Source organism: Hypanus sabinus, chromosome 19 (genome assembly GCF_030144855.1).
Source record: "Hypanus sabinus isolate sHypSab1 chromosome 19, sHypSab1.hap1, whole genome shotgun sequence".
Lineage (NCBI taxonomy): Eukaryota > Metazoa > Chordata > Chondrichthyes > Myliobatiformes > Dasyatidae > Hypanus > Hypanus sabinus.
The window spans coordinates 78,155,819-78,299,997 of record NC_082724.1 but is presented as its reverse complement, the minus strand read 5'-3'; the positions used below and the strand labels follow the sequence as shown (position 1 = coordinate 78,299,997).

Below are 144,179 nucleotides of genomic sequence, written 5' to 3'. Positions count from 1 at the left end.
ACCTGCCACTCAATGTCAGTAAGACAAAAGTGCTGGTTGTGGACTTCAGGAAGAGTAAGATAAAGGAAAAAAGTTTGTGGAGTTTGTGGAATGCCACCGAGATGGATTCTTAGAACAGCTTGTACTGGAGCCTACCAGGGAGAAGGCAATTCTAGATTTAGTGTTGTGCAATGAACCAGATTTGATAAGGGAATTCAAGGTAAAGGAGCCATTAGGAGGCAGTGACCATGATATGATGAGTTTTAATCTACAATTTGAGAGAAAGAAGGGAAAATCAGAAGTGTCAGTATTACAGTTGCATAAAGGGAACTATGGAGCCAGGAAGGAGGAGCTGGCCAAAGTTGACTGGAAGGATACCCTCGCAGGGATGACAGTGAAACAACAATGGCAGGTATTTCTGGGAATAACTCAGAAGGTGCAGGATCAGTTCATTCCAAAGAGTAAGAAAGATTCTAAGGGGAGTAGGGGGGCGACTGTGGCTGACAAGAGAAGTCAAGGACAGTATAAAAATAAAAGAGAAGAAGTATAACATAGCAAAGATAAGCCGGAAGCCAGAGGATTGGGAAACTTTTAAAGAGCAACAGAAGATAACTAAAAAGGCAAAATGGGGAGAAAAGGTGAGTTACAAAGGTAAGCTAGCCAAAAATATAAAGGAGGATAGTAAAAGCTTCTTTAGGTATGTGAAGAGCGGAAAAAATAGTTAAGACCAAAGTTGGGCCCTTTGAAGACAGAAACAGGTGAATTTATTTTGGAGAACAAGGAAGTGGCAGACGAGTTGAACAGGTACTTTGGATCTGTCTTCACTAGGGAAGACACAGACAATCTCCCAGATGTAATAGTGGCCAGAGGACCTAGGGTAACGGAGGAACTGAAGGAAATTCACATTAGGCAGAAAATGGTGTTGGGTAGACTGATAGGACTGAAGGCTGATAAATTCCCAGGGCCTGATGGTCTGCATTCCAGGGTACTTAAGGAGGTGGCTCTAAAAATTGTGGAAGCATTGGTAATAATTTTCCAATGTTCTACAGAGTTAGGATCAGTTCCTGAGGACTGGAGGGTAGCTAATGTTATCCCACTTTTTAATAAAGGAGCGAGAGAGAAAACAATGAATTATAGACCAGTTAGTCTGACATCAGTGGTGGGGAAGATGCTGGAGTCAATTATAAAAGATGAAATAGTGGCACATTTGGATAGCAGTAACAGGATCGGTCCGAGTCAGCATGGATTTACGAAGGGGAAATCATGCTTGACTAATCTTCTGGAATTTATTGAGGATGTAACTATGAAAATGGACAAGGGAGAGCCAGTGGATGTAGTGTACCTGGACTTTCAGAAAGCCTTTGATAAGGTCCCACATAGGAGATTAGTGGGCAAATTTAGAGCACGTAGTTTTGGGGGTAGGGTACTAACATGGATAGAAAATTGGTTGGCAGACAGGAAACAAAGAATAGGGATCAACGAGTCCTTTTCAGAATGGCAGGAAGTGACTAGTGGGGTACTGCAAGGCTCGGTGCTGGGACCGCAGCTATTTACAATATACATTAATGATTTAGGTGAAGGAATTAAAAGTAACTTCAGAAAATTTGCAGATGACACAAAGCTGGGTGGCAGTGTGAAATGTGATGTTTTTAGGCATTAGCACTTTTAGGTAGTGGGAGCTTGTCCCCACCACCACTCCTCGGCTTGACAACCTTGGAACCTTAGGGACAGGAGTTACATAATAAAGTGGCCAGTGTGTATATGCATACATAACATATATGTACTGGTTAATAGATTGGTTCCTGGGATGTGGGAGCTGTTGTACAAGGAATAATTGAATAAATGAGTCCAGATGAGCTGGAGTTTAGTAAAAGAGATGTTCTGACTGAAAAACCTAGTATTCTGAAGTAGCTTATCCAAGTAGGTGCAGAGATGTTTTTACCCTTCATGGGTGAATCCAGAACTAGGGGGCAACACCTCAGTATAAGAAACTGAATAGTTTTCTTCTCTTCAGCATTGTTCTTGTAATCAGAATTCCAAAGACAAGTCTGCAGCCATTGGATTTGGATTACATCAAGGTTAATCAGTTATGCAGAAAAGTAGCCTGCTTGGTCACACTCAGCCACAGAGCCACAGGGTTAAACTAACAATATCCGTCAGTTAAGGAAATTCCACAATCTATGCAATCATGTTCACAAAAGCCAGAGAATCTGCACACTACTGCAAAATCAGTCACTTACACGGCAATGGGATCAGAAGCACAGACAAAGAGTTTGCAATCATAAGGTTTACTAATCTGTTGCTTAGCAACCAGCAGTTACTATACAAATGGCCGATGATGCCCAGTGGACCCTTTTGCTAATTTCTAATGCTGCCAAGCACATAGGGAGAGCATTGGTCGCATAACAAATTGCTTTGCTCAAGAACAGTCATTCTAGAGACAAAATATTTCTGTACATGCTAATTATTGAAGAACTCATATTTTTTCTTCAATTTCAACCAGGTGGCAAGATCTCCAAAAAGGATTCCAACTGGCTGTACCATCTTCCTCATCTTGTTTGTCATGGGTATGATCCTCTTCATATCAGCAGTAGCAGATATAACCCGAGGCCCTGTGTTGGAGCCCAGGCATCCAACAATACAGGGGTTCATGGATGACATCACAGTAATGACTGTAACCCATGCCCAGGCAGGATGAATATTGGAAACCCTGGGCAACGTAACTACCTTCTCTCGGTTGACTTTCAAGGCCAGGAAGTCCAAATGCATGGTGATCAGGAAGGGCAAGGTTACAAACAAGCTCAGTCTTCAAGAACAGAGTGAAGTCATTCCATCCATACAGGACAACCCAGTAAACTGTTTTGGAAAGAGGTTTAATGCAGCAATGGCAGGCAGCACTAATGTCACTAACACTGTACAGCAGACTGAAGAGTGGCTGAATTAAATCAAGAAAACCAGAACTCCTTGGTAAATTTAAGACATGGCTGCACCAACATGATCTTCTACCAAGACTGCTCTGGCTTTTCACGATGTATGAGTCCCTCATGATGACTGCGGAAAGCATTAAGAGGAAAGTCAACAGCACCTGTGGAGATTCCACCCCCCCAGGTTTTTCTTCAGTGAGGCTCTACATAAGATTAGGCCAGCTACACCTCCCATTGTCATCGGGGGAATGCACGTGATGGGGTCCAGGCAAAGTACGGAATCGCAGGATGAAAGGCATTGGAGTTGGGGCGAAGTGGGATCCTCCCAAGTGTAAGATCACTTGGGCAGAGCTGTGGAGACTGAAACTCTTTTGCATTTATTTCCTTCTGCAGGCCGTATATAAAACTCTCCCTACACCATCACAGTTGCACACATGGGGCTGAGCAAGGACCCTAACTTCCAGCTTTGCGGTCAGTGGGGTTCACCCGTTCACATACTGTCAGGATGGAAAACGGTTTTAAAAAAAGGACGGTATAGGTGGCATCACAACAAGGTCCTGCTGTCCCTTGCTGACACACTGGAGCAGGAGAGGTGTAAAAAGAGACCAGCTGGCAGAGAAGCAACAGGGCAGTAATTTTTATCAAGGAGAGGGCCTCGCCAGTCATATCAAAAAGGCCTAAATCCAATCTGCTGCAAACTGCCATATCATGGGAGGTGAGGGCTGATGTGGGGACGAAGCTGCAGTTCCCGGTGCAAACCACACTTCCACCAGACATCATACCGTGATCCAGCAAAGACAAGAAAATCATCCTGATGGAGCTCACAGTACCATGGGAGGAAGGATGCGAGGAGGCTCTCAAAAGGAAGGCCCTGAAATACCAGTCTTTAGTCATGGAGTGCAGGGATGAACTCCCACTGGTGATACAAGCTTTCCTCAACATTGAGGAAAGAACAAGGTGAGTTGATGCTCTTGAAGTTTTGAAATTGTGATGGAATTGTGCCAGTAGGTAGAACATCCTTTTTAGGACATGGGAGAGTCTGCCAACCATCTCACCTCAGGTGGAAGGAAAGCATCCTGTTGTCTAGTTTGTAGGACATCTTATAGCTTAGAATATAGAACAGAGACGTTACAGCGGTACAGACCCATCAGTCTAAGATGCTGCGCCGACCTCTTAACCTACTCGAACATCAATCCAACCTTTCCTTCCACATAGGCCTCAATTTTCCTATCATACAAGTTCCTAACTAAGAGTTTCTTAAATGGCCTCACCCCTAGCAGCACATTCCATCACCAAATACTTCCTTTGTAAAAACATATAGTCAACTCATAGTTTCTTCCAATCACCTTAAAATTATGCCCTTCACATTAGCCATTTCCACGCTGGAAAAAAGTCTCTGGCTGTCTACGATCTTTGCCTCTTGTCATCTTGAACACTTCTATCAAGTCACATCTCATCATCCTTTGCTCCAAAGAGAAAAGCCCAAGCTCACTCAACCTATCCTCATTAGATTTGCTTCCTAATCTCGGCAGAATCATGGTAAATCTCCTCTGCACCCTCTCTAAAGCTTAATCATCATTCCTATAATGAGGCCACGAGAACTGAACACAATACTCCAGATTTTGATTTAACTTTGTACCTTCCTGTTATACCCATCACTACTGACTCACTTCATTACCTTCCTTTGAATATGTTTTACATAAGACCATAAGACACATGAGTAGAATTAGGCTATTTGACTCATCGGTCTGCTGTGCCATTTTATCACGACTAATTTATTATTCTCTCTTAACCCTATTTTCTTACATGCAACCTTTGGCACCCTTGTTAATCAATAGCCTATCCACTACTACATTAAATATACCCAATTACTTGGCTTCCACATCTATCTCTGACAATCAATTCCACAGATTCAGCACCCTCTGACTAAAGAAATTTCTCCTAATCTATTCTAAAAGGATATTATTTTATTCTGAGGCTGTGCCCTCTGGTCCTAGATTCTCCCACTACTGGAAACATCTTCTCCATATCCACTCTATTCAGGCCTTTCAATATTCAATATGTTTCAATGAGATTCCCCATCTTCCTACTAAACTCCAGTGAACATAGGCCCAGGGTCATCAAATGCACCTTGTACAGTAACCCTTTCATTGTCTAACTTAGTGGATAGACAAAATAGAATTCCTCCAAAATTGTTCCCTGGCTATCATGAGATGATGAAACACTTCTGGACCCTCTAAATGCCTCAGTAAATATAAATCTCCAACATTTTTATCTACTTTCTCACAATATGATTCTTGTCTCTTATAGATATCGGTCCCTGAATGCCAAACCTTTCTTGAAATCCTTGCAGTTCAATTACTGGCCAAAAACATAACAGAGGAAAATATTTATATTTTATTTAAACATAGGTCTTTATAAAATGGTCAGAACTCGTGGTGCCTCACAGAATGTTTAATAGTGCAGAGAGCAAATGGAAATTTGGAGAAGGACATGTTGTCTATATATATCCATATAATGGATCTTCTAACATTTTGAGAATACACCCTTTCGTAAACATTAGGTTTGAAGTGAATATGAATACAAGAAGCATTAAACAGAGCAAAATGACAATTATTGAAGTCTTCCCTGTTAGTGAAAGCATTCACCCCATATCTAAACGGTCAAGTCTTTAAGACGTTTGCAATAAGCTATGCTCTCGTTCTTCTAACCTCAATAAAGCACATTCCTGGAATCAGTCTTGTGAATCTTCCCTCCTTCTGTGGCAAGTGAGAGACTAAAACTGTACACAATACTCTAGGTGTGGTCTCCCAAAGGCTATATAACATTGCAGTAAGACATCTTTACTCCTGTACTCAAATCCTCTCATAATAAAGACCAAAATACCATTTACCTTTCTAATTGTTGGATGTACCGATGCACTACTTGTATATATGGTTGTTTAAACAATATTCTTCTTTTCTGCTTCATGTACTAAAATGCTTAACTTCACATTTTCATGTTATATTACATCTGTCCACTCACGTAGTTTGTCTACAATCTTCTTCCTTACTTACAATCCCATCTAGTTTATGTGTCATCATTGAATGTAAATATATGACATTTAATGTCCTCAACTAAGACATTGATATAGACCGTGAATAATTTGTGTTATAACTAGGTACTCTCTAGCCACTGCTTGATGACATGAGAAAGCAATGTTCACTCCCATTCTTGGTTTTCTGTCCAACAAGCCAGGTCAGTATAATACCCCAATATCCATTGGCTCAAGTGTTGCTGATTGAACCTCCCATGTGATACCTAATTGAGAGCCTTCCTAAGACAAAATAGTATACATCTACTTTTTGCCCTTATCTCTTCCATTGGACAAATTCTCAAAGAATTATTGTTGATTAGTCAAGCATGATTTTCCTTTCATATATCCAAACCGACTGATTTATTCTTCTTTCCAAGGGATTCCATTATTGCATCAGATGGATTCTAATATTTTCTCTTCTTCACTGACAAGTTGTAGGTCATCATTTCTTCTCCCTCATTTCTTTAGTGCAGCCTTTCTCAACCTTGTTGCTCTGCAGGAACCCTTGACATGTTTAGGTGTCAGGGAACCCCTGTGTAAAAATTATTTTATGTATAGCTCATGGTACATTAGTGTGATTAGTAAGTTGTAGATATAATAATCCAAAAATAATTGTCAATGCTCTTTTGAGTAGAGAATTAATTTTTAGCTTACCTTTCTTGAAATTAATCTCTTTCTTTCCCTTTCATAAATTTTAAAAACTCATAAGGGCAAACATAATAATGTTTTCAACACTGAGTTGAACTTGAGATAAGCACTTATGGATTTCATGTTCAACTGAAATGAAATGCCTTCTATCCTTGCTCTTGATGCTTGTTAAACAAGAAAAAAGCTTGCTCACACATGTAAGAAGTTGAAAACTGCAGCAAAATGTTTTTTGCTTTCCAGTGATTGGCAGGATGCTCTTCTTTCACAGTACAGAACTTGTCCAGGGGCAGGTCAGTAAATCTCATCTTGAGTGCATGATCAGAGTGCAACTCCCGAAGTTCTTACTCCTCTCAAGGTCAAGTTCTCAGGCTGAGCAAGTTTCAGAGAAAGGGTCCCTCACCCAGTCATACAGTTGTGTTGAAAGGGAGGAAAAATACATTAGTTTTGTTATGCAATTCTTCTAGGTGGTTTTCAATAAGACTTGAGTCTTTCTGATATCCTTCCTCACTGTCAAGCCCAAGAAGTGGTGGAAACATTTCAAGATTTCCTTTTGCAATATGATTTTTCCAAAGGTTTGGTTTCCTTTTAAGTCCACAAAACTTGTCCCTTAAAGTCAAAACATTTTCTCCAGAGCCTTGCACAGACTTGTTCAACTGGTTCACATGATGAAAAATGTTTGTTAAATAGGCCAGTTTCTGCAGCCATTCTTCATCTTCAAAGCACTCCTCAAAATCTGGCCTTCAATTCACATTTCAGCTTAAACACCCTGTTTAGAGCTCTTCCTCTGCTAAACCACCAGATTTCTGTATGCAGCAGAAGACTGGTGTGCTCTTTGTCCAGAATTTCAGTTTTTCAAAACATCCTCCAGTGAACTAGCCTTAAAGCTACTAACTAACTTGCTTCCTGAACCCTTTTACTGACTGTGTCTTTATTTTCAAAAGCTTTAATTTGTGTGTTTTGGGATTACAATAGTTCTTTAAAATAATCAGTGCTTTTATGTGCACATGACTATGATTTGCAGTTGTTGTTTGTTGCTGCCATCTGCCAATCGATTCCTTTTGCTGAAAGATAAAGCAATCTGAAAGCTTTTCTTAGCTAAGGGAGTTGTTACTGTGACAGCTGAGAACCCAGGGAAATTGGCATGGCAATAGGAGGCAGAAGGCAAAGTTAGATGTTTGCAGATGGGATACCTGTGACTAAAGGTATCCTACAGGGATTGGTACTGGGACCTTTGCTGATGGAATATACATAAATGACTTGGAATACTGACAACGTAGGCATGATCATTAAGTTTGCAGGCGACATGACTATCAGGAGAGTTCATCATAGTGTGTAGTTTGCTTCAAAGTGCAGAGAGTTTTGGAACATAGAAGAAATGGGCTAAAAACTGGCAGATGGAGTTTCATCCAGATAAATACAAGGTGCTTCATTGCTGAAGTGCTACTGAGAATAGGGCCTAAAAACTAAGAAAGGCAAAGCCTTAAGAAGAACTGAGGAACAGAGGGACTTTAGAGTTAAATCCATTGATTCTTGAAAGTGGCAAGAAAAGTAGATAAGGCATATGGGGTACTGGTCTTCATTAGCTGCGGCGTTGAGTATAGAAGTAGGGTGTTGATGCTCCAGCTTTATAAAACTTTGGTCAGCTGGAGTACTGTGTGGAGTTCTAGTCTCCATGCTATCGGAAGTCTGTGATAGTGCTGGAAAGAATGTGGAGGAGATTCACCAGCATATTGCTTGGGATGGAAAGGTTCAGTTAGGAGAGACTGAAAAAGAAGAGTGGAGGTGGTTGACAGGGTATGTAATTGAGCTGTACGAGGTAAAAGTAGGGTAGACTATAGGAAGTATTTTCACATAACAGACGGATGAAACCAGAGGTCAGAGATTTAGAGTAAGGGTGAAGAAAAATTAGAGGGGATATAAAGGGGACCTTCTTCACCAGAGATTATGTATTGCCTGAGAAAGTGGTTGAAGTTGAAGTGTCTAGATGAGCACTTGTATTGCTTAAGCATTAAAGACAACAGAACAAGTGCTGGGAGACAGGATTAATATGGGTGGATGCCCACTGGTCAGTGTGAGTCAGTTATGTCAAATGGCCTATTTCCATTCTGTACGATTCTGACTCTATGACACAGTAAAGACTAGATCTACAAAATGTTGGAAAGAAATTTCACATATTAGCAACCATTAATCTCAATCAATCCACTAGTTTCCCTACTTCCTGAGAAGGCTGAAGAGGGCTGTTTTATGCATATCTATACTCGTGTCATTCTACAGATGCACAGCAGAGAGCATCCTAACAAGCTGTGTCACTGCTTGGTGCAGAAACTGCACTGCAGTGGGCAGAAAGGCTCCACAATGGGTAGACAGAATTGTCCAATGCATCACCAGCACCAGCCTACCCACCATCAAGGACATATAAACAGAAAGATGCTGGAAAAAGGCCAGTAATATCATGAAGGATCCCAACCACCCTGCTTATGGTCTGTTTGTCTCACTGTCTATAGGGAGGAGGTTATGAAGCATGCACACCAGGACCACCAGACTCAAAAACAATTACTTTCCCCAAGCAGTAAAACTGATCAACCCATTCTCTACATCCCCAACAAACACTACTTTATCATTTCATGTCAGACACCTTATGCACAGACACTCCCGTCACTAGCATTACCTTATGTGCATATATGTAATCAATCTGTATGTGCAAGTTATCTTATGGGTTTATACATATTGTGTTTTATATTATTATTTTGTTCTTTATCTTATTGTGGTTTTTTGTGTGGCATCAGAGCCAGGGTAGTAATTATTTTGTTCTCCTCTATACTTGCATATAGGAAATGACATTAAACAATCAAGAATCATGAATCGCTATAGTGAAGTGAGTCAGCTACTTCTGTGGAAAGAAAGAAGTCCATTTAAAACGTCAACAGTTTATTCCTCCAAGTAAACTGCTGATAAAGTATATCACACAGCAAAAAAAGAATCAGTCAGTCAACTAGTCTCATACAAGGTACAGTACATGGGACTAAACGGCCAAAACCAAAATGACATACTCAATCCATATCAACTAGACTCATACAAGGTACAGTACATGGGACTAAACGGCCAAAACCAAAATGACATACTCAATCCATATCAACTAGACTCATACAAGGTACAGTACATGGGACTAAACGGCCAAAACCAAAGTGACATACTCAATCCATATCAACTAGACTCATGCAAGGTACAGTACATGGGACTAAACGGCCAAAGCCAAAATGACATACTCAATCCATATCAACTAGTTTGGCAAAGCTGAAGATGAATCCTGTGTAGCTGACTTCAGTAAGTGGTGAATGTGCAGGTTGGGGGAAACAAGAAATCATTGACAATACAATGTACGAGAGGACAAATTAAACACTGCATATACATACTCATCCCTACTAGTTCCTCCTTTGCATTTTCAAACCGTGGCAGAGATTAACCAATTCAAATCTGCTATAATTACCTGTTTGGGTATAGCTTCAGGAACAAAACATTTTCCAAGCTCAAGAACAGCTACTGCCCTTCAACCAAAGTATAGCAACACTATGAACACTTTGCACTATAACGGATATTTTAATTCTGATTATATTTTTTCTTACAGTGTATAATTCATGTCTAATTTATATTTTACTTGTGAATTGCTGCTCTTCTTGTGTTATGTGGAAGTGATCAAAACCAGAATTATATCACTGATACATAATAAGAAATGTGTTGTTTTGAGACAGTAAAAATTGATAAATTACAAAAATGAATAAACTGCAAACAAAAGGAGTAACCGGATAGTTTTGATGGGCTTATGGGTCATTCAGAAATCTTATGGCGGAGGGGAAGAAGCTGTTTCTTATTGAGCGTGGGCTTCAGGCTCCTGTATCTCCTCCCTCCCTCTTGATAGTAATGGAAAGGGGGGTGTTAATGATGGATGCCAGAATCATGAGGCATGGCCTCTTGAAGACGTCCTCAATAGTGGCAAGAAATGTGCCCATAATGGAGCTGGCAGAGTCTATAACCCTCTGCAACCTTTTGTGATCTGTGTATTGTAAGATCTATACCTGGCTGTGAGGCATCCCCTCCACTATACCTCTATAGAGGTTTTGCAAGAGTCTTTGGTGCTATTTCAAATTCCAAATTTAGAATGAGGTAGAGCCACCAGAGTGCCTTCTTTGTGATTGTGTCAATGAGTTGGGCCCCAGAAAAATTCTCCCTCCAGATTCACAGAACATAGAACAGTATTTGTGTCTTTGGTGACATACCAAATCTCCTCACACTCTTAATGGAGTTGCTGGTGTGCCTCCTTCATGATTGTATCAATGTGTTGGGCTTAGTGTCTGAGATGCTGATGCCCAGAATGGTGCCGAAAGGGATTTTTTAATTTCATCTGTGCATACATGTACTTGTGCATATGACAATAACCTTACTTTGGTTGGCTTTTAACTGCCTCTCAGTCTGAGATATAATTAGAGTTAGGCATTAAATGCCAGTCTTTCTGGTGATACCTTTGTGCTGTAAATTAATTAAACGATTTCTTAAGTCACAAAAATAATCACGGCTTCTGCCACCAAAGGACCTGCTCTCCTCCACTGCACTTATCATGTTTGTGGACAGTTCTGGCCCAGTCTTCCATCGAGTGAGCTGAAAGAAGGTGCCTTTAGTGCTCTATAGCTCACCTGGAAAATTCCAATAAGGCCAGAGGTACTTAGGTCCTCTGCCTTAACAGTCAAAAGTTAAAATTTACACCAGTGTGCACATCCCCTGTAGATTACAGTTGCTCAATTATTTTCTGTAGATTCCTGGACAACCAAGTACAGCCCATTCAAAACTAATATATTTTTTGCATTAAAAAACAAATGATCAAGTTTAAATTACATGGTGCAACCAACATAACAATTGGGAATTTAGTTCTTACAATATTGAATCATCAAATAAGTTGAATTAAGCAATTTTAAATAAAGAAGGAGATTGCTTTCTACAAACATACAGGACTATATCTCACAATGTCCCTTTGCTTCCAGGTATGGTTTCTGATGTAGCCCAGGCTAACTTTGTAAGAAAATCTAATGGAAACATGTCCATAATGTAAAATTTTCTGCAATTCTGGGCACATTGTCACTTTCAATTTGAAGCAGTCACAGTCTATCACAAATACTTTTTTGAAAAGAAGATTTGTACATATTGCTGGTATTTATTTGGTCGTGGCTTAATAGTGCACATCTATTATGAAAAAAAATCACTTAAAAGATCTTACAGAAAAAAATCTGACTTACTAGATTGTCTGATAGGATGTGTATGCTTCTGGCAAGTCCAGAATTTATTGGCCAACTGGAATTATCTAAAAAGATGTTAGCAACTTGCCATTTGAACTATAAGATGTTTACGATTTACGTCAACGATTTAGATGAAGGCATTGAGAATAATATCAGCAAATTTGCTGATGATACTAAGCTGGGTGGCAGTGTGACATGTGTTGAGGATGTTAGGAGAACTCAGGGTGACTTGGATAGGCTGAGTGAGTGGGCAGATACTTGGCAGATGACATTTAATGTGAATAAGTGTGAGGTTATCCACTTTGGGAGTAAGAACAGGAAGGCAGATTATTATCTGAATGGTGTAGAGTTAGGTAAGGGAGAAATACAAAGAGATCTAGGAGTCCTTGTTCATCAGTCACTGAAGGTGAATGAGCCAGTGCAGCAGGCAGTGAAGAAAGCAAATGGAATGTTGGCCTTTACTACAAAGGGAATTGAGTACAAGAGCAAGGAAATCCTCTTGCATTTGTACAGAGCCCTAGTGAGACCACACCTGGAGTATTGTGTACAGTTTTGGTCTCCAGGGTTAAGGAAGGACATCCTGGCTGTAGAGGAAGTACAGCGTAGATTCACCAGCTTAATTCCTGGTATGTCTGGACTGTCTTACGCAGAGAGGTTAGAGAGACTGGGCTTGTATACGCTGGAATTAAGGAGATTGAGAGGGGATCTGATTGAAACGTATAAGATTATTAAGGGATTAGACGAGATAGAGGCAGGAAATATGTTCCAGATGCTGGGAGAGTCCAGTACCAGAGGGCATGGTTTGAGAATAAGGGGTAGGTCATTTAGGACAGAGTTAAGGAAAAACTTCTTCTCCCAGAGAGTTGTGGGGGTCTGGAATGCACTGCCTCAGAAGGTAGTGGAGGCAAATTCTCTGGATGCTTTCAAGAAGGAGCTAGATAGGTATCTTATGGATAGGGGAATCAAAGGATATGGGGACAAGGCAGGAACCGGGTATTGATAGTAGATGTTCAGCCATGATCTCAAAATGGCGGTGCAGGCTCGAAGGGCCGAATGGTCTACTTCTGCACCTATTGTTTATTGTCTATAAGCAGTCTGTACATGGAAGGTACCCCAACAGAGTTGTTAAATTAAGAGTTCTGGGATATGGCTAAGTGACAGTGAAGAAATGGTGATACATTTTCAATTCAGAATGGAGTATGACATGGAGGAGGGTTTGCAGATCTTCTGATGTGCCTGTTATCCTTGTCTATCTGAATGATAAAGAATCAGATTCAAAATCACTGACATATGTCATGGAATTTGTTAACTTTGTGGCAGCATTGCAATGCAATACATAATAGAAAAATACCATGAGTTACATTAAGTATATGTATTAAATAGGTAAATAGCAAAAATGGAAATAAAAGAAAGAGTGAGGTAGTGTTCATGGGTTCAACGTCCATTCAGAAATCAGATGACAGAGGGAAAGAAGCTATTCCTGAATCATTGAGTGTGTGCCTTCAGGCTTCTGTACCTTTTTCCTGATGGTAGCAATTGAAGAGGGCATGTCCTGGGTGATCTCTACTGCCCGTTATACCATTAGCGTTTAAGGCAGCAATGAAGGTTCTCCATCTCTGGTGGTGTTCAGGACTTCCTTCATTGTGCCAGTAGCTTGGATTTCACCTCTTTCAGTCATGCAAGTTCTGGGTGGAGACTCAGGAATACCATCACACTCAGATGTAGAAGGATTCTTCAAAATTGTTACAGAAACAACACTGTTTTACCAGTCAGGTTTGTTAGCCTTGAGCTGAACCCCTGATCCTGGAGGACCGGTGGACCACTCTTAGTCTGGCCTCTATCCTTTGACCTGTTTGGCATTGGTGACCCTACCAAGAGTCAAAGGATAAAGTCCTGACTCCAGCTGAAGAGCTCTCCAGGTCATTGAGGCATGCAAGCCTCCAAACCAGGGCTTTTAATGTGGGTGCCACCTTTTTGAGGCATTGCTCCTTGAAGATGCCCTGGTTATTATGGAGGCTAGTGCCCATGATAGAGGTGACTAAGTTTACAACTCTCTGCAGCTTACTTCAATCCTGTGCAGTAGCCACCCCCTCATACTAGACAGTGATGCAGCCAGTTAGAATGCTCTCCAAGGTACATCTGCAGGAATTTGCGAGCGTTTTAGGTGACCTGCCGAGTCTCCTAATGAAATATAGCTGCTATCATACCTTCTTTGTAGCTGCATCGATATGTTGGGTCCAGGTTATATCCTCAGAGATACTGACACCCAGGAACATGAAATTGCTGACTCTTCCACTTCTGATCCCTCTATGAAGACTGGTGTGTGGCCCCTCATCTTACCCTTTCTGAAATCCACCATCAGTTCTTTAGTCTTACTGATGTTGAGTGCGAGGTGTTGCTGTGACACCACTCCTCCAGCTCGTATATCTCTCTCCTGTACGCCCTCTTGTCACCATCTCAAATTCTCTCAACAATGGTTATAGATTTATAGATGGCACCTGAGCTATGCCTAGCCACACAGTCGTGGGTATAGAGAGAATAGAGCAGTGGGCTAGGCACACATCCCAGAGGATTGTCAGTGAGGTGGAGATGTTATTTCCAATCCGCACGAATTGTAGTCTTATAAACAATAGACAATAGGTGCATTCGGCCCTTCGAGCCAGCACCGCCATTCAATGTGATCATGGCTGATCATCCATAATCAGTACCCTGTTCCTGCCCTCTCCCCATATCCCTTGACTTCACTATCTTTAAGAGCTCTATCTAACTCTTTCTTGAAAGCATCCAGAGAATTGGCATCCACTGCCTTCTGAGGCAGAGCATTCCATAGATCCACAATGTCTTCTGGTTATGAAGTTGAGGATCCAGTTGCAGAGGGAGGTACAGGTCACAAATTTTAGAGGTATGGTCAGAAAAACTGACAGGTTGATGTGGTGTATTTCTACATACAGTCGGCCCCCCTTATCTGCGGATTCCATATGCACGGATTCAACCAACCGCGGATTGGGAAAACCCGGAAGTTCTCTCTCCAGCACTCGTTGCTTGAGTATGTACAGACTTTTTTCTTGTCATTATTCCCTAAACAATACAGTATAATGACTATTTACATAGCATTTACATTGTATTAGGAATTATAAGTAATCTAGAAATGACTTAAAAGTACAGACATTCCCTGGTTATGAATGAGTTCCATTCCTGAGTCCGTCTTTAAGTCGGATTTGAAGTTGGAACAGGTACATCCGGTATTATTTAGCGTCAGTTAGTCAAACGTTTTTCTTAGTATATAGTACATATTTTGCCTTTCTATGCATATAAGACACTTAAGAAACATACGTATTTCAATAATTTAACCACTGCGTTGCTTAGTAATAATTGTAGCATTCATTGGGGCAGGGCCTTTCACATTCTCCATTAAAATTTTTCCAATCGTTGACTGACTGTAGCCTAACACTTTTCCAATGACCGAAGGCGTTTCACCTCTTTCTGATAGCATTATTACTTCCACCTTATTTTCAATCGTGATCGTGATTATTTTTGTGAACAGAAATGCTGTGGATTTAGAGCTGCGTCGCCAGGTCCTAATGTCCACTGCACAGGGACATGTTAAATAAAGTCCAGGGTTCCGCTGGGTCCTAAAGACCTACGCACTGATACATGTTAAATAAGGGACTTGAGCATCCACGAATTTTGGTATCCGCGGGGGGTCCCGGAACCAATCCCCTGCGTATAAGGAGGGCTGACTGTACTATCGAGTGCAGCAATGATGCACACGTATACAGCTCAAGAGTATTAAATTACCAACAGCTCAGTTGACTGAATATATTTTAATTTTAATGGTGCCATTCACAATCATGAAGAGTTTTGGTGGTATATTTCCAATGATAAGATTATAACTAGGATACACACATTAAAATACTAGACTATAGAAGAAGATTCAGGCTTCTGTAAATATTTTTTACCCAATCTAGGATTTTTGTTCTGCCACAAGTAAGAAGATATTTTAGAGTCTTTTATATTTTAGAGTTAGGATTTAGAACAAAAATCCTAGATTGGGTAAAAAATATTTACAGAAACCTAAGAAGGAGGGCGGCTTGGCTTTACCAAACTTAAGATTTTACTATTGGGCAGTTAATATACGGTATTTAATATTCTGGACACAAGAATGGACTATAGCTACTTGCCCACAATGGGTAAATTTGGAATGTAAATCTGTGCAAGATTTTTCACTGATTTCAATCTTAGGATCTTCACTTCCTTTTTCTTTATTCAAATTGAATAAACAGATAACTAATCCTATAGTCAGATATACATTACGAATTTGGTTTCAATTTCGTAAATTTTTTGGTTTGAATAAATTTATTTTATCATGTCCTATAATATCTAATTTTTTTTTTTGGCCTTCATCTATGGATCAAGCTTTTCTTTTACGGAAAACAAAAGGTGTAACATGTTTTCGTGATCTGTTTCTGGATGATAACATTATGTCCTTTGAACAGCTATCAAATAAATATAATTTACCTAAAACCCATTTTTTTAGATATTTGCAAGTTAGAAATTTTTTGTATAATGAGTTACAGTCTTTTTCAAAAGAATGTCCATTGGACATTACAGATAGAATTTTAGCCCTTAATCCTTATCAAAAGGGTTTAGTAGCCATCATTTATAAGATGATCATGAATTTACAGTCAGATGTATCAGAAAAAATTAAGAAGGAATGGCAAGAAGAGTTGCATTGTCCTATATCTACTGAGCAATGGGAAAAAATTTTATTATTGGTAAATTCATCCTCTATTTGTGCTAAACATGCCCTAATACCATTTAAGGTTGTACATAGAACTCATATGTCTAAGGATAAACTGGCTCGATTTTATTCTCATCTTAACTCAACCTGCGATAGATGTCATTCTGATGTTGCTTCATTGACTCATATGTTCTGGTCTTGTCCTTGTTTACAAAATTATTGAAAAGATATTTTCAGTATTATTTCAAGAGTTTTAAATATTAATTTTCAACCGCATCCTCTTACTGCAATTTTCGGTTTACCAATGACAGATAATAATCATTTATCCTCTTCATCTCAACGAATGATTGCATTTGTTACATTAATGGCTAGAAGATCTATTTATTGAATTGGAAAGAAATTAATCCTCCAACTGTATTTCAGTGGTTTTCTCAAACTATTTCTTGTTTGAGTCTAGAAAAAATTAGAAGTGTGGTTTTTGATCCTTCAGTTAAATTTGAAGAAACTTGGAGACCTTTTATTCAACATTTTCACATGAGTTGAATTGTCTTTTCCTAAACCTTACTTATATTATCCTTAATTAATTGGATGGAGGTTCGGAGTTATTGGCATTACTGTAAATGTACTTAATATTATTCAATGGCCCATGTTGGTTAGTGTTTTTTTTTCTCTTTTTTTTGGGGTTTTTCTGTTTTTTTTCTCTTTTTACTTCTTTGTTCATTAATGTTCTGAGTTTGAGAGGTTATATATTTTTATTATTATATATCTGAATGTCTATTTAAACTATTAATTACGTACTCTCAAACATTTTGTATTATGTTTCATTTATGTTTGTTTAAAACTAATAAAAAGATTTAAAAAGAAAGAAAGAAGATTCAGTAGTTGTTTTCAAAATGGAATTTGATAAATCTTTTAAGTGAAAAGAGAGCTGCAATGAAAGAGCAAGAGGACAGGGTCAATTAAATAGCCCCCCATTATTTCAAACTATCTGTATGGCAAGTTTCCTTTTATTTATAAGATTTTCATTCTATTCTGAGTTATGAGACAACCCTGAAATTGACATAATTCATTATATCCTGTGTCTTTCAATTGTATCCCATATTGTTGTGAGGTGATGATGGGCTTTTTAGTGTCATTAGAAATATTATAAAAGCACTGTCTTGTTATAACTTTCTTTAAATGTGTATTCAAAATACATAGAATTCCAGTAATTTATCAAAGACAGCAATATATAATAAAATTTTAGATACTTAATTCTGAGAATGTCAGGACTGGTAAAATTCACTGTGACATGAATTGCCAGGTTTTTTCAGTTATTTTCATATTTACTGGAATTTTAACTTTGGTTCATTGTTTATGTTAATCTATCAGAGTCTTTCTTCTCCATTATTTGTAAAGCCTCATTTGGCTGGTTAAGTGAATTTAAAAGGTTAGTTGGAAAAGGTGTGAATTTCTTCACATACCAGCTAACAATCTTCCATTATCATCAATAAGAATATACTAACTGAATATTAATTTAATTTGTTACACATATGTGAATGGCAGCAAACATGAGGAAATCTGCAGATGCTGGAAATTCAAGCAACACACACAAACTGCTGGTGGAACACAGCAGGACAGGCAGCATCTATAGGAAGAAGCACTGGGAGATGGAGAACAGGCAAGGAGTGATTGTGAGAGGGACAGAGAGAGAAAGAAAGAGAAAAGAAAAAAAAGGAAAAAAGGAGGGGGGGAGGAGGAGGAGGGAGAGGGGGAGAGGGGGAGAGGGGGAGAGGGGGAGAGGGGGAGAGGGGGAGAGGGGGAGAGGGGGAGAGGGGGAGAGGGGGAGAGGGGGAGAGGGGGAGAGGGGGAGAGGGGGAGAGGGGGAGAGGGGGAGAGGGGGAGAGAGAAGAGAGAGAGAAGGGATGGGGTAAGAAGGGGAGGTGGAGAATTAACAGAAGTTAGAGAAATCAATGTACATGCCATCAGGTTGGAGGCTACCCAGCCGGTATATAAGGTGTTGTTCCTCCAACCTGAGTGTGGCTTCATCTTGACAGTAGAGGAGGCCATGGATTGACATATCAGAATGGGAATGGGACGTGGAATTAAAACGTGTGGCCACTGGGAGATCCTGCATAGGTTTTCAGTGAAATGGTCTCCTAGTCTGCGTCCAGTCTCACCAATATATAGAAGGCCACACTGGGAGCACCGGACGCAGTATACCACACCAGCCGACTCACAGTGCCAGGTTGTTGCTGTGGCACCACTCCACTAGTTGGCATATCTCGCTCCTGTACGCCCTCTCGTCACCACCTGAGATTGGGCAAATTTGAATTAAAAGGTCAGTAATGTACTGGTAACTCTTGGGAAAGGTACAAGTTCTTTCTGTGATTGAATAAAAAATTCTCAAATCTTATTTGTTTCTATGTATTTCTGTATTGTATTTGTGCATTTCAGTTTTTCTTTGAATTCTTTATATAAAATGATCTGTATTTCACTTATTCCCACCAACTCTGCCTCCTACAGCTTTTTTGGAAGTAGATGGGCTTTTAAGACTAAGCGAAGTCACTTAGGGAACAAAGCAACTTTGTGCCAGCAGGTGGCACTGAGGTACTTTTGTAATCATTGTTGTACATAAAACATCTTCATTTATTTCATATTGAAAAGAAACTGAGCATTGAATTGTGAGGAGACATAACCAGGTCTAATTCACAATTTAACTAATCCAAGGTCAGCTGGGTAGCAAATCATCACCTCATGGATTTTTTTATTAAAAACAAAATAAACTTTGTTCATTATTTTAAAATTGAACAAGAATAAACTGTTTATTTCATTTTCATTCTTTATATTAATAGTCAATACTTCCCCTTGTGCCGTATTGCATTTATACACATCAATAGCACGCCTGCACCTCAGGTGACACTCTGGGATGGTTTACTGCTACGATTGGGGGCATCCTTCCTCAACCTAGCCCTTCCCTCTCCAGAAGGCAAAGAACCCTATGCTGTAGTACTTCCCCACTGACAAAGATGGCTGTAGAGGTGAAGTACTCAGGCATATTTAAAGCAGAAGTTGATAGGGTCCTGATTCGTAAGGGTGTCAAAAATTACGTTGAGAATGGAGTTGAGGGAGAAAATAAATCAGTCATGAAGGAATAGCAGAGCAGTCTCAATGAGCTGAATGGCTTAATTCTGCTCTAATGTCCTATTAACTCAATAAATGTGTCCTTACCAATCTTGTAATAACAAGTCTGAAAATTTTTTTTTGTAATCCTGTTGATGACCTTTTCAGAGAATGTACTTAGAAGAATAGAATATGTAGAGGATATGACCATGGGATCTACTTTAATAATGTTATATCTACAATCCAGCTCAAGCTATTCTTTTAAAGCAGTTAATTCTTGTTAGGACATAGCTTCCTTGTCAAATTTTATGTACTTTTGAAGCAGAGCCAGAGATTAAAGCCAGAGAATTGCCAGGACAACAGAGAAAAATGTGGCACTCATTTGCACAACACAAGCTCTAATGCACAGAAATGCAAGGAGTATATATCAGGGAGAGCTCCCCTGCCCTTTTTCCAAATAGCAGCCTCCAGAGGTATAGAAGGCAGTCCGTTCGTCTGATGTTCTAAGCTTACCAATGGGAAACAACCTGCTGTATCCCTGTACCACACTGAGCTGATGTATTGCTGGGGACTGGTCTGTTCCATTATAACATTTAAGTACTGTACTAGTGGATACATATCACACAAAGGAGTACAGATCTGCTGAGTGTTACTAGTGAAGTAGGTGTAGATAGCAAGGTTCTACTTCACTGGTGAACAGTTCAGGGTTGTGATGCTGGCGATGAACAGTAACTGAGGATGAGGATGGAATGTTGTAGGAGGACAGATTAGATCCAAGATTCAAAATTGTATAATGTCATTTCCAGTACACAAGTATAAAGAACAAAATAATTGTTACCCCAGATCTGATGCAGCACAAAAAACCCCACAAAAGATAAAGAACACAATAATAATAAAATACACAATAAATATAAATACATAAGATTCTTTATATACATAGAGTTATTGTATGTCCATAAAGTGACGCGAAGCTACACACAAAGTGACTGACGGGAAATAATAAAGTAGCAGTGGAGTTAGTGGATGGAGGTGTTGGTCTGTCTTACTGCTGGGGGAAAGTAATTGTTTTTGAGTCTGGTATTCCTGCCATCGATGCTACATAGCCTCCTCCTTGATGGGAGTGGGACAAACAGTCCAAGAGAAGTGTGGGTCCCTCATGATGATTCTTCCCCTTTTCTAGCACCTTACTGTATGTATGTACTTAACGGTGGGTGGACTGGTGCCAGTGATGTTTTGGGCATTTTTGCCTACACATTATAGCACAGTGTAGTTTCCATAGCAAGCAGTGAAACAGTTTGTCAGGTTGCTCTAATGGAGCTCAGAATGTGGGAGTGGTGAGGAAAGAGTTAAGAGGATAAAGCTGAGTAGAATTTTTAAAATTGCTCAGTAGCAAGGGTCTGGAAATTTACAGCTTGAAAGGGCAATAGATACAGAATCTTGCCACACAAAACATTTCTTATTGGCTGGCCTGGGAACATCAGAACAAGGGACTGCCTTCTGTGCCTTCTATGATTCCTGCTGTAACTGTAGTGAAATATGTGGGGTGGAGGCAGGAGAAATTCACTGGAAGGGAATGGTCAGTCGATGTTTCACATTAAGACTTCATCTGGACAGAAATGTCAACTGTTCATTTTCTTCACTGAGTTCCTCCAGCAGCTTTTTTTTAAGCTCCAGATTTTAACATCTTAATACAGTAAACAGGGTAGATAACCAAAGCCTGTTTCCCATGACAGTGGTTTTAAAACTAGAGGCCATAGATTTAAGGTGAGCTCGAGGGATCTGAGGGGTAAATATTTCACACAGTCGTTGTTATCTGGAATGAGAAGGTGATAGGGGCAAGAGCAGAAACAACACTGAAGAAGCACTGGAACGACACTTGAATGAGGAAGGCACGGACCAATGGAATTAATGCAGTCAAGTGGGAATAGTATAAGCAAACACTGAGGACCGAAGTCCCTGTTTCCATGTTGCACAATTCTATGATTTTGTTACATGAAATTTTACAGCAAATTGCAAATGAGGTTAAATCTTAAGAATCTCTCAAGAATCAAATCACAAACAAGAGAAAATCTGCAGATGCTGGAAATCCGAGCAACACACACAAAATGTTGGAGGAACCCAGCAGGCCAGGCAGCATCTATGGAAAAGAGTACGGTCAATGTTTTAGGCTGAGACCCTTCAGCAGGACTGGAGAAAAACAGATGAGGAATAGATGTAGAAGTTGGGGGAGGATATCACCTTGTGTTTCTACTCCTCATTAGTTTTTTTTCCCTCTGTCCTGCTGAAGGGTCTCAGCCTGAAAAGTCAACTGTACTCTTTTCTGTGGATGCTGCCTGGCCTGCTGAGTTCCTCCAGCATTTTGTGTGTGTTTCTTGAAAATCAAATGTTAGTTGTTCAAAATTCAGCAAGAAACATCGCATGTCCAATTTCTGAATGAAGAATAGATCAACTCTTCACACTACTACCTGCAGAACTCTTGAAGCCTTGTTCAAGAATATTTGGTGTTTGGAAATGAGCAGAAGCAACCAAATCAAAACATCACCATGGCACTGATTACAATGAATGCAGCTCAAACTCACGTAAGAAGGAGGCAGGAATAGCAGTGATCTGTAGAATCGGGGAATTTTGGTTAAAATTGGTGGCAGCATCCAGTGTTCACACCGATCAAAAATTCTCTACTTGAAAATAAAAAACAGTTACAAGAAAATGTTGAAAGCACTGCAGTTCAGTCAGCTGAAAGAGAAACAACATTAATTATTTGAAAAACAAATCCTTCCTTTGCCTTCATGCCTAATTCTTTGATAAAGAGTACTTATCCTCCACTGGTAACCCTTACTCCTGTGCTTAATACTCCGCTTTCCCTTAGATACCTTCTTCTGCTCTTTTACTCTCTTGCAACCTATTCATTTTCAATTGCTGACATTTATAATTTATTTGGTTTGATTCAGGGATATAATGCAGAATAGGTTTTTCAAGCCACACCTTCCAGCAATCCCAGACTAATCACAGAGCAATTCGTAATGACCAGTTGACCTACTAACTGGTATGATTTGGATTGTGGAAGGAAACAGGATCACTCGGACAAAACCCACACATTCTACGGGGAGGATGTATGGACCTTACAGATGACATCAGAATTGAACGCCAGCACCCGGAGCTTTAATAGTGTTGCGCTAACTACTACACTAGCATGGCACCCATGACGACATCAGAGGTTCAAAGTACATTTATTATCAAAGTATGTTTACAGAATACAACTCTGAGAGTCATTCTACCGCAGTCAGCATGAAACAAAGAAACACCAGTTCAAGAGAATATCAAACACCCAACATGCAAAAATAAAAGATAAGATTGCACAAAAGGTAAAAAGCAAGTGAAAAACACATAGACCATCAAACATGAAACCAATAGTATTCAATTTAGTTCACTTCAGCGCTGTGCTGTTAGCCATTGCTAGCTAGGGTCACTCTTTGCCAAAGCTGCCCAGTCCGCATCAATTACGCTGATCAAACCCTTCAAAACCAACAAAAAAACGAGTAGCCGGAATCCAAGAACACATGCACCATGAACAACAAAACAGCCTCGCCGATCAGTCCTGGCAACGTAGATCCCATGACTCCTGCATTTTCCTCCAACACAGCTAGCAAAGAGAGGAAGACCAGTCAAACACATCCAGACAGTTCACCTGTTCTGCACTCTCCTCTTCACCTTCCTTTTTTATCAGGTTCCATAAGTTGCACCTTTTTATTGCCTTAATTTATCATCTCCCAGTTTGTATTGGTATCTCCACTCTTCCCTTTCCCACCTGACTCCATCTGCCGACCAACCTCTCCTCAGCTGGTTCCACTTATCACTTGTCAGCTCTTGCCCAACCCCTTTCCCATGATACTGGCTGTGACCCCTGTTTCATTTGGGGGTTGGTGTGTGTGTGGATTTTTTGGTGCAAGTTCTAAGATTTGTGGTCTTTTGTGTATTCAGGATGGATGCAAAACATATATCAGGTGAGAATGGAATTTATTAGGTTTGTCTTCTCCAGAACAGAGGAGGCTGAATTCATAACTTAACAGAGGTTTATAAAATTGAGGGTGGCAGATACCAAAAATCCTTTTCTAAATGGTAGGGGTGTCCAAAAGCAAAAGTTATAGGATTGAGGTATGAGCCAAGAAACTTAGAGGGGATCCAAGGGGGAATTCTTTCACACAGTGTGACTAGAATCTGGAATGTGTTGTTTTAAGAGGTGGTAGAATTACATACTCTTTCAAAAATTGAGAAACATCTGGACAAATATTTGAATCACCAAAGTATGGTCCTAGTGTGGACAAATGGCACTTGTGTTGGTAAGGTCAATGGGAGGGGTTGGGTGGGGTATGGACAGGTGGACTGGTGGTTAAAAGTCCTGCTTCAGTGTTGTAGGATCCCACGACTATTATCATTTTCGGTCAAAGATCCTCTGTTGGAACAAAAGTCAAGCTTTAAGATCTCTTTCTGGCATGTACAATAGGATCACAATGTGAAATGTAATAATGAATTGTCCTTCTTTATTGAGAAGTTGTTAATGACCTCATCTTGAGGGCACAATAAGACAGGCAGTTGTGTCAGAGTTGGATACTGTTCAGACTTTTGGAAGTCAAAAGCCAGGTGTGACAAAGAAAAAATCTTTGTTTTAATTCCCAAACCAATCAATCCAAAAAATGACTCCAACTTTTAAAGAGATCGGGAAACTCCTTAAAAAAAAAGTGACCAAACTAAATATGTAGCTCACACAAAATGCTGGAGGAAGTCAGCAGGTCAGGTCAGGTAACATCCATGGAAATGAACAGCAAGTCAAGAGTTTGGTCAGAGATGTTTCTTCAGGACTGGAAAGAAAGAGGGAAGAAGCCAGAGAAAGAAGGTGGGGTGAGGGGAGGCTAGCTAGAATGTGCCAGGTGGGTGGGAAAGGATTAGGGCTGGAGATGAAGGAATCTGATAGGAGAGTAGAGTGGACCATAGAAGAAAAGGAAAGAGGTGGGAAACCAGGAGGAGGTGATAGGCAGGTGAGGAGAGGTTAAAAAGCCAGAGTGAGGAATGGAAGAGGAGGGAGTGGGAGAGAATTTTCTTTTTACCAAAATGAGAAATCGGTATTCATACCATCAGGTTGGAGATTACACAGATGGAATAGAAGGTGTTGCTCCTCCAACCTCAGGGTGGCCTCATTGTGGCACAAGAGGAGGCCATGGATAAAATGTGTAAGAATGGGAATTAAGATGTGTGGCCACCAGGAAGTTCCGCTTCTGGTGCACGGGTGGAGGTGTTCTCCTGTTTACAACAGGCCTCGGGAGCACCAGACACAATAAATCGACCCGGAAGGACTGTTTGGGGCCCTGAACGGTGAGGGAGGAGATGAAAGGGCAGATGTAGCACTTTGACTGCTTGCAAGGATAACTGCTGGGAGTGGGGAGGGATGAATGGATAACAGAATTGTGGAGGGAGCAATCCCTGCAGAAAGCAGGGGAGAGAGTAAATGTGTGGTTGGTGGTAGGATCCTTTTGGAGATGGTGGAAGTTGTAGAGAAAGATATAATGGACGTGGAGGCTCATAGGATGGTAGATAAGAACAAAAGGAACGCTATCAGTGTGAAGGTGGTGGGAAGATGAGGTGAGCACAGATGTTCGGCAAATAGAGGAGACAGTGAGGGCATCATCTATGGTGGAGGAAGGGAAACCCTGTTCTTCGAAAAAGGAGGACATCTCTGATGAGCTGGAAAGGAAAGCAGCATCCTAGGAACAGATACAGTGGAGACAAAGGAACGAAGAAAAAGTAATATCATTTTTACAGGAGACAGGGTGGAAAGAGCCACTGTTCATTTACAAGAGAAAGAAAATTATGATTAAATTTGTTATTTAGTCATTCTTACAACAGTGCTGAAAGTATAAAAGGTATCTTCAAACACTCCTTGAGTGAGACATAACTGAATTTCATCAGCAAATTTTTGAGGTAGATATTAAGATAATCAATGATCTGCGTTTTGAAGGATATGTGTAACATTGCAGCAAGAAAGAATAAGGAATGGGTGCAATAGTCTAAGCCACTGAAATATGAACTGGAGGTGTCTAAAGTTAATCTATTACTTCAAATCAGAGTTTGCAACGCACCACATGGAGGAATCATAGAGTAATACAGCAAGGAAGCAGGCTCTTTGTCCCAAACTGTCTGTGCCAACCAAGAAGTTGTCTGTGCCAACTCAGCAAGCCCCATTTGCCCAGGTAGCTCTAAACACAAAGGCAGCAAAATTTGAGAAGGAATTTTTCACTGTCCCCTCTTTTTCCAGTTGAAAGTTTTGTAAAGTCTGTGAAAAGAAGTTGAAAATGTTGCTGCATTTTTCTTGGAGTAACTGCATGACTTTTTAATGCAAGTATTACAGTTCAGCTTGTCTGGTCACATTGTAATTCAGTTGGATCGCTAGAATGCTGTGAATGCCTGTTTTCTAACTATAGATGACATGGAATTCGGTCTGCAGCACGAACTTCGAAACTGAAAGAAAAAAACGAAAAGAAACAATTAACTGTTAAGATCTTTGAACCTGAGCTGTCCAATAGGATAGCAAATTTCACTTTTTGTTGAGAAATGGGCCCTGTCCTCTTTAGGACAGGAACAAACCCTGAGCAATTATGCCAGAGTTGGATCCTGTTCAGACTTTAGGAAGTCAAATATCAAAGCCATGTGTTCATTTCATTGTTACACAAGAGATTCTCCAGAAATAAAATCTTATTTGAGTTCCCAAATATGGAACAGGTTAGGCACACAGCTTGACCTGTACTGCCTTTCAGACAAACCAGTGCAATGCCTCAGTGCAACTGTGAGGAAATGACAATGATTTGGGAAAATACCAGGCAAAAAACACGAAACATTTTCAGCTCCTGTACAGGGAACATTGAACTTATCAGGCTCACAGCTCGAAATTTCGACTCTTCATAAAGATGCTGAATTTCTCCAGCATTGTATGCGTGTGTGTCTGAGCAAGCCAGCGTCCATTAAGGACCCCCAGCACCCAGGACATGCCCCCTTCTCGCTGTTACCATGAGGTGGGAGGTACAGAAGCCTGAAGGCACACACTCAGAGATTCAGGGACAGCTTCTTCCCCTCTGCCATCTGATTCCTAAATGGACATTCAACCTGTGAACACCACCTTACTTTTTTAACATATTGTTTTTTTGCATGATTTTTAATCTATTGAAGAAACGTATACTGGAATGGATTTACTGTTTTTCTTCTATGCTATGCGGTGCATTGAACGCCGGCCGCGATCCCGGTGCTTGGCAGCCGCTAGATCTCGCGAGACCAGCGTTTGGGGGCGTGGCCGTCAGGCAGCGGAACGCCGTGATTGGCTCGCTCCTCAGTTCAAACTGGACGTGGGCGGTTGGCGGCGCCGCGGCTTCGCCATCAGGTGGGGCCTTGCAGCCCGTCGCTGGAGGCCGCTTTGGGTAACGCGTGACCAGCCCGATTTCCCATCCGGAGATGAGGTCGGGTGCAGGCGCGCATTCCCGTTATTGCGAGCAGTCTGATCCGGTCTCATTGTGGAAGGTCACCGGGCAGTCCTGAATTTCCAAACTGCAGTTGGAGCCGTGTCAAAATAAACTGCATTGCGGATTAAAGCGGTACTTGTACACTTACATCGACTCTGAGGAGGCAGTTGCGGTATTTAAATGATTCCAGATCTCTCAGCTGTACCTTGCTGTTTGCATGCATTTTTCTTCTGGAACTGCATACGTTATTTAGTTTACTGTCATAGTTCAGATTATGTACAAGATATGTGAACGTTTTTAAATGGTTTATGGGAAATGTGAACCAGTGAAATCTATTTAGTAATGATTACACCATCTGCTTAAAATGTCTTTGGTCGTCTTCACTGTTGTCAGGGCAATTTGGCATTGTCGTCTAAACTCTCTTGAAAAATCTGCGCCATTCTGAAATGTTAATTCTCGGCTCAATTATCTTGTATTCCTTCCCTCGTTCAAACTCCCCCTTTTTTTGGTCTCAATTTCCGCTCAGCCACTGGCTATCTCCACTAAGTAGTTACCTTTAACTATTTAACTTTGTTTTACAACTGCTATTTGTCAGTTTTTTTATTTAAAAAGATACAGTAGCATATCTAACATTGCTGGTCTGTCTCAAATCTTTTTCTTTGCAGCTAAATGTGGAATATTAACAAATGATTAAAAAGTTCGTTCATTTATAAGCAGACAGAAGGCAATAATGCTTTCTTTACGTTGTCACTTGCTCCATTTTTACCTGACGGTTAGATCTACAATCTGTAAACTAATAAATAGTATGTTTATTTTTTTAATTTTTAAACACTTTTTAGATTCTGATAAAGCCACTTAATGAATAGCGTTGGCTCTATTCAAATCTGAAATGTACTGTAAAATTTAAAGTACAACGGCTTATTTTTGGTGTCGTTGTTGTGGTTATCCCTCGAGGTCAAGGGTGATGGTCTTTGTTCCGTTGATCTATTTATGGGCTCTCAGGTGGCTTTGAAAATTCTTCCGCATTCAGGACAGGTAGTTCCAGATGGCAGATTGGGCTTTCTTTGTTGCTGGCTCTCTTTCTGTTTTCTTATCATTTCTTCTAATTCTGCACATCTGTTGGCTTCCAAAGTTGCTGTTTCTTCTCAGATGATGGTTTGCAGCTGTCCTTGGCTTTGGTTTCCCAAATTGTTTAAAGACAAATCCAAAATGCACCTAATCCAGAGGTGGCCTGGAATTGTCAATTACAATTTTCATGAAAAGATTCGACTCTCTTATTAAGTTATTTAATTTCAACATTGACCTTGACTGCAGGTTCCTATTCTTTGCATTTAAGTAGCTGTGCAATGATCTAGAAGTTTAGCAATTTGTTTTATTTGTTACAATTTTTTTTAAAGAAAGTTCATAGTGGTGCCTTCCACTCCAATGGGTATGTTATGGTTGGATTGAATATGGGCTTGGTAAATTGTGTAGTTTTGTGTTGATTGTGATATAATTAGGGTAGGTAAAAAGATGACAGGAGGGGGAAGGATGAAGCCTAGAGCTGGGAAGTTGATTGGCAAAAGGGATACAGGGCTGGAGAAGGGGAGGAGGGTATCATAAGATGGAAGGCCTTGGAAGAAAGAAAGGGGGAAGGGAGCACCAGAGGAAGATGGAGGACAGGCAAGGAGTGATTGTGAGAGGGAAAGAGAGGAAGCAAAAATAAAAATTGGGGATGGGGTAAGAAGGAGAGGAGGGGCATTAATGGAAGCTAGAGAAATCAATGCACATCCCATCAGGTTGGAGGCTACCCAGATGGATATAAGGTGTTGTTCCTCCAATCCGAGCGTGGCTTCATCTCGATATATAGCAGGCCACACCGGGAGCACCAGGCACAGTATATCGCACCAAAAGGAGATGTCTTCCTTTTTTTAAAGAAAGGGGCTTCACTTCCTTCACTATCAACTCAGACCTCAAATGCATTTCTCCCATTTCATGCTCATCTGCTCTCACCCCTTCCTCCCACCACCCCACTAGGGATAGGGTTCCTCTTGTCTTGTTCTGCTATCCGCAAGGATGCGTCTCCCTTGTCCATTTGTTTCCCCCCCCCACCCCCATCCCTTCCCACCGATCTCCCTCCTGGCACTTACCCTTGTAAGTGAAACAAGTGCTACACCTGTCCTTACACTTCCTCACTCATCACCATTCAGGGCCCCAGACAGTCCTTCCAGTTGAGGCGACACTTCACCTGTGAGTTGGCTGGTGTGGTATACTGTGTCCGATGCGGACTGGGAGACCGTTTCGCTGAACACCTACGCTCGGTCCGCCAGAGAAAGCAGGATCTCCCAGTGGCCATACATTTTAATTCCACGTCCCATTCCCGTTCTGATATATCAATCCATGGCCTCCTCTACTGTCAAGATGAAGCCACACTCAGGTTGGAGGCTTGGTATATTCCGGCTGGGTAGCCTCCAACCTGATGGCATGAACATCAATTTCTCTAACTTCTGTTAATTCCCCTCCTCCCCTTCTCACCCCATCCCTCATTTCTTTTATTTATCTATTTATTATTTTCCCTTTTTTCTTTTCTTTTTTTTCTCTCTCTGTCCCTCTCACAATCACTCCTTGCCTGTTCTCCATCTTCCTCTGGTGCTCCCCTCCCCCTTTCTCCCTAGGCCTCCCGTCCCATGATCCTCTCCCTTCTCCAGCTCTGTATCCCTTTTACCAATCAACCCTCTAGCTCTTAGCTTCATCCCTCCCCCTCCTGTCTTCTATCATTTTGGATCTCCTTGTCCCACTTTCAAATCTCTTTCTTCCGTTAGTCCTGATGAAGGGTCTCGACCCGAAATGTTGACTGTACTTCCTCCTATGGATTCTGCCTGGCCTGCTGCGTTCCACCAGCATTTTGTGTGTGTTGCTTGAATTTTCCAGCATCTGCAGATTTTCTCATGTTTTTGTTACTAGTATAGCTCAATTTATATTTTGATTTTTATGAAGATGCTCACCATACATGTTTTAAAGTCATAGCCCTGTATTGGTGTGAAATTTTGAATTGGAGAGATACTAAGGTCCTCTTAAAGTTATAAACTTCTTGTCGTAAACTGTACAAATAAGTTAGTCCATAGCAAATCAGTAATAGCTTTTACAGAGGGAAAAAAATAAATTGTTCCCACATAAAATCCTTTTGCTGCATTTTAAAAGAGCAATTTGCAAAGACCTGTGATTTTGCAATTAGTTTACTCCTTTTATTACTTTCCAATACAGAGGATTCCGATTAATTGAGCCATTGGTTAATCATGGCCGCTGTTTATTTGGGACACTATGCCATTTAATTGGGATAGGAGTCTTGTCAAGCATGGTACTAGCTGTGTGCTCGTTTTGCTGGTAAGCACTAAGCCACGCTTAGAGCAAACAGTTTTAAAATGGTGTCAGTTGCGTATGTTGGTGTTCAAAAGCCAGTGATTTTTTCTGTCACTAATAGTTGGAGAGAAATAATCATTGAGACAATTCAGAGCTGGTTTTGTTCACTGCAGTTTCAAGCATTTAGGCTTGGAGATGCCAGAAACAGCCTTGAATGAAAATGAAACTCTTTAATTCCTTCAGCAAGTTAGGATCTATGACGAATTAAAGGTATTGACAATTATCTTGAATGTTACAATGAAAATAAAGATTTGGAGGATGCAGTTGTTGCATTTTCTAGTTTAACATAGTGCTGGTGAACCATAGCAACTTCTGGCTGGTGGCTAACGAAACAAGGAAAACAACTAAATACTTTGTTCATCACTTTTTTTTTATCTGGCAAACAATAATCACAGGTTATAGTCTGTAACTTTGGACTTTAAAGCAATTTGATGTTTGGGCATTGATGTGCCGGCCCAGACTGAAACGGTCAGGGTGTCAGCTCCTGAGGATCAAACCGGTTCCAATCCTTGCTCTATGACTCTGCTCTGTGTTGAACTATGCTGATCTATGGGACAAGGTGGGGGAGAGGAAACCTGATTTGTCAGGAGGAACAGACAACTGGAGTGTAAATGCCACCGGACTAGACATGCTCAGGCATCCCTGATGATGATGGTGGAGTGTGTCATCAAAATGATGGATATCTGTAGCCGGCTGCCAGCCTGAGAAGTGTTTATTGGTAATAAAACATTCCTTTTCCCATTTATATTTCTTAATGACTGGAAAATGCACTGTGGGCGGGACTAATCTGTATCATAATTCCGTGATAAAGCCCAGCAGGAAATTGTCTAAACATGTGAATAATTCTTTATTGGAATTCCTTAATAAAGGAATATTCTTTAATTGTCACAAAGGTTTTAAGTTTATCTTCTCAGTGTGTTAGCTGTAAGTAATCAAGTTGCTTACCTTGATACTTCACAAATGGTTGTACTGTGCAGTACTTGTGCTCATTATAATCTGAATGTTAATTAAAATTTTTTGTAACAAATTTATTTGCTCTAAATTCTGCAAGTTCTGATCTTGAATCAGGTGATGAATATTAGCAGATGGACAGATGTCAGAACTTGAATGAAGTTTCCATCGCCGCTCAGAGATTGCAGTGTTGGTTTGAAGGCAAAAGAATTTGCCTGTTTATAGCACTTGAGTAATTATTTTCAATAGGTTCTGCTTGTTCCAAGTTGCTTAATAGTTGCATCAAAATGTAATGATCCAAAATAAAATATAGGGTGTTCATTAGTCAGATACTTAGCCTTCCTAAGTTATGGGTTGTTATTTTATGAGCAGATCCAATCTTTAGATAATTACAGAAGGTTGTTATTAAAGGAGTTTATTCACAAGAGAAATTCTAAGCATTAAAGAAATTAAAAATTAAAATTTAGAAGCTAATAGTTGTGGAGTCATTCAGTCCATTTATTCCATGCCAAGCTATTATTCTGCTTAGTTCCATTGACCAGCACTTGGACCATAGCCCTCCATACACCTCCCATCCATGTACCTCTCTAAATTTCTCTTGAATGTTGAAATTGAATCTGTATCTACCACTTGTGGCAGCTTCTTCCACACTCTCACTGACCTCTGAGTAAAGAAGTTCTCTCTCGTGCTTCCCTTAAAAATTTCACCTCCACCCTTAATCCATGGCTTCTAGTCTCACCTAACCCCAGTAGAAAAAACATGCTTGCATTTACCCTATCTATATCCTGCATAATTGTTTATACCACTACCAAATTTCTCTTCGTTCTCCTATGCTCTAGGGAATAAGTTCCTCACCTGTTCGCCCTTTCTCTATAACTCAGGTCTTCAAATCCTAGCCTCATCCTTGTAATTTTTTTTTCTGTATTCTTTCAGTCTTAGTGACTTATGAGCAAGATGTGGTTTTAAATTTCAATGGGAAATAGAAAAGGCTTGTAATATGGGCAATGTTACAGTAGTCATTTCAATATGCAAGTAAATTGCGAAAGTTAGATTAGTGCTGGATCCTCAGAGACAGAATTTGTAGTATGCCTACAAGATGGCTTTTTAGAGCATTGAACCCTTGTGAGGCAAAGATGATAATATGGCATTCACCCTGCTGTTTGAGAGGGAGAAGATAAAATCGGATGTATCAGTATTAAAGTGTAGTAAAGGGAATGTCGGAGGCATGAGAGAAGAGCTAGCTAAAGTTGATAGGAAGGGGTCACTAGAAGGGATTATGGCAGAACAACGAAGGCTGGTGTTTCTGTGAACAGCTTGGAAGGTGCTGGAAGAAAAGATGCATCCCAAAGATGAAGTGTTTTAAAGGGAGGATGAGACAACCAACCTTGGACAACAAGGGAAGTAAATGGTATCATAAAAACAAACAGAAGGCATATAATATTGCAAAGATTAGTAGGAAGTGAGAGGATTGGGAAGCTTTTTAAAAACTAGCAGAAGGCAATTAAAAAAAATGTTCTTAAAGCACAATGCTGGAGGAACTCTGCAGGCCAGGCAGCATCTATGGGGAGAAATAGTACAGTCAATGTTTTGGGCGGAAACCCTTTGGCAGGACTGGAGGAAAATGAGGATACCATTTTTTTTTTTTTGGTTATGTGAACAGTAAAAATAAATGAGAATGGAAATTGGACTGCTGGAAAATGAAATGGGAGAGGTGGTAATGGGGGAGTTTGAAGAGATTTGGTATTCTGACGGGCTGTATCACTGTCTGGTTTGGGGGCGGTGCCTACCGCACAGGACCGAAAGAAGCTGCAGAGGGTTGTAAATCTAGTCAGCTCCATCTTGGGTACTAGCCTACAAAGTACCCAGGACGTCTTCAAGCAGCGGTGTCTCAGAAAGGCAGTGTCCATTATTAAGGAGCCCCCAGCACCCAGGACATGCCCTTTTCTCACTGTTACCATCAGGTAGGAGGAACAGAAGCCTGAAGGCACACACTCAGTGATTCAGGAACAGCTTCTTCCCCTCTGCCATCTGATTCCTAAATGGGCATTGAAACCTTGGGCACTACCTCAGTTTTTTAATACATAGAATTTCTGTCTTTTGCATGATTTTTAAATTATTCATATATGTATACTGTAATTGATTTATTTAGCTATTTTATTGTGTGTTTTCTTTTAAATTCTATATTATTTCACAAATTTCACATCACATGCTGGTGATAATAAACCTGATTCTGATGAAGTAATGGAAGAGGAACTTAAGTATTTTGTGTCAGTCTTCATTGTGGAAGGCACTAGCAGAATGCCAGAAACACGACAGTGTCCGGGGGGGTTGAAGTGAGTGTAGTTGCTTGGGATGCTGAGACGTCTGAAGGTAAATAAGTCACCTCGACGTGAACGACTGCAATCCAGGGTTCTGAAGGAGGTACCTCGAGATTCTGTAAGCATTAATAATGACTTGTAAAGAATCCATAGATTCTAACATGATTCTGGAGGACTGGAAGATTGCAAATGTCATTTCACTCTTTTAAGAAGGAAGGGGGTTAGAAGAAAGGAAATTATAGGCTAGTTAGGCTGACCTCAGTGGTTGGAGAGATGTTGAAGTGCATTATTAAGGTTTTGGGGTATTTGGAGGCACATGATAAAATAGGCCAAAGTCAGCATGGTCTCCTTAAGGGGAAATCTTGCCTGATAAATCTGTTGAGGAAATAATAGGCAGAATAGTCAGTAGATATTTATTTGGGTTTTCAGAAGGCCTTTGCTGAGATGCTGTAAATGAAGTTGCTTAACAAGATAAGAGCCTAGGGTGCTTCAGGAAAGATACTAGCATGGATAGAAGATTATCTGATTGGCAGGAGTCAGAGTTGGAAGAAAGGGAATTCATTCTGGTTGGTTGCCAGTAACTAGTGGTCTTCCACTGGGGTATCCATTGAGACCATTTTTTTCCCGTTATATGTCAATGATTTGGATGATGTAATCGAAAATTTTGTGGCCAGGTTCATGGATGATATGAAAATTGGTTAAGGGGTAAGTAGTGTGAAGGAAGCATGTAGTCTGCAGAAGGATTTGGATTGGAAGAATGGACAAAGAAGCGCCAGATAAAATATAGTGTAGGAAAGTGTCTGCTCATGTACTTTGAAAGAAGGAATAAAGGTGTAGTCTGTTTTCTAAACTGGGAGAAAATTCAAAAAGCAGAGGTGCAAAGATCCCCTAAAGGTTAACTTCCAGGTTGAGTGGCAGTTCAGAAGGCAAATGCAATATTAGCATTCATTTTGAGATGACTAGAACATAAGAGCAAGTATGTAATGCTGAGGTTTTATAAGGCACTTGGAGTATTGTGAGCAGTTTTGGGCCCCTTATTTAAGGAAATGTGTATTGGCATTGGAGAGGTCCAGAGGAGGTTCATGAGAATGATTCTGGGAATGAAAAGGTTAAAATGTGAGGACTGTTTGATGGCTCTAGGCCTGTATTCACCAGTTTAGAAGAATGAGGGGGGTATTTCATTGAAATCCATCAAATATTGAAAGGCCTAGACAAGTGGATATGGAGAATTCCTCTCGGACCAGAGGGTACGGCATCAGAATAGAGGGACATCCACTTAGAACAGAGTTGAAAAGGAATTTCTTTAGCCAAAATGTGGTGAATCCATGGAAGTTAATGGGTATATTTAAGTAGAGTTTGATGGGTTCTTGATTAGTCAGGGTGCCAAAGGCTATGAGGAGAAGGTAGGAGAATGGGGTTGACAGGTCTAGTAAATCAGTTTTCATGGATTGGTGGAGCAGAATGAATGGGCTGAGTGACATTATTCTGTTTCTAGGTTGTGTGGACATTTTTCCTGTAAGTACGTGGCCACACCTACACAATACTTCAAATTAGGCCTTGCCAATGTTCTATACCATTTCAACATAACATTCCAACTCCTATACTCAGTTCTTGGATTTATAAGGCCAATGTGCCAAGAGCTTTCTTTATGACCCAATATACCTGTAGTGCCACTTTCAATGAATAATGGATCTATGTTCCCAGATCTCTCTGATCTATCACACTCCTCTGTGCCCTACCTCTCATTGTGCAAGTCTTACCCTAATTTGTCCTTCCAAAGTGCAACATCTCGTACTTGTCTGTCTTAAATTTCATCTGCCATGTTTCAGCCCATTTCTCCAGGTGGAGTTGATAGCCTTCCAAATGGGAAAAGTTTGTGATCTCTCAATTCAAATGGATTCTCCCCCTCAAAATGTGACTTACATATTTGTGGATAAATATGCATTGTCTTATCTTGTGTTTTTATGGTCATAAAACAAATAGTTTAATATTTGGAGCAGCTTAGAAATTATTTCAGAATTGTTCAAAATGTATTTTTGGTAATAGGTCTGCAGAGCAGATTTGTCTCAGATTTTGTGAGTGGTTCATCTACCAACAATATAATTTATGCTTTTTTTATGTATGCACAAACACTAAGTTGCATTTTTTTTAAAGAAATGCACAAAAGGCTCTTTAAGAACACAAATTGGAACTTTGGAATGCTTTCATTGATATGTTGGGGTGACCAATTCTCCCTGATCTACGATGTTAACATTTGTTTGGATTTTATACTGGGCATTGTACTAAAATATAAATTGGTGTGAATGAAGAAACTTGAAATTAGTAATAAATGTTTGTGCTTTAAATATTTGCTGGCAACAGTCATTGTAAGAGAGCAGTTTGCTCACTGGACAATGCAGAAGGAATACTTGAATCATGATGTCCAATATTGCCACGCTAATTTTGTTTAATTCGAAGTTAAGCTGCACTAATCCTGACAAGCCAAAATGTTTTGAAGGTCATAAATGTTTTGAAGTTGTTAATTATAAACATTCTATGTATGTTGAAATTTTGACTGGTAAATGCATTGTGAGAGTTATTTAGCCAATGTTTGGCTTGATAGTGCTCACTTGTAGTCTGTGCACGTCTAACCACTGTGCAATTCATTTGAGTCAGACACTGAGAGCATCTTGAAGGCTTTGGAGCAAGCAGTATCAAAGCTGATCAAAGGATCATTCAACCATGTTTTAAATAGGACTTATTCTTTTGGCTGCAGACTTGTACTGCACTGCCAGCCTTGTGGATTTGTGGAAGTTTAATGCTTTCTTTCATCTTCAAAGTTCTTTTTCCTAATCTGGCAGGCAAGTCTGGTATGGCACAAAGATGGTGGTATAATATTAAATGGTTTGTTGGGTATTCCATTCTGGTTAGAATCTACATAACTTAAGAGAATACTAGTGTTATTTGGAAAATATTTGAATTCTTTATTGAATTCATGTTGAATATTAGTGTTCATCTTTGTACTAAGCTATTTAATCATTCATACTGAATAAACCAGCCTTTGTATTTTTTTTAAAAAAAGACACACTTTTATAAGTGGCAGTCAACCTTCACATCTTTGTGTGTGGAAGCTTTTGCGTGTTCAACTGGATGGCCTGTGAAGGAAGTATTTGATAAAACTATATTTTTTTGGTTATAATTTTGTTATGGAATTTGAGTATAGTGGATTCCAGTTAATCAGGGCAACTACTCATGTGAGACAACTCTTAAAGAACAAAAACTAATCGGGAAAAATATATCCGGGGGCCAGAAACATGAGAAAATCTGCAGATGCTAGAAATCTAAGCAACACACAAAATGCTGAAAGGTCTCAGCCCCGAAGCATTGACTGTTTGCTCTTTTTGATAAATGCTGCCTGCCCTACGGAGTTCCTCCAGCATTTTGTGTGCGTTGCTGAGAAAGTATTCGTGATTTCCTTAGTTTATTTGGGACACTGTGTCTCTTAATTGAGACAAGACACTCTTGCCGAACAGCTTCTACCATCAATCACTGTGGCTGTTTAAAAAGGTTCAAAGGTTCATTTATTATCAAAGTATACAACACTGAAATTCTTCTATTCTCTGGGTAGCCAGGAAACCAAGGAAGAAAAAGGCAGCATGATGATCTACCCCCAAATCCCACCACCTCATTTAAAAAAAAAACTAACAAAAACAGAACAGGCACATCACCCCCGAATCACTCCTCCTGCACAAGAAGAACAAAACAGGTCAGGCACATTGACAGCACCATTCCCCCCCACCCGCACAAGAAACACAGAAGATCAGGCAAATAAGTATAATATAAAAACTATAAGACTGGAAAAAAAAAGTCTATAGTCCAAGTTCACATCCAAAACACAGAAAAAAACATGGGCGGGCAACGCTCTCCAGGAGCAGCAGCAGGGACTCGCCCTCTGCACTCACTTTGATGCTTTAATCAGTGAACAATGGGAGCTATAATTGGTAAAATGGAGACGATAACAGCATCTGTTAATCATAAGCTGGAACAATTTGATTCATACTGGGAAAAATGGTTTAACTACATAATGCCTCATAGGCCTGATTTTATTCTCACAAATCAATGAATATGTTGTAAAAAAAAATCTTTCTCTACTTGTACATAGATATTTCCTTTTGCTTGTTTTTGTAAATGTCCATTGTAATTTCCATCCATGCACTTAAAGTGATAACCACTTCCTAGTAAGAGTCTTTTTAGCAGCCACCAACAATACATTCATTAAATATTTATCTCTTTTCAACCATTCTTGAGGTATATACCCAAAATATATGGTCTTACTTTCTAAGGGTATTTCTCATTTAAAGGTGTCTTGTAGGGCTCATATTTTTTTGGGACTGCCCTGTTATCAAAGTCTATTGGAGTGGGCTATTTCCTAAATAGCTCTGTCAAGCATGTACCTGCCTTGGTTACATTTTTAAGCGTCTTGTTAACATATTGTCGCATCTGTAAATACCAATAAAATTCTTGTTTTTCTAATAAGTGTTTCTCTTTAAGCATTTCAAAACTGAACAGTGTTCCTTCTTTCATTATGTTGCAAAGAAATGCTATATTCCTTTAGCTGTCCATTCCTTAAATCTAGCATCAATTTATTCGGCGTAAAATCTGAGTCATATGCACACTATTTAAGAATTGCAATATTTCCCTCTAGATTATATTCTTTTACAGTAGTTTTCCATATTTTAAGAGTCAATTTCACCCATGGGTTATCAATAGTATTTGTATACCTTTGTAGGTTGTTAGCAGCCAAAATTGCTTGTATGGGGATGGGAAGTACCCGTTCCTTAATGTTTTTCCATTGAGTGCCATATGATGGGTTGCACCAACATATCACAGCTCTCAACTGTGCTGCAAAATAATAATCTCTAAGAGAAGGTAGGCCCCATCCCCCTTTTTCCTTTGCTAATTACAAAGTTTTGAGACAAACTCTTGGCCTTTTACCCTGCCAAGTATACCTTGATAACATCTTGTTCCTTTCATTGAATTGATTTTGATTAATCTCTGTTGGTAGGGTCTGAAAGAGATATAACAGTCTGGGCAGTATATTCATTTTAATAGACTCAGTCCTTGAACTGAGACTGAAAAAAGGAATCAGGTTCCATCTTGCCATATCTTCCTTAGTTTTTTAATATAAGGGCTGATAATTGCATTCTGATAATTTTGCCAAATCTTTTGGCATGATGCCCAAATATTTGAAAGACTGTTTGCCATGCCCAGGGGTATCGACTTTCAATTTCTCTTGGTGGGCTATAGTTATGTGAAAGTAGTTGGGTTTTATATATGTTGATCTTGTATCCTGATAATTAACCATATTGTTCAAAGGATTGCATCAATTTAGATAAAGAGTATGTTGGTTGCCCTAAATAGATCAAAATGTCATCCGTGTAACAAGCCAATTTATGCTCTGTCCCTTTAATAGTAATTCCCCTGATATCTTCATTTTGTCTGATGTATTGAGCTAATGGTTCCAGACGTAATGCGAAGAGTAGTGGTAACCATGCACAACCCTATCTCGTGCCCCTTTTTAGGGTAAGACTATTTGATTAATATCCATTGATTTTAATCCTAACAGTAGGATTGTCATATAGTGTCTGTATAGTTTTATTAATTGTGTCTTGGAAACCAAATCTATGTAAAACTCTGTAAAGAAAATTCCAATTAACTGAATCAAATGCCTTTTCAGCATCCACGCTTATCACTATTGCTTTGATTTTTTAAAATATATGATCCATAATGTGAAGTGTCTTTTGTATATTGTCTTGTGTTTGGCATTGTCGTATAAAACCTGTCTGATCGTTACGTATCAGTATGGGTAGAAACTCTTCACTTAGCTTATTCTTTTTATCATTTTTGTTCTTGGATCCCTAATTCTATGAATTGTATTTTCTGCTTTTTTTTTCCGTTTGGCCATGATGGAGGTAAATAATCTATAATCTACATTAAGAACAGATATTGGTCTAAATGATCCGCATTCCATTTTATACTTGCCTTCTTTCGGTATAGCTGAGATTATCGCTCCCTCACAACTGGGTGCCATTTGTGCCTTTTTTTGGAGCCCAGTTCAGTGTGAGGAGTAAAACAGGAATTAACTCATTTTTAAATTCTTTGTACCAGTTAGCTTATTCTTTTATCATTTTTGTTCTTGGAACCCTAATTCTATGAATTGTATTTTCTGCTATTTTTTTTCAGTTTCCATGCCAGTATTTTCATAGACTTAGATCCACTTTCATAATGTCTCTGTTTCAGAAACATTAAATTTTTCTTGATTTCATGCATAGTCAAACTATTAATTTCATTCCTTATTTTTTAAATTTCCTCTAATGTATCCTGTGCCAACTTCAGTTTCTGTTTTTTCTCTAGTTCCTTCAGCCTATTTTGTAATTCCTCTAATGTTTTATTCCTTTTTTCTTATTTGAAGATATCGCTATAATTTTCCCTCTTAAAGACAGCATTCAGAATATCCCATAGAATGTGAGGTGAAACCTCTCCATTATCATTAAATTCTAAGTAGAGACCAATTTCTTTTTTAATTTGTTCCTTAAAGTACAGATCATTGAGTAGACTTGAATTTAGTTTCCAAATAGTATTCTTTGGTTGTAGGTCAAAATCAACAGATAAATATATAGGTGCATGGTCACTTACATCTATTGTCCCAATACCATAGGTGTTTATTTTGTCTTTGTCTTTTCCAAGTTCAAGATTCAAAAACTTTATTGTCATTCTAACCGTACATCAGCTCTGCAGGGCAGAATGAGACAGCGTTTCCCAGGAACAGTGCAATCATAGCATAACAAACACAACACTAAATAATAAACATAACAATAAATAGTAAAACACAACAGCCACTTGTCAGTTAAAAACAAGTTAGAAGTGTCCAGTGCAAGTTAAAAGTGTCCAAAGCAGAGTCAGGAAGAGCAGCAATTTAGCAGTCTGACTGCCTGTGGGAGGAAGCTGTTTAGTAGCCTTGTGGTTTTAGTTTTGATACTCCTGTAATGTTTACCTGATGGCAGAAGAACAAACAGTTCATGGAGAGGGTGTGAGGGGTCTTTAATGATGTACCGTGTCTTCTGGAGGCATCGACTCTGAAAGAGGTCTTGGACAGAAGGTAGGGAGACCCCAATAACCTTCTCTGCTCCCCTAACCACCCTCTGCAAAGCTTTTTTGTCGGCAGCACTGCAGCTGGAGTACCAGGTTGTGATGCAAAAGGTCAGCACACTCAACCACGCCTCTGTAGAATGTAGTTAAGATGTTAGTGGGGAGATGCTTGTTTAAGCTTCCTCAGAAAGTGCAATCTCTGCTTGGCTCGTTTCACAATCCCAGTGGTGTTCCTAGACCAGGTGAGATTGTCCGAGATCTGCACCCCAAGGAACTTGATGTTTTCCACTCTCTCCACTGTGGAGCCGCTGATGCTGAGGGGTGTGTGCTCAGGCTGAGACAGTCTGAAATCGATGATCATCTCCTGGGTTTTGGTGACATTAAGCATTAAATTGTTGTCACCGCACCAACTCTCTAGGTGTTTGACCTCCTCCCTGTACATTGTTTCATCATTTTTGCTGATGAGCCCCACTATCAGCAAATTTAATGATCGGGTTCTCCTTGAATCTGGCTGCACAGTCATGTGTTAGCAGTGTAAACAGCAATGGGCTAAGCACACAGCCTTATGGGGATCCAGTGCTCAGTGTGATGGAGTCAGAGATGTTCCTGCCAACACGAACTGACAGTGGTCTCTCTGTCAAGAAATCCAGAATCCAGCGACACATGGCAGTGTTAAGGTCAAGCAGTGACAGTTTCTCCACTAGTCTCTGCGGGATGATGGTATTGAACGCTGAACTGAAATCAATGTACAGGATTCTGGCTTAAGTGTCTTTGTTGTCCAAGTGAGAGAGAACTGTGTGCAGTGTGGTGGATATTGCGTCCTCCGTAGAGCGATTTGGACGATAAGCAAACTGTAGCGGATCCAGCGATGAGGGGAGGCTGGCTATGATAGGAGGCTTGACAAGCCGTTCAAAACATTTCATCACTATGGGGGTCAGGGCAATGGGACTGTAATCATTTAGACAGGCTACAACTGATTTCTTTGCTACAGGGATGATTATGGAGGTTTTGAAGCATCTGGGGACAATGGCTTGACTAAAGGAGATGTTGAAAATGTCTGTCAGGACATTTGCTAATACATCAGCACATTCCTTGAGCACACGTCCAGGGATGTTGTCGGGACCTCCTGCCTTTTGTGGGTTAACCCTGGGAAGGGTCTTCCGTGTTTGCTCTGAATCAATGATTGGAGCCAGCTGGTCAGATGGTAAGAAGGGACTGGCTCTCCCCCTTGCTGCAGTGTTTGATGCTTCGAAGCATGCAAAGAATTTGTTAAGCCTGTTAGGAAGAGAGGCGTCACTGTCATCAGTTTTCTGCCTGATCTTGTAGTCTGTCAGAGCTTTAATTCCCTGCCACATCCGTCTGGTGTCACCTGTGTCACAGAAGTGTCCATGTATTTTGCGCGCGTAGGCCCTTTTCACTTTCCTGATCCCTAGTGAAAGTGCAGACCTGGCTGAGCGAAGCACACTCCTGTCCCCTGATCTGTAGGCTGTGTCACGGGCCTTCAGTACTGAACGCACCTCTGTTGTCATCCATGGCTTTTTATAACCACGTGCGGTGAAGGTTTTCATCACAGTGACATCCTCCATGCAATTGGCTATGTAGCTGATTACTGCCTCTGCATACTCCCCAATGTCTATATGGTCATCATGGGAGGCTGCTGTTTTGAATATGTCCCCGAAATATTTTGAAATGTTATGAAATAGTGTATTGTATATACAGAATGGGGAGCAGAATAATGAATGTAATCCCTCTATATTTCATTTAAACCAACATCCTCAAAGTGTATTAACTTTCTTATGTAAGGATTTTGTTTCATAGGTTCTTCTAGTGGAAGAGTCTAAGTTTGGTTGTATTTGTAAATTTAAGTCTCCCCCACATATCAGGAGACCTTCTGTTTCCGCTACCATAATATCAGTAATTTTCTGAAAGAAACCAATATCACTTCCCGGGGGTGCGTATATATTCAATAGAGTAACTGAATTTCTGTCTTTATTCCCCATTACCAGAATATATCTGGCCTCCTTATCTCAAAATTTTTCAAAATTTAGCTTACTTGAGATAAGATTAGCAACTCCTCTCCTTTGTCCTGATTTATATGAGGAGAAAAACAAATTAGTGAAGCCCATTCTCTTTAGTTTTCTATGCTCCTTATCACTTAAGTGAGTTTCCTGTAAATATACTACATGGGCTTGTTCTTTTTTCATTTTGGATAAAATTCTATTAAGTTTGATTGGATTTAATAGCCCATTGACATTAAAAGAAATGAATTTTACTTTGTCCTTGGCCATCTGTATTTATCTGTCAATGTATCATTGAAATTAGCAGAATAAAACTTGAATTGATTTACTCCTTAAACAAATAAGAACCAAGAAACACAAATAATAATAAAAAAGGCAACGAAGGTGTGATTCCAAGGCTGAGGTCTCTAGTAGATGACCCTGCGTTGAGCTAGAGGAAATGTCTAGCTGTGGGGGGTAACCCCTCCTACCTGTGAGTTGAGGGCCCCCATTGCAGTATTCATAAAAGTCGGTGAACAAATCCATTACACAGAAAAGTTTTCCCTGTGAACTCCTCATATACACAGACACACGTTCTCAATTTGGTGGGGAAAAAGGAGTAAGTGAGTGAATAAAGAAGAATAACTGGTCAGCAGGAGACGCTCATGAAGTGAGCATTGTTTCAGATTCGCTCCATAACCTTTACTTTTTTTAACCTATGATCACCCTTATTTAACTTACTTTTACCTACACCAAAAGATTCTTGCTACTTTTTTGGACTTATCTTTAAGAGTTTATTGTGAATTTTGAAGAAATGAATACAGAAGCGGCTCTGAGATCTAAAGGGTGAGATCCTGGGAAAGATTCTAATGGGAACGGGAAGAAGAAAAAGACCGATCCTAAGCACAGTGAATTGACTTATGAAATGTTATTGGAGGTTTTAAATGAAAAATTTGAAGAACAACGACAAATTTTAAAACAAGATATAAAGACATTTCAAGATTATATGGATAAGACGGATTCAGTAGTTAACCAGCAGCAAGTTCTAATTGCAACTTTGCAAGAGGACGCTCGGAAGCGAGACTTGATAATCGAAAAACTGGAGCAGAAATTACTTTCGACGATTAAACAGGTGGAAACACTTAAAACCAAGAGTGTCGACTTTGAGAATTGGTCCAGAAGACTGAACTTACGCATACTTGGTCTCCTGGAAGGTATTGAACAAGGGGACCCCTCGAAGTACTTTGCTCAACTTTTAAAGGATGCGTTCCCTTTTGTATTTCCAGATAGTCCTCCGTTACTTGATCGCGCTCACAGAATTATGCTTCGATCATCAAGTGCTTCAGCTAAACCATGGGTCGTAATTGTCTGATTTCATTATGTGCATGTTAAAGAGCAACTTATTTGTGTGGCTCGGTGTGTAGGGATGGTCAAATTTCAAGAATTCAATTTTCGATTAGTGGAAGATTTTAGTCCAGAAGTAATGAAGGCAAGGCTTCTTTTTAAACCTCTGATGTCCGAATGTTATGAGAAAAATCGAAAACCTGTGCTCTTATACCCTGTGAAGCTCAGAATATCGCCTCCCAATGCATCACGGCGTGTTTTGCTTTCTACATCTGAAGCTAGAAGCTTTTTGAAGGAGAACTTCCCTACTGCTACGGATTCTCATCTCTAATAAATGAGTGATTTTGATCGTTGCAAGATAGTTTTTGTTTCCAAAACCAGATTTTGTTTCTGGCTATTGGTGTAGGTTTACTCTATATTTTATACTCTAGTTAAAGTTTTTTTTTGATATACTAATCTTTTTATTTTACTTACTTCAATCACTGTACTTTAGCTTTGGTCATTGTTATTAATCCTTCGAAGGTGAACTTTTTTTTTACTAAGATGGCGGTTTCTTTAAAATATTTTTGGCTTTTTTTTTGATTTCGCCATTTTGTTCTCTTCTTCCTATAATGCGTTTCTTATCACAGTTTAAATTTTTTTTTGGTTTGTTTGGGTTTTAACCCGATTTATAAGTTACTAGTGATTATACTCTTTTTTACTAGCAATTATATTAAGAAGTTTGGTTTTAGTATAGTGATTATTATTTCTTTAGAGTTTGGGTGGATCTTTTTTATCCTTTATATACGGAGTTGTCTTCTGCTGATATGGGGGGTAGATTTAGTTTCATTTCTCTTTTTCCCCAGCCTTTTCCTGGCTGGGGAGATCTTTTCTCCTCTTGGGTATGGGGTGGAGGGTCTTTTTCTAAATTTTATGTTCTTTACACCAGTTTCTTTTAGTTTCTTCATTTGGGCTGATTTTAAACTACTAAAATGTCCGCGATGTCGTCACTTACGGGTCCGCCCCTTATTTTTGCTCCTCTTCCAGGTGCATGAGTTCAAAATTTGGTTAACCCTTTATATACCAAAGGGTTGATTTCAGAAATATGGCTCAGACCATTAATTTTGTCTCTTGGAATACTAATGGCTTAAACCATCCGATTAAATGGAAAAAGATTTTCAAAGTATTTCAAAGACTCAATGCACATATTATTTTTGTACAAGAAACTCATGTGAGGAAAGAGGACAATTATCGCTTTTTTAGGTTTTGGAAGGGTCAACAGTACCATTCGAATGCTAAAGTAAAGGGAGTTTCCATTTTTATTGACTCCTCTATTGCGTTTGTCCAACACAATACCTTTTCAGATCCGAATGATAGATTTTTGTTAATTACTGGCTTACTTTTTAACAAAAAGGTTGCTATGGTTAATGTTTATGCTCCAAATGTGGATTATCCTGATTTTTTTTTTAAGCCCTTATTTACTTCTCTACCTAATCCAAATGAATATAAGTTAATAATGGGTGGTGACTTTAATTGTTGTTTAAATCCTTTGTTGGACAGATCTAGAAGTAAGCCTAGCAATTATAGACCTGTCAGTTTGACATCAGTGGTGGGTAAATTAATGGAAAGTATTCTTAGAGATAGTATTAATAATTATCTGGATAGACAGGATCTGATTAGGAGTAGCCAGCATGGATTTGTGCATGGAAGGTTATGTTTGACAAACCTTATTGAATTTTTTGAAGAAGTTACGAGGAATCTTGACGAGGGTAAGGCAGTGGATGTAGTCTATTTGGACTTCAGCAAAGCCTTTGACAAAGTTCCACATGGAAGGTTAGTTAAGATGGTTCAGTCGTTAGGTATTAATGCTGGAGTAATAAAATTGATTCAACAGTGGCTAGATGGGAGATGCTAGAGAGTAGTGGTGGATAATTGTTTATCGGGATGGAGGCCGGTGACTAGCGGGGTGCCTCAGGGATCTGTTTTGGGCCCAATGTTGTTTGTAATATACATAAATGATCTGGATGATGGGGTGGTAAATTGGATTAGTAAGTATGCCGATGATACTAAGGTAGGAGGTGTTGTGGATAATGAGGTGGGTTTTCAAAGCTTGCAGGGAGATTTATGCCAGTTAGAAGAATGGGCTGAATGTTGGCAGATGGAGTTTAATGCAGAGAAGTGTGAGGTTCTACATTTTGGCAGGAATAATCCAAATAGAACATATAGGGTAAATGGTAGGGCATTGAGGAATGCAGAGGAACAGCGAGATCTAGGAATAACAGTGCATAGTTCCCTGAAGGTGGAGTCTCATGTAGATAGGGTGGTGAAGAAGGCTTTTGGAACGCTGGCCTTTATAAATCAAAGCATTGAGTACAGAAGTTGGAATATAATGTTAAAATTGTACAAGGCATTGGTAAGGCCAAATTTAGAATATTGTGTGCAGTTCTGGTCACCAAATTATAGGAAAGATATCAATAAATTAGAGAGAGTGCAGAGACGATTTACTAGGATGTTACCTGGGTTTCAGCACTTAAGTTACAGAGAAAGGTTGAACAAGTTAGGTCTCTATTCATTGGAGCGTAGAAGTTTGAGGGGGGATTTGATCGAGATATTTAAAATTTTGAGAGGGATAGATAGAGTTGACGTGAATAGGCTGTTTCCATTGAGAGTAGGAGAGATTCAAACGAGAGGACATGATTTGAGAGTTAGGGGGCAGAAGTTTAAGGGAAACACGAGGGGGTATTTCTTTACTCAGTGATAGCTGTGTGGAATGAGCTTCCTGTAGAAGTAGTAGAGGCCAGTTCAGTTGTATCATTTAAGGTAAAATTGGATAGGTATATGGACAGGAAAGGAGTGGAGGGTTATGGGCTGAGTGCGGGTAGGTGGGACTAGATGAGATTAAGAGTTCGGCACGGACTAGGAGGGCCGAGATGGCCTGTTTCCGTGCTGTGATTGTTATATGGTTATATCTACTCAGACTTTACCTAATAAGTCGGCCACTTATATTAACTCTTTTTTTGACTGATAATGGAATTTTTGATATTTGGAGATTTCGGCATTCTAAGGACAAAGAGTTTTCATTTTTCTCACATGTTTATCATTCCTACTCGAGAATTTATTATTTTTTTATTGACTCTTGTTTTATTCCATTGGTAATTGGTTGTAATTATGATATTATAGCCATCTCTGACCATGCTCCATTAAAACTTTATGTTAAATTTATGGATACAGCTTCTAGTGCTAGACAATGGCGATTTGATTCTACCTTACTGCAAGATCCAGATTTTATTAAATTTATGAAGGAACAGATCGATTTTTTTTTTCTTTTCAACTAACTCCACGGATGATATTTCTTGCGGAACACTTTGGGACACTTTTAAAGCAAATATACTTGGACAGATTATCTCCTACTCCGTTGGTCTGAGAAAACGCATTAAGAAGGAAACTCTTTTATTGGTTGATAAAATTAAAGAGATTGATAAGAAATATTCGATTGCTCCTAGTAAGGAGCTTTACAAACAAAGGGTTGAACTTCAAACGGAACATAGTTTATTACTTTCATCTTCGATTGAAAATCAATTAATGAAAACCAGATCTGATTTTTATATGCATAGTGATAAATCAGGCAAACTGTTAGCTAGTCAATTGAAGAATGCTTTCGTTAAACGTCAAATTACTAAGATTCGTCAGCAGAATGGGGATCTGACAGTTAACCATGATAAATAAATCTTTTCAAGATTTTTATACCTCCCTGTATCATTCTGTATTCCCTCATGAATATAATACCATGTGTGATTTTCTTGGGAAATTGAATTTTCCAAAATTATCATCAGATAATCTTTCAATATTAGAAACTCCTATTACGGATGCAGAAATTAAAGGGGTTATTTCTCTATGAATTCTGGGAAAGCACCAGGTCCAGATGGGTATACAGTAGAATTTTTAAAATGTTTTTCCGCTACTTTCTCCTTGGTTATGCACGGTTTTTGAAGAAGCAATTAGATTTGGTAATCTGCCACAATCTTTTTATAGAGCTTCCATTTCTTTAATATTGAAGAAAGATAAAGACCCTACTGACTGCATCCTATAGACCAATATCTTTATTGAATGTAGATTCCAAGATCTTTTCCAAGTTACTGGCATCCAGGCTGGAGAAGGTATTACCCCAAATTATTTCGGAAGATCAAACTGCTTTTATTAAAAATCGCTATTCTTTTTCCAATGTTAGGAGATTATTGAATATTGTTTATACTCCATCACATAGCACTTCAGAATGTGTTATTTCACTAATGCGGAGAAAGCATTTGATAGAGTTGAATGGCCATACTTATTTACTGTGCTTGAGAAGTTTAATTTTAGTCCGACATTCATTTCCTGGATTAAACTGATATATCATACTCCAGTAGCCTCGGTGCTTACTGACAATCAAAGATCTCCCTTTTTTCATTTATTTCGGGGTACTGGACCAGGCTGTCCTCTTAGTCCATTATTATTTGATATTGCTTTAGAACCCTTGGCAATTGCTATCAGAGAATCACAGAACATTTTTGGCATTAATCGTGGGATGGATATACATAAGCTATCATTATATGCAGATGATTTATTATCATTTATTTCTGATCCTGAGAAATCCATTCCTGCAGTTATATCATTGTTGGCTCAATTTAATAATTTTTCCAGGTATAAATTAAATCTTAATAAGAGTGAATTGTTTCCTTTAAATAGACAGGTTTCAATTTCTGGAAATTTACCTTTTAAATTAGTTAATGACTCTTTTATTTACTTGGGGATTAAAATCACAAAAAACTATAAGGACTTATTTAAGGTTAATTTTTTACCCCTAATCAATCAGATTAAATATTTGTCTACTAAATGGTCACCAGTATCTTTATCTCTGATAGGTTGGATTAATGCTATTAAGATGGTTATTTTACCCAAGTTTTTATATATATTTCAAGCGGTACCAATTTTTATTCCGAAATCTTTTTTTGTTAATGTTGATTCAAAAATTTCCTCATATATATGGCAGAATAAAAATTCTAGATTAGGTAAAAAAAATACTTACAGAAGGCAAGCAAGGAAGGTGGATTGGCATTGCCTAATTTTAGATTTTATTATTGGGCAGTTAATATCCTATATTTGATATGTTGGTTAAGGATTGGGATTTATCTTTTAGCCCTCATTGGGTGAACCTGGAAATTAAATCTGTACAAGGATTTTCATTGGGTTCTATTTTAGGGTCTTCTCTTCCCTTTGCTCTTTCTAAATTGAATATTCCTATTGTATCCAATTGCTTTTTTTATCCTTCTATTATAGACCAAGCTTACTCAGCTTGGAAGACCAAAGGATTACTACAATTTTCTGATTTATTTTTGGATAATTGTTTTATGTCTTTTGAACAATTTTCTAATAAATATAATTTGCCTAGATTTCATTTTTTTTAGATATTTACAGATTAGGAATTTCTTAAACACTGTACGTCCTACTTTTCCAAATTGTGTCTTCAGGTATTTTGGAGAATTTATTTGAACTAAATCCTTCTCAGAAAGGGCTAATATCAAAACTTTACAATATAACTATGAAGATACGTTCAGAGCTATAAGATTAAAAATGATTGGGAAAGAGAACTATCTCTTACTATCCCTATTGAGAATTGGGATAAAATTCTTCAATTAGTTAATACATCATCTATATGTTCTGAACATTCATTAATACAGTTTAAGGTTGTGCATAGGTCTCATATATCCAAGGATAAATTGGCTCATTATTATTCCTATATAAATCCTATTTGCGACAGATGTCATTCAGAGATAGCGTCTTTAACTCGTATGTTCTGGTTGTGTCCGCCTTTGAAAAAATATTGGAAAGACATTTTTGATATTATTTCTACGGTATTGAACATTGATTTACAACTTCATCCTATTACTGCAATTTCTGGTTTACTAATGATGGACTCAATCCATTTATCCTCTTCTGCTTGTCAAATGATTGCATTTCTTACATTAATGGCTAGAAGATCTATTTTGTTGAATTGGAAAGAAATTAATCCTCCTACCGTATTTCATTGGTTTTCTCAAACTATGTTATGACTAAATTTAGAAAAAATTAGAAGTGTTGTATTTGATACTTCTATTAAATTTGAAAAGATATGGAGACCATTATTCAATATTTTCATATAATGTACTATGACCCTGTTCCAAGCCTATTTGTTTTTCCAGTTTTGATTTTATATATGTTGAGAGGATTGGAGTTGACGACACTGATGATTTTGTATTTTTGTTAGATATTATAAACAGCCCTTTTTTCATTTTTTTCTTTTTCTCTTTTTTCTTTGTTTTTTCCTTATTAGTTATTGGATTAGTTTTTTTGCATAATTTTTCTTTCTTTTTTTTTCCTGTTTTTTATTATATTATACATCTGGGTTTGCTTTGTTTATTTGTACTTGTATCGTCCATGATTTGGGAACACTCATTTATACTGTAACTATTGCTTATGTATTCTTTCATGTTCAGTTGAAATGTGTATGTTTGTAATCTATATCAATTTTATTTTGTTGATAATAATAATAAAAAGATTGAAAAAGAAAGAATAACTGAGTAATATAAAGTCCACATTATAATAAGTACTTCTTGAGGTAAGTATATCACCGTCTATTTTTGCTTCCGTTTAGCTTCTCAATATTTTTAAAGTTAGCCAAACCTTATGGCTCTTCTGGACGGGGTGAGGGCTGTGTTCGGAAAACTCAGTCTCTTCCTGATATATTTCTCTTGCCCTCCTCCCGTCTCCTGCCTTCTCGATTCTCGCACTATTTCTCAAGCAGAGTGGGATAATTCCTCTGCCAGGCTTTCCCTCGGTTTGGTCATGCTGATGGGCAACCCTCTGGCCTTCATGTCTGTAGTCGCCTCTTCCACTGTCTGATACAGTTGGATTCCATCTTGATAAAACACTCAAAGTTTAGCAGGGTATGGAGTTTGAAATCTAATCCTTTCTTGCTTTAGTATTCACTTTACTTCAGAGTATTCCTTACATTTCTGCAGGACCGCCGGGGGTGGGGGGGGGGTAATCTTGATCGAAATATATTAATTTACTGTCTTAAAAACACCCTCTTTTTACACCAGGCTCTTCGTAGAATCTCCGCCTTGGTACTTTATCAAAGGAATTTAATTACCATTGAGCGTGGCTTATCTTCTCTGTCTCGGGTAGGCCGCAGGACAATTGCGCGTTGTGCCCTCTCAATTTCCAGCTCCATAGTCAGAGGAATCTCCAGTGCATCCCGCAGCAATTTTTGTACAAACTCCGTCATAGACATACCCTCCACTTCTTCGGGAATGTTGTATATCCTGATATTTTTCCGCCGTGATCTTCCTTCCAGGTCAAGCAGTTTACTTTCTTGTTGATTTAATATTTTTATCATCTTACTTAGCATCTGTTCCATGTTTTGCGCGCAATCTTCCACCTTCTCAATTCGAGTCTTTGCCACCACTCTTTTTTGATTGACGTTGGCGAACTCTTGGCTTAATAACATATAGCTGCTGTTTTATATCTTTCTGGAACTCCCGTATCTCTTTAAAAATTGCGATCATATCTGCCGCTTTGCCTGAATGAGGCTTATTGTCAGCCTCGTTAGCACGCGGTCGGGTAGGAGAGCCGCTCGCTACACCCCTCTTGTCCACAGGCTCCGCAGTGTCGCTTTCTTTATTTCCATTCTTTTTCCCCATTTTTGCTCCTCTTATCAGTTCAAATACTTTCGAAAAATCCTATATTTGATGGGTTAACGGGGCAAAATATGTGTTTTTCCGGAGGAAACTTAAGCTGCCATTCTGGACGATGACATCACCGGAACCCTTCTCAAGTATTTTTCTAAGTAAACAAATCAAATCGTTTGTTTACTTCTATCCTATTGCTCAAAATTAATTTAAAACTTCAAAATAAAGCAAAATAGATCACTTGCCTGCATTTTTTTTTTCAAATTGTGAAACTTTTTTTAAAGCTTATGTTTATGATGATCCTCACTGACTTTCCATTTTACAGTTTGCAGAATGATTTTTGAAATAACCCTGATAATGGAATGTATAATTGGTTCAGTTAATGCCAAGTTGTCTTTTTATCTTGTCAAATATTGTCATGGATAAATAAAATTTTAATCTCAAAATAAAATGTACTCTATTTCTTCATCTTAACTCTTGGTCCCAGGTACAAACCATAAGTTGTTCACAGATTTCAAACCTGCTCCTGAAATAGGTTTCAACATAAATGATACTACCTGCCTTGAATTTTCATACTTGTCATAACTTTCTGAAATTTTTGCACATTTTTTCTGTTTATCTGAGGGTTAGTGTCTTGCTCAAGCTTCATATTAGGATTTGGATAATTGTTGAGTACCTCAGTTCCTTGCTTCCTTCTTTCCCTTCTCCCTCTCTTTTCCGCTCCTCTGTCAAGTTCCAGTTTATAGAAATGAAGAGCTTTTGATGTCTGTGGCTAAAATTTAGCTAGTGTTTCTTAATAGGTTATTAAAACCAAGATGTGTGTTGCTTATGATTCGGCATTTTGGCATCCATTAAATTCTCTCTCTGAATTACGTGTGTACTTAATTTTTGGACCCATTTACATTCGTACAGTTTAATTCTGTTCTTGTGTCTGTTCTAAAGTGAAAATGAGGCTAATTTCACCTTGTTGCCTTGCAGCATTCCAAAATGGCAACAATTGCAGAGTTGGAAGAGGCGGTCCAGCAGCTTCGGCAGCAACTGCAGGAATCAGAAAGTGAGAGGATGAAGGCGGCTCAGTATGGACTAGAACTGCTGAAAAATGAGGCTGAGTTAGACAACAAACTGACAGAAACAACAAATGAATTTGCTGCTGCCAGAGAGGTATGTATAGGGATACCTTAAATCATGAGCTACTAACTAAATGGGAAAGTGGCTTTTCAAATGGTGCAATACAACCATGTAATTTTGTCAAATTGTTTTCTGTTGGTTACACTTGCATAACATGTTCTTGGGTATATGTGCTTGAGTTAATTAAGTATAAAAGCAGCCTGTTCTGATTTATTTATTTATTGCAGCTCTTTGGCCCTCCAAAGTTCTATGGTGTGTTATAATGTTTCACTCGACCCATCACTGAACTGTTCCCACAACCTATGGCATTCCTTTTCAAGGATTCTACAACTTACTTTCTTAGTATTTATTACATATTTATTATTTTTTTCATTTTGTATTTGCACAGTTTGTCTTTTGCACATTGGTTGTTGTCTGTCTTATTGAGGGGCACCACCTAGTATACAGTCGGCCCTCCTTATCCACAAATTGCAAAAACCCGGAAGTGCTCTTCTTGCACTTATTGTTTGAGCATGTACAGACTTTTTTTCTTGTCATTATTCCCGAAACAATGCAGTATAACAACTATTTTACATAGCATTTACATTGTATTAGGTATTGCAAGTATTCTAGAGATGATTTAAAGTATACGGGAGGATGTGTGTGGGTTATAGTGGATCGGAATCAAAAAAAGTCGGAAGTTCTCTTACTAAGTAAGTCGGAACAGGTACATCCGTTATTATTAAGCGTCAGTTAGTCAAATGTTTGTCTTAGTATATAGTATATATTTTACTATGCATACAAAACATAAGAACATATGTTTCAGCTCTGGGCTTGGGAACCATTCCCGAGTGCGAGTCAGTGACAGACTACTTTCGAGTGCGCTGTCAATTCGTGGCAGGTTGATGTGGAGGATCAAAAACTCAAAACCCCAAAACCCAATAACTAAACCATTGCGTTGCTCAGTAATAATTGTAGCTCTTATCAGGGCAGGTCTTTTCTCACTTTATCCTTTAAAAATGTTCTGATCCTAACGCTTAACGCTTTTACAATGACCGATGGCCTTTCACCTCTTTCTGATCGCTTTATTATTTCCACTTTATTTTCAATCGTGATTATTTTCGTGAACAGAAACACTGCGCATTCAGAGCTCTGACGCTGGGTCCTAATGTCCACCGCAGCAAGACAGGTTAAATAAGGGACTTGAGCATCGCAAATTTTGGTATCTGCGAGGGGTCCCAGAACCAATCCCTCGTGGATAAGGAGGGCTGACTGTACATTTCTTATGACAGTGTCAGTAGCTTTATACTATTGTATATGTAACTACATGTTATAAATACATTTTATGTCAACAGGTACATCTACAATATTTTTGTATTATCTATTAATGATATTGTGTAAATTTCTTATGTGCTGTATGTGATACATACACTGTTTAGCACCTTGGTCTCAGAGGAACGTTGTTTCGTTTGGCTCCATACATGTGTAAGGTTGAATGGGCAATACATTTGAACTTGAATAATGCTACATCAGTAAAATCAGTTTTCATTTTTAAGCAATTCCTATAGGACCTTAATTGCGTACAGGTTTTATCCATGGAAAGACATGAATGGTGTGCCTGTATTTCATTGGCCTAAGAGTAGCACATGTTTTTATTTTAATCTTCTTGTGACCATTAAACAGCTTCTGGAGCAAGAGAAGTATTCATTGCAGCGGGAGGTTGAGCTGAAGAACCGTATGTTAGAAAGTCTGACTTCAGATATTGAGAGCATTAAACAGCAGCAGAAAACACAGCTGAGTCAACAATTGGAACAAGTGGAGAGAATTCATGTTCGTGAAATTAATGAGTTGAAGACCAAGGTATGATGTAATTCATGCAAATAATTCATTTTTTGATATTTAATGCAATTTCTTGTTGTTCTTCGGGAGGTCATAAGGGAACAAATCTTCATTATGTCTACCACAGTATATTCATCATGAACCTTAATCTGTTCAAGCCATACAGATCTTTTGCAATATAATATTTCATTGGCACAACAGTGGCGTAGAATAGGTGTTAAGTAGTACAGTGGGTCTTCGTTGAAACTAACTTTTGCAACTGTCCTTGTACATTCATTTCTTGGGTGAGAAGCACAAGATCATATAAAGGATGTGATTAGTCCGCATAACATAAGCAGGTTTTTTCAGTGTGGTTTGATTAACATTTTTTGGATTAGTTTTGAGGTGCACCATAAAATGCTATTAAATATAATATTACAATTTTGTCAGTTGTGTTTGATAGGGGAGGAGTGTGGTGCTTTTTAGCTTTGAGATGTTGCTCTTGTCTGACCAAATGCTGTGTGCATACATCTACTGATGCCTCTGGGCACATCTTCTGTGATGTTCCTGGAATCATCGGGTGTTTCAGGTCTTTCAACATCTTACATCCTCCTCCAGGTGACCCAGCTGGGGCTGATCAGACCCGGGCTTGTGTCCAGATGGCTAGCTACTTATGACTCCACAGCTCTCCTCTTCCTCTCCCCCTCGATGCCCAAATTGCTGAAGACTTTGGCTAAAGAACTGGCTGCGAATCCCCTCCATCCAACCTCTGCTGGGAGACACCTCGCTCTCCATCCAGCCTGCTGACAGTTGCCGACCAGTCCTGCGTACTTGGAGAGCTTCCTTTCAAAGGCCTCTTCCAAGCGATCTTCCCATGGGACTGTCAGCTCCAGCAGCACCACTTACTTGGTATATTCAGACACAAGGACAATGTCTGGTCACAGGGTGGTGACTGTGATATGGTTGGGGAACTTCAGCTGCTGTTCGAGGTCCACCAACAGCTTCCAGTCCCTTGCAGAAGTCAGGATACCTGCATATATTCTTTTGGTGGGTATTGGCTGCTCCCCAGCTCAGACAAAGCCAATGGCCTACTTGGAGGGTTGGGACTGCTTTGCCCACTCAACTCCTGCGCTGATGGCTTCAGCGATGGTCGTCAGGACCTGATCATGCCTCCATCAGTACTGTCCCTCACCAAGCGCCTTTGTGCAGCTGCTGAGGATGTGCTCCAAGGTTTCTCGCTTGGAACACAGTGGGCATGCAGATGACTCTGCTTTGCCTCATGTGTGCAGGTTTGATGGGCTTGGAAGCACATAATACACTGCCTGGATGAGAAATTGGATGCAGTGTGGTTCAGCTTTCCAAAGCTCAGCCTAGGTCACTTTCCTCTCAATCGCATTCTCCCATCTTGTCCGAGCTCCCTGTTGCTTAATTCCCACCGCCTTGCAGGTTCTCCTCTCCTCCACTGCTGCTCTCACCTCCTCCTGAACTCAGCGGCACCTTTCCTTCCCTCTAATGGTGTCCATTTGGGAGTTGGAAAGGATCCTAGCCCAGCTCGGCCTCGTGTGACCGCTCCCACCAGCCTCCTGTGATGCAGCCTTTCCTCTGGTTCCTGAACAGCTTCCTCCTCCCTCCACTTCCTGCTAGTCCTCACTTAGATCCCTGCTCTAGCCACCTTTGGATCACTTGAGTCCCTGTACTGTACCACTTCTCTGGCTCTTGTTACCTTGGATTCCTCCTCCAAGGATTTGAAGGGCAGTTGCAGTTTGTTGTGGTGTCCATAGAGTGCAATGCTGCTCATATGGATAGTCAGAGGCTTTTTCCCAGGGCTGAAATGGTTGCCACAAGAGGATACAGGTTTAAAGTGCTGGGGAATAGGTACAGAGAAGATGTCAGGGGTAAGTTTTTTACGCAGAGAGTGGTGAGTGTGTGGAATGGGCTGCTGGCAACGGTGGTGAAGGCAGATATGATAGGCTCTTTTAAGAGGCTTTTTGATAGGTACATGGAGCTTAGTAAAATAGAGGGCTATAGGTAAGCCTATTAATTTCTGAGGTAGGGACATTGGCACAACTTTGTGGGCTGAAGGGCCTGTATTGTGCTGTAGGTTTTCTGTGTTTCTATCTCCTGAGGTGGTTGCTAACCCTCCTCTCTAAGGTTTCGACTGTCGAGATCGGAACTGCATAGACAAGGAGGGGCCACAGGATTCTGGGAAGATTACCATGCTGATACACCCAGGTTTTGAACTTCCCGGTTAGGCCAGACTTGTCCACAGATTTCAACCAGCCATCCAACTCGCTGCAGGTTGTCTGAATGGATGTCGTGTCCCTTAAAGAGCTGTCAAACACCTTACCTAAGTTCTTGACTGGCTTTTCTGTGATGGTTGGGATGGCTGTGCCTGTGATGCTGAACCAGAACTTGTTCTCGACTTTCCCTTTCCTCAGCACTTGTAGATCTTGATTTGACTGGTTTGAAACTTATCCGGGCCCACTCCACCAGCTTTTCGAGCCCCTGCAGAATCCACCGGCAGCCTGGGACTGATTCTGTGATTCTGATTCCATGAATGCCCTGATGGGTGGTTGCTGTTGAGCGGAATTCATTCTGAGTCCTCTGCACTCTGGTTCAGCTGACTTAGTGAGCATGGTCATGGCTGGGGAGCACAGTGTCACTGAGACAGTGCACCCTGTGATGATGCCAATCTCCACCTTGTGCCAGCTTGATGTAATTGCTCCTGAAGAGACCCTCATCCTGAAGTCGCTGTAATAATCAGCGATAAGTTCTCTGTTTCTGCTGGGGCGTGATACTTGGTCAGTGTGAGCTGCACCAGCTCGTGCAGAATGGAGCCATATGCATTTGCCAGGGCGAGCCAGAACACTGACAGATTGCCCTTGTTCTCCCTGGCCTCCCTGATGAGCTGTGTCACCACACCAGTATCCTCCCTCAGCCCGGCATCCCTGAAATGCCACCCTTCTGGACTGATGTATCGATATAGGTGTTCTTTGCTGGGTAGGTGCACAGCTGATTGGAAACAGCACTGAAGAGGATCTTTGCCTCGGCACACAGCAGGGAGATGATGTGGAGCTGGTCGATCTGGGTGGCGTTTTCCTCCTTCGGGACCCATACCCCTTCAGCCACTCTCCACTGTTCTGGGATCTTCCCCCTCCAGAAGACTCACAGGATCTTCCACAGACACAGCAGGAGTTTGGGACAGTTCTTGTACATTTGTATGAGGTGCTGCTTGGTCCTGGAGCTGAGCTTGCCCTTGCTTTGCGGACGACTTCCCTGACTTCCTTTAGCTGCAGCTCTGACATGTCGTACTACACATCCGGTTCAGGGGGGTCTATCAGGATGTTGCACTCTCTCAGCTCCTGCTCTCTTTCAGGATCATTGTAAATCTTTTTCAAATATTGGTCTATGCCTTCCTGCAAACAGGCCGGTTTCCCACTGTGCTTCTGCCCCAGCAACTCCTTGCTGAACTTGAAGGCGGAGGACCCAATCTTCTTTCGTAGTATACACATCGGCTGGGTCAATCTGATGCACAGGATACTTGGAAGTGTGGAGGAGCAGAGGGATCTGGGGGTACATGTCCACAGATTCCTGAAAGTTGCCTCACAGGTAGATAGGGTAGTTAAGAAAGCTTATGGGGTGTTAACTTTCATAAGTTGAGGGATAGAGTTTAAGAGATGCGATGTAATGATGCAGCTCTATAAAACTCTAGTTAGGCCACACTTGGAGTACTGTGTCCAGTTCTGGTCGCCTCAGTATAGGAAGGATGTGGAAACATTAGAAAGGGTACAGAGGAGATTTACTAGCATTTTGCCTGGTTTAGAGAGTATGGATTATGATCAGAGATTAAGGGAGCTAGGGATTTACTCTCTGGAGAGAAGGAGGATGAGAGGAGACATGATAGAGGCATTAAGAGGATTAGATAGAGTGGACAGCCAGCGCCTCTTCCCCAGGGCACCACTGCTCAGTACAAGAGGACATGGCTTTAAGGTAAGGGGAGGGAAGATCAAGGGGGATATTAGAGGAAGGGTTTTCACTCAGAGTGGTTGGTGCGTGGAATGCACTGCCTGAGTCAGTGGTGGAGGCAGGTACACTAGTGAAATTTAAGAGACTACTAGACAGGTATATGGAGGAATTTAAGGTGGGGGTTGTTTGGGAGGCAGGGTTTAAGGGTTGGCACAACATTGTGGGCCAAAGGGCCTGTACTGTTCTGTATTGTTCTGTGTTCCTCTTCTCCTGCCTCCTTGTATTGGGACTTCAGCACTTTCATCTCCTGCCTGATGATGTGGATCCTCAATGCTCTTTGGTTCTTCGAGTAATGTGTTCTGGAGCCTTTCTTCTCCTCTTCTCCGAACCGTTCAGCTGCGATGTTGACAATGATAGTTGTCGTGGCTTGTAACTTCCTATTCGACCTCTCCCTTCACCGTTGCCTCCTGAATTTGGGTGGCATCCTTGTCAAACTGCTTCCACAGTGAAGACAAAGTTATGTGAGCTACAGGCCATTTGATCCGCCTCCTGTTAGAATTGATGTTAGAGGGATTAGTTTGCAACACTTGGAGGTTCCAGGCACTACGGGGTGACTCGGGCCTGGCACCTCCTTCGTCTCACCAGGTGATGTTCTGCTTTCTTGATATTGGTGTCCCCAGTACAATACTGTGTATTAATTTGAACAACACTAAAAATCTACTGTATGATAATTTGAGTTGTGATGGGTCGAATTCCAATGTTGCCTGCTGTAAATTAAATTAAATTGAACCTTTTTATCTCTGGAGGACTTTGTTAAAGTTTTGTGTGTTTGATATTCTTTCATTGATATGTCTCCCTGTCATTTTCTAATACATTCCCATTTTCAAAAAAGAAAAATTCTGGATAAATGATCTGCAGCTGGTAACCTGCCTTGTTGCACACCTCAATTATCCAAGGATACTGGGCTAACTTATCAAGAGTGGTACTGATTATAAAATGGTTTGAAATTTTTGAGTTTTCTTGCATTAAATTTTTAAATGCATTGGTAGATGAACATTTGAGTCTTGTCACAGAGTTTCAGTAAAGTACTCTTGTAATGCATGAATACAAAACCATAAGAATATAGCAAGAAAAGTAGGTCTCTTGAGCACACTTCATCATTCAGTATGATCACAGGTAGTCTATGCTGCCTTCAATAGCAAAACAATGCAGTCCAAGTATGTTGTTAATTTGCAAAAGTACATTTTGCTGATTCTGCATTTATGTTGAAATGTGCTACACTTTAAAAAAATAAAAAAAATATTTGAGCACTTCTTCTTAATAGTTTTTATTCTACACTGGCCAAGGATGAGCAGTCTAGTCTTTGTCCTTCCGGCTCAGAGTTGTTGAACTAGAATCTGAGTTGCAGACATGTGGGCATTAATTAATAGGACTGACTTGCAAACTTTTTTTTGCTATGTAGTAACTTAGATTAGTGTAGTGGCAAGCAGCAAAAGAACGTGATTGAAATTTGTGCACCCAGGATCTTGTAATTGCAGCAGCTTTATTCTTCAAACATGCATGTTGTTTATGCTCTATAGGTTGTAACAAAGATCGGGGGTGGGGGCGGGGGGAGGCCACATTTGTTCCCAGATCACGGCTTTCCATTCCAGGACATCGGTGATGTTCCCCTTCTTTAATGAGTGGGGTTTCCCTCCCTCTACTTTCCATGCTACCACATTTCCTCTATTTCCCATACATCCACGTCCACTCCCATCTTCCCACCACATTAGTAATGATAGCGTCCCTCTTCCTGATCTACCACTCCATCAGCCTCTGCATCCAACATATTATCCTCCAACTTCTGCCAACCCTATTAGATTCCTTTATCTGCAGCCCTTCATCTTTCCCAACTACCTGGCTTCACCTATCACCTTCCAGTTAGCCACCTTCTCCCCCTCCCACCCCCCCCTTTATTCTGGCATCTTCCCCATTCCTTCTCAATCCTGAAACATCAACAGTTTATTTTTTTGCATGGAAGCTGCCTGTCTTGCTGAGTTCATCCAGTATTTTGTGTGTTGCTTTGGATTTCCAGCATCTGCAGACATTCTTGTCTTTGAAATTGATTATAATATATGAAAATTTGTAAAGGGTGCAGTGAGAATGCTTTTAATAGTAGGACAACACAACAGGGCAAAGATGCTAATGTCTGTGATCATGTGCATGAAAATGAACCAGATGTGCTATTTCATGAGTACCAGCTCCAATTTGAATTGCAATGCTTTAATTGGACCATTAAAAGGCCTTTAATTGCTTTTCAGAATAATGGCACTTCTCTTTACTTTTTTCTCTCATCCATTATTCATAGCAACAGAGGCTAGAAATGTAGTGTTATTCTATCATGTATTTTTAAGCTGTTGGTTAATTTCAGTTTGTCATGTTATTAAACCAGTGCAAAATCGGTTTAAAAACTTATCAACTTAGTTACTCTTGAGATTTGAAAATTCCTCATCTAATTGTTGATGTCCAATTATAAAATTTCTTGTTGGGAGGTATGTAATTGCTGAGAACCTAATTTTCACATGTTTCTCTGGAAGGCGTATGGTTATAGAACAAATAGTCTTAATGACTAGAATGGAGAATAATTGGGGATTTCAGAACAACAAACAATTTTCTCAGAAATGGTCTTTAACATTGAAGGATTGGGAGCCCGTGAGCTTTGGCAGTATTGGGTCTCAATTTTGCTTTTATTTTAAAAAGAGAACCTTATGGCTATGGCTGATGGTTTATTTAAAAAAAAATAAACTGGAGTATTTTGCTGACCATTAATGCATGTCAGTTAATGGAAATCTGCAAGGGTTTTAGCAGCAGCACTTTGGAAAGAATCTTAATGATAAACTAATTTGGACTGTATGTTCTCTTATGGTAAATTTGGAAGCTAAAGAATTTAAAATTGTCATGCGTTTATTATTAAGCAAAATTATACAGTTCCAACTAAAGAAATCAAAAGGTGATGAAATAATTTTCTGAATTCATAATTATAGAGGTAAATTTTTCATGGGTGTAAAAGAAATCTACATAATGGACCAATCTTGACTCCCTTAATCTCTCTCCTTTTAATAGTTGGAGAAGCAGAAGTCTGAGTTGGATGAAGCACAGCTGTGTGAGAAACAACTGAGACACAAAGTGGATCATCAGAGTGAATTACTTAATGCTAAGTCTGAGGAATTGCGGAATCTCTCTGAGCGTGCACAGGAAACAATGTCATCTGAAATGATGAGCCTTCAAGTGGAGAACATGGAACTTGAAGCTGCCAAGGTTAAGAATTGGAATTTTTAAAAAAATCTCAAGTACATTTTCATATAAATTGTTCAAATTCCAAATACACAGAACTGTTCTTTTATTTCTCTGAGTACCCAAATACCTTTTCAGTGGAACAAATTCCTAGCAGCACGAAAATTACACCACTGTATAGTGTAGTGTCCAGAATCAGATCTCCTTTGTAAAAGAGTCTCTACATCGTCCTTGTAGAATGTGTGGGTTTTCTCTGGGTGCTCCGGCTTCCTTCCGCAGTCCAGCAATATGGTTTAATTAGTTATTGAAAATTGTCCCACAATTAGGTTAGGGTTAAATTGGGGTTGTCAAGGTTCCAGGGGAGTGCACCCCAGCATCCCGGAACGGCCTACTCCACGCTGTACAAAATAAATATCGGTACTCAGTATGATTAATGATTTGAATGCTTGTAACATGATGTCCCATCTCCTGCACCCAGTTCCTTGGCCAATAAAAGCAAACATCCACTTTGTCACACTGTCTACCTTTTGTTGCCACCCTCGGGGAAGTATGTACTTTTACCTCAAAGAATCTATGTTCACTAGCACTCCTTGGAGCCCTACAGTTCACTGCGAACGTACCTGGTGATGAATTGTGTTGAATACAGGACGGAGTTTTAATCTTGTATAGTAATCTCTGGTTTATATCAATATTTTGTGAGACAACACTTCCTTGTAATGGAAAAATAAATGATCCCTCTAAAATCTAAAAGGATATCTAATTGAAATATACTATGTTTTTCACATTTTCCACTGTAGAAGTTTGAAATGCAGAGTGTTGGTTAGAATTTCCCGTTTTACAGATTACCAAGTTGGGTATGGCTAGCAAGAAATATTATATTCATGACTTTTCAAGTAAAAATGTAAATACTCAACTGGTAAAGTGGAGTGAGCAACTAATAACATTGTAGGTCAATTTATCTTTCATCAGAAGCGTGAATTTTTTGGTCCTTAAGGATTTTGATATTTTCTTGCTTTCATATTCTGATTTTCTTTAGAATTCAGTCTTTGCCCACAAAGAAAGTAAATAAATACATTTGATGCATTGAAATCAATAACTGCTGTACCTTCCTTGTGAGAAGTATACAGTAAAATCCAAACTTTTACAAGTACAAATCTGCATTACACCTTTTGTGAGGTGTCTTGGTATGTTGATATATCATTGTCAGCTTACCAAGAAACAGAATAAAGAGTAAAATTTAGAATAAAGAGTTCTGCTTTCATTTAAAAAAAAAATTCTCTACTTCAGGCAAAATTGCAGGAGGATTTTAATGAAATGATATACCATCAAGAACAGCTGGAACTAGCTAATAATAATCTTCAGCGCCAGATTGAGCGACTGCAGACGGAAAAAGAGGAACAAGAGAAAGAAATAGTTTCGTACTGCAATGCATTGGAGGTGATCATATTATATTCATTTGTGTTTTCAAAGCCAATTACTTGTTCTAGGTAGTATATACCTTCAATACTGGCTATAGTTCAAATTCTGACACGCACTGTGATTTACCCAAATTAGAATTAAATAAGTTATGGAGCCCAAACTTGAATCTACTACAAGTTAATACCAAATTCGAGTCCAAGGCAAATCCAGTAAGCCAATCCTGATTTAATGTAATTTTGTGGGTTTTTTAGATATTTATGCTTATTGTATAATAGTATTAATTGCTTATAATAGTAGGGCTTCCAAATTGCAAAATACTCTTGTGAATAATTATTTTTGTTTATTATATATATAATTTAGATCTGATGAGTTTAATTAGTTTTATCTTTTTCCCAACTTCTGTTGTCACCAGCTAAAGAGGACTAGTATCATCCCTACCCCATTCCTGAATTGTTCCTTCGTGTGGAGTATCTGATAAGAATGTTGTGGAATGTCAGCTGCAACCAATGTTTTCTCCCATCAGTTTTTTTTCCAGAGTTAATTAATTTTAACCTAGGTTGATGCATGTCATGTGGTAGCACATGTCCTGGTAACCTAAAACAACATCGTAGTTTAATCTCTTTTGAAATTTAAGTGTTAAAGTTTCATTTAAGCCATTAAACTGGTGGACTGTTTCATAACCTAAAAAGACACTTAATGTAGGTTTAAAATAAAAGCTTCTGATAATTAACGTTGAGAGCACTTAGTGAATTTAATATGCATTTGAAAGTTGTGTGTTTTTAAACTAAAGAAATATAAGCTGGGTTTATCTTTAGAGTAGAGGAAACTGAGTGGAATCCTAATAGAAGTACAGTCGACTCTCCTTATCCGCGGATTCTGCATGCGCAAATTCAACCAACTGCCAATCGAGAAAACCCGGAAGTGCTCTTCCAGTACTTGTTGGTCGAGCATGTACAGACTTTTTTTTCTTGTCATTATTCCCTAAACAATGCAGTATAACCACCATTTTACATAGCATTTACATTGTATTAGGTATTATAAGTAATCTAGAGATGATTTGAAGTATACGGATGTGCGTGGGTTATCGTGGATCAGGATCGAAAAAAATCGGAAGTTCTCTTACTAAGTAAGTCGGAACAGGTACATCTGGTATTATTTAGCATCAGTTAGTAAAACGTTTGTCTTGGTATATAGTATATATTTTACCTTTCTATGCACATAAAACACTTAAGAACATTTGTTTCAGCGCTGTGCTCGGGAAGTTCCCGAGCTCGATCTAGTGACAGATCGCTATGGAGTGTACTCTCTACCTTGCCGGGTTGATGTGGAGGATCAAAAACCCAAAACCCAATGATTAAACCACTGCGTTGCTTAGTAATAATTGTAACTTTATCGGGGCAGAGCCTTTCTCACTTTATCATTTAAAATCGTTCCCATCGTTGACTGACTAGCCTAACACTTTTCCAATGACCGATGGCGTTTCACCTCTTTCCGATCGCTTTATTATTTCCACTTTATTTTCAATCGCGATCATGATTATTTTCGTGAACATAAACACTGCGCATTCAGAACTCTGGCGCTGGGTCCTAAGGTCCACTGGATTGAGGCAGGTTGAATAAAGGACTTGAGCATCCGCGAATTTTGGTATCCGCGAGGGGTTCCGGAACCAATCTCCCACGGATAAGGTGGGCCGACTGTATGCAAACTTGAGTGACATTGATAGGGTAGAAAGTAGGAAAGACTTTCTTTGTAGAAAACTGAGTAAAACTAGAGTTCATGGGTTTAGTGTAAGGCATAAGAGGTTTAAAAGGGGATCTGAGGAACAACTTTGTCACTTTGATTGAATCTGAAATGCAGTCTGAATGGGTAGTGGAGGCATTTTTTTCTCATCTTTAGAGGGATCTAAACAAACACTTGAGTTGCCAAGTTAATGAAGGCCTTAGATCTCGTGATGGTAAATGAGCATAGAATAGTGCAGCCCATAATGTCTGTACAGAAAATAATACCAAATTAAATTAAATCTCTTCAGCCTCAGCACATAATCCTTATCCATTGATTCTGTGCATAATTGTGTGCCTAGCTAAAAGCTTATTGAACGTTATTGCACTGGCTTCTTCTATCACTAACGAAGTAGCCCGTCCAGGCACCTAGCTCTTTATACTGTATATTAAAGCTGAACTTGCTCCATATACCACCTTTAATCTTTTTCCCCGTCTCCACTAGTGTTTCATGTTCTATCCTTGGGGGGGGGGGGTAGCGGGGGAGAGGCTATGTCTGTCTAACCTATTTATGTGTTTCATAATTTTAAACTTCTGTCGGGTCTAGAGAAAATAACCCTGATTTGTTCAACTTGTCCTTGTAGCTTGTCGCTGTAATCCAGGCAGCACCCTAGTAAAACTCTTCTGGACACTTTCCAATGCCACCAAGCCCTTCTTGTAATGGGACAAACAGAATTGCAGACAATACTCCTAGTTTAGATATTTTTAATGAGATTAGTACAGATAAGTAGTTGATTTGTTGCATAGACATTATTAATTTAGCAGCTTGTTTCTGTGCTATGGGCTCTGATTCTGTTTAAAAACTATTAAATTGTTTTTAGCTCTGACAGTGCGCTGCTTTTATTTTCTAAAAATACTATCGTGAGATAAAAATGTTTTTAAATATACCACCATGTTTAAATAAAAAATACATTTAATGTAATTTTCATTGTAAATGGACAAGATTATTTATCCCTAATTTGTATGTAAAGAACAAGAAGAGTAATGAAATTTAGTATGCATTTTAAATATCTTTTCACTTTTTTAGTTTAAACAAAAATCCTGCTGCACCATACAATGGTTGCACCTAAGTATCACATAAGCCAAGCCCAAGACGTTCATAATCTGATTGGTATGCTGTAACTGTAATAAGCCAGATTGTTAATGACAAGTATGTGTACAAAGAATATGTATCATTTCTGGGCAGTCAAATCAATGTGTTTTATTATTTGGTTCATGCTGTGATTTGTCTTTTTCTTTCTTTTAATGCAGAAAGCAAGAGAGGCTAACCAGGATCTCCAAATCCAGTTGGACCAAGCTCTACAAGAGGCTCGTGATCCGAGCAGTAAAGGGAACTCGCTGTTTGCTGAGGTATTACAAATATTTTCAGATTTAACAGCAGGGAGTTGCTTTTAACATGTGTTGGTGTCAGTCAGATGGTCTCATTCCAGATAACGTGAATATTTCTGAACAATAAAATTAGTTAGAATGCAGTGATTTTTTTTTAATGATTTGTGTTCATTCTCCAAAGACCTTCATACAAGACAGGCCATTCTGTCACAAATGGATTCAAAATGTAGACTTTTCCAATATATACTTGTGGTTGAAGTGTCTTTCTTCAATCTGACTTTTTAATATTTAAAGCCAGCTCCAGGAAATAACTTCTGGGCATATTATGCAGTACAGGACAGTTGATATACAAAGCAATACAGAAAATGCTGGAAGAACTCAGTAGGTCAGGCAGCATCTATGGAAATAAACAGACTGTCGACCCTTTGTCAGGACTGTAATAGAAGGGGGAAGATGACAGAATAAACAGGTAGGGGAAAGGGAAGGAGGATAGGTAAAGCCAGATGGGTGGGGATGGTAAAGGGCTGGAGTTGGAGTCTGATAGGAGAGGAGAGTGGACCACAGGAGAAAGGGAAGGAGGATGTGCACCAAGGGCAAGTGAGTAGTGTTAAGAAGCTAGAATGCGGAAGGGATTTTTTTTTTTACCCAAAAGGAGAAATCGATATTCATGCCATCAGGCTGGAGGTTACCCAGACGCTGTAAGGGTGGCCTCATTAAGATACAAGAGGAGGCTATGTACTGACATGTTGGAATGGTAATGCGAATCAGAATTAAAATGTTCAGCCACTATGAAATTTTGCTTTTGGTGGATCAAATGGAGTTACTCGATGAAGTAGTTGAAATACAAGATGTTATTTAATTTTAAAAAAACTATTGCGATTACATTTTGCCCTTTGGTTTTCCATTTAGGTGGAAGATCGTAGGGCAATGATGGAGAGACAGCTTATTGGTTTGAGAATCCAGTACCAGTCCCTGCAAAAACAGCATGCATTTTCTCGTCAACAGCTGCACAGAATGAAGGTATTTCTCTAAAAGCAGGCTTCTGAAACCTTTTAGGAATATTATCCTTATTCAAGAGTCAACATTTCTGAAGTGAATTAAGAAAAAAATTTGTTCATTGCTTTCCATTACCACTGAAAGCAGACTTGATACCTATCTAATGATGTTCTTTTGAGTATCTCATCTTCTGTCCAGTCATATTTAAGTCATGAAAAATTAATCCTGAATTCAGAAATTTTAGATAAGCAGTCATTCTGATTCGTAGCTTACATTTCCAGCATTCCCCCCCAGTCTCTCCTTGGAGACTTAAGATTTTTTAAAAATCACTTCTTTTTGCTTCTTCCAGGTGTACCTTTTGTTATTCACATTATGTCCATCCTTCTTTCATTGTCTTCTGGAAGGAGTGTCAATTCTCTTCCATGTCTGTCATCAAGTACTTGTCTAAACCCATCCCTCAATGCTCAGTCCAGTTGAAGGTACAAGAGCCTCAAAAATCACCTTCAGGTTCAAGAACAGTTGCTACTTTTCAACCATCAAGCTCTTACAAAAGGGAATAATTACATGCAGTTGCCCATCCATTGAGATGTTCCCACAACCGATGATCTCACTTTAAGGCCCATTTATCTCATTATCTCAGGTTCTCCTTATTTATTGCTATTTATTTATATTTGCATTTGCACAGTTTGTTGTCTTCTGCATTGTGATTGTTCATTGTTCCTGTAAAAGTTACTCTTCTATAGATTCTGAGTATAGATTCTAGTTTCTGCAGGAAAAAGAATCTCAGGGTATTATATGGTGACATACTGTATGTACTTTGATAATAAAATTTACTTTGTTTCTAGCATTTAAATGCTGTGAGATAGTGTGCCTTTACCATCTGTCAGGCAGTGCATTCCAATTTCCATTCTTTCAGGTGAAAAATTCTTCAAGTCCCATCTAAATCTACTCCTTACTTTAAAACTATTCCCTCTGGAATTGGTCCTCACTAACTCTGTAATTTATTACCGTCGTGAATTTTAAAAGTCAGTCATCTCCTAGTTCAAATACTTTATCCCAGACAATTCCTGGTGAATTTTTGCTGAACACTTTAGTGTAGCACATATCTATTTGGCTAATCCCTGCATATAGAGCACTAATTAAATGAGTCAGACTTATTCATAGTGAGATCAGGACTTGGCCAGAAGATGTCCTTTCAGAACTGCAGGACTGCTTTGAAAGCACAGACTGGAGCAGTTAGCCATCACATCAACATTGATGAAGACACAGGATCAATGACTGACTCCATAGGAAAGTGCATTGGGGGTGTTATTGTGATTAAACACTACACTGCCAAAGCAAACCAGAGCCATGGCTGACTACAGAGGTTTGTGCACTGCTTGGGGATTGGGAAATATGATGACTCTAAGGTAAGCAAAAGCTGTGATAGAAATCTACAGCACATCACAGGCCCCTCGGCCCACAATGTTGTGCTGACCATGTAACCTACACGAGAAACTGCCTAGCATTTCCCTACTTAATGTCCTCTATTTTTTCTAAGCTCCATGAACCTATCTAAGAGTCTTTTAGAAGACCCAGTTGTATCAGCCTCTACCACCATCACTAGCAGTTCATTCCAGGTACCCACCACTCTGTGTAAAAACCTTACCTCTGACATCCTCTGTACCTACTTCCAAGCACCTTGAAACTATGCCCCCTTGTGTTAGCCATTTCAGTGCTGGGAAAAAGCCTTTGGCTAGCCACACGATCAATGCCTCAGGTCACGCTGTCATCCTCTGTCACTTCAAGGAGAAAAGGCCAAGTTCACTCAATCTATTCTCATAAGGCACACTCCAATCCAGGCAATATCCTTGTAAATCTCCTCTGTATTTGCTATAGAATCCACATCCTGAACACAGTACTCCAAGTGGGGTCCGGCCAAGGCCTTTTGTAGCTGTAACATTACCTCATAGCTCTTGAATTCAAACCCATGGTTGAAGAAGGCCAATATACCATACACCTTCTTAATAACTCTCAAACCTGCACAGCAGCTGTGTTTCTGTGGACGTGGACCCCAAGATCACTCTGATTCTCCACACTTCTGGGAGTTTTACCATTAATATTATATTCTGTCTTCAAATTTGACCTACCAAAATAAAGCACTTACCTGGATTGAACTCCAACTGCCACTTCTCAGCCCAGTTCTGCATCTGCTGTAACTTTTGACAACCCTCCAGACTATCCACCACACCCCAACTTCTGTGTCATCAGCAAATTTACTAACCTACCCTTCTAATTCCTCATCCAGGTCATTTATAAAAATGTCCCAAAACAGACCCCTGCAGAACGCTTCTGGTCACCAACCTTCATGAAGAATATGGACCATTTACAATCACTCTTTGCCTCCTGTGGGCAAACCAATTCTGTATCCACAAAGCAAGGCCTCCTTGGATCCCATGCCTCCTTACTTTCTGAATGAGCCTTGAATGGGAAACCTTATCAAATGCCTTAATGAAATCCTGATTCACTATATTCACGGCTCTGCCTTCATCAATGTGGTCTGTTACAGTCTCAAAGAATTCAACCAGTCTCGTAAAACATGACCTGCACTTGAAAAAGCCATGCTGACTATCCCTAACCAGATTGTCTCTCCAAATGCTTATGAGTCCTGCCTTTCAGGATCTTCTCTAACAACTTGCCCACCACTGAAGTAAGACTCACTGGTCTGTAATTTCCTGGGTTCTGTCTTACTTCCTTTCTTGAACAAGGGAACAACATTTTCAACCCTCTAATCCTCTGGTATTTCTCCTGTTCCTATTGATGATGGAAAGACCATCACCAGAGGCTCCACAATCTCTTCAGTCACTTTCCACAGTAGCCTGTGGTATATCTTGTCTGGATCCAGTGACGTATCTAACTTAATGCTTTTCAAAAGCCCCAGCACATCCTCTTTCTTAATGTCTATATGTTCAAGTATTTCAGTCTACTGTAAGTCTTCCTCACAATTGTCGAAGTCCTTTTCCCCGGTGAAGACCAAGCAAAGTATTTATTAAGTACCTACACTATCTCCTTCAACTCCATGCACACATTTCCACTATGGTACCTGATTGGTCCTATTCACACACAGCTCATCCTCTTGTAGGATGCCTTGGGGCTTTCCTTAATCCTACTCACCAAGGCCTTCTCATCCCCCCCTTCTAGCTCTCTTAATTTCATTCCTGAGCACCTTCCTGGCAACCTTGTAATTTTCTAGAGCTCTAACTATCTAATTTCTTGAACCTTTCAACACACACAAAATGTTGGATGAACCTTTTGTAAGTTTTCCTTTTCTTCTTAACTAGATTTTCTACATCCTTTGTACGCCATGGTTCTTTTACCCTACCATACTTTCCCTGCCTTAATGTAACATAACTATGCAGAACACCTTGCAAAAGTTCCCTGAACATTTGCCACATTTCTGCTATCTCTTTCCCTGAGAACATCTGCTCCTAATTTATGCTCCCAAGTTTCTGTCTAATAGATTTATGTTTCCCTTTACCCCAATTACATGTTTTCCCAAATTGTCTTTCCTATCTCTCTCCAGCACTATGGTAAAGGAGACAGAGTTCTGATCACTACCTCTAAAATGCTCTCCCACTGAGATCTGCCGCTTGCCCAGGTTCATTTTCCAATATCCGATCAAGTACAGTCTCTCTTCCTAGTCGACTTATCTATATATTTCATCAGGAAACCTTCCTGAACACAACAAACATACACCACCCCATCCAAACCCCTTGCTCTGAGAAGATGCCAATCAATATTAGGAAATTTAAAATCACCCATTGCAACAACCCTATTATTGCACCGTTCCAGATTCTGCCTCCCTATCTGCTTGATGTCTCTGTTACTATTCGGGAGGGGGTTCTATATAACAAAAAAAAACACCCAGTAGAGTTATTGCCCCCTTCCTGTTTCTGACTTCCACCCACACTGACTCTGTAGATAAATCATCCATGACTTCCTCCTTTTCTGTAGCCGTGATGCTGAGTCATCTTTGCTCTATCATCTGCCTATCCTTCCTCACAAACCCCCTACAAGTTGTCTCTTTTGTGTGCCCATCCTCTGCCTCTTCACTTTGGTTCCCACCCCCTGCAAATCTGGTTTAAACCCTTTCCCAATAGCATTAGCAAACCTCCATCCCAGGATATTTGTTCCTCTCCAGTTCAGGTGCAACCCATCCCACTTGTACAGGTCACCCCTTCCCCAGAAAAGGTTCTAATGATCCAAGAACTTGAACTGCTGCTCCCTGCACCATTTCCTCAGCCACTTAATCGTCTGCATTACCTTCCTGTTCTGACCTTTCTAGGTGTAATCTGGAGATCCTGCTCTTCAGCCTCCTTCCTAACTCAAACTTACTGCACATGACCTCTACCCCTCTCCTGCCTATGCTATTGGTACCAATATGTATCACGACCTCTGGCTGCTCACTATCCTGGTATCTCTTTTGCTGCCGCAGCTCCTTCTATCTGTGCCTGTAATTATTGAGTCCTCTGAGTATCAGGAAGGCAGAGTATGCACAGAATTTCCAGACACCTTTGACACTAGGGACGTGTGGCACATGTGACAAGGTATACAAATCATAACCGATTACTAGTCCACCCTGGCTGTTAATGACAGTGACACCATCCTTTCAAATAGGCTAAATGTTTTCTATGCACAATTTGACCAATGGTGTGATGTGTCATTGAGGAAAGCCCTCTCTCTTCCTCTGAAATGGGCTGTCTGGCCACATGAAGGTCAGGAGGATACGAGCCAGGGTAAACCCCGTTCAGGGTTGGACAACATAACCTGGTCAGTTGCTGAGGGACTGTGTGACCCAGTTAACAGAGGTCTTAATCGACATCTTCAAAATCTCTCTGAAGCGTTCTACTGTCCCTGCAGGTTTCAAGACAGTCGCCATCATTCTGGTGCCCAAGAGAGCAAAGATGATTAACACCCAGTGGCACAGACTTCAACAATCATGAAGTGCTTTAAGCAGCTGGTAATGGATCGTACAAAATTGCACCTTCCAGTTACACTGAACCCTTTCCAGTTCGCATTCCGCTTAAAGAAGTCCACTGATAATGCCATAGCTTTGGCCCTCCGCTCCATCCTGTCCCACCTAGAAAACAATGCCTCGTGCCAGGATGTTGTTCATCGATTTCAGCTTGACATTTAACATCATCATCCCTTGGAGGCTGGTGGGTAAACTGTCCTTGTTGGTTTTCAACACCCTTTCTGTAACTGGATCTTGTTGACAGAAAGAGTCCAGTCAGTCTGAGCGGCAGCAACATCTCAAGCTCCATCACTCTGAGCACAGGTGCCCCCCAGGATTATGTGCTCAGTCCATTGTTGACTTACAACTGAAATGCCAGCCAGATTCAGTTCCAACAACGTCATCAAGTTCACAGATGATACACTGGTTGGCCTCATCAGCAACAATGATGACTCAGCATACAGAGAGGAGGTAGAGAAGTTTATAACCATATAACAATTACAGCATGGAAACAGGCCATCTCGGCCCTTCTAGTCCGTGCCGAACGCTTACTCTCAACTAGTCCCACCGACCTGCACTCAGCCCATAACCCTCCATTCCTTTCCTGTCCATATACCTATCCTTTTTTTTAATTAAATGATAAAATTGAACCTGCCTTTACCACTTTTACTGGAAGCTCGTTCCACACAGCTACCACTCTCTGAGTAAAGAAGTTTCCTCTCGTGTTACCCCTAAACTTTTGCCCCATAACTCTCAACTCATGTCCTCTTGCTTGAAGCTCCCCTACTCTCAATGGAAAAAGCCTATCCACGTCAACTCTATCTATCCCCCTCGTAATTTTAAATACCTCTATCAAGTCCCTCCTCAACCTTCTACGCTCCAAAGAATAAAGACCTAACTTGTTCAACCTTTCTCTGTAACTTAGGTGCTGAAACCCAGGTAACATTCTAGTAAATCTCCTCTGTACTCTATTTTGTTGACATCTTTCCTATAATTTGGTGACCAAAACTGTACACAATACTCCAAATTTGGCCTCACCAATGCCTTGTACAATTTTAACATTACATCCCAACTCCTATACTCAATGCTCTGATTTATAAAGGCCAGCATACCAAAAGCTTTCTTCACCACCCTATCCACATGAGATTCCACCTTCAGGGAACTATGCACCATTATTCCTAGATCACTGTATTCTACTGCATTCCTCAATGCCCTACCATTTACCCTCAATGCCCTACCATTTACTTGTCATATAGTGAGTGAACAACCTGAGTTTCAGCATGAACAAGACAAAAGAGATTATTGTAGACTTCAGGAAGGCACAGGTCAACCACTCACCATTACTTATCAATGGCTCTGCCATGGAGAGAATGAAGAGCACCAGGTTCCTTGGTATACACCTAATGGACAATCTAACCTGATCTACAACAACATCAAGAAGGCACAGCAGCGTCGATACTGAGGAAATTGAGGCATACACATCTCCTTGCCCTCCTGAGAATGTCCTGTCTGGCTGCATCGTTGTGTGATATGGAAGATGCGAGGCATTGGACCACAAGACCCGATAGAGGATAGTAAAATTCACTGAGAGGATCATTGGGGTCTCCTTCTTTCAACCCTTTTCTTGTGTGACATTTACTGGGAGTGTTGCAGACAACGGATTGTTGAAGATCCCTACCACTCATCCCACAGTCTCTGACCCACTACCATCAGGAAGGAGGTATAGAAGCATCAGGACTTGGACTGCTGGACTGGGTAACAGCTTCTTCCTTCAAGCTGTGAGACTAATGAATATCCCGTCACCACTGAGGTCTTGACACAAAGGCAGTGAGCTGCTTACTGTTTACCCATGATGTGCTTTCCTGCATGCATTTTCAATTATACAGTATATTCTTAACTTGTAGATAGGATATTTTGATTTATGTGTGTGACTTGTATGGATGTGCTGTGGTCCAGAGGAACATAGCTTCATTTGGTTTTATACATGTACAATCAGATGACAATGAACTTGAACACTGTACTCCAGCTGTGGCCTCAAGTAACAGTTTCATTGGTAGCATAACCCTCTTTCTCCACCTGCCCCACCAAACTTGTGTATTCTGTGCTCCATCTAATGATTTCAAATTCCCATCTGCAGCTGTCGTGTCTTCCCCAAGGATCCTTAGACATGCAGTGCAAGGTCTCTGATCATCATTCTTCTTAAGTCCCTCAATTTACTGTGTATGTCCTAACCTTATCATTTCTCCCTCTTTTTTTTTAGGATTACATAGCATCTTTGCACTTATACCAGATACCTCTTTATAAAAAGCCCAGAATCTGCAAAAGACTCAAGAATTGGTTGTGCTGATGATAACAAAGTGTAGTCTTCAGCTACTGAATGACATTGACAGGTTGTTTGTTGGTAAGCTGGGCAGTGAATGCAAATGCCATCTGGACTAACTGAAAAATGGCAGACAAGTGTGAGTTGGGAGGTCCAGTGAGGGTTAGTCTTCATAGTGAATGGTAGGGCATCGAGGAGTGCGGTAGAACAGAGTGATCTGGAAACACAGATCCATAATTCCTGGAAAGTGGTGTCACAGGTAGGTAGGATTGCAAGGAAAGTTTTGGTACCTTGGCCTTCATAAATCAATGTGTTGAGTACAGGAATTGAGATGATATGTTGAAGTTGTACTAGATGTTGGTGAGGACAAATTGGTCACCTGTATACAGGGAAGGTGTAAATAAGATTGAAAAAGTGAAGAGGTAATTTACAAAGGTGTTACTGGGACTTGAGTTTAAGGGAAAGGTTCAAGTGGGTGAGTAGTCAATTCTTCAAATTCACAAATTTGTATGTTTTTTGGTGAAGGTCAGTGTGAGGTATATATTTTGTACCTCAGCCGTACTTTCTGTTCCAGGGCAATATTTCCATTCTCATTTCTCTTTGGCCCTGCCTCTCATGTTACATACCTTGTTCACATGCATACAACCAAATGCGGTTTTAGGTTTATTGTCAGTCTTTCTTCAGGCTTTCTTTTCCTCCTGTTTCTTCGTTTTCCCCATCCAAACTTCCTGGGTCTGCTTCTCATTTGTGCTAATTTGACATCTATCATATTCTCGTACTATATTGTTATACTCTATTTTTGTGGCCCTGCATGGAGCTCTGACTTCAATATCATCTTTTATTTTCCCTCATGGGAATGTGTGTATATGGTGGTTTAAACTGTCCACATAAAGAATTAGATATTGTTTAAATATAAACTTTGGACAACTTGTTTAAGCCAGATCTGTTGTTATCCCTTTGAAATAGACTATATTTTCACCATGGAGAGGTTTATATTCTTTTCCAGAGCAATTATGATAACATTTTCAATGTTATCCACAAACAATTATAGTATAATTTTGTTTTATCCCCTTTGCTTTCAAATTTCTGAAAAGACAATGAGCCCATGAATACTACCTCAGTATTTTTCTTTATCCCTTCTTTTTGCACTACTTACTTAATTTGTATAGTAATTTATAGTTTTCATTATGTATTGCAATGTACAGCTGTTGCAAAATGACAAATTTCATGACATATGCCAGTGTTAATAAATCTAATTCTGATTGTCATTGGTTATTAAATTATTAACTGAATTTAAGTTCAGATACAGTAGTGAGAAGTGAGCTCATGTCCGAGAGCAGCCTACACAGACTTCTGGGTTGCTGGAACTTTTGTTGTTTTTTTTGAGAGTATTGTGTTGAGGAGGAAGAATTCCAATAATATTTGGATACAATTTCAATAAAAATGTTAAGAAAATTTTGATACTTGCAATAATACCTAAGGACTTCAAGGTTCTGATTTTATTCTTTTAGGTGCAGATAGCCACCATGTTACAAATAAAGGGCTTACAGTCAGACCCGGGACAGCTGGAACGTTTACAATCAATGCTCGCACAGAAGAATAATGAAATTCAAGCTCTAGTGGTAAAGCTACGACGTCTGGAAAAAATGGAAGTAAGTGAAACTTGTCAGTTTCAATGGAAGTTAGCAATTGAAAATCTTGTAATGTTATTATGAAAGCAATGTTTCTCCATTCTTTATCTTTTTATATTTTAGATGAATTATGATTCTGGGGAAAATCATAATGAAGTTGATGCTGCAGATTTTGGAGATGGGCAGTATTACGTTGAATTGCTGAAACAACAAATTGATAATGCCAAGTATGTTTCAGTTTTGCATTGTGAACAATAATAAGCGTTTGAAAATAGCTTACTCAGGAAGCTAGCTTTAGGTCAGCTGCCTTTGTGAATATTGATGCCTCTGGGAGATGGAATTGACTATCAGAAAATGTTTAGAGTCATAGCCTGTTAGACAGCAACTGCAATTAGAGTAGAGAATTCATTTGATCATCATGTAGTCACTTAATAAATATATGGGCATTGTCTTTGAAACTATATCAAGGACTTTACTGGAGGTGTGTTTAGTTACTAAGTGTTTTAACCTAGAAAATATCCCTAGTATAGTTGTGCTCCATACCAGCATAAAATCTAATTTAAGGAGTTTCTCACTTCTGATTCTGAACAAGGGACCTGGAGCTGAAACTTTCTTATTATTTTCGTCCACAGATTCTGCTTGATGTGCTGAATGTTTCCAGCATGTTCAGGTTTACACTATTTTTTAAGTCTCCATTTTTTAGTTGTCACTTTTTAGTTGCAGTGTACCTTTTACTGGATTTGTTCTCGGGTCTAAAGCAGCACAATGTAGTATGCTGTTACAGCCAGTCAGGTGACAGTAAGTCCTGCTAGCTACCTGACCTAGTGCTCGCATGATCTTGTTGTTTGGAAATTATGCAAGTTTGGTTTTGGTTTTGCCTTATTTCAACAAATCTTGATGGGAATGAACCCTGAACTACAAAGAAATGTCAGTGTTGTAGTTTTCTTTATTTTTGAATAGTTTTAAAGAAGAGGTAATATTAACTCTTTAAATAATTGGATGATGAATTTTAAATATGCAGTTATCCTCTCCATGTGGTTCTTCCTACTTCAACTGTAAACATTTCTTCCTCCATATCTGTTGTATACGAAGTATGTATTATTGCACAAACAAGAGAAAATCTGTATGTAGATGCTGGAAATCTGAGCAACACACACAAAATACTGGCGGAACTCAGCAGGCCAGGCAGCACCTACGGGGAATAAGTACAGTCGACATTTTGGGCTGAAACCCATTAGCAGGACTGGAGATAAAATGCTGAGGAGTAGATTTTAAATATAGGGGGAGGTGAGAAAGAACCACTAGGTGGTGAGTGATACCTACAGGGGAGGGATGAAATAAAGGGGAGGGACGAAATAAAGGGCTGGGAAGTTGATTGGTGAGATGAGGTGAGAGGGAAAAGGGGATAGGAAATGGAGAAGGACAGGGAGTGTTGGGGGGGGGCATTATCAGAAGTTTGAGAAATTGATGTTCATGCCATCAGGTTGGAGACACAAATGGAATATTAGCTGTTGCTCCTCCAGCCTAAGAATGGCCTCATGACAGTGGAGGAGGCCATGGATGGACATATTGGAATGGGAAGTGGAATTAAAATGGGTGGCCACTGGAAGATCCCACTTGTTCTGGCAGACAGAGCGTAGATGCTCAGCAAAGCGGTCTCCTAATCTACGTCAGGTCTCACCAATGTACAGGAGGCCACACCAGGAACACCAAACACAGAAAATGACCCCAACAAATTCACAGGTGAAGTGTCGCCTCAGCTGGCAGGGCTTTTTAGAGCTCTGGGTGGTAGTGAGGGAGCAGGTGTACAACTTGGTACACTAGTGAGGGAGAAAGGAGGGAGATCAGTGGGGAGGGATGAATGAACAAAGCATAGGGAGCGATTCCTGCAGAAAGTGGGGGGCTGGATGGGGAGGGAAAGATGTGCTTTCTGGTGGGATCCTATTGGAGGTGGCAGAAGTTTCAGAGAATTATGTGCTGGATGCAGAGACTGATGGGGTGGTAGATGAGGACAAGAGGAACCCTATCCCTGTTAGGGTGACTGGAGGATGGGGTAAGAACAAACATGTGAAATGGAAGAGATGCGTTTGTAGGTAGCGTTGATGGTGGAGCAAGGGAAGCCCCTTTCTTCGAAAAGGGAGGATTTCTCATTATTGTATAATGAAAAGCCTCCCCCTGAGAGCAGATGTAGTGGAGGCAGAGGGATTGAGAAAAGCGGATGGCGTTTTTACAAATATTGGAGTGGGATGAGGTGCAGTCTAGGTAGCTGTGAGAGTCCAAAAATGGATACGCTGTCTCTGGCGATGGAGACAGTGAGATTGAGAAAGAGAAGGGTGGTGTTGGAAATAAACCAGGTGAATTTGAGGGTAGGGTGGAAGTTGGATGTATTATTGTAACCACTTAACTCTTACTGCAGTTAACTTGAACTTTTGACAGGATCTGGTAGGAATAAGTTTTTTTTTAAAATGAGGAAAAATGGCGATAAAACATGCTCTTTACTAAGTTAAAACTTATTGAATTTCTGTATTAATGTCACTAATATAATGTAACTATTACACTAGGAAAGAAAATCGGACTGTGAATGATGAGCTCTCTTTACAACGCATGAAGGCTCTTGCAGAGAGTCAGCGTGTCTTAGAAGTTGAACGTAAATTTTATGCCAATGAGAGACAGTTGAAACAATATCAGAGTGAAAACATGAAGCTTCGAGTCAAACTGGATGAGATGAGGCTTAAATACGAACCTGAAGGTATCTTTGTGAACTTATAAATTTGAATTTTTAAAAGCCAGCAGTCAAGAACAGGATAGTTATCCCCAGTTCACTGAACAATTACCTCTGAACTGACATCAGTAAAGTAGCTTGCATGTTGATTAGCTCGTTAGTATTTACAGCAACCTTTTGTGCATAAATGGTGTCCTGATCTCTGCTTTTCAACAATAACTACATTTCAAGATCAGCATTTGTTAAGCATCTTAATGGAAGTATGAAGATACTTCTATGAATTCAATTTTTAAAATGTAATTGTTCCAGTTATTTTTATGTTTTGTAGTGTGCCAGTTTCTGACTTGAAATTTATCAGTGCTTTATTCTCTTGCATGGTAGAAGGGAATAAGATTCCCTTGAATTCCCATAAATTTCTTCAAGGTATTTAACTAGTTGGCAATTGGACTCTTATGGCATGTTGTAATTTTTAAAATTTTCAAGAATACAGGCAATAAAGACAATTTGCTTTTAATATTTCTGTAACAATTCAGTGCCAATTTCTTACTGCTTCTGAATGGTATCACATCCTTTATGCATGCCGTTCTTCAGAATTCAGGTGAGTTATTAACTAGAAGACATGGGAGCAGAATTAGGCCTTAAACCCATCAAGTCTATTCTGCCAGTCCGTCGTGGCTGATTCCAGATCCCACTCAACCCTGTACACCTGCCTTCAAGCCATATCCTTTGATGCTATACTATCAATATACACTCGGCCTTGGCCTCCACCACACTCTGTGGCAGAGCATTCCATAGATTCACTACTTTCTAGCTTTAAAAAAACACATTCCTCCTTACCTCTGTTCTAAAAGGTCAATTTCGAGGCTGTGCTCTCTAGGTCCAGATATTCCTACCAAAGGAAAATTCTTAACATATCCACCTTATCTAGTTTTTTCAACATTCGGTAGGTTTCAACGAGATCTTCCTGCGATCTTCTAAATTCCAGTGAGTACAGGCCCAAAGCTGCCAAATGCTCCTCATACAATAACCCTGTCATTCCCAGAATCATCCCTTGTGAACCTCCTCTGGATTCTGTCCAATCGCAGCACACCCTTTCTGAGATATGGGGCCAAAAATGTTGACAATACTCCTAAGTTTGGCCTGACTAGTGTCTCATAAAGGTTCAGCATTGTCTCCTTGCTTTTATATTCTAATACCCTTGAAATAAGGGCCAACATTACAATTGCATTCTTTACCACAGACTTCACATGAAAATTAACCTTCTGGGAGTCTTGCTTGAGTCTTGAACCTTCTCCCCATTCAGATTATAGTCCACACTATTGTTCCTTTTACCAAAATGCATTATCATACATTTCCCAACACTATTCCATCGGCCACTTCTTTGCCTATTCTTCCAATTTGGCGAAGTCCTGCTGCAATCGCATTGCTTCCTCCGTACTATCTACCCCTTCAGCTATCTTTGTATCATCGGGAAACTTTGCCACACAGCCATCAATTCCACTATCTAAATCATTGACAAACAATGTGAAAACTAGCGGTCCAAATAATGACCCCTGAGGAACACCACTAGTCACTGGCAACCAACCAGAAAAGCTCCCTTTATTCCCACTCACTGCCTTCTGCCAGTTGGGCATTCCTCTATCCATGCCTATATCTTTCTTGTAACACTATAGAATGTAGAAATGCATTATTAACATCAAAAGTGTTCAAGTGATAAATAATTCTAGTTATTAACTTAAATTGAAACTATGTTGAATACATTAATTTTTTAAAAAATTGTTAAATGCTATCATTTATGTTTCCAGCTACATGCTTGCTATCACAGAAAACAAAAGCTGGAGAAAATCAATTGGCCCTTTGTGTCAACTTTGCCTTTCACCAAGATCATGAGTGATTTTCGACCTCATCGCCACTTTCTTGCACTAAACCCATGCCTTGTATTTTTTTTAAACATCGGTCTGTCTTATTCCTTAGTTTAGAGAATGCTGAATATTTATTTTCCAGCAGATGAAGAAGTTAATTCTCATCTCTGCTCTAAATAGCTAGCCTCTCAATCTGAGACTTGCTCCTGATTCTTGAAGCTCCATCTAACGAACACATCAACCCCCAGAAGAATTTTTTATGGTATAGTTGTATACTTAAAAACCATACTGAGTTTGTTCAGACTAGTAATATAGTAAATAATTAGAAATCTGTTTTGGTACATTATTGTAATATAAATGCAAGAGCATTCTTACTCTACATGAAGATTCCAATAAATCTAGATTGGTATATGTGCTTGATCTCAAAATTACTTTCAATTGATATTTTCATTGCTCAGTGATGGATCTTTAATTGCATGTTGTGATGTAAAAGCAGAGAGCTATGTGGGTTTAAACTATATACAAGTTAGAATATAATATTGCAATCTGTTTGAAAAGCACCCGGTCCTATTTTCAAGTGGTGCAGTGATTCAAGGTGAATAGTGTCAACATCATGAAACCTTTCTTTAAAAAAACACTACTTGCAATGAAAATTTAATAAAGATGAACAATATTTTTAGAAGAATATGTATGTTTGGATTTTATTTTATATGTTCCATTCTAGTTCCTCTCTCCAACCAGATTTGGATTTTTTTGCTTAAGTTAAGCACATAATTTATTTTTGTATTAACTGTTTACTGCTACCACTTTCAAATTAAGTGAACTTTACAAATGAATCTTGGGAAGATGTTGACAAAGGAGTGACTTCATAAATGTCACGTCCCTTGGATGCTGCAGCAAACTGATGGAGGACCACTGTTCCAATTTTCTTTTGTATATCTGACCTGTTTGGCAGCTAAATGGCTATTTTAAATAATGCACTTCCAATTAATACAATTAAAAATATAAAGCTTCTGCGCTGTTCTATTCTGTAAGATGAGAACTTTTAAAATCCCTTGCTAAATGTTTTTAAGATTAAAACTAAATCAGTTAGCTAGAATTAAGTTGGTAAATTTTGAATTCCAGAAGTTAAGAACAGGACACAAAACTGCAAGAAGGAGAGGCTTCCGGTGGAAGTGCACGAAGAAGCTCGGCTTGTATGCAGTGTTACTGCAGCTAATGAGATGACTTTGTCATCTGATAAAGTGACTGAAACCAGAAAAAGGCAGACTGACGTGCTGCACGATGAGAATTCAATACCTGTATGCAGTATTACTCCAGCTAATGAGATGACTCTGTCATCTGATAAAGTGACTGAAACCAGAAAAAGGCAGACTGACATGCTGCACAATGAGAAATCAACACCACTCTCCAAAACTGAAGTACAATCTACTCCATCTTTGGATCCACTGTCGGCTAATGACACGCAAATAACAGAGCTGGAACTAGACAGTAAACAAACTCCTAAAGAAGGCAAACGGGTACGGATCATGCAAGAAGCAGGTGAAGTTCAAGTTCTTTCTGAACGGTGGAAGACTGAAGTCTCCAGACCAACTCCCTCCCCAAGGTCAGTGCCTCGATTTCAACTATTGCCCAACATTTCTCGCTGGCCTGCTGCACACTTCTTCTACTGCATGAACTATGGTCTCTGCTTTGTTCTTGGTTTCTTTGGCTATGTTTTCACCATTTTTACTGCCTTACCAAAGTTTGGACTCTCCAAATTATGGAAGACGAGATGTATTTTAATGAAGAGGGAGGCCTAGGTTGTGTGCAGTTTTTTAAAATAATTTTGTCCTGCTTGCTGCAGTTTTGGAATGTGTATTGTTCAGCTGGCATAATCTTGTTAATCAGAACCATGCATTTATTTTGATTGTTAATTTTAAGAAGTACCTAATTTAATTTATTTTTCCTTTCCATTTCCCTCTGTGCTCACCTTTGCTTTTGTAACTGCTTTGAAATGCTTGAAACTGTCTATGTAAAGAAGTGGACTGAAACCAGTGTCATAAATAATTGTCAAATTTACCTCATTTATTCACCTGAGCTTCAGCTTAAAAACACTTAGTTTGTTCTGATTTGCTGCCAGAGTTTGATTGTTTTCTTCATTTAATTTTACTTTTCCTTAGACCTAACTGCTTCAATACCCTGCTATTTTTGTATTCTCCAAAACCACATTAATCTGTTCTCAGTCATTTATTAGTGCTGTTCTTGATCTAGCCTATAGGCTTGCTATTGCAATGTCACTCAACAAGCTGTCGCTTTCAGAAACTTGCAGGACAAAAAATTTAGTTTGGAATGATCTGCACTACTCTTAACTGTCTTTCATAACAATTTCTTATCTAGTGATCTTGAACTCCATAATTTGGGATCATATTTTATTCATTTGTGTATTTGAAATTCTCTGATAATTTTGTTGAAGCAGTTTCTTTGCTTAATTGAAATTATTGGGTAATTTATTTTTGTGCAGACTGAATTATCATGGGTAGATTGGCAATGCATGCTGTTGCTCATCAGTGTCTATATCAAGTACACCACTGGCATTCAAACAGAATTGTGTTAAGTGTAGTGTCATTATTTTGATATTGTTCACTTTATTTGTATCACCTGAATATTCTTTCCTTACTGGAAACTTACTTGTGCTTTTGTCTTTTCTCCTACATCTTAAACAACTTTAGATCCATGCTGCCTCCAACGAGTTAAACTGCCACTTCAAAATATAACTCCACTTGTCAAAGACGACTTCCCCTATAAAATTCTTGGTTAATCGCTAGGATGCAATGAAAACTGTTAGAAATGTGTATGTAACCTGATATTTCTGTTCTGACTGTGGGCAGCAATTCCCAGAGACAGGGTTCTGCAGCTGTTCTTCTCTTTCTTTTTGTGTATATTCTCACCATATACCATGTGTATACCATGTGTATATTTTGCCATCCTTCCTCTTCAATATTTTGAATTCTGCTAAACATTTTCACTTTCTATCTTGTGAGCAAATGTAAATCACTATTGATAATGAGTTGAGAATAGAACTAATGCATTTGTTTAACTGTTTTGTATTGCTTCCTTAAAAAGTGAATAGGTTCTTTTCAAACTGAATATCATCTAAATGTGGTTATATACATGATCTAGTGAACATGCGCTTGTAATAGAAAAATTAGGCTTGTATTCCAGCTACTTAAGCACAATCACCCCTCCTGGGGCATAGGCCATCAACAATAGCTTGCCAATCTTTCAAATTGTCACTGATGTAGCCTATCTTCATCCCAGGGATGAAGCTTTTGGAGCTTCTCCTCGTCTTTCTATTGCACTGGCTTTCTATGGGATGGGACTGGTAGTCACATGCCCAGCCCTCGTCCTTTTGCAGCTGGGCTTGGGGCTGTCATGGTAAAGTTTTGTAATTGAATAATATATTCTAATTTATGATGTAGATTTTGCATTACTGCTGGCTTCACTGTAGACCACAGTCAGCAGAAATGGTGTCAGCTGGTTTGTTTTTCTAAGTAATAAGATATGCAGTGCCTTTAAAAAGTATTCACACTGCTTAGAAGTTTTCTTGTTTTATTGTTTTACAACATTGAATCATAATGGATTTAATTTGGCTTTTTCTGACACTGATCAACAGAAAAAGACTTATTCATGTCAAAGTGAAAATACAGCTCTACAAAGTGATCTCAATGAATTACAAATATTAAACACAAAATAGTTAATTCAATGTTTTCACCCCTTTTAATATGATACACCAAATCATCACTGGTGCAACCAATTGGTTTTAGAAGTCACATTATTAGTTAAATGGGAATCACCTGAATGCAGTCAGTGTTTCTATTTTGATTGTAGTGAAAATACACTATCTGGAAGGTCCAACGGCTGGTGAGTCAGTATTTGGCAAAAACTACACCATGAAGACAAAAGAACACTCCAAGCAAGACACTGACTATCCCTTGGAGTACAGTTAAGTTAATCATCTAAATATGGAAAGAATTTGACACAGCTGTAAATCTGCCTAGAGCAAGCAGTCTTCAAAAACTGAGTGACCATTCAAGAAGAGGACTAGTGAGGGCAGCTGCCAGGAGATCTGTGCCAACTCTGGAGGAGTTGCAAGCTTCAGTGGTTGAGATGGCAGAGACTGCACATAAATAACCATTGTCTAGGTGTTTAGTCAGTCACAGCTTTATGGGAGAGTGGCAAAGAGAAAGCCATTTGTTGGGGGAGAAAAAACTCTGAGGAAATCTCAAGCTAGAGTTTGCCAGATGGAAGAAGGTCTGATGGAAACCAAAGCTGAGATTTTTGGCCATCAGCCTAAACTCTGTTTGGCATAAGCCAAACAGTGCACATCATCAAAGCATGTTGATGGCTGCATCTCGCTGTGGGGATATTTCACTGCAGCACACTCGGGAGGGCTTGTAAAGGTAGAGAGTAAAATGAATGCAGCAAAATACAGGAAGATCCTGGAGAGAAACCTGATGCAATCTGCAAGAGAACTAGGACCTGGGAGAAAATCAGTTTTCCATCAAGATAGTGGCCTCAAGCATAAAGCTACTTAGTAATGGCTTAAAAACAACATAGTTGAAGTCCTTGAGTGGCCAAGTCATAGTCAGGACCTCAGTCCAATTGAGAATTTGTGACTGGACTTAAAAGGCTGTTCACTCACAATCCCCATGCAATCTGACAGAGCTTGGGCAGTTTTTTAAAAGAAGAATGGGGAAACATTACAGTGCCCAGATGTGCAAAGTTGATAGGAGACTTATCCACAGAGATTCAAGGCTGTAATTGCTGCTAAAGGTGCATCTACTAAATACTGACTTGAAGGGGGCGAATACTTAAGCAATCAATTATTTTGTGTTTTATATTTGTAATTCATTTAGATCATTCTGTAGAGATCTGTTTTCACTTTGACACCAAAGAGTCTTTTCCTGTTGATCAGAGCTTAAAAAAAATCCACTATGAGTCAATGTTGTAAAACAATAAAACATGAAAACTTCTGGGGGTAAATACTTTTTACAGGCACAGTAATTGTCTCTGAAAAATAGTATGTTTTGCTCTCTAAATACTGTTGCGCTGATATTGAAATAATCAGCATTTTTATACACTAGAATTTCAAATACCATACATAAATTGAAATCAGTTCTGTAGAATATAAAAAGAATCTTGCAGTGTATTACAGCAGATGGAATATGAGCAACAAAGCAAGCTAATAAATCTGGCTCAGCAATTAAGGGTATAGATTTACAACCAGAGTATTTAGTGAAAGAGGTGAGGGGAAATACTGATTCCAAGGTGCTTATTTTTCAGTATTTAATGAATAATTGTAATCTATTCAACAATTCTATGAGAAGCTATTAGATCTTTGCCATTTTGATTATCTCTGCACATTGAGTTGATTTGTGGCAATAAAATTTATTAGAGATTGTGAAATGGACCTAGTATCCTTATACACAAGGCAGATATGCCAGGCAGTTAGGAAAACAAAGGTGGTTTATACTAGCCATCTTGTCTCTTTCAGCCCTAATGCAGGTTTTTGACTCGAAAATCGACAATTTCTTTCCTGCCACAGAAATTGCTCAACCCACTGAGTTCATCCAGCAGATTGTTTGTTGCTCCAGATATCAGCATCTGCAGTCTCTTGTGTCTCCAGGAAGACAAATGTGATGTTGATCTTTGATCAACAATTTGAGTACAAGAATAAAGGTTACTATATTTTTATTAGCCTTTAGTGAGTTCACACCTGAAGTTTTGGTCTCTTTAACTTAATAAGAAAGGGTGACTTAATAGAAATTTTCCAGTTGTTGTTGTTATTGGAGAACTTGACCGGGTAGGGATCGGGGTGAAATTTTCTCCAAGGGTCACAACCACATAATAAGTGGTAGATCACTTATTCATGCACTGGTGATAGACCTTTGGAATTCTTTACCATGGGTGACTGAGGAGGCTCACCATTGATATTAGAGAAATTGAAAGGTATTGGGTATGGGTAGGAGATTGCTGGAGGAAAAGATGTTGCAGTTGTATCATGCTCAAGAGGCCAAATGGCCTAAATGCTTCTATTATGTTACTATGAGAATAAAATGGCTTGCTAAAATCTTCTGCAAATTTGGCAACTTTTACTTTGAATATTGTGCTTATAATTGCTCCCCTATGGGGGAAACCATATTTCGTCTTACCAAGTATTAAACAAAAGTGATCCCTAACTATATCTCAGAACTGTAGATGCTTAGTCATTGAGCATATTGTAGACTGAGATCAAAAGATTTTTAGGTAAAGGTAATTAAAAGATTTGGAAAATTGATCAGAAAATGGACAGGGCAAAGTTAGTGACTGGTTAAATAACCTTAAGGAGTCCTCTGGGTTGACTTTCCAGTTTTCCTGTGCTAAATATATAAAAAAAATGAATCTAATCAAAATTATAGAAAAGTTAAAAATAAAATACCAAATGTTTTAAGGTAAAAAACCCCTCTTATGCTGTCCGGCATGCTCCCTCTCACCTGTAACATGAGCATTTTCTTATTCTGAGGATTTTTGTTTTTTTTAACATTTTTTTTGGGGTACCTATTAATGGCAAGATATTGACATATCTTTTATGGTAAAGAAAATGTAGAACATTTACTTCTAGAGGAAATATTGGAAGTCCAGGGAAGAGATAGATCATTACAGGAAAAACCAAGGAAAACATTTCTGTTTTTGGAGAGAAATCAGAGAAATAAGGTGACCTCTGTATTTCATTTAAGGGAGAGAGTGAATATCGGTGATGGGAAAGTGGTAATCTCCTCTGGAGCACAGGTTGGGTTGCTCAGCCTGCTATTCTACTGTATGTCTTGTGTAAGAGTAAGAAAATCAAATTAAGGTATTCCATTCAGTAGGACTAGGAGAATGATGATGAGGATGTGTTGAAACTATTAATGTGGTCAATTCACTGAATTAAAAATGTGTCAAATAGAAAGCAAGAAGGTAAATGAACAGAAAGGCAGTGGATAGAGAATGTGTCGTTTGTTTGAGGAAGAGAGAACCAAGTTTGGGAATACTTAGCTATATGTTAAGAATGGCAAATGTTGTTGTTCCTGTGTTCAAGAAATGTAATGGGAATTATAGACCAGTGAGTCTTACTTCAGTTGTGGACAAACTAATGGAGAGATTCTTAGGGACAGGATTCATGAGCATTTGGAGAAGCATAGTCAAACCAGGCTAGTCAGCATGTCTGTGTGAGGAACAGAGATCCTGGTTTGAGGTTTTTCTTTTTGAGGAGGTGACAAAATAAATTGATGAAGTGGCTCATCCAGAAAGTTATGAGGCGTGGGATCTATGGAAACTTGGCTGTGTAGATTCAGAACTGGCTTGCAAAGGGTGGTAGCAGATGGAGCATATAATGCCTAGAGATCAGTAACTTCTGGTGCTTTGCAGGGATCTGTTCTCAGACCCCTGCTCTGGGATTTTTGTAAACTTAGATAAGGAAGTAGAATGGTGAGTTAATAAGTTGTTGTGGATATTATAGATTGTTGTCATAGATTACAACAATGCAGAGCTAGGCAGAGTAGTGACAGATGGAGTTCAATTCAGGAGATTGAGCTTGAAAGCAGAATACAGTGGCCGAATTCTTAGCAGTTAGGAGGAAAAAAGGCATTTTGGGGGTGCAGGTCTATAGATCTCTCCTGTTGCCATGTAAGTGTGTATGGAGGTTAAGAAGTTGTATGGTGTGTTAGGCTTCATTAGTCAGAGCATTGAGTTCAGGAGTGGCAAGGTAAGGTTACAGCTCTAAAACTCTGCTGCCGGGACAACATGCCTTATGAGGAAATGTTGAATGTGCTTGCTTTTTCCTCTTTGGAGTGGAGGGGAGGATGAGGTGACTTTTAATAGTGGCATATAAGATTATAAAAGATAATGGCAGAGTGAACAGGCAGTGTCTTTTTCCTAGGGCAGCAAAGACTAATACCAAAAGACATCCTTTTTAAGTTGAGGGGAAATGTCAGAGGTAGGTATTTTTACACAGAGAATGCTAAGTGGCTGGCATGTATTAGTGGTGGTAGTAGTAGCTGATATGTTAAGAGACATTTAAGAGAATCTTGTACAGGCATAAGGATGAAAGAAAAATGGTTGTTTATGGGCTATGTAGCAGAGGGAAGAACTTGATTGATCATGGAGTACTGTAAATTCCGGACTATAAGCCGCTACTTTTTTCCCACGCTTTGAACACTGCGGCAACACTGCGGCCTATACTACGGTGCGGCTAATGCATGTTTTTTTTTCATGCCGCCAAAAACATTTTGCCTCGAAACAGTAGACCAATAAAATTGATGAGTAGTTCACAGAGGTCCAATGAAATTGTACGATAAATCAAGCGCACTTTCACAATTAAATTATTATAAATCAGTCATTTGTACTCACCCTCATCAACATGGAAAACACTCGAAGAAAAGCATATGATGCAGCTTTTAAGTTAAAGGCGATCAATCTGGCGGATGAAGAAGGAAATCGAGCTGCTGCACATAATCTTGGCATAAATGAATCGATGTTGAGACGGTGGAGACGCCAGCGTGAAGAACTGAGTCAATGCAAAAAGACAACAAAAGCTTTCAGAGGTAATCATAGCAGATGGCCCGAACTTGAAAGCTTCCTTGAAGACTGGGTTAACACACAGAGAGCAAGCGGCCACGATGTTTCCACCGTGCAGATCAGACTGAAGGCTAAAGCAATCGCCACCAAAATGAAAATCAAAGATTTTAGAGGTGGGCCATCGTGGTGTTTTAGATTTATGAGACAAAAAGGCCTGTCCGTCAGGGTACGCACGACTCTGTGTCAGCAGCTCCCTCCCGACCACGAGGAAAAACTCGCTAACTTCCGCACATTCACTCAAACAAAGATAGCGGAGAATTCCATCGGGCCAGATGATATCATAAATATGGATGAAGTACCTTTGACGTTTGACCTGCCTCTCACTCGGACTGTTAATAAAAAAGGTGACTAGTCCATCACACTGAAAACAAGTGGCCATGAGAGAACGCATTTTACTTGTGTTCTGAGCTGCACAGCATCCGGACTAAAGCTGCCACTGATGGTGATTTTTTAAGCGGCTGGCAATGAAAGTTCAGTGAAAGCTGCCATCAAGAGTACAAACTCAATTCCAGCTGTGATTCCTGGGGGCACCATGAAGTATTTGCAGCCACTGGACATCAGCGTGAACCGGGCATTTAAAGTGGCGCTGCACATTGAGTGGGAGGCTTGGATGACGAGCGGCGAGAAATCCTTTACCAAAACAGGACGCATGCGAAGAGCATCTTTAACTCAAGTCTGCCAGTGGATCCTAAATGCGTGGAGCGGTGTCACAACTTCCACCATCACCAGCGGGTTTCGAAAGGCTGGACTGCTGCGTGATGCAGAGGACCGCGTGCGCTCAAGTGAGAGCGACAACGAAGAGGCTGAAGTGAGTGACGAGATCCTGAGGTTTTATTCAATTCGGACACTGAAGAAGAGGACTTTGATGGTTTTAGTGCGCAGGAGGAAGATGAAGAAGGCAATCAATAACTTTTCCTGGTAGGCTGCAGTATAGATATTTTTTTTACCAGTCGTTAGGAGATTTTGGAATGTTGTTCGTGCACTGTTCAGTAAAAAAGTATATGCAACGTAATTTGTGTGTTACCGATACGTATGTATATTTAAAAGTAGCTGTGTTACAGGCACTGTTCGAAAAAAAGCATTTGCAATATATATTTGTTTATGTTACCATAAGGATTGAATTAAAAGTTTAAAAAATCCTCACGTGTAATATCTTTCTGTGTAAATATCTCATATTACAACGTGGGACACCTGCGGCTTAAAATCCGGTGCGGCTTATACAAGTACAAAATTGATTTTCTTTCTAAAATTAGATCGTGCGGCTTTTAATCAGGTGAGCTCTGTAGTCTGGAATCTACGGTATATTAAAAGTGTGACACAACATTGTGGGCCGAAGAGCTGTGTAAACCTAATTAATAACTGCATTGTTAGCATTTGAAATGCAGGTTAGCTTGTTTTAGCTCAGATCTATGGTGGCTTGAAATTAAGTTTTACGTTGCAACTTTTATTTTGTGCTTTTGTACTTGGCTATGTGTATTCAGAACTGGCTTGCAAAGGGTAGTAAGTTTGACATGAAGCATGGTGACATTATGGATAGTGTAGAAGGTTGTTGTAGGTGACAACGTGATATTGACAATACAGAGCTAGGCAGAGAGGTGACGGATGGAGTTCAACCCAGAAGACTGAACTTGAAAGTAGAAAACATGTTTATATCTTCATCATGTGACCCATATGAATCTATCTTGTGTGTTCGATTATAAATATCTTGGAGAGTGGGATTAATAAATAAAATCAGTGATAAAGCAGTACTAACATCCACTGGAGAGAGAATGTTCAGATTTCAAATGTGTTCAATTAGTGTGCATTGATGAAATGTACATCTCACTAAGTTGTGACACTGGTACAGTTCAATTCTTGTTCGTATTAACTCTGAGTTTTAACTGGCTTTTTGGCTTTTCAACTGTTACAGGACTAATGTCCTGAATAACAAACTATTTCAGGTTTGTAATTCTATTATTGTGCTTGGAGGATCAGTCAATGTATTTTTTTTTATTATCGGTGTGAAAATACTTTTCTGATGCATCATCTTTATCTCTCTGCCCTTGTAAAACTTGTGAATATATGTGAAAAAATGTGAACTTTTAAAACTATATTGCCTTTGAACATTCTTGAAAGAAATTGGTTTTGTAGACTACTGTGATTTCATGAGAATAGATCTGTTGCACTCAAGTCAAGATCAGCTTGGAAACAGGTGTGCAGCAATAACTCCAGTTAAGTCTTCCAGAATTATAGTAATAAACACCCCACATATTCTTGTGCCTCATTGAAAAGAGTTGAAGAAATCACTTGATGACACATTGCAAAAAAGGTCATGTGAGTATGGGAAATACTGCTTTAAGAATCGCATTCTGACAGATCCAAAACATCCTGTAATGAGTTAAGACTTGTGCAATAAATATGTAAGCATTATTTAAGCTTTTTCCCATTGTATAATTAGCTACGTTATTGTATAAATATTGCTTCAGGACTTGAGGGCACTTTCATTTTTTTGTGCTAAAATTTAATTTACTGGTGTGTTTATTTTGTGAGTGTAGTATTGCATTATAAAATACTATATTACTGTATCTGATGTTATTTATCTATTTTCCTCCAAAAGTTGCTTGCTTTGTCCAGAGGACAAAAGGAATGGCTTCTTTTTCAGTCAGAAGGGCCTTGTGTATGTTTTTTTAAACTCTAGCCGAGTTTTAAATAGTCTCAAGGATACAATAGATAGTATAGTGCAGTTTCTTTACTTGAATAATGAGAAATAAAAAAGCCTGGAAAACCATGCATTAGGGTTAGAAATTTTCATTAAAGCCGAGGATATTACAGAGTAATTTAAAAGTCTTGTTTAAAATAATAGGACATGAATTGAATAGCTAGAAATGCATTGTTCAGATTGTCCTGGATCTGCTCTCCCCCCCCCCCCCCCCCCCAAGCTGGAGTATTTCCATAGCAACACTTGAATTTTGCAGCCTCTTTGGTCTGACCCATGAAGCAAACTGGGCTGCAACTGGCAACTTGGTCATGGGTAATGAGTCATGGGAACCTATCTACCAACTAGTCCTGCTGGCTGTTTGCTAGTTTGATGCTGTCAAAGGACTTAAATTGAATTATTCAGCAACTAATTGGAAATATACTCAAACTTCATTTTAAAAATTAAGATCAATTAAATTTAAGTCAAATAAAGAACAACTTGTCTGCACTTTAGTTTTTATTTGCATTCAGTGACCCTATTCAAATAAATGGACTTGCGTTGGGTAGACCAGCTGTGATTAACATAAAGCTGAAGAGCTGGATGTAGGGTGCATCTGTTGTTAGCACTCAGTCTCCAGCAGCAGAATAGCAGGTCAGATTGCTGCTATCTGACCTCCAGGTTGTTCTTGTCATTTGCATTTCAAAGTTTAGGCATGGAAGAAGGGAATAAACTGATATGTGTCCATTTATCTTGTATGTTTTTAAACGAGCCAGAACCAGTACACTTCTGGGTTTTCTGTCCAGTTAAGGCTGGAGCATGATGTAAACTCAGATGGGTCCATTTCAATTCCATTATATAATGTATTTAAAATCAGTTGACATCCCCCCCCCCACAACATTCAATGGATTTTAAAGTTGTAAAGAAAATCAAATGCAAGAAGGTATAGAGAGCCTCTATATTCCAGGCAAACACGAGGAAATCTGCAGCTGCTGGAAATTCAAGCAACACACACACAAAATGCTGGTGGAACACAGCAGGCCAGGCAGCATCTATAGGGAGAAGCAATGTCGACGCCTCGGCCCAAAATGTCGACAGTGCTTCTCCCTATAGATGCTGCCTGGCCTGCTGCGTTCCACCAGCATTTTGTGTGTGTGTTTTTCTATATACCGGGACTGATTTGTAATTTATAACAGAGTAAGAGTTTAGAACTGCTCCACGGGCAGAGGGTGAACACTAATCTGGTCTTGTTGGAGCAGCTGGATTTTTTTTTAAAAAACCTTTTTATCATTATAGTAATTTTCTTCTATTTGGTGCTTAGATTGAATGGCAGGTAATTCAATTGAATCATGAAATTACAGCAGATCTATGAATTGAAATTGTTTTTCAAAATCATTGACATTTCCTCTTTACCTGTGGCATGATTTAACAATTTCTGTAAAGGTTATCTTTTAATGTTTTTGTAGATTGGTTCAGAGATTTATCCAGAGCTTTCTGGCATTTTTAAATATGCTTTTCTTCCTTTAATCTATAGCCATTCTATTGTATTTCCAATTGTTTTAGATCTTGGTGTTCACAGTTAAAATTATGATAGAGAGTGGAAATGCATTTTAACCAGTTATTTATTTCTGATTGTTGTTGGTTAACTTTTCTGCTGTTACCATGTATATTATGTTTGATCTGTTAAAGTGGAAGATTGTTTGAATATTCTTTCTGTAGGATATCCAAGGGTGATCTGAAAGTAGAAAAGCCAGTTGTGAAGGAATTGGACAAAGAATCAGAGGAGGTAAAAGGAGAGAATAAAATTAAACGACAGAAGATACACCCAGTCATCCATGTGTCATCTCAACCCACAGTTGAATCTCAGTGTGCCCAACAATAAATAAATTATATTTGCCTTCCTGCTACTGAAGATTTAAATTTTCTTTATGATGTTACACTTCATGTAAGTAAATCTGTATGTGTACAATATCATTGCTGGTACATTGAGAAGTATAAGATAATTAACATATCTGACATTCTGATTAAATAATCTATGTTCTCTAGCCAATGAAAATGAGAGTTACTAATATCTTTGTTTGGCGCACATTAAATCTTATATTCAGTAGCTGTGTTTCTAAGAGTTTTATATTTCCTTTCTTATGAATGAGGGGATAGAGTAGAGCAGAGGGGAGAATGAAACTAAGAGGAATATTTGTACACAGAACCTCTTACCAGGCTATAATGGTTTTAGTGTGAATTCCAAAAGGCATTCAGAAAGCCATAAAGTTTAATTCAGGTTTTCTCTAATTCCCCTGGCTTTTCCCCGAAGATTAACAACTTTAAACAAGCTAATATTTAATATGTAAGACTACTGTTTTTATTGTATCATTGGAGAGAATGAGAGCTTTTTTTGTACTGATTTATGATGACATGATTCTCAGTGAAGAGGCTGATAAGAAAGTTCAGTCTATTGAATGAAACACTGAAAAGGTGTGCAGACATATTTATCCTATCCTTTGTATAAATGTCCCTGAGACATCAGCGAGTGCAGCCCAGAGTATATTAACTACAAAGTATCTGTCTGGCAAAGTCATTAAAAGCACAGTATAAAAAAGCATTGTTTTCCTATCATTTCAAATCTCCCTGGAATGTTCAATAAATAATTTCAAAAGATGGTTACTTACAGGGGTGAGCATTTCTGTTCCAAGATACCCACATGCACAAATGGTGAATGCTATCTTTTCATGTTGATAAGTTGATGATTTGTCACACCCCTGAGAATTACTTAAATGCATTTCATTGTAATCAAAGAATTGACACCTGCCTTTCTGCTTCAAAAATGGTAGTGGGGGTTTAGTTGGGGAGATTTGGTATCCTTTGTAGTATCCTTTGCTGTTTCAACCTTTATTAGAAAACTTTACAGGTGCCTAGATTAATTTTGGGGTCAAAAATATTAATGTGGTTGTACTGTTTATAAGTGTAATCTTCAGATTTTATGATCTGATGCTAGTGTAAATAAGTAACATGCTGGGTGTATCTTGTATCTTGTACTTAAGACTAATCTTGTACTTAAGACTAATCTAAATAACAATCAAAACTTAGCTTGAGCTTTACTGCAAACAATTTTGTATCCAGTGGAAAAAAGTAAATTAATATTGCAGTACCTGTAAAGTGTTAGAATTTATGTCTTTTAGAACATTTAATATTTGATCCCCATAAGTTAACTGCCTAAATTCAGGGTTTGCAGATTGTTTACTGAATCATGTATTTTAATAATAAAAATAAATGAAATTTGAATTTTTATCTGTGTCCATTATGTATTATGGAGAGGGGAGAAGTTCACACCTTTTGCATATTTGTATTAAACATTATCAAGGACAATACAGCATTTTTTTGAGGGACATCTAATATTAAATAGAATTGCAACCCATAATTCAGGCAGCAAGTTATATTTGTTCATTTTCTTTCACGTATGGTGAAGATGTACCATTTAAAGAATATTAACAGCCCATACCTGCACAAAATTGTTTTTTTTCCAAAAATAGTTATTTCACATTTCAAAATGTAATCTTGACAGGTTTGGGCTATACCCAGTATGTCCATATGTAGCTATACAGCATGAAAAGAGATTGGTGTACTTTGATAATGATGAAAGAGTTTGACATTGATTACTTGGTACTAGCACTTGCATAGAGCTAAATATTCATTGTGCTGGCTCTAATTCTGGTTTCAAAACCTAAACAAAATTAGTGTCTATAAAAAGTATTCACCCCCCCCCCCCCCAGAAGATTTAATGTTTCCTTGTTTTACAACATTGAGTCACAGTGGATTTAATTTGGCTTTTTTGACACTGATCAACAGAAAGAATCTTGCGTCAATGTGAAAACAGATCTCTTCAAAGTGATCTAAATTAATTACAAATATAAAACACAAAACACCCTGCCCCCTTTAATATGACACACCAAATCATCACTGGTGCAGCCAATTGGTTTTAGAAGTCACATAATTAGTTAAAAGGAGATACAGTGCAGTCAAGGTGTTTCAATTGATTGTAGTAAAAATACACAGGTATCTAGAAGGTCCAACTGCTGGAGAGTCAGTATCTTGACAAAAATTATACCATGAAGACAAAAGAATATTCCAAACAACTCCACAAAAAGTTTATTGAAAGGCACATCAGGAGATGAATACAAGAAAATTTCCAAGTGGCTGAATTTCCCTTGGAGTACAGTTAAGTCAATTATCAAGAAATAGAAAGAATTTGGCACTACTGTAAATCTGTCTAGAGCAGGACATCTTTAAAAACTGAGTGACTGTGCAAGAAGGGGGCTAATGAGGGAGGCCACCAAGAGACTGATGGCAACTCTGGAGGAGTTACAAGCTTTCAGTGGCTGAGATGGGAGAGACCGCGCTTACAACAGCTGTTGCTCAGGTGCTTCACCATTTGCAGCTTTATGGGAGAGTGGAAAAGATATGACCACTGTTGGGGAAAAAAATTTCATATGAAATCTCGGCTGGAGTTTGCCAGAAGGCATGTGGGAGACTGAAGTCAGCCTGAGGAAAGTTCCATTGTATGTTGAAACTAAAATAAGCCATCATACTAAATGCTATATTTGGTGTTTTTTTAAAAAAAAGCAAACACTACACATTGTCAAAAACACCCCATCCCTACCGTGAAGCATAGTGGTGGCTGCATCATGCTGTGGAGATGCTTCACTGCAGCAGGCCCTGGAAGGCTTGTGAAAAAGAGGGTAAAATGAATGCAACAAAATACAGGGAAATCCTGGGGGGAAAAAAACCAGTACAGTCTGCAAGAGAGCTGCGATATGGGACAAGATTTGTTTCCCAGCAAGACAATGACCCCAACCACAAAGCCAAAGCTACACAGAAATGGCTTAAAAACAACAATGTCCTGGAGTGGCCAAGTCAGAGTCTGGACCTCAATCCAATTACGAATTTGTATCTGGACTTGAAAAAGGCCATTCACTCACGATCCTCATGCAATCTGACAGAGCTTGAGCAGTTTTGTCAAGAAGAATGGGGGAAAATTGCTGTGTCCAGATGTGCAAAACTGATGGAGACCTAGACTTGAGGCTGTACTTGCTACCAAAGGTGCATCTACTAAATACTGACTTGAAGAGGGTGAATATTTATGTAATCAATTATGCTGTTCATTGACTATAGCTCAGCATTTAACATCATATCCCCACAATCCTGATTGAGAAATTGCAGAACCTCTGCAATTGGATCTTTGACTTCCTAACTGGAAGACCACAATCTCTGGATTGATGGTAATATCTCCTTGCTGGACTATCAACACCGGTGCACCTCAGGTGTGTGCTTTGCCCACTGCTCTTCTCTCTCTATACCCATGATTGTGTGGCTAGGCATAGCTCAAGTACCATCTATAAATTTGTTGATGCAACCAATGTTGGTAGAATCTCAGATGAAGACAAGAAAGCGTACAGGAACTAGATATGCCAACTACTGGAGTAGGGTTGCAGCAACAACCTTGGACTCAACGTCAGTAAGACGAAAGAGCTGATTATAGACTTCAGGAAGGGTAGGACGATACAGCACATACCAATCCTCATAGGGGAAGTGGAGAGAGTGAGTAGTTTCAAGTTCCTGGGTGTCAAGATCTCTGAGGATCTAACCAGGTCCCAACCTGGTTGTAATGCAGTTATAAAGAAGGCAAAACAGCGGCTATCCTTTAGGAATTTGAAGAGATTTGGTATGTCAACAAATACTTCTATAGATGTACTGTGGAGAGCATTCTGACAAGCTGCATCATAGTCTGGTATGGGGGTGGGGGGTGGGGTTTGCTACTGCCTACGACTGAAAGAAGCTTCAGAAGGCTGTAAATCTAGACAGTTCCATCTTGGGCACTAGCCTACAAAGTACCCAGGACAGCTTTAAGGAGCAGGTCTGAGAAAGGCAGCTTCCATTATTAAGGACCCAGGGCATGCCCTACTCTCACTGTTACCATCAGGTGGGAGGTACCGAAGCCTGAAGGCACACACTCAGCAATTTAGCAACAGCTTCTTCCCCTTTGCCATCCGGTTCCTAAATGGACATTGAACCCGTGAACACCACCTCACTTTAATAGATATTATTTCTGCTTTTTGTACTACTTTCAATATATTCAATATTAATGTACTGTAATTTATTTATTATAATTTTTTCCTTTTATATTATGTATTGCATTGAACTGCTGCTGCTAAGTTAACAAATTTCACAACACATGCCACTGATAATAAACCTGATTCTGATTGTGTTTTATATTTGTTACTAATTTAGTAACAAATCACATCAGTATGTGGATTTTGCAACAAGGGGGGAGAACATGTTGGACCTGGTTTACACAAACATCCCCGACATGTACCGGGCAGAGCCCCGCCCCCACCTCAGATACTCAGACCACATCTCTGTTATGCTAATCCCAGCATACAGACTGCTGGTCAGGTGCTCCTGACCAGTTCAGAAGCAGGTGAAAACCTGGCCAGCAGGAGCCATCTCTGCTCTTCAAGACTGTTTTGAGCACACTGACTGGCACACGTTCAGGGAGGCTGCAACCGATGGTGACTCTACCAACTTAGAGGGGTACACAGCATCAGTGACTAGTTACATCAGCAAGTGCATTGATGATGTTACTCTGTCCAAGGCCATCACTATACGTGCTAACCAGAAGCCGTGGATGAACGCGGAGGTGTGTGCGCTGCTGAGGACCTGTGACTCCGCCTTCAGAGCAGCTGACAAGGCAGCTCTAACAACAGCAAGGGCCAAACTGTCCGGGGCCATCAGAGGGGCAAAGTGTGCACATGTCCAGATAATCCACAGTCACTTCCAGGACAGCAGCGACACGTGGCGCATGTGGAAGGGCATCCATGACATCACCAATTACAAGACAACATCACCTGACTGTGTAGGGGATGCCTCCCTCCCAAATGCACTGAGTAACTTCTACGCCCGGTTTGAGGCAGAAAATGACGTGGTGGCGAGGAAGTCCACCCCTCCTACAAGTGACCGGGTGCTGTGTCTCACTGTGGCCGATGTGAGAAGTACCCTGTGCAGGGTCAACCTACGGAAGGCTGCTGGACCAGACAACATCCCTGTTAAGAGTGCTCAGAGGATGTGCAGACCAGCTACCAGATGTTCACTGACATCTTCAACATCTCCCTGAGCAGCGTCACAGTTCCAACGTGCTTCAAGGCCGCCACCATCGCCCCATGCCAAAGAAGTCTTCAGTGTCCTGCCTAAATGACTACCATCCCGTTGCACTTACATCCATCATCATGAAGTGTTTCGAGAGGCTCGTCATGAGGCATAACAAGACCCTGCTGCCCCCCTCATTGGACCCCCTGCAGTTTGCGTACCGTCCCAACCACTAAACAGATGACGCGATTGCCACCACCCTCCACCTGGACAAAAAAGACACACATGTTCGGACAGGTGTACCACACCAGCCAGCTCACAGGTGAAGTGTTGTCTCACCTGGAAGGACTGTCTGGGGCCCTGAATGGTGGTGAGGGAGGAAGTGTAAGGGCAGGTGTAGCACTTGTTCCGCTTACAAGGATAAGTGCCAGGAGGGAGATCGGTGGCAAGGGATTGGGGGGGGGGGGGGAACGAGTGGACAAGGGAGTTGCATAGGGAGCGATCCCTGCGGAAAGCAGAAAGAGAGGGGGAGGGAAAGATCCTGTTGGAGATGGCGGAAGTTACGGAGAATTATACTTTGGACCTGGAGGCTGCTGGGGTGGTAGGTGAGGACAAGGGGGACCCTATCCCAAGTGGGGTGCTGGGCGGATGGGATGAGGGCAGATGTGTGGGAAATGGGAGAGATGCGTTTGAGAGCAGAGTTGATGGTGGAAGAAGGGGAATCCCCTATGTTTAAAAAAGGAAGACATCTTCGTTCTGGAAAGAAAAGCCTCTCCCTTCCTACCAATTTCCCTCCTGGCACTTATCCTTGTAGGTGGAACAAGTGCTACACCTGCCCTTACACTTCCTCCCTCACCACCATTCAGGGCCCCAGACAGTCCTTTCAGGTGAGGTGACACTTCACCTGTGAGTCGGCTGGTGTGGTATACTGCGTCCGGTGCTCCCGGTGTGGCCTTTTATATATTGGTGAGACCCGATGCAGATTGGGAGACCGTTTTGCTGAATAACTACGCTCGGTCCGCCAGAGAAAGCTGCATCTCCCAGTGGCCATACATTTTAATTCCAAGACCCATTCCCATTCTGATATGTCTATCCATGGCCTCCTCTTCTGTCAAAATGAAGCCACACTCAGGTTGGAGGAACAACAACTTGTATACCGGCTGGGTAGCCTCCAACCTGATGGCATGAACATTGACTTCTCTAACTTCCGTTAATGCCCTTCCTCCCTTTCTTAACTCGTCCCTGACATATTTAGTTGTTTGTCTGTCCTCCATCTCCCTCTGGTGCTTCCCCCCACCCTTTCTTTCTCCTGAGGCCTCCCGTCCCATCATCCTTTCCCTTCTCCAGCTCTGTATCACTTTCGCCAATCACCTTTCCAGCTCTTAGCTTCATCCCACCCCCTCCGGTCTTCTCCTATCATTTTGCATTTTCCCCCTTCCCCCACTACTTTCAAATCTCTTACTATCTTTCCTTTAGTTAGTCCTGATGAAGGGTCTCGGCCTGAAACGTCGACAGTGCTTCTTATAGATGCTGCCTGGCCTGCTGTGTTCCACCAGCATTTGGTGTGTGTTGTTTGTATTTCCAGCATCTGCAGATTTCATCGTGTTTGCACATATGTTCGGAACCTGTTCATAGACTTCAGCATTCAACACAATCATCCCTCAGAAACTGATTGGAAAGCTGAGCCTACTGGGCTTGAACACCTCCCTCTGCAACTGGATCCTAGACTTTCTGACTGGGAGTCAGTCTGGATCAGGACCAGCATCTCCAACGCCATCACACTGAGCACGGGGGCCCCCCAGGGCTGTGTGCTCAGTCCACTGCTGTTCACGACTGTACTGCAACACACAGCTCGAACCATATCATCAAGTTTGCTGATGACACGACCTTGGTGGGTCTCATCAGCAAGAACGATGAGTCAGCTTACAGAGAGGAGGTGCAGCGGCTAACGGACTGGTGCAGAGCCAACAACCTGTCTCTGAATGTGAACTAAACAAAAGAGATGGTTGTTGACTTCAGGAGAGCACGGAGCGACCACTCCCTGCTCAACATCGACGGCTCCTCGATAGAGATCATAAAGAGCTCCAAGTTTCTTGGTGTTCACTTGACAGAGAATCTCACCTGGTCCCTCAACACCAGCTCCATAGCAAAGAAAGCCCAGCAGCGTCTCTACTTTCTGCGAAGGCTGAGGAAAGTCCATCTCCCACCCCCCCATCCTCATCACATTCTACAGGGGTTGTATTGAGAGCATCCTGAGCAGCTGCACCACTGCCTGGTTTGGAAATTGCACCATCTCGGATCGCAAGATCCTGCAGCGGATAGTGAGGTCAGCTGAGAAGATCATCTGGGTCTCTCTTCCCGCCATCACGGACATTTATGTAAGTTTCTACCCCCAAGCCATCAGACTCCTCAATACCCAAAGCCTGGACTGACACCTTGCCCTATTGTCCTGTTTATTATTTATTGTAATGCCTGCACTGTTTTTGTGCACTTTATGCAGTCCTGTGTAGGTCCGTAGTGTAGCTTTCTCTGTGTTGTTTTTTATGTAGTTCAGTCTAGTTTTTGTACTGTCATGTAACACCATGGTCCGGAAAAATGTCTAATTTTTGCAATGTACTGTACCAGCACTTATGGTTGAAATGACAATAAAAGTGACTTGACTTGAATTTAGATCAATGTTGAGCAATGTTTCACTTTGGCACAAATAGTCTTCTTCTGTTGATCAGTGTTAAAAGAAACCAAATCAACTCCACTTTGATTCAATGTTATAAACCATGAAAACTTTGGGGGGTGCGGTGGGAAGAGTGAATACTTTTTTATAGGGACTGTAATTCTGCAACAATCCAAGCAAAATTTTAATCTATTTAAAGAGAATTAGCTCTTTGAAAATTTTCAAGTTTTCAAAATTTTGCATTTTCACGTCTAACTTGTGAATAAACACAAGATTATATCAGAAAGTAATATGTAACTGCTACTAAAATGATAGACTGCCTTGGTACTTGACAATATATCAAAGAATATTCTTCCATTTTAAACCATTGATATAGTGGCAAATTGATTTTGTAAAATGCAGCTGTAAAGATTGGGAGGAGAGCAGTCATTAATATTTGAACTGTCATTTATCCAGAGATTTTGAACAGCCAACCGTTTATTTACAGATATCAGAGAAAAGACTTTTACCTTACAAGGTAAAACCTTCCAAAGTTTTTTGAATTTTAATTAATGACCACTAGATGGTACCAGAATCCTGCAAGGTTCAGAGGCATGCTGACAAAAAAGTATTTTTATCATGAGATTAAGTTGATCATTTTAGTTTATGATCACAATTTGAGTTCAGAACTGTGTCAGGCTAAGAGCAGGTTTGTACCTCAACAACCACTTCAGCTATCGAACACAGCTGCAGTAAATGAAAAGTGAATGAGTACAATTTATTGATTCTAGCCACCAAACAAAACAGGTAAGATAATAGCAATTGTAATATATCAATAACTGAAGATGAATTTGAGACAATGAGTGAAGTGTAAATCTAAAATGTGAGCTAAAATAAACGGCTCAAAGAGCAGTTTATAGTGCTTTTCCTCATATTCTGCCATTACACTTTTGTGCTAGTCATCCAGTTTTATTTTGTAATACAAAAATGAAGAATGTACAAATACTCAGCAGATAAAGTAACATCCATGAGGAAAAAAAGGTAGCATTTCAAGTTTGCGGAAGTGAACCCATGCCACTGATTGCCTGCCACTTTGATTTATTGTCCCACCCTCATTCTATGGCCTCCTGAACTGTTGCAAGTCCCAATTCAAGCTTGTGCCCACTTTCATGTTTGATCTACATTCTGTTGTAATCTTATATAACCTTCACTGTCCACTATGCCTCCATTTTTGGTGTCATCTGCAAAGTTACTGTACTAACTTTGCTGGCTACATTCTCATCCAAATATTACTATAGAGGAGGAACCACAAGGGGCCCGCTATGGGACTCCACAGCATGTCATTGGTCACAAGCCTCCAATTTGAAAAACAGACCATCAGTAAAACCTGAGATCTACCACTAAGGTAGATGATCTTCAAGTTCAAGTTTACTTGTCATTCACTCATGAATACAGTCAAACAAAACTGCATTACTCTTACATGCAGAAATCTGCAGATGCTGGAAATTCAAGCAACACACACAAAATGCTGGTGGAACACAGCAGGCCAGGCAGCATCTATAGAAAGAAGTACAGTTGACGTTTCGGGTCGAGACCCTTTGTCCGTGTTACTCTTGTAATTTTGTAGCCAAGTTAGAGATTGGTAGGTAGTAACACTGGGTATCACTAAATTGTGGCGGAATGAAAATCATAGTTTGGTGCTTAACACAAGAATACACCTTTTGTATCAAAAGGTCAGGAGGGTAGGTGGAGGGGTTGGCATGGAGCCAAGCCATCAGTTAAGAAATGAAATTAAATCCTTAGAAAGAGGAGAACATGGGATTGAAAGCTGCAGAATCCTTGAGCATAGAGTTAAGAAACTGCAAAGGCATAAAGACCCTGATGGGAGCTGTATACAGGCCTCTGAAAAGTAGCCAGGCTGTAGGATATAAATTACAAAGGGGGTAATAGAAAAGAAAGGTAAAAGGGCAATGATGTGATGATCATGAGGGATTTCAATATTAAGGTAGATAGTGAAAATCAGGTTGGTGCTGAGAGGGAGAATTGTAGAACGGCTATTAGATGGCTTTTTAGAGCAACTTGTGGTGGAGCCTACTAGGTGAAAGGCAATTCAGTATTGGATGTTGTGTCATGAGCCAGATTTGATTTGTGAGCTTAAAGTAAAGGAACACATAGGAGGCAATGATCATGGTATGATAGAATTCACCCTGTAGTCTGAGGGGGAGAGTTACACTGCTGAAGAGATTTACAGAAGCATGAGAGAAAAGTTGGCCAAAGTTGATTGGAAGGGAACACTAGCAATGGCTAGTGTTTCTGGGGGATATTTGAAATGCACAGGAAACAATGATGTATTCTAAAGGGAGGATGAGGCCATCATGGGTGACAAGGAAAGTCTTTTTTTGCCGGTGAGTGGGAGTGATTGTTTCTTGCTGCTGCTTGCGTGGAGGGAGGTTTGGGATTCTAGCATTTAACTGTCATTGGGGACACTGCTCTATTTTTCAAGGATAAAAGCATTTCAGGATGTATATTGTATACATTTTTCTGATATTAAATGTACCTTTGAAACCTTTGGGGGGGAGTAAACGAGGGCATTAAATTTAGAAAAAAATTGTGGGAAGTTGGATGATTGGGAAACTTAAAAGCCAACATAAGGCAATTTTTAAAAAAAGTTATAAAGGGAGAAAAGATAAAATATGAAGGTAAGCTAGCAAAAAAATATAAAGATACCAAAGGGGTTTTTTTTCAGGTATATAAAGAGTAAAAGAGGTGAGAGTGGATTTGAGTGCGGGAAAATTACGCTGGAGAGGTAGTAATAGGGGACAAAGAAATGGTGGACAAACTGATTTAATTATTTTATGTCTGCCTTCATTGTGGAAGACACTAGCAGCATGCCAGAAATTCAGGAGTGTCAGTACAGAAGTGAGTGTAGTTGCCATTTCTAAGAAGAAGATACTTGGGAAGCTGAAAGGGCTGAAGTCACACATACCAGATGGACTACACCCCAGGGTTCTGAAAGAGGTAGCTAAAGAGATTGTGGAGGCATTAGTAATGATCTTTCAAGAATCACTAGATTCTGGAATGGTTCCAGAAAACTGGAAAATTGCAAATGCACTCTACGCTTTAAGGGAGGGAGACAGAAGAAAGGAAATTATAGGCCAGTAAGCTTGAATTAAGTGATCAGGGAGATATTAGAGTATATTTTTAAAGATTTGGTTTTGGTAGTTGGAGTCGTGTTGTAAAATAGGCCTCTTGCCTGAGAAATCTGTTGGAATTCTTTGAGGGACTAACAGGCAGGTAGACAAAGTGAGTGAACATTGTTTACTTGGACTTTCAGAAGGTGTTTTACAAGATGCTGCACATGAGGCTGTTTAACAAGATAATAGCCTATAGTATTACAGAAAAGATGCTAGGAAGTGGGAAGCTGTAGGAGGTTTTAGAAAGATTTGGAGAATGGGCAAAGAAGTGCCAGGAGGAATATAGTTTCGGGAAGTGTATGGTCATGCACTTTGTCAGAAGGAATAAAGGTATAGCTTATTTTCTAGATCGGGAAAAATTTAAAAAAAAATCAGAGGTGCAAAAGGATTTGGGAGTCCTTGTGCAGGATTCCCTAAAGGTTAATTTTTAGACTGAGTTGGTAGTAAGTAAGGCAAATGCTATGTTGCCATTCATTTTAAGAGAACTAGAATATAAGGAGAAGAATGTAATGCTGAGGCTTTAAGGCATTGGTCAAACCAGTCTAGGAGTATTGTGCAGCTTTGGACCCCTTTATTTAAGAAAGGATGTGCTGGCATTGGAGAGGGTCCAGAGAAAGTTCAGGAGAATGATTCCGTGAATGGAAGGGTTACTATAAGAGGAGTGTTTGATGGCTCCAGGGCTGGAATTTCGAAGAATGAGGAGGGATCTTATTGAAACCTATTGAACATTGAAAGGCCTGGATAAAATGAGGATGTTTCCTGTAGTGGGTGAATCGAGGACCTGAGGGCACAGCCTCAGAATAGAGGGACATCCAGTTCAAACAGAGATGACCAGGAATTTCTTTAGCCAGAGGGCAGTGGATGTGTGGAATTCATTGCAACAGATGGCTATTAAGGCCAAGCCATTATGCATATTTAAAGCAGAGGTTGGTAGGTTCTTGATTAGTTAGAGCATGAAAGGTTATGGGGAGAAGGCAGCTGAAAGGGAGATAATAAATCAGGCAAGATGAACTGAATGGCCTAATTCTGCTCCTGTGTCTTATGGTCTTAAGTCAATTTTATATCCTAATGACTAGCTCACTAAATCCTATGCGTTTATGATCTTCTGGGAGCAACCTACCATGGCCTGGTAAAAGATCTTGCTAAAGTCTGTGTAGACTGTATTCTCTTGGACCCCTTTTGTTAATTTTTACACCACAGATCTTCAGTGTACTGTTCTAGTGTATCCTTGATAGTCCTTGCGGCCCTTCTTAAGTAAATGTTTGACATTAGCTGCCCTCCACTCTTCCAGTACCTTATACAGATTTAATAGTGACAGCTTGCTGTGTTGAAAAGACTTGTAAAATTCCTGAGAGCAATGCTGCCTGGGGTTTAGGTTCACCATGGTGGTAAGGTCAAAGGGGATGCTGCTGGTGAAGAATAATGCAACTAAAACATCAGTAGTGGAGTAGTGAAGATGATGACACATCACAGTAACAGAGGTCATCTTGTATTCCATGCAACTGCAGCCTGATTCTGATCTGCCAAGGACTGTGTAGTGGCTGCCCATGTATCAACCTCCCCACAGTAAACAAAGACATACACAGAAATAACCCCTCAGGAGAACATCATATTTGACCAACACACACAAATTGCTGGTGGAACACAGCAGGCCAGGCAGCATCTAATTTCCATTAATGCCCCTCCTCCCCTTCTTTCCCCATCCCCGACATTTCAGGGAGAAGCACTGTTGACATTTCAGGCCAAGACCCTTCATCAAGACTAACTGAAGGGAAAGATATTAAGAGATTTGAAAGTAGTGGGGGGAGGGGGAAATGTAAAATGATAGGAGAAGACGAGGGGGTGGGATGAAGCTAAGAGCTGGAAAGGTGATTGGTGAAAGTGATACAGAGCTGGAGAAGGGAAAGGATCATGGGACGGGAGGCCTCAGGAAAAAGAATGGGGTGGGGGGGGGAAAGTACCAGAGGGAAATGGAGAACAGGCAAGCAACTAAATATGTCAGGGATGGGGTAAGAAGGGGAGGATGGGCATTAACAGAAGTTAGAAAAGTAAATGTTCATGCCATCAGGTTGGAGGCTACCCTGCCGGTATATAAGGTGTTGTTCTTCCAACCTGAGTTTGGATTCATCTTGACAGTAGAGAAGGCCATGGATTGACATATCAGAATGGGAATGGGACGTGGAATTAAAATGTGTGGCCACTGGGAGATCCTGCTTTCTCTGGCAGACTGAGCATAGATGTTCAGCAAAACAGTCTCCCAGTCTGCATCTGGTCTTACCAATATATAAAAGACCACACCGGGAGCACTGGATGCAGTATACCACACCAGCCGACTCACAGGTGAAGTGTCGCCTCACCTGGGAGGACTGTCTGGGGCCCTGAATGGTGGTGAGGGAGGAAGTGTAAGGGCAGGTGTAGCACTTGTTCCACTTACAAGGATAAGTGCCAGGAGGGAGATCGGTGGGAACTAGACGGAGTTCTTACTCTCAATAGCGGAATTATTTCTTACTCTCAATCTCCTCCATCTAGCGGAATTAGTTCTTACTCTCAATAATTTCTCCTTTGGCTCCTCCCGTTTCCTCCAAACCAAGGGTGTAGCCATAGGCACCCGTATGGGTCCTAGTTATGCCTGCCTTTTTGTTGGCTTTGTGGAACAGTCCATGTTCCAAGTCTATACGGGTATCCGTCCCCCTCTTTTCCGTCTCTACATCGACGACTGCATTGGTGCTGCCTCCTGCACGCATGCTGAGCTCGTTGACTTCATTAACTTTGCCTCCAGCTTTCACCTGGCCCTCAAATTTACCTGGTCCATTTCCGACACCTCCCTCCCCTTTCTTGATCTTTCTGTCTTCATCTCTGGAGACGGTTTATCTACTGATATCTACTATAAGCCTACAGACTCTCACAGCTACCTGGACCATTCCTCTTCCCACCCTGTCACTTGCAAAAATGCTATCCCCTTCTCACAATTCCTCCGTCTCCGCCGCATCTGCCTTTAGGATGAGGCTTTTCATTCCAGGACGAAAGAGATGTCTTCTTTTTTAAAGCAAAGGGGCTTCCCTTCTTCCAACATCAACTCTGCTCTCAAATGCATCTCTTCCATTTCCCACACTCCATCTGCCTGCCTCCCCACTTGAGACAGGGTTCCCCTTGTCCTCACCTACCACCCCATCAGCCTCCAGGTCCAACATATAATTCTCTGTAACTTCCGCCACCTCCAACAGGATCCCACTGCCAAGCTCATCTTTCCCTCCCCCCCCCCCCTCTTTCTGCCTTCTGCAGGGATCGCTCCCTACGCGACTCCCTTGTCCACTCGTCCCCCCAATCCCTTGCCACCGATCTCCCTCCTGGCACTTATCCTTGTAAGCGGAACAAGTGCTACACCTGCCCTTACACTTCCTCCCCCACCACCAGACAGTCCTTCCAGGTGAGGCGACACTTCACCTGTGAGTCGGCTGGTGTGGTATACTGCATCCAGTGCTCCCGGTGTGGTCTTTTGTATATTGGTGAGACCAGATGCAGACTGGGAGACCATTTCACTGAACACCTACGCTCGATCCACCAGAGAAAGCAGGATCTCCCAGTGGCTGCACATTTTAATTCCACGTCCCATTCCCATTCTGCTATGTCTATCCATGGCCTTCTCTACTGTCAAGATGAAGCCACACTCAGGTTGGAGGAGGAACACCTTATATACCAGCTGGGTAGCCTTCAACCTGATGGCATGAACATTGACTTCTCTAACTTCCGTTAATGCCCCTCCTCCCCTTCTTACCCCATCCCTGACATATTTAGTTGTTTGTTTTTTTTTCTCTCTTTCTGCCCATCACTCTGCCTGTTCTCCATCTCCCTCTGGTACTTCCCCCCCCCCCTTTCTCCCGAGGCCTCCTGTCCCATGATCCTTTCCCTTCTCCAGCTCTGTATCACTTTCGCTGATCACCTTTCCAGCTCTTAGCTTCATCCCACCCCCTCCGGTCTTCTCCTATCATTTCGTATTTCCCCCTCCCCCCAACTATTTTCAAATCTCTTACTATCTTTCCCTTCAGTTAGTCCTGACGAAGGGTCTCGGCCCGAAACTTCGACAGTACTTCTCCTTATAGATGCTGCCTGGCCTGCTGTGTTCCACCAGCATTTTGTGTGTGTTTGAATTTTCAGCATCTGCAGATTTCCTCGTGTTTGATCATACTCAACCCAAGTGATTGCAGTACTTGATACAAATCGCATTTGTATTGAGGTAGTTCAAAGTAGAACAATTGGTGCAGAATAAAGTGTTAAAGAGAAAACAGCACAGGTCATAATGAGGTAGATTGTGAAGCTGAGAGTCCATCTTACTGTACTAGTGAACTATTTCATAGAGCTATGTCATAGTTCTAATGCAGGAAAGAAGCTGTTCTTAAGCCTAGTGTGATGTGCTTTCAGGCTTTGTATCTTCTGCCCGATAGTGGGGAGGGTGTGAGAAGAGAGAATGCCCAAAGGTGGGTTGAGTCATTGACTATGTTGGCTGCAGTGAGAAACATAGCCGGAGTCCATGGTTTCCATGATGTACTAGCCCTAGTGCATAGCCATGGGCAGATTAGTTGCCTCATAACACCATGGTGCATCTATATAGAGTGCTTTCTATAGTATATCCATTTGAAAAAAAATAAGGAGACGTGTTAAATTTCTTTAGCCTCCTGCAGGTGATGTTCACTCCTTGGATTGATGCGTTCAACACACGATTATAGCACCTCTGATGTAAACTGAAGCATCTGCAGCATCCCCACCAGCTTTCCAGTATTCAATGACCAGTATTTTTGTTTTGCTGATACTGAGTGAAAAGGTTGTCATGACACCATGTCATGAGGTTCTCCATCCCTTGTTTGTACTCCAATGTGTTGCTAATTGGATATAGCCTTCTACAGTGGCAATACCTTTTTGCCCACTCAGAAATTTTCATTGCCCACAGAAAGGGGCAAGAACAGCACCAGCTTCTTTGGGCTATTCGTATCACTGAAGTTTCTCATCCCTGGAAACAATCTATGTAGCAAATTTCTCTTTGCATGCTCCTTTCTTTCAGAAACGAAGAGCATAAAATAGTGCAGTATATTACATATTTATTATTTCCAGTAATGAGCTGCAGATGTTTTGTGATGTGTTTGAAGTAAGGTCTTGCCACTTGTTATTCCTCTTAAGGTCGAAATGATGCCAATTCACATCAAGACCATAAAGCAACTACCCCCTTCAGGAAAATGTTTGTGAAGATAATTAGTGCCCAAACACATGCTGATCCATCTGGCAATAAAAGGCTGGTAGGGGCTGGTCATGCAGTGTTTGCCAACCCAGTGTTTCCTGAGCATGACATCCCAGTGAATAAGTGAAGGATGGAACAAGTGAATTAATTCATAAGTGATGAGGATTCTATTGGTGTCCAGCACACAGAGAACACAAAGAATTCAGTTACAGAGCAACACAGCAAGACTGTACTCTTTTTTTTGGCATATTTATGCCGAGCCAATTCTCTGCAATCTGGTTGGTTACATTCAGCATTAGCCCTGCTGTTTCAAGTCATATTCAGTTTAAAGTTGCCCGTTTTGCTGTTGGATATGTTTAAACGTGTGTTTTTGATGGACGCTCAATCCATTGTTGATTACATTATTCATTCCTCACTTGGTTTCTATACAAACAGAATACATTCCTCTTAATTTTTTTTCTATCTAAATACTGTATGCTAAGTATCACCTTGGTTTCAAAGAGATTGCCTGATTTACCTTGAGAATTTTGCTTTCTGTTTCCCGAATTCAGTGTTGTTCCTGATGCCATCTTGAAGATGCTTAATTATTACTCAATATGGGAGAGTGCAGAACTCATTTCTCCATTCAACTATATTGTTTGATGAACTGAACAACAGCGATTTTTTTCCTCAGCGGGGTACAAATTAAAAGTCTGCTCTGTTACAACTCAAGTTAGTTGGTTACAAAGGAGAACTGACGTGAGTATATTATTTATTTTTTAAATTCTGAGAATGTGATCGTGGTTAAGGCCAACATTTAATTATTATCCTTAATTGCCATTATGTAGGTGGTAATAAACTACCACCTTTAGCCAGTGCTGGCAGCGTGCAGGACATAAACTCACAGAGTTAAAAGGTAAGTACCTACTTATTTAAGGCCATCACCTCTACTGGAACAGAGGGTGCTGACAGCAGCTGTCCAGCCCATCCCCCTGGTGTACCCTTCCTCGCCCAGGGAAGAGGCCTTTGCATTTCTGCAGCACTGTTTTTAAAATGCCAGCCCCATGTCCAAACCTCCTCCTCCTGCAGCCAGCAGTGGGACTGGCCATGGTGGGAAATGAGGGGCAAGTAGCTCTATGAATATATACCTAATGAAAATGATAAGCAATACATTTCTAACTAATATGAAAAAAAAGTACTGGACAAACAGCAAATCAGGCAGTATCTGTGGAGGAGAATAAACATTCAATTCTTTGGGCTGAGACTACTCATCTGGACCTGACAAGTACCGAGGCCTGTACTCTTGGAGATGGATGGCTGTCTCCTTTTCATTCAGCCATCACCACGTTTGGTGTTGCTGACACTCCAACCCTACACGAACAACCTGAAGTGGAGAGCCCTTCTCACCACCAGCAAAGCAACATCTTGGCAATTGCTCGAAATGTCTGGAGAGCAGTTGTTAGCCCAGGGAAATGTGAAACAGGAGCTACCATTTCCTGCTGCAGAGCTCTGACGTCAGATTGTACAGAGCACTTCCTGGTTGATGAAAATCATTTGTTAATGAGGGATGTGTGGTGCATTTATGGTCCAATTAAAAAGAATGTCCTGTGGCTATAACCAGATCTATTCTTCACAAGCTTGGTGATAAATAAAAATGAGGATACGATAGTGCTTGATGTTATCTTACCCATGATGTGTGCAGCATTTAATGACACAAGAGGACCATACTTACAATTCTTGCCCATTGTAATTTAGGATCAGGTTTAATATCACTGGTATATGTTGTGAAATTTGTTTTGTGGCAGCAGTACGGTGCAATACGTAATAAAAATATACAAATTACAATATGGAATATATCAATTAAATTAAATCAGTAGTCCAAAAAAAATAGTCAGGTATGTACATGGATTCATTGTCCATTCAGAAATCCAAGGGCAGAGGGAAAACAAGTTTCCTAAAATGTTGAGTATGTATTTTCAGATTCCTGTACCACCACCTTGATGGTAGCAATATGAAGAGGGCATATCCTGGGTGACAGGGATTCTTCATGACGGATGGCTCCTTTTTTGAGGCATTGCCTTTAAAGATGTCCACGATTCTTGGGAGGCTAGTTCCCATGATCTAGCTGGCTCTGATTGCAACCATCTGCAATTTTTTCTGATTCTGAGCAGTGGCCCCTGCATACCAGACAGTGGTGCAACTAGTTAGAATGCTCTCCACTGTACTACAGAGTAAATGTTCTCCCAGAGTGGTAGAAATAGACCATTGAATTACTGAGAAACTGGAAAAGGTCTCTGGTAGCTTCTACAGTGTGTGAGCTATGTATACAGCAAGCTAAACATCTTCCACCAGAGTCTTGTTCTTCCCTGTGATCAAGAAGGAATATGTTATCAGCATACCAGTTTTCTGTTCTCTTAGTTCTGCTCACTTAGTTCTTGGTGCACACCCTGGTTCCCTGCACCATATTCACCTTCACTAATTGCACCAAAGAGTGAGTGGAAGGGACAAAGGATTATTCAGACCATCTGCCAAAGGGCATAGTTTACTCTTACCCCGGAAGGCAATTGGAACTGGTGGTACATGTGAACAATGTGGATCCACACCAAATCTGCATAGAAGACAGTGGTCTTGTGCAGGGAGGCTTTGACCTGACTACCTTCACAGGCTTGTAATCTCCAGTCCTGATGGGCTCAGCAAATCATTCTCATCAGCATCTAAAAGATGAATGAGGAGAAAAGATGGCTTTATCAAAATTCAAATTACATTTATTATCATGATGTGTTCTACATACCCTGTTTGAGGCAGTCACAACAAACAATAGAACCCACTAGAAACCTCATGTAATACCTGAAGTGTAAAAGATCAAGACCAGCAAACAATGAAAAAGTAAACAAATAAGACACAGGACATGAACTGCAGAGTCCCTGAAAGTGAGTCCACAACCATGAAGGCGGTTCAGCACTGCAGCCACTCCTGGTCCTAATGGCTTCAGGCCACAGCTGCAGATTCAGTTCAGTAGTGAGGCAAGTAAACCCAGAGTAGAAAGCTGAATGTTGGTTCATCCTTCACCTTTGGCCTGGGTATTTTGTTCCTTTTTATTCTGGTCCTTTTACAGCATTTAAATCATCCAAATATCTGTTAACTTGGCACTCTCAGGCCAGGTACCCACCTCTTCAATCGTCCCCAATTCCACTTCAGCAATTATATTAGAAAATTTACTGTTTGCTCTATCAAGCAGTAGTAAATGAAGAGAACTAGACTTGCTGTGTTGTCTAGATGTTTCATCACTCATCCAAGAGGCTTCTTCAGTTCTGATCCATGGTGCATAGTTTTCTGGCTTATTAACTCTGAGTTATTTAAAGGTATAGCAATCACATGAGGGTTGTTAAGATCATAAAGGTTATGAGAGGGTCATTACTCTTCACATGGATGGAGGTGAGAACTTTTGTAGAGATGCTGGGGTAGAGATTTTTGGACTGTATTGTAAATAGCTCACCCCTTCCGTACAGGGATGGTTTTTCCAGTTTGACAAAGATGGCTTCTTTAACCCCCCTCTTTCAAACCACCTGTCCTCCCTGTCCCAAAATGTGCACATTATTATCACCAAAGAAGTGCCCCTTGTCCTTTGGGTGTAGATAGACAGCTGAGTCTTGACCTGAGGTGTTAGCCTGCCTATACTTCATTAGTGAAGTGGTGGTTTTGTCTCACTGGTACACAGATCTGTGCAGTTCTCATTGCATTGGATGCAAATACAACATTGCTCCGTTTATGTTCGGCTGTAGGATCCTTGGTGTGGACGAGTTTCTGTCTGAGTGTGTTTGTAGGTTTGAAAAAGCACAGGGACTTGGTGTTTGTTGAAAATCTGTCAGAGTTTCTCTGAAACTCCAGCTACACATGGACTGACTATGTTTTTCCATCTGCTTTGTTCCTTACCTCTGTCTGTTGGGCTGATGTCCCTGCTGGTTTTTGTTGCTGCCTTGATGAGTCAGGATAGCCGCAAGCTTTCAAAGCTTCTCTCAAATACTTGCGCTTCTTGTTTTTAGCTGTAATATTAGTGGGTACATTCTTGGCGCGGTGATAAATGTTCTGATAACCCCCTACTTATGTTGGTATGTTGTCTGTAAACTTCAAAATCTAGGATCAGAACGGGAGTGCGGAGGGAGCCATCTTGAAATTTTCTTATTCTCATTGGAGTCAAGAGAGGTGGGACTGCGCAGGCGTGTGACAGCAGGCAGTGAAGCAGGGAAGATTTTAAAAAGGACCCAGCCTTATACAGCAGGCAGCGTCGTTTGCAGGTGGCGGAGTGAGCCGGGAGCAGAGTGAAGGCTTAAGGGCCTGGGCTCAACGGGCTTAGGTGGAAGCGGGCGAGGCAAGGTACGTTTAGGTTTCAGTTTTTCCTGTTATTTTAGGAAAGGTAAAGTATGAGTGTGAGGGCAGTTTGTTGTTCTCGGTGTCAGATGTGGGAGGTCCTGGAGTCCCCTAGCCTCCCGGATGTCCACATCTGCGCCAGGTGCGTTGAGCTGCAGCTCCTAAGGGACCATGTTAGGGAACTGAAGCTGCAGCTCGATGACCTTCGTCTGGTCAGGGAGAGTGAGGAGTTGATAGAGAGGAGTTACAGGCAGGTGGTCACACTGGGGCCACAGGAGGCAGACAGGTGGGTCACGGTTAGGAGAGGAAAGGGGAAGAGTCAGGTATAGAGAGTACCCCTGTGACTGTACCCCTTGACAATAAGTACTCCTGTTTGAGTACTGTTGGGGGAAGCAATAGTAGCCATGCCTCTGGCACAGAGTCTGGCCCTGTAGCTCTGAAAGGTAGGGAAAGGAAGAGGAAGGCAGTAGTAATAGGGGACTCGAAAGTTAGGAGATCAGATAGGAGATTCTGTGGACGCGATCAGGAGACCCGGATGGTAGTTTGCCTCCCTGGTGCCAGGGTCTGGGATGTTTCTGATCGCGTCCAAGATATCCTGAAGTGGGAAGGTGAGGAGCCAGAGGTTATGGTACATATAAGTACCAATGACATAGGTAGGAAAAGGGAAGAGGTCCTGAAAGGAGAATATAGGGAGTTAGGAAGGCAGTTGAGAAGAAGGACCACAAAGGTAGTAATCTGGGGATTACTGCCTGTGCCACACGACAGTGAGAGTAGGAATAGAATGAGGTGGAGGATAAATGCATGGCTGAGGGATTGGAGCAGGGGGCAGGGATTCAGATTTCTGGATCATTGGGACCTCTTTTGGGGCAGGTGTGACCTGTACAAAAAGGACAGATTGCACTTGAATCCGAGGGGGACCAATATCCTGGTGGGGAGATTTGCTAAGGCTACTGGGGAGACTTTAAACTAGAATAGTTGTGGGGTGGGAATCAAATTGAAGAGACTAGAGGAGAGGAGGTTAGATCACAAATTGAGAAAGCTAGTAGACAGTGTGTGAGGGAGGACAGGCAGGTGATTGAGAAGGGGAGCGCTCAGACTGAAGATGTAGGGGAGAAGGAAGAAAAAGATAATAAAGTTGATCGCATCGTTAGGGATAAACAGAGAGGAAGAGGTGGATTTATTTGCATAAATGCATTTATTTTAATGCTAGGAGCATTGTAAGAAAGATGGATGAGCTTAGAGCATGGATTGATACCTGGAAATATGATGTAGCTATTAGTGAAACATGGTTGCAGGAGGGGTGTGATTGGCAACTAAATATTCCTGGATTTCGTTGCTTCAGGTGTGATAGAATCAGAGGGGCAAGAGGGGGAGGTGTTGCATTGCTTGTCCAAGAAAATGTTACAGCGGTGCTTTGGCAGGATAGATTAGAAGGCTCATCTAGGGAGGCTATTTGGGTGGAATTGAGGAATGGGAAAGGTGTAGAAACACTTATAGGGGTGTATTATAGACCACCTAATGGGGAGTGAGAATTAGAGGAGCAAATTTGTAAGGAGAAAGCAGATATTTGTAGTAAGCACAAGGTTGTGATTGTGGGAGATTTTAATTTTCCACACATAGACTGGGAAGCCCCATTCTGTAAAAGGGCTGGATGATTTGGAGTTTATAAAATGTGTGCAGGATAGTTTTTTGTAGCAATACATAGAGGTACCGACTAGAGAAGAGGCAGTGTTGGATCTCCTGTTAGGGAATGAGATGGGTCAGATGACGGAGGTATGTGTTGGGGAGCACTTTGGGTCCAGTGATCATAATACCATTAGTTTCAATATAATTATGGAGAAGGATAGGACTGGACCCAGTGTTAAGATTTTTGATTGGAGAAAGGCTAACTTTGAGGAGATGCGAAAGGACTTAGATGGAGAGGATTGGGACAATTTGTTTTATGGGAAGGATGTAATAGGGAAATGGAGGTCAATTAAATGTGAAATTTTGAGGGTACAGAATCTTTATGTTCCTGTTAGGTTGAAAGGAAAGGTTAAGAGTTTGAGAGCACCATGGTTTTCAAAGGATATTGGAAACTTGGTTTGGAAAAAGAGGGAGATCTACAATAAATATAGGCAGCATGGAGTTAATGAGTTGCCTGAGGAATATAAAGAATGTAAAAAGAATCTTAAGAAAGAAATTAGAAAAGCTAAAAGAAGATACGAGGTTGCTTTGGCAAGTAAGGTGAAAATAAATCGGAAGGGTTTCTACAGTTATATTAATAGCAAAAGGATAGTGAGGGATAAAATTGGCCCATTAGAGAATCAGAGTGGACTGCTATGTGTGGAGCCGAAAAAGATGGGAGAGATTTTGAACAATTTCTTTTCTTCGGTATTCACTAAGAAGAAGGATATTGAATTGTGTAAGGTAAGGGAAACAAGTAGGGAAGTTATGGAAACTATGATAATTAAAGAGGAGGAAGTACTGGTGCTTTTAAGGAATATAAAAATGGATAAATCTCCGGGTCCTGACAGGATATGACCTAGGACCTTAAGGTAAGTTAGTGCAGAAATAGCAGGGGCTCTGACAGAAATGTCATTAGAAACTGGGATGGTGCCGGAGGATTGGCGTATTGCTCATGTGGTTCCATTGTTTAAAAAGGGTTCTAAGAGTAAACCTAGCAATTATAGGCCTGTCAGTTTGACGTCAGTGGTGGGTAAATTAAGGAAAAGTATTCTTAGGGATGGTATATATAATTATCTGGATAGACAGGGTCTGATTAGGAACAGTCAACATGGACGTGTGTGGAAGGTCTTAATGAATTTTTTGAAGAGGTTACGAGGAACGTTGACGAGGATAAAGCAATGGATGTTGTCTATATGGACTTCAGTAAGGTCTATGACAAGGTTCCACACAGAAGGTTAGTTAGGAAGGTTCAATTGTTAGGTATTAATATTGAAGTAGTAAAATAGATTCAACAGTGGCTGGATGGGAGATGACAGAGAGTAGTGGTGGATAACTGTTTGTCAGGTTGGAGGCCAGTGACTAGTGGTGTGCCTCAGGGATCTGTACTGGGTCCAATGTTGTTTGTCAAATGTATTAATGATCTGGATGATGGGGTGGTAAATTGGATTAGTAAGTATGCAGATGATACTAAGATAGATGGCGTTGTGGATAATGAAATAGGCTTTCAAAGCTTGCAGAGAGATTTAGGCCAGTTAGAAGAGTGGGCTGAACGATGGCAGATGGAGTTTAATGCTGATAAGTGTGAGGTGCTACATTTTGGTTGGAATAATCCAAATAAGACATACATGGTAAATGTTTGAACATTGACTTATCTAACTTCCGTTAATGCCCTTCCTCCCCGTCTTACCCCATCCCTGACATATTTAGTTGTTTGCCTGTTCTCCATCTCCCTCTGGTGCTTCCCCCCACCTTTCTTTCTCCTGAGGCCTCCCGTCCCATGATCCTTTCCCTTCTCCAGCTCGATATCACTTATACAAGTCACCTTTCCAGCTCTTAGCTTCATCCCACCCCCTCCAGTCTTCTCCTATCATTTTGCATTTCCCCCTCCCCCCACTACTTTCAAATCTCTTACTACTTTTCCTTCCAGTTAGTCCTGACGAAGGGTCTCGGCCCGAAACGTCGACAGTGCTTCTCCTTGTAGATGCTGCCTGGCCTGCTGTGTTCCACCAGTATTTTGTGTGTGTTGTTGTTTACTGGAATGTTACCTGGGTTTCAGCACCTAAGTTACAGGGAAAGGTTGAACAAGTTAGGTCTTTATTCTTTGGAGCGTAGAAGGTTGAGGGGGGCTTGATAGAGGTATTTAAAATTATGAGGGGGATAGATTGAGTTGATTTGGATAGGCTTTTTCCATTGAGAGTAGGGGAGATTCAAACAAGAGGACATGATTTGAGAGTTAGGGGACGAAAGTTTAAGGGTAACACGAGGGGGAACGTCTTTACTCAGAGAGTGGTAGCTGTGTGGAATGAGCTTCCAGTAGAAGTGGTAGAGGCAGGTTCGGTATTGTCATTTAAAGTAAAATTGGATAGGTATATGGACAGGAAAGGAATGGAGGGTTATGGGCTGAGTGCGGGTAGGTGGGACTAGGTGAGTGTAAGCGTCGACACGGACTAGAAGGGCCGAGATGGCCTGTTTCCTTGCTGTAATTGTTATATGGTTATAGGTGTCAGTTTTCTTTGGTAAGGACTGCACAGTCTAAAAAGGCCAGTCTATTGTTCTTGATGTCTTCTCCTCTATATTTGCTGTTACTATCCACTGATTTGATGTATTCTATGAAGGATTGCACCTCATGGATTTTGATCTTGACCGAAGTGTCATCCACATACCTGAACCAAAGAGAAGTGCACAGATCTGTAAATCGGAAGACAAAATAACCACTTCACATTCGGATGGCCTAACAAAGGGAGGCTAACACCTCAGGTCATGTTTCGGCTATACAGGTGCCCCCCACTCCACTTTACAAAGGTAATGTGTTCCTATGAAACTTCTTTTGAGCTGAATTGGCGTAAAGCGAAGAACCATTAATTTATATGGGAAAAATTTTCGTAGAAGTGTAAGTCCTCTTTGTAATGCAAAAACAGGTTACTAATGTAGGTCTTTTGTAAAAGCAAAGTGGCGTAAAGCAAACATTCGTAAAGTGGGGGACACCTGTATATCTACACCTAAGGGACACTTGTTGATAATGTGCACATTTTGGACAGGGAGGACAGGTGGTTTGAAAGAAGGGTTAAAGAAGCCATATTTGTCAAACTTGGAAAACCCATCTTTGAACAGAGGGGATAGGGTACGACTCCACCTATCAGCTACTTACAGTGCAGTCCTCTCCCGGTGTCTCCACAACAGTTCACGCTACCATTCAAGCAAAGGTAAGAGTCATGACCCTCTCATTACCTCAATGACTAACAACCCTCATGTGATTGCTATACCTTTAAACAACTCACAGAGTTTCCAAGCTGGAAAACTAGATTAGAACTGAAGAAACCTCTTGGCTGAGTGGTGAAATGTCTCCCAGACATCACAGCAAGTCCATTTGCTTTGACTTACTGCGACTTGATATGCAGTGGCCTGGACGACTGAGAAGCTTCATTGACTTGCCCTTTACTCTCAATTAAATAGGACAATGATTCTGATGTATCCTGTTAAGTAACCCTTACCATTTTGGAGAGCTGATCTATTAAGTGTGTGCAACCAAAGGCCTCTGGTCCAAGCTGGCTAAGGATGTGAACACCCTTCCCACCATGCATTTAGGCATTCATATCCACTAGAAACACAAGGCTATTGGAGACATTTTTGCTGGCTTGATGTGGTTCAGTTACAGGGCTAGAACACTCGTTACTCAATCAGTGATGGCTTTGAGTAAATTTTATAATTCAGTTTAAATGACTGAGTGTGTCATTAGCTTATAAGTTCTCCATCTCTTCCAAGTTCAAAGTAAATTTATTATCAAAGTACATATATGTCACCATATCCCACCCGGAGATTCATTTTCCATTTTCTTGTGGGCATTCACAGTAAATACATGAACTGCAATAGAATCAATGGAAGACTGCACTCAACAGGACGGTCAAATAACCAATCTGTAAAAAACAACCAACCTTGCAAATTCTAAAAGTAATAATATTAAAAAATAAATGAGCTATATATTGAGAACATGAGTTGAAGAGCCCTTGAAAGTGAGTTCATGGGTTGTGGGAACAGTTCAGTGATGGGGCGAGTGAAGTTATCCCCACTGGTTCAAGAGCTTGAAGGCTGAGGGGTAAATACTGTTCATAAACCTTGTGGTGTGGGTCTTGATGGCAGCAGCAAGAAGTGAGCATGACCTGGGTAGTGGGAGTCCATGATGATGGATGCTGCTTTTTTCAACAGTGCTCTGTAGATGTGTTCTGTGGTGATGAACTGAACAAGTGACGGCCATGGGAATCAAGAGGAAAACACTGTCCGAAGGGCGAGAGGAATACCAATCATAAAAGTAGATGCCAATAGTTATTGATTGCTAATTATTGTCAGTCCCACAACCTCATTGTGTCCCAGGTCCAAGTTCTTCATCATTTTCTTTCTTCCCACCATTAAAGTCAGAAACTGGGATGGATGGATTTCTTCTTCCTGATAGCAGCAGCGGGCTGGATGGTAGGTTTCATTCTTGTACATAGAATATGGAACACAAAACAATACAGCACAGTACAGGTCCTTTGGCCCATGATGTTGTGCTGACCTATGCCTCCCTGATCAATCTACACAGGAAACACCATGATTTCATTCCTCGGTTCTGATACGCTATCGGCAAGAAGTATTGAATAGAACACCTGCGCAGGACTGGGCTGAAAGAGTCCCACGGAGTTCAGTTCAATTCTAATGTCAGACCATTGATTCCAGAAGGGTTAACACTGGGTCTAGGCTCTCCTGTTTGTTGTCATCTACAAACCTCTGGGGCAAAGGACAGCAAGTTCCAAGAGGCTGTGCTGCCATTGCAAGTTAAATTGCAGAACTCAGCACAGCAAGAACTTGTATATTCTCAATATCAGCAGAAGGTGTTTGAAATCCTTCCTGGGGTGCTCACTGCCAAGACCCTGTGTGCTACTTAGAAAGTCAAGTCTGCTGAAGATGGAACTGCCAAAAGGTGGCAGTCTTGTGTCAGCAGGAAATTATCTAAACAAGTGCAACCATCAACACAAGAGAATCTGCAGATGCTGGAAATTGAGAGCAACACCCACAAAATGCTGAAGGAACACAGCAGGTCATGCAGCATCAGCTTTTTTGTGTCAAGAGCCTTCTGCAGGATTGGAAAGGAGAAGGAAGATGACAGAATAAAAAGTGGGGAGAGGGGAAGGAGGACAAGCCAGGTGAAGCCAGATGGGTGGGAAAAGGTAATGGGCTGGACAAGAAGGAATCTGGTAGGAGAGGAGAGTGGATCATCGGGGAAAGGGAAGCAGGAGGGGTCCTCCTGGTGTCCCACCAGAGAGTGCTGAAGAATCAGAGCCTGAGACAATGTGAAATCCTGGGACTGACATAAATGGCAATCACAGGCACCTGCATTTCTGCTGGGTATACTTCTAGCCCTTCTGATAGTCTTTCCTCTTGATTCCATGGCCTTCACAGGGTTAGTCCATCACAGATAAAGCCCTCTCCACCATTGAGCAGGTCTACATGGAGCTCTGTTGCAGAAAAACAGCATCCAACATCATAACCCCCCACCATTCAGGCCATTCTTCTTGCTGCTGCCATCAGGAAGAAGATTCAGGAGCTTCAGGACCCACATCACCAAATTCAGGAACAGTTATTACCCCTCAATCATCAGGTTCATGAACCTGATCAGAATCAGGTTTAATATCACTGGCATATGTTGTAAAATTTGTTGTCTTTGTGGCAGCAGTACAATGAAATACATAATACTAGAAAAGAAACTTAACCCTTACATACTATTTGGGTCAAATTTGACCCCGTATCTATCAAAATGGATTTTAGATCTCTGAAACATTAATTAAGGATTAATCACCCATTTATTAATGTCAGATAAGCTATTTATACAGTTTAAATAGATCTGTGGTTCAAAATTTGGTATAGACACTTGTTATGAGGGGATTCTTGGGCCGGACCATACTGTGAAGGTATAGAATATGAACAGTTTGCCTGGGTTAAAGTACAGTAAGTATGTATACTAAATAGTTAAATAAATAGTGCAAAAATGGAAACAAAAAATAGTGAGGTAGTGTTCAGGGTTCAATGACCATTCAGAAATTGGATGGCAGAGGGGAAGAAGCTGTTCCGGAATCATTGTGTGTGTGCCCTCAGGCTTCTGTACCTCCTTCTGATGGTATAAATGAGAAATAGGCGTGATCTGGGTGATGGGTGTCCTTACTGATGGATGCCACTTTTTTAAAGCATTGCACTTTGAAGATGAGCATGTTGACATTAAGGGAGAGCAGGTGTTGGAGTTGTTAAAATGCGTTAGGATGGATAAGTCCCCGGGGCCTGATGGAATATTCCCTAGGCTGCTCCACGAGGCAAAGGAAGAGATTGCTGAACCTCTGGCTAGGATCTTTAATGTCCTCGTTGTCCACGGGAATGGTACCGGAGGATTGGAGGGAGGCAAATGTTGTCTCCTTGTTCAGAAAAGGTAGTAGGGATAGTCTGGGTAATTATAGACCAGTGAGCCTTACGTCTGTGGTGAGAAAGCTGTTGGAAAAAATTCTTAGAGATTGGATCTATGGGCATTTAGAGAATCATGGTCTGATCAGGGACAGATGGCATGGCTTTGTGAAGGACAGATCGTGTCTAGCAAGCCTGATAGAGTTCTTTGAGGAGGTGACCAGGCATATAGATGAGGGTAGTGCAGTGGATGTGATCTACATGGATTTTAATAAGGCATTTGACAAGGTTCCATATGTTAGGCTTACTCAGAAAGTAAGAAGGCATGGGATCCAGGGAAGTTTGGCAAGGTGGATTCAGAATTGGCTTGCCTGCAGAAGGCAGAGGGTCGTGGTAGAGAGAGTACATTCAGATTGGGGTTTGTGACTAGTGAAGTCCCACAAGGATCTGTTCTGGGACCTCTACTTCTCATGATTTTTATTAACGACCTGGATGTGGGGGTAGAAAGTTGAGTTGGCAAGTTTGCAGACGACACAAAGGTTGGTGGTGTTGTGGATAGTGTAGAGGATTGTCGAAGATTGCAGAGAGACATTGATAGGATGCAGAAGTGGGCTGAGAAGTGGCAGATGGAGTTCAACCCAGAGAAGTGTGAGGTGGTTCACTTTGGAAGGACAAACTCCAAGGCAGAGTACAAAGTAAATGGCAGGATACTTGGTACTGTTGAGTAGCAGAGAGATCTGGGGGTACATGTCCACAGATCCCTGAAAGTTGCCTCACAGGTAGATAGGGTAGTTAAGAAAGCTTATGGGGTGTTAGCTCTAGTAAGTCGAGGGACAGAGTTTAAGAGTCACGATGTAATGGTACAGCTCTATAAACCTCTGGTTAGGCCTAACTTGGAGTACTGTGTCCAGTTCTGGTTGCCTTACTATAAGAAGAATGTGGAAGCATTGGAAAGGGTACAGAGGAGATTTACCAGGATGCCGCCTGGTTTAGAGAGTATGCATTATGAACAGAGATTAAGGGAGCTAGGGCTTTACTCTTTGGAGAGAAGGAGGATGAGAGGAGACATGATAGAGGTGTACAAGATATTAAGAGAAATAGATAGAATGGATAGCCAGTACCTCTTCCCCAGGGCACCACTGCTCAATACAAGAGGACATGGCTTTAAGGTAAGGGGAGGGAAGTTCAAGGGGGATATTAGAGAAGGTTTTTCACTCAGAGAGTGGTTAGTGCGTGGAATGCACTGCCTGAGTCAGTGGTGGAGGCAGATACACTAGTGAAGTTTAAGTGGCTACTAGCCAAGTATATGGAGGAATTTAAGGTGGGGGGTTATATGGGAGGCAGGGTTTGAGGGTCGGCACAACACTGTGGACTGAAGGGCCTGTAATGTGCTGTACTATTCTATGTTCTATGTTCTAAGATGTCCTGGACACTATGGAACTGACCAAATACACAACTCCCTAAATGTTATTTTGATTCTATGCAGTAGCACACCCCGCCCCCCACCATACCAGACAATGCTGCAGCCAGTTAGAATGCTGCCCATGGTGCATATGTAGAAATTTACAAGTGTCTTTGGTGACGTACCAACTCTGCTCAATCTCTTAATGAAATATATCCACTGACGTACCTGCTTTGTAGTTGCATCAATATGTTGGGTCCAGGATACATTCTCAGAGATGTTGACACCCAGAATCTTGAAATTGCTCAGTCTACATTTGATCTCTCAATAAGAACAGGTGTGCATTCCCTTTCTTACCTTTTTGGAAGTCCACAATCAGTTTTTTGGTCTTATTGACGTTGAGTGCAAAGTTGTTGCTACGACACCACTCAACTAGCTGGAGTAAGGGAAATTGCAGTGGTATGAGCGAGGAGTTGGCCAAAGTGAATTGGAAGGAGCTGCTGGCAGGGATGTCAGCAGAGCAGCAATGGTGTGCATTTCTGACAAAAATGACGAAGCTGCAGTATTTCTTCATCCAAAAATGAAGAAATACTCAAACAGTAAAACAGTACAAACATAGCAGACAAAGGAGGTCAAAGCTATTGTAAAAGCAAAAGAAAGGGCATACAACAAAGCAAGAATTACTGCAACAATAAGAAGATTGGGAATTTTTAAAAAACCTACAGAAAGCAACTCAACGAATCATTAGAAGGGAAAGGACGAAATATGAAAGCAAGCTAGCAAATAATATCAAAGTGGATAGTAAAAGTTTTTTTCAAGTTAAAAACAAAATGAGAGTGGATATAGGACTGCTAGAAAATGAGGCAGGAGAAATAAATACGAAGATAAGAAGGTGGCTGATGAATTTAATGAACATTTTGCATCAGTCTTCACTGTGAAAGACACTAGCAGTGTGCCAGTGTTATAGTGTGTGAAAGAAGAGAAGTGGGTGCAGTTACTATTACAAGAAAGAAGGTGCTCAAAGAGTTGAAAGACCTAAGGGTACATAAGTCACCCAGACTGGATGAACTGCACCCTAGGGTTCTGAAAGAGGTAGCGTTAGAGATTGTGGTCGCATTAGAAATGATCTTTCAAAAATTATTGGACACTGGTACGTTGCCAGAGGACTGGAAAATTCCAAATATCACTCCACTCTTTAAGAAACAAGGAAGGCAGCAGAAAGTAAATTATAGACCAGTTAGCCTGATCTCAGTGGCTGGGAAGATGTTACAGTCAATTGTTAAGGATGACGTGATGGAATACTTGGTGACACAGGACAAGATAGTACAAAGCCAGCATGGTTTTCTTCAGGGAAAATCATGCCTGACAAACCTGTTGGAATTCTTTGAGGAGTTTACAAGTAGGATCGATAAAGGGGATGTTGGATATTTGGACATGAGGCTGTTTACCAAGTTAACAGCCCATGATATTACAGGAAAGTTACTGTCATGGTTAGAGCATTGGCTGATTGGTAAGAGGCAGCGAGTGGGAATAAAAGGATCCTTTTCTGGTTGGCTTCCAGTGACTAGTGTTGCTTGGTAGGGGTCTTTTTATGCTGTATATAAATGATTTAGATGATTGAATAGATGGCTTTGTTGCTATGTTTGTAGATGGTATGAAGATTGGTGGAGAGGCTGGTAGTGTTCAGGAAACAGGTAGGATGCAGAAGGACTTGGATTAGTAGAATGGGCAAGAAAGTGGCAAATGAAATACAATGTTGGAAAATGCATGGTCATGCACTTTGATAGTAGAAATAAATGTGCGGACTGTTTGTTAAACAGAGATAAAATCCCAAAATCTGAGATGCAAAGGGACTTGGGAGTCCTTGTGCAATTTACCCTAAAGTTTAGCTTGCAGGTTGAGTCGGTGGTGAGGAAGGCAAATGCAATGTTAACATTCATTTCACGAGGTCCAGAATACAAGAGCAGGGATGTGATGCTGAGGTTTTATAAGGCACTGGTGAGGCCTCACCTTGAGCATTGTGAACAGTTTTGGGCCCCTCATCTTAGAAAAGATATGCTGGCATTGGAGAGGGTCCAGAGGAGGTTCACAAGGATGATTCCAGGAATGAAAGGGTTATCATACAAGAAACGTTTAATGACTCTGGGTCTGCACTCGCAGGAATTCAGAAGGTTGAGGGGGACCTCGTTGAAACTTTTTGAATGTTCAAAGGCCCAGACAGAGTAGATGTGAAAAGGATGTTTTCCATGGTGGGAGAGTCTAGGACAAGAGGGCACAGCCTCAGGGTAGAAGGGCGCCCTTTCAAAACAGAGATGCAGAAAATTTTCTTGAGCCAAAAGGTTGTGAATTTGTGGTATTTGTTACCACATGCAGCTGTGGAGGCCAGGTCATTGGGTGTATTTAAGGCTGATGTTGAGAGCTTTTTGATTGGACATGGCATCAAAGGTTACAGGGAGAAGGCTGGGAACTGGGATTGAGGAGGAAAAAAAAGGATCAATCATGATTGAATGGCAGAGCAGACTTGATGGGCCAAATGGCCTAATTCTGCTCCTATGTCTTATGGTTTTATATCTCCCTCCTGTACACCTTTTCTTCACCATCTGAAATTCTACCAACAATAGTTGCATCATCAATAAATTTATAGATGGCATTTGAGCTGTGCCTAGCCACACAGTCATGGGTGTAGAGAGAGTAGAGCAGTGGGCTAAGCACACATCCCAGGGGTACACTGGAACTGATTGTAGGCGAGGTGGAGTTGTTATTTCCAACAACATATTTTGTGATTTTTCAGTTAGGTGGCCAGAGGAGGCAACTTCACTCGCCGCATCACTGATCTGTTCCCACAACCTTTGGACTCACTTTCAAGGACTCTTCATCTCACGTTCTCTATATTTATTGCTTATTTATTATTCTTTTATTTCGTTTTGTATTTGTGCAGTTTCCTTTTTTTGCATATTGGTTGTTTGTCCTGTTGGGTGTGGCCTTTCATTGATTTAATTGTGTTTCTTGTGTTTACTGTGAGCACCTGTAAGAAAATGAATCTCAGGGCTGTACATGGTGACGTAACTGTACGTGGTAATACATTTACTTTGAACTTGGAGTTTTACTATTGCCACATTAATTGCTGAGATTTGAATTTCAGTCACTCTCAATTCTGTTTCCTATATTTACAGGAAGGGTTGTATATACGAGGGGAGGGTTAGATTGATCTCAGAATAGGTTATAAGGTTGGCACAACATTATGGGCTGAATAGCCTGTACTGCGCTGTGCTGATTTATATTCTAGCATGATTTAGAAAAAAACGGTCTTACTAAAACCTAAAACTGAACATTGAAGAGTAAGTACAACTTGATATTAAATTGCCAACGTTGATTGATTGTAGTTGAGATAATTAAGGTCCACACTGGATTTATCCTGCTCTTAATGGATGATATTATTCACACAGAGCAACACCCAATATGCTGGAGCAACTCAGCAGGTCAGGCAACATCTGCAGTCTCTTCAGTGTTGATTCTTCTCAACTGGTTTGGTAAATGCTTTTGTTGTAGTGAGACCACATTAGCTTGTTTGGAGACAGTGCTACTGCCAAGATGTTGTCACAGGGTCATGCAGGATGGATACGGGTTCTTCGGCTCAGTGAGATCACCACTGAGCACCCAGCTCTCATTTATGCTGATCACAGTAACCTCAATTGCTTGCTACAGAAACTGCACTGCAGTGGGCAGTAAGAGTCAACAGCGGGTGATCAAAACTGCCGAACGCATCACCAACACCAGCCTACCCACAATCAAGGACATTTATACTGAAAGATGCCAGTAAGATCACAAAGGATCCCACCCAAACTGCTCATGCACTGGCTGTCCTACTCACATCAGGGAGGAGGCTACGTAGCATCCACACCAGGACCACCAACTCAAAAACAGTTACTTTTCCCAAGCAGTAAGGCTGATCAACACCTCCAGCCACTAACCCACACTTCCACACCCCCTAAAAACAAGTACTTTATCACTTCATGTCAGTCACCTTATGAACAGTCACGCCTGTGCCTAAATTTACGGGCGTACAACCAATATATGTATATAAACTACCTTATTTAATTCCCTTTTACATTTGTGTACTTGAAGTGATATTGTACAACTTTGAATCTTCAACAAACTTGAATTCCCATCCATATGCTCCAGATTTTAATGCTCACCCATCCACGATCAACATGCCAATCTGCATGTCTTTGAAATGTTAGAGGAAACCAGAGCAGACAGACAAAGCCCATGCAGTCACAAAGAGAAAGTGCTGTCTCTAAGAGACAGTACTGAGGAAAGGATTGTTCCTGGGTGTCGGGAGGTCTACTAGTCACAAAGAGAATGTGCAGTCTGGGCAGAGACAGTACTGAGGAAAGGATTGACCCTGGGTGTCTGGAGGTCTATTAGACACAAAGAGGAACTATGGTCTCTACAGAGACAGTACGGAGGAAAGGATTGACCCTGGGTGTCGGGAGGTCTATTAGACACAAAGAGGAACTATGGTCACTACAGAGACAGTATTGAGGAAAGTATTCATCCTGGGTGACGGGAGGTCTACTAGTCACAAAGAGAATGTGCAGTCTGGGCAGAGACAGTACTGAGGAAAGCATTGATCTTGGGTGTCTGGAGGTCTATTAATCACAAAGAGAACGAGCCGTCTCTGCAGAGACAGTACTGAGGAAAGCATTGATCCTGGGTGTCTGGAGGTCTATTAGTCACAAAGAGAACGAGCCGTCTCTGCAGAAACACTACTGAGGAAAGGTTTGATCCTGGGTGTTGGGAGGTCTATTAGTCACAAAGAGAACGAGCCGTCTCTGCAGAGACAGTACTGAGGAAAGGATTGATCCTGGGTGTTAGGAGGTCTACTAGTCACAGCAAGAATATAAAATCGCTGCAGAGACAGTACTGAGAAAAGGATTGACCCTGGGTGTCGGGAGGTCTAGTAGACACAAAGAGAACGAGCCATCTCTGCAGAGACAGTACTGAGGAAAGGATTGATCCTGGGTGTCTGGAGGTCTATTAGATACAAAGAGAACGAGCCGTCTCTGCAGAGACAGTACTGAGGAAAGGTTTGATCCTGGGTGTCGGGAGGTCTATTAGTCACAAAGAGAACGTGCAGACTGTGCAGAGACAGTACTGAGGAAAGGATTGACCCTGGGTGTCTGGAGGTCTATTAGTCACAAAGAGAACGAGCCGTCTCTGCGGAGACAGTACTGAGGAAAGGATTGATCCTGGGTGTCTGGAGGTCTATTAGACACAAAGAGAAACTATGGTCTCTGCAGACACAGTACTGAGGAAAGGATTGACCCTGGGTGTCTGGAGGTCTATTAGTCACAAAGAGAACATGCCGTCTCTGCGGAGACAGTACTCGGGAAAGGATTGATCCTGGGTGTCGGGAGGTCTATTTATCACAAAGAGAAACTATGGTCTCTACAGAGACAGTACTGAGGAAAGCATTGATCCTGGGTGTCGGGAGGTCTACTAGTCACAAAGAGAATGAGCCGTCTCTGCAGAGACAGTACTGAGGAAAGGTTTGATCCTGGGTGTCGGGAGGTCTATTAGTCACAAAGAGAACGAGCCGTCTCTGCAGAGACAGTACTGAGGAAAGGTTTGATTCTGGGTGTCGGGAGGTCTACTAGTCACAAACAGAATGAGCCGTCTCTGCAGAGAGAGTACTGAGGAAAGGATTGACCTGGGTGTCGGGAGGTCTATTAGACACAAAGAGAATGAGCCGTCTCTGCAGAGACAGTACTGAGGAAAGGATTGATCCTGGGTGTCGGGAGGTCTATTAGACACAAAGAGAACATTGCCGTCTCTGCAGAAACAGTACTGAGGAAAGGTTTGATCCTAGGTGTCTGGAGGTCTATTAGTCACAGCAAGAATATAAAATGCCTGCAGAGAGAGTACGGAGGAAAGGATTGACCCTGGGTGTCGGGAGGTCTATCAGACATAAAGAGAAACTATGGTCACTACAGAGACAGTACTGAGGAAAGGATTGATCCTGGGTGTCGGGAAGTCTACTAGTCACAAAGAGAACGAGCCGTCTCTGCAGAGACAGTACTGAGGAAAGGATTGACCCTGGGTGTCAGGAGGTCTATTAGACACAAAGAGAACGAGCCATCTCTGCAGAGACAGTACTGAGGAAAGGATTGATCCTGGGTGTCTGGAGGTCTATTAGACACAAAGAGAACGAGCCATCTCTGCAGAGACAGTACTGAGGAAAGGTTTGATCCTGGGTGTCAGGAGGTCTATTAGTCACAAAGAGAACGTGCAGACTGTGCAGAGACAGTACTGAGGAAAGGATTGACCCTGGGTGTCTGGAGGTCTATTAGTCACAAAGAGAACGAGCCGCCTCTGCGGAGACAGTACTGAGGAAAGGATTGATCCTGGGTGTCGGGAGGTCTATTAATCAGAAAGAGAAACTATGGTCTCTGCAGAGACAGTACAGAGGAAAGGATTGATCCTGGGTGTCGGGAGGTCTATTAATCACAAAGAGAAACTATGGTCTCTACAGAGACAGTACTGAGGAAAGCATTGATCCTGGGTGTCGGGAGGTCTACTAGTCACAAAGAGAATGAGCCGTCTCTGCAGAGACAGTACTGAGGAAAGGATTGACCCTGGGTGTCGGGAGGTCTATTAGTCACAAAGAGAACATGCCGTCTCTGCAGAGACAGTACTGAGGAAAGGATTGACCCTGGGTGTCGGGAGGTCTATTAGACACAAAGAGAACGAGCCGTCTCTGCAGAGACAGTACTGAGGAAAGGATTGATCCTGGGCGTCGGGAGGTCTATTAGACACAAAGAGAACGAGCCGTCTCTGCAGAGACAGTACTGAGGAAAGGATCGATCCTGGGTGTCTGGAGGTCTATTAGACACAAAGTGAACATTGCCGTCTCTGCAGAAACAGTACTGAGGAAAGGTTTGATCCTGGGTGTCGGGAGGTCTATTAGTCACAAAGAGAACGTGCAGTCTGTGCAGAGACAGTACTGAGGAAAGGATTGATCCTGGGTGTCTGGAGGTCTATTAGTCACAGCAAGAATATAAAATGCCTGCAGAGACAGTACGGAGGAAAGGATTGACCCTGGGTGTCGGGAGGTCTATTAGACACAAAGAGAAACTATGGTCACTACAGAGACAGTACTGAGGAAGGGATTGATCCTGGGTGTCGGGAGGTCTACTAGTCACAAAGAGAATGTGCAGTCTGTGCAGAGACAGTACTGAGGAAAGCATTGATCTTGGGTGTCTGGAGGTCTATTAATCACAAAAAGAACGTGCAGTCTGGGCAGAGACAGTACTGAGGAAAGCATTGATCTTGGGTGTCTGGAGGTCTATTAATCACAAAGAGAACGAGCCGTCTCTGCAGAGACAGTACTGAGGTAAGCATTGATCCTGGGTGTCTGGAGGTCTATTAGTCACAAAGAGAACGAGCCGTCTCTGCAGAGACAGTACTGAGGAAAGGATTGATCCTGGGTGTTGGGAGGTCTACTAGTCACAGCAAGAATATAAAATGGCTGCAGAGACAGTACTGAGAAAAGGATTGACCCTGGGTGTTGGGAAGTCTACTAGTCACAAAGAGAATGTGCAGTCTGGGCAGAGACAGTACTGAGGAAAGGATTGACCCTGGGTGTCTGGAGGTCTATTAGACACAAAGAGGAACTATGGTCTCTACAGAGACAGTACGGAGGAAAGGATTGACCCTGGGTGTCGGGAGGTCTATTAGACACAAAGAGGAACTATGGTCACTACAGAGACAGTATTGAGGAAAGTATTCATCCTGGGTGTCGGGAGGTCTACTAGTCACAAAGAGAATGTACAGTCTGGGCAGAGACAGTACTGAGGAAAGCATTGATCTTGGGTGTCTAGAGGTCTATTAATCACAAAGAGAACGAGCCGTCTCTGCAGAGACAGTACTGAGGAAAGCATTGATCCTGGGTGTCTGGAGGTCTATTAGTCACAAAGAGAACGAGCCGTCTCTGCAGAAACACTACTGAGGAAAGGTTTGATCCTGGGTGTTGGGAGGTCTATTAGTCACAAAGAGAACGAGCCGTCTCTGCAGAGACAGTACTGAGGAAAGGATTGATCCTGGGTGTTAGGAGGTCTACTAGTCACAGCAAGAATATAAAATGGCTGCAGAGACAGTACTGAGAAAAGGATTGACCCTGGGTGTCGGGAGTTCTATTAGATACAAAGAGAACGAGCCATCTCTGCAGAGACAGTACTGAGGAAAGGTTTGATCCTGGGTGTCGGGAGGTCTATTAGTCACAAAGAGAACGTGCAGACTGTGCAGAGACAGTACTGAGGAAAGGATTGATCCTGGGTGTCTGGAGGTCTATTAGTCACAAAGAGAACGAGCCGCCTCTGCGGAGACAGTACTGAGGAAAGGATTGATCCTGGGTGTCGGGAGGTCTATTAATCAGAAAGAGAAACTATGGTCTCTGCAGAGACAGTACAGAGGAAAGGATTCATCCTGGGTGTCTGGAGGTCTATTATTCACAAAGAGAAAATGCCGTCTCTGCGGAGACAGTACTCGGGAAAGGATTGATCCTGGGTGTCGGGAGGTCTATTAGACACAAAGAGAATGAGCCGTCTCTGCAGAGACAATACTGAGGAAAGGTTTGATCCTGGGTGTCGGGAGGTCTATTAGTCACAAAGAGAACGTGCAGTCTGTGCAGAGACAGTACTGAGGAAAGGATTGATCCTGGGTGTCTGGAGGTCTATTAGTCACAGCAGGAATATAAAATGCCTGCAGAGACAGTACGGAGGAAAGGATTGACCCTGGGTGTCCGGAGGTCTATTAGACACAAAGAGAAAGTATGGTCACTACAGAGACAGTATTGAGGAAAGTATTCATCCTGGGTGTCTGGAGGTCTATTAGTCACAAAGAGAACAAGCCATCTCTGCAGAGACAGTACTGAGGAAAGGATTGATCCTGGGTGTCGGGAGGTCTACTAGTCACAAAGAGAATGTGCAGTCTGGGCAGAGACAGTACTGAGGAAAGCATTGATCTTGGGTGTCTGGAGGTCTATTAATCACAAAAAGAACGTGCAGTCTGGGCAGAGACAGTACTGAGGAAAGCATTGATCTTGGGTGTCTGGAGGTCTATTAATCACAAAGAGAACGAGCCGTCTCTGCAGAGACAGTACTGAGGAAAGCATTGATCCTGGGTGTCTGGAGGTCTATTAGTCACAAAGAGAACGAGCCGTCTCTGCAGAGACAGTACTGAGGAAAGGATTGACCCTGGGTGTCTGGAGGTCTATTAATCACAAAGAGAACGAGCCATCTCTGCAGAGACAGTACTGAGGAAAGGATTGACGCTGGGTGTCGGGAGGCCAATAAGTCACAAAGAGAACGAGCCATCTCTGCAGAGACAGTACTGAGGAAAGGATTGATCCTGGGTGTCGGGAGGTCTATTAATCAGAAAGAGAAACTATGGTCTCTACAGAGACAGTACAGAGGAAAGGATTGATCCTGGGTGTCGGGAGGTCTATTAATCACAAAGAGAAACTATGGTCTCCACAGAGACAGTACTGAGGAAAGCATTGATTCTGGGAGTCGGGAGGTCTACTAGTCACAAAGAGAATGAGCCGTCTCTGCAGAGACAGTACTGAGGAAAGGATTGACCCTGGGTGTCGGGAGGTCTACTAGTCACAAAGAGAACATGCCGTCTCTGCAGAGACAGTACTGAGGAAAGGATTGACCCTGGGTGTCGGGAGGTCTATTAGACACAAAGAGAACGAGCCGTCTCTGCAGAGACAGTACTGAGGAAAGGATTGATCCTGGGCGTCGGGAGGTCTATTAGACACAAAGAGAACGAGCCGTCTCTGCAGAGACAGTACTGAGGAAAGGATCGATCCTGGGTGTCTGGAGGTCTATTAGACACAAAGTGAACATTGCCGTCTCTGCAGAAACAGTACTGAGGAAAGGTTTGATCCTGGGTGTCGGGAGGTCTATTAGTCACAAAGAGAACGTGCAGTCTGTGCAGAGACAGTACTGAGGAAAGGATTGATCCTGGGTGTCTGGAGGTCTATTAGTCACAGCAAGAATATAAAATGCCTGCAGAGACAGTACGGAGGAAAGGATTGACCCTGGGTGTCGGGAGGTCTATTAGACACAAAGAGAAACTATGGTCACTACAGAGACAGTACTGAGGAAAGGATTGATCCTGGGTGTCGGGAGGTCTATTAATCACAAAGAGAACGAGCCGTCTCTGCAGAGACAGTACTGAGGTAAGCATTGATCCTGGGTGTCTGGAGGTCTATTAGTCACAAAGAGAACGAGCCGTCTCTGCAGAGACAGTACTGAGGAAAGGATTGATCCTGGGTGTTGGGAGGTCTACTAGTCACAGCAAGAATATAAAATGGCTGCAGAGACAGTACTGAGAAAAGGATTGACCCTGGGTGTCGGGAAGTCTACTAGTCACAAAGAGAATGTGCAGTCTGGGCAGAGACAGTACTGAGGAAAGGATTGACCCTGGGTGTCTGGAGGTCTATTAGACACAAAGAGGAACTATGGTCTCTACAGAGACAGTACGGAGGAAAGGATTGACCCTGGGTGTCGGGAGGTCTATTAGACACAAAGAGGAACTATGGTCACTACAGAGACAGGATTGAGGAAAGTATTCATCCTGGGTGTCGGGAGGTCTACTAGTCACAAAGAGAATGTGCAGTCTGGGCAGAGACAGTACTGAGGAAAGCATTGATCTTGGGTGTCTGGAGGTCTATTAATCACAAAGAGAACGAGCCGTCTCTGCAGAGACAGTACTGAGGAAAGCATTGATCCTGGGTGTCTGGAGGTCTATTAGTCACAAAGAGAACGAGCCGTCTCTGCAGAAACACTACTGAGGAAAGGTTTGATCCTGGGTGTTGGGAGGTCTATTAGTCACAAAGAGAACGAGCCGTCTCTGCAGAGACAGTACTGAGGAAAGGATTGATCCTGGGTGTTAGGAGGTCTACTAGTCACAGCAAGAATATAAAATGGCTGCAGAGACAGTACTGAGAAAAGGATTGACCCTGGGTGTCGGGAGGTCTATTAGACACAAAGAGAACGAGCCATCTCTGCAGAGACAGTACTGAGGAAAGGATTGATCCTGGGTGTCTGGAGGTCTATTAGATACAAAGAGAACGAGCCGTCTCTGCAGAGACAGTACTGAGGAAAGGTTTGATCCTGGGTGTCGGGAGGTCTATTAGTCACAAAGAGAACGTGCAGACTGTGCAGAGACAGTACTGAGGAAAGGATTGATCCTGGGTGTCTGGAGGTCTATTAGTCACAAAGAGAACGAGCCGCCTCTGCGGAGACAGTACTGAGGAAAGGATTGATCCTGGGTGTCGGGAGGTCTATTAATCAGAAAGAGAAACTATGGTCTCTGCAGAGACAGTACAGAGGAAAGGATTCATCCTGGGTGTCTGGAGGTTTATTATTCACAAAGAGAAAATGCCGTCTCTGCGGAGACAGTACTCGGGAAAGGATTGATCCTGGGTGTCGGGAGGTCTATTAATCACAAAGAGAAACTATGGTCTCTACAGAGACAGTACTGAGGAAAGCATTGATTCTGGGTGTCGGGAGGTCTACTAGTCACAAACAGAATGAGCCGTCTCTGCAGAGAGAGTACTGAGGAAAGGATTGACCTGGCTGTCGGGAGGTCTATTAGACACAAAGAGAATGAGCCGTCTCTGCAGAGACAATACTGAGGAAAGGTTTGATCCTGGGTGTCGGGAGGTCTATTAGTCACAAAGAGAACTTGCAGTCTGTGCAGAGACAGTACTGAGGAAAGGATTGATCCTGGGTGTCTGGAGGTCTATTAGTCACAGCAGGAATATAAAATGCCTGCAGAGACAGTACGGAGGAAAGGATTGACCCTGGGTGTCCGGAGGTCTATTAGACACAAAGAGAAAGTATGGTCACTACAGAGACAGTATTGAGGAAAGTATTCATCCTGGGTGTCTGGAGGTCTATTAGTCACAAAGAGAACAAGCCATCTCTGCAGAGACAGTACTGAGGAAAGGATTGATCCTGGGTGTCGGGAGGTCTACTAGTCACAAAGAGAATGTGCAGTCTGGGCAGAGACAGTACTGAGGAAAGCATTGATCTTGGGTGTCTGGAGGTCTATTAATCACAAAAAGAACGTGCAGTCTGGGCAGAGACAGTACTGAGGAAAGCATTGATCTTGGGTGTCTGGAGGTCTATTAATCACAAAAAGAACGTGCAGTCTGGGCAGAGACAGTACTGAGGAAAGCATTGATCTTGGGTGTCTGGAGGTCTATTAATCACAAAGAGAACGAGCCGTCTCTGCAGAGACAGTACTGAGGAAAGCATTGATCCTGGGTGTCTGGAGGTCTATTAGTCACAAAGAGAACGAGCCGTCTCTGCAGAGACAGTACTGAGGAAAGGATTGACCCTGGGTGTCTGGAGGTCTATTAATCACAAAGAGAACGAGCCATCTCTGCAGAGACAGTACTGAGGAAAGGATTGACGCTGGGTGTCGGGAGGCCAATTAGTCACAAAGAGAACGAGCCATCTCTGCAGAGACAGTACTGAGGAAAGGATTGATCCTGGGTGTCGGGAGGTCTATTAATCAGAAAGCGAAACTATGGTCTCTGCAGAGACAGTACTGAGGAAAGGATTGATCCTGGGTGTCGGGAGGTCTATTAATCACAAAGAGAAACTATGGTCTCCACAGAGACAGTACTGAGGAAAGCATTGATCCTGGGTGTCGGGAGGTCTACTAGTCACAAAGAGAATGAGCCGTCTCTGCAGAGACAGTACTGAGGAAAGGATTGACCCTGGGTGTCGGGAGGTCTACTAGTCACAAAGAGAACATGCCGTCTCTGCAGAGACAGTACTGAGGAAAGGATTGACCCTGGGTGTCGGGAGGTCTATTAGACACAAAGAGAACGAGCCGTCTCTGCAGAGACAGTACTGAGGAAAGGATTGATCCTGGGCGTCGGGAAGTCTATTAGACACAAAGAGAACGAGCCGTCTCTGCAGAGACAGTACTGAGGAAAGGATCGATCCTGGGTGTCTGGAGGTCTATTAGACACAAAGTGAACATTGCCGTCTCTGCAGAAACAGTACTGAGGAAAGGTTTGATCCTGGGTGTCGGGAGGTCTATTAGTCACAAAGAGAACGTGCAGTCTGTGCAGAGACAGTACTGAGGAAAGGATTGATCCTGGGTGTCTGGAGGTCTATTAGTCACAGCAAGAATATAAAATGCCTGCAGAGACAGTACGGAGGAAAGGATTGACCCTGGGTGTCGGGAGGTCTATTAGACACAAAGAGAAACTATGGTCACTACAGAGACAGTACTGAGGAAAGGATTGATCCTGGGTGTCGGGAGGTCTACTAGTCACAAAGAGAATGTGCAGTCTGTGCAGAGACAGTACTGAGGAAAGCATTGATCCTGGGTGTCTGGAGGTCTATTAATCACAAAGAGAACGAGCCGTCTCTGCAGAGACAGTACTGAGGTAAGCATTGATCCTGGGTGTCTGGAGGTCTATTAGTCACAAAGAGAACGAGCCGTCTCTGCAGAGACAGTACTGAGGAAAGGATTGATCCTGGGTGTCGGGAAGTCTACTAGTCACAAAGAGAATGTGCAGTCTGGGCAGAGACAGTACGGAGGAAAGGATTGACCCTGGGTGTCTGGAGGTCTATTAGACACAAAGAGGAACTATGGTCTCTACAGAGACAGTACGGAGGAAAGGATTGACCCTGGGTGTCGGGAGGTCTATTAGACACAAAGAGGAACTATGGTCACTACAGAGACAGTATTGAGGAAAGTATTCATCCTGGGTGTCGGGAGGTCTACTAGTCACAAAGAGAATGTGCAGTCTGGGCAGAGACAGTACTGAGGAAAGCATTGATCTTGGGTGTCTGGAGGTCTATTAATCACAAAGAGAACGAGCCGTCTCTGCAGAGACAGTACTGAGGAAAGCATTGATCCTGGGTGTCTGGAGGTCTATTAGTCACAAAGAGAACGAGCCGTCTCTGCAGAAACACTACTGAGGAAAGGTTTGATCCTGGGTGTTGGGAGATCTATTAGTCACAAAGAGAACGAGCCGTCTCTGCAGAGACAGTACTGAGGAAAGGATTGATCCTGGGTGTTAGGAGGTCTACTAGTCACAGCAAGAATATAAAATGGCTGCAGAGACAGTACTGAGAAAAGGATTGACCCTGGGTGTCGGGAGGTCTATTAGACACAAAGAGAACGAGCCATCTCTGCAGAGACAGTACTGAGGAAAGGATTGATACTGGGTGTCTGGAGGTCTATTAGATACAAAGAGAACGAGCCGTCTCTGCAGAGACAGTACTGAGGAAAGGTTTGATCCTGGGTGTCGGGAGGTCTATTAGTCACAAAGAGAACGTGCAGACTGTGCAGAGACAGTACTGAGGAAAGGATTGATCCTGGGTGTCTGGAGGTCTATTAGTCACAAAGAGAACGAGCCGCCTCTGCGGAGACAGTACTGAGGAAAGGATTGATCCTGGGTGTCGGGAGGTCTATTAATCAGAAAGAGAAACTATGGTCTCTGCAGAGACAGTACAGAGGAAAGGATTCATCCTGGGTGTCTGGAGGTCTATTATTCACAAAGAGAAAATGCCGTCTCTGCGGAGACAGTACTCGGGAAAGGATTGATCCTGGGTGTCGGGAGGTCTATTAATCACAAAGAGAAACTATGGTCTCTACAGAGACAGTACTGAGGAAAGCATTGATTCTGGGTGTCGGGAGGTCTACTAGTCACAAACAGAATGAGCCGTCTCTGCAGAGAGAGTACTGAGGAAAGGATTGACCTGGGTGTCGGGAGGTCTATTAGACACAAAGAGAATGAGCCGTCTCTGCAGAGACAATACTGAGGAAAGGTTTGATCCTGGGTGTCGGGAGGTCTATTAGTCACAAAGAGAACTTGCAGTCTGTGCAGAGACAGTACTGAGGAAAGGATTGATCCTGGGTGTCTGGAGGTCTATTAGTCAGAGCAGGAATATAAAATGCCTGCAGAGACAGTACGGAGGAAAGGATTGACCCTGGGTGTCCGGAGGTCTATTAGACACAAAGAGAAAGTATGGTCACTACAGAGACAGTATTGAGGAAAGTATTCATCCTGGGTGTCTGGAGGTCTATTAGTCACAAAGAGAACAAGCCATCTCTGCAGAGACAGTACTGAGGAAAGGATTGATCCTGGGTGTCGGGAGGTCTACTAGTCACAAAGAGAATGTGCAGTCTGGGCAGAGACAGTACTGAGGAAAGCATTGATCTTGGGTGTCTGGAGGTCTATTAATCACAAAAAGAACGTGCAGTCTGGGCAGAGACAGTACTGAGGAAAGCATTGATCTTGGGTGTCTGGAGGTCTATTAATCACAAAAAGAACGTGCAGTCTGGGCAGAGACAGTACTGAGGAAAGCATTGATCTTGGGTGTCTGGAGGTCTATTAATCACAAAGAGAACGAGCCGTCTCTGCAGAGACAGTACTGAGGAAAGGATTGACCCTGGGTGTCTGGAGGTCTATTAATCACAAAGAGAACGAGCCATCTCTGCAGAGACAGTACTGAGGAAAGGATTGACGCTGGGTGTCGGGAGGCCAATTAGTCACAAAGAGAACGAGCCATCTCTGCAGAGACAGTACTGAGGAAAGGATTGATCCTGGGTGTCGGGAGGTCTATTAATCAGAAAGAGAAACTATGGTCTCTGCAGAGACAGTACTGAGGAAAGGATTGATCCTGGGTGTCGGGAGGTCTATTAATCACAAAGAGAAACTATGGTCTCCACAGAGACAGTACTGAGGAAAGCATTGATCCTGGGTGTCGGGAGGTCTACTAGTCACAAAGAGAATGAGCCGTCTCTGCAGAGACAGTACTGAGGAAAGGATTGACCCTGGGTGTCGGGAGGTCTACTAGTCACAAAGAGAACATGCCGTCTCTGCAGAGACAGTACTGAGGAAAGGATTGACCCTGGGTGTCGGGAGGTCTATTAGACACAAAGAGAACGAGCCGTCTCTGCAGAGACAGTACTGAGGAAAGGATTGATCCTGGGCGTCGGGAGGTCTATTAGACACAAAGAGAACGAGCCGTCTCTGCAGAGACAGTACTGAGGAAAGGATCGATCCTGGGTGTCTGGAGGTCTATTAGACACAAAGTGAACATTGCCGTCTCTGCAGAAACAGTACTGAGGAAAGGTTTGATCCTGGGTGTCGGGAGGTCTATTAGTCACAAAGAGAACGTGCAGTCTGTGCAGAGACAGTACTGAGGAAAGGATTGATCCTGGGTGTCTGGAGGTCTATTAGTCACAGCAAGAATATAAAATGCCTGCAGAGACAGTACGGAGGAAAGGATTGACCCTGGGTGTCGGGAGGTCTATTAGACACAAAGAGAAACTATGGTCACTACAGAGACAGTACTGAGGAAAGGATTGATCCTGGGTGTCGGGAGGTCTACTAGTCACAAAGAGAATGTGCAGTCTGTGCAGAGACAGTACTGAGGAAAGCATTGATCTTGGGTGTCTGGAGGTCTATTAATCACAAAGAGAACGAGCCGTCTCTGCAGAGACAGTACTGAGGTAAGCATTGATCCTGGGTGTCTGGAGGTCTATTAGTCACAAAGAGAACGAGCCGTCTCTGCAGAGACAGTACTGAGGAAAGGATTGATCCTGGGTGTTGGGAGGTCTACTAGTCACAGCAAGAATATAAAATGGCTGCAGAGACAGTACTGAGAAAAGGATTGACCCTGGGTGTCGGGAAGTCTACTAGTCACAAAGAGAATGTGCAGTCTGGGCAGAGACAGTACTGAGGAAAGGATTGACCCTGGGTGTCTGGAGGTCTATTAGACACAAAGAGGAACTATGGTCACTACAGAGACAGTATTGAGGAAAGTATTCATCCTGGGTGTCGGGAGGTCTACTAGTCACAAAGAGAATGTGCAGTCTGGGCAGAGACAGTACTGAGGAAAGCATTGATCTTGGGTGTCTGGAGGTCTATTAATCACAAAGAGAACGAGCCGTCTCTGCAGAGACAGTACTGAGGAAAGCATTGATCCTGGGTGTCTGGAGGTCTATTAGTCACAAAGAGAACGAGCCGTCTCTGCAGAAACACTACTGAGGAAAGGTTTGATCCTGGGTGTTGGGAGGTCTATTAGTCACAAAGAGAACGAGCCGTCTCTGCAGAGACAGTACTGAGGAAAGGATTGATCCTGGGTGTTAGGAGGTCTACTAGTCACAGCAAGAATATAAAATGGCTGCAGAGACAGTACTGAGAAAAGGATTGACCCTGGGTGTCGGGAGGTCTATTAGACACAAAGAGAACGAGCCATCTCTGCAGAGACAGTACTGAGGAAAGGATTGATCCTGGGTGTCTGGAGGTCTATTAGATACAAAGAGAACGAGCCGTCTCTGCAGAGACAGTACTGAGGAAAGGTTTGATCCTGGGTGTCGGGAGGTCTATTAGTCACAAAGAGAACGTGCAGACTGTGCAGAGACAGTACTGAGGAAAGGATTGATCCTGGGTGTCTGGAGGTCCATTAGTCACAAAGAGAACGAGCCGCCTCTGCGGAGACAGTACTGAGGAAAGGATTGATCCTGGGTGTCGGGAGGTCTATTAATCAGAAAGAGAAACTATGGTCTCTGCAGAGACAGTACAGAGGAAAGGATTCATCCTGGGTGTCTGGAGGTCTATTATTCACAAAGAGAACATGCCGTCTCTGCGGAGACAGTACTCGGGAAAGGATTGATCCTGGGTGTCGGGAGGTCTATTAATCACAAAGAGAAACTATGGTCTCTACAGAGACAGTACTGAGGAAAGCATTGATTCTGGGTGTCGGGAGGTCTACTAGTCACAAACAGAATGAGCCGTCTCTGCAGAGAGAGTACTGAGGAAAGGATTGACCTGGGTGTCGGGAGGTCTATTAGACACAAAGAGAATGAGCCGTCTCTGCAGAGACAATACTGAGGAAAGGTTTGATCCTGGGTGTCGGGAGGTCTATTAGTCACAAAGAGAACTTGCAGTCTGTGCAGAGACAGTACTGAGGAAAGGATTGATCCTGGGTGTCTGGAGGTCTATTAGTCACAGCAGGAATATAAAATGCCTGCAGAGACAGTACGGAGGAAAGGATTGACCCTGGGTGTCCGGAGGTCTATTAGACACAAAGAGAAAGTATGGTCACTACAGAGACAGTATTGAGGAAAGTATTCATCCTGGGTGTCTGGAGGTCTATTAGTCACAAAGAGAACAAGCCATCTCTGCAGAGACAGTACTGAGGAAAGGATTGATCCTGGGTGTCGGGAGGTCTACTAGTCACAAAGAGAATGTGCAGTCTGGGCAGAGACAGTACTGAGGAAAGCATTGATCTTGGGTGTCTGGAGGTCTATTAATCACAAAAAGAACGTGCAGTCTGGGCAGAGACAGTACTGAGGAAAGCATTGATCTTGGGTGTCTGGAGGTCTATTAATCACAAAAAGAACGTGCAGTCTGGGCAGAGACAGTACTGAGGAAAGCATTGATCTTGGGTGTCTGGAGGTCTATTAATCACAAAGAGAACGAGCCGTCTCTGCAGAGACAGTACTGAGGAAAGGATTGACCCTGGGTGTCTGGAGGTCTATTAATCACAAAGAGAACGAGCCATCTCTGCAGAGACAGTACTGAGGAAAGGATTGACGCTGGGTGTCGGGAGGCCAATTAGTCACAAAGAGAACGAGCCATCTCTGCAGAGACAGTACTGAGGAAAGGATTGATCCTGGGTGTCGGGAGGTCTATTAATCAGAAAGAGAAACTATGGTCTCTGCAGAGACAGTACTGAGGAAAGGATTGATCCTGGGTGTCGGGAGGTCTATTAATCACAAAGAGAAACTATGGTCTCCACAGAGACAGTACAGAGGAAAGGATTCATCCTGGGTGTCTGGAGGTCTATTATTCACAAAGAGAACATGCCGTCTCTGCGGAGACAGTACTCGGGAAAGGATTGATCCTGGGTGTCGGGAGGTCTATTAATCACAAAGAGAAACTATGGTCTCTACAGAGACAGTACTGAGGAAAGCATTGATTCTGGGTGTCGGGAGGTCTACTAGTCACAAACAGAATGAGCCGTCTCTGCAGAGAGAGTACTGAGGAAAGGATTGACCTGGGTGTCGGGAGGTCTATTAGACACAAAGAGAATGAGCCGTCTCTGCAGAGACAATACTGAGGAAAGGTTTGATCCTGGGTGTCGGGAGGTCTATTAGTCACAAAGAGAACTTGCAGTCTGTGCAGAGACAGTACTGAGGAAAGGATTGATCCTGGGTGTCTGGAGGTCTATTAGTCACAGCAGGAATATAAAATGCCTGCAGAGACAGTACGGAGGAAAGGATTGACCCTGGGTGTCCGGAGGTCTATTAGACACAAAGAGAAAGTATGGTCACTACAGAGACAGTATTGAGGAAAGTATTCATCCTGGGTGTCTGGAGGTCTATTAGTCACAAAGAGAACAAGCCATCTCTGCAGAGACAGTACTGAGGAAAGGATTGATCCTGGGTGTCGGGAGGTCTACTAGTCAC

General features: G+C 41.2%; 1 protein-coding gene across 2 annotated transcripts; it reads left to right on the top strand.

The window, feature by feature from the left end:
- The first annotated feature begins 27,151 nt into the window (after positions 1–27,151).
- Positions 27,152–95,887, top strand: spdl1 (spindle apparatus coiled-coil protein 1). 2 transcript variants are annotated; one of them, XM_059944829.1, is made up of 12 exons: positions 27,152–27,389; positions 53,058–53,240; positions 54,870–55,046; positions 62,073–62,267; positions 63,531–63,680; positions 66,692–66,790; positions 67,679–67,789; positions 76,590–76,730; positions 76,833–76,936; positions 79,271–79,458; positions 82,419–82,899; positions 94,324–95,887. In XM_059944829.1, the coding sequence occupies exons 2-12, from the start codon at positions 53,067–53,069 to the stop codon at positions 94,484–94,486; spliced, it is 1,983 nt and encodes a 660-aa protein (XP_059800812.1). In that variant the 5' UTR covers positions 27,152–27,389; positions 53,058–53,066; the 3' UTR covers positions 94,487–95,887. The 2 variants fall into 2 exon arrangements, with proteins under 2 accessions (XP_059800812.1, XP_059800813.1); XM_059944830.1 differs by having other exon boundaries at positions 27,152–27,429.
- The last annotated feature ends 48,292 nt before the right edge of the window (positions 95,888–144,179 follow it).

Excerpts from the sequence above, each read along its gene's own strand:
- spdl1 (XM_059944829.1), top strand. The coding sequence starts at position 53,067 with ATGGCAACAATTGCAGAGTTGGAAGAGGCGGTCCAGCAGCTTCGGCAG. Across the intron at positions 67,790-76,589 it reads AACAGCTGCACAGAATGAAG|GTGCAGATAGCCACCATGTT; the intron begins GTATTTCTCTAA and ends TTATTCTTTTAG. Across the intron at positions 76,731-76,832 it reads GACGTCTGGAAAAAATGGAA|ATGAATTATGATTCTGGGGA; the intron begins GTAAGTGAAACT and ends TTTATATTTTAG.